The sequence below is a fragment of the Enhydra lutris genome, unplaced genomic scaffold (assembly GCF_002288905.1).
Source record: "Enhydra lutris kenyoni isolate GAN:26980312 unplaced genomic scaffold, ASM228890v2 scaffoldscaffold26, whole genome shotgun sequence".
Taxonomy (NCBI): domain Eukaryota; kingdom Metazoa; phylum Chordata; class Mammalia; order Carnivora; family Mustelidae; genus Enhydra; species Enhydra lutris.
The window spans coordinates 23,757,551-23,901,729 of NW_019154110.1; the positions used below are offsets into that span (position 1 = coordinate 23,757,551).

At 41.6% G+C, this 144,179-nt stretch overlaps 3 protein-coding genes across 5 annotated transcripts in view; 1 reads left to right on the forward strand and 2 right to left on the reverse strand.

Annotated features, from left to right (window-relative positions):
• Positions 1-8,587: 8,587 nt before the first annotated feature.
• LOC111151354 (aminopeptidase puromycin sensitive) lies at positions 8,588-92,109 on the reverse strand. The gene is made up of 23 exons (XM_022509316.1): positions 91,633-92,109; positions 81,684-81,768; positions 51,325-51,402; positions 42,259-42,380; positions 37,632-37,739; positions 36,221-36,421; positions 35,676-35,772; positions 35,531-35,564; positions 34,567-34,681; positions 32,091-32,255; positions 31,146-31,250; positions 30,652-30,712; positions 27,687-27,796; positions 26,718-26,781; positions 24,845-24,984; positions 23,169-23,303; positions 21,559-21,778; positions 17,152-17,294; positions 16,648-16,704; positions 12,886-12,993; positions 12,224-12,379; positions 11,650-11,697; positions 8,588-9,303 (listed from the first exon to the last, which is right to left on the reverse strand). The coding sequence occupies exons 1-23, from the start codon at positions 91,891-91,893 to the stop codon at positions 9,151-9,153; spliced, it is 2,766 nt and encodes a 921-aa protein (XP_022365024.1). The 5' UTR covers positions 91,894-92,109; the 3' UTR covers positions 8,588-9,150.
• A 28,554-nt stretch (positions 92,110-120,663) lies between these two features.
• On the forward strand, positions 120,664-130,489 carry LOC111151372 (mitochondrial ribosomal protein L45). 3 transcript variants are annotated; one of them, XM_022509351.1, is made up of 8 exons: positions 120,664-120,898; positions 121,790-121,967; positions 122,653-122,770; positions 125,857-125,955; positions 127,693-127,741; positions 129,051-129,200; positions 129,642-129,815; positions 130,007-130,489. In XM_022509351.1, the coding sequence occupies exons 1-8, from the start codon at positions 120,764-120,766 to the stop codon at positions 130,091-130,093; spliced, it is 990 nt and encodes a 329-aa protein (XP_022365059.1). In that variant the 5' UTR covers positions 120,664-120,763; the 3' UTR covers positions 130,094-130,489. The 3 variants fall into 3 exon arrangements, with proteins under 3 accessions (XP_022365059.1, XP_022365062.1, XP_022365060.1); XM_022509352.1 differs by having other exon boundaries at positions 120,816-120,898; positions 121,794-121,967; XM_022509354.1 differs by lacking the exon at positions 129,051-129,200 and having other exon boundaries at positions 120,695-120,898.
• A 2,252-nt stretch (positions 130,490-132,741) lies between these two features.
• LOC111151664 (G protein-coupled receptor 179) overlaps positions 132,742-144,179 on the reverse strand; it is an 18,196-nt gene continuing 6,758 nt past the window's right edge. Inside the window, exons 5-12 of the mRNA XM_022509795.1 lie at positions 144,138-144,179; positions 143,666-143,775; positions 143,100-143,335; positions 142,785-142,923; positions 142,014-142,119; positions 141,297-141,443; positions 138,798-139,741; positions 132,742-138,736 (exon numbers count right to left, since the gene is read on the reverse strand). The exon at positions 144,138-144,179 is cut by the window's right edge and continues 27 nt beyond it. Of these exons, the coding sequence (XP_022365503.1) occupies positions 134,512-138,736; positions 138,798-139,741; positions 141,297-141,443; positions 142,014-142,119; positions 142,785-142,923; positions 143,100-143,335; positions 143,666-143,775; positions 144,138-144,179 (5,949 nt within the window). The 3' untranslated portion in view covers positions 132,742-134,511. The remainder of the gene's footprint in view (positions 138,737-138,797; positions 139,742-141,296; positions 141,444-142,013; positions 142,120-142,784; positions 142,924-143,099; positions 143,336-143,665; positions 143,776-144,137) is intronic.

The window sequence follows — 144,179 nt, forward strand, 5'->3', positions numbered from 1 at the left end:
CTGCCTTATTAGATTCTGTAGCCTCAGTGCCTAGTACCATATCCTTTCACACCCGAAAGCTTTTGTAACCGCTGCCTGATGTCTGGATTCCACAGCCATGGAAAGAATGCATCAGAATCTTGCCTTGATTACCGCCCTTCAGCCCAGTCCTCTCAGGTTTTTCTGACAGCTTCTTCTGATATTTCTGTAACCAATTTCACTAATATTTCAGGGGATTTCATTGATCCCCGGATTTGATTAGTGATCAAAATGCATACCTCCCTTGGGATGCCTGAGTGGTTCAGTGAGTTGAGCGTCTGACTCTTGATCTCAGCACCATGGGTTCAAGCCCCACGCTGGGCTCTGTACTGGGCTGGGCTCTGTACTGGGTGTGGAGCCTGCTTAAAAAAAAAAAAAAAAAGCACACCTCCCATATCACATAGCAGGTTGTGAGGTTAGAACACAGTGTCACTGTATTATTTGATAATTACTAGAAAAGGCCAGTGCTGGGTGCCTGGGAGGCTCAGTCCATTGGGAATCTGCCTTCTGTTCAGGTTGTGATCCCAGGGTCTTCGGATGGAGTCCCATGTCAGGCTCCTTGCTCAGCAGGGAGCCTGCTTCTCCCTCTGCCTGCTGCTCCCCCTGCTTGTGCACAATCTCTCTCTGACAAATAAAATCAAAGGAAGAAAGGAAGGAAAGAAGGAAGGAAGGAAGGGGAAGAAAGGAAGAAACGGAGAGAGAAAGAAGGAAAGGGAAGGAGGGAAAGAAGGAAAGGGAGGGAGGGAGGGAGGGAGGAAGGAAGGAAGGAAAGAAGGAAGGAAAGGAGGAAGGAAGGGCGGGCAGGCTGGTGCTATTCTCACCTTGTGTGTTCTTTCCCTGACGCTCACATACCGACGAGAACCTCTGCCCACCATCGTATTCGGGGTGGTCCAGTGTTGATCCCAAATGGTAGGGGCATTTGAAGGTGCCCAGACTAGTCCCCTCTCAGGGGTCACCTTGACTTAGGTGCACACGTGGGTTGTTTCTAGATGGACGGCACATGTATTTGCTGGAAGCAGGACCGTACAGCCTGCGGGTTGCAAACTGTGAGAAAGGGCACTTTTTTCTTCTTTTCCTCCCCCGCCCCCTTACCTCCCCGAGCCAGCGCCGTCTCTCCTCACCCAAGTCCTTGTGACATCCATCACCGCAGAATTTCCAAAATCCAGTTCATGGTGATCACCACCACAATTTGGAACCAAACACACGAGTTGCAAATGTTACTCCCCAGCACAGTGCCGTTCTCATCTCCGGTGAGGAAGGAACACTGAGTGAATTTATTATTAAACTAACTGAGTGTGGAGCTTAAAGCCACATTCCTTGAATGTGTGTGCTCCACCAAATGGGCATTTCCCGCCAGGCATGTGGGCTGGAAAACACGCATGAATCGGTGAATCTAAACAAAGAAGAAATGCTTCTCAAGGTATGCATTTGCCAACTGTTTATTCTCAAGTCATCTCCTCAGGACTGAGAACATGACATCAGGGGTCACAGGTTAGAGCCTGGCACACTTAGCTTCCTAAGGCAAAGACTGAAAATTCGTGGCATCTGTTACAAAGGGGAACAAGCAAAAGGGGCACGACCCCTCTTCATTACTAAAAATAATTAAGTGCAAAAACTAGAGTGTAAAAACATAACTGGAAGAATATTTCCCAAACTCATCTGTAATCAGGATTGTCTTTGGGAGGCAGGTTTATAAGAAGAAGATAGTCACTTTCTTTTCCCCTTCAAAATTTAAAAAATGATTATGCAATGCATTTGTATTTTTTTAATTTTTAAATTTTTTTCTAAAGATTTATTTATTTGACGGAGAGAGAGAGAGATATCACAAGTAGGCAGAGAGGCAGGCAGAGAGAGAGGGGGAAGCAGGTTCCCTGCTGAGCAGAGAGCCCGATGTTGAGCGCCATCCCAGGACCCTGAGATCATGACCTGAGCCGAATGCAGAGGCTTAACCCACTGAGCCACCTAGGTGCCCCTAATTTTTAATTTTTTTTAAAAAAGATCACAAGTCGGCAGAGAGGCAGGCAGGGGTGGGGGGGGGGAAGCAGGCTCCCCGCTGAGCAGAGATCCTGATGCAGGGCTTGATCCTAGGACCCTGAGACCATGACCTGAGCCGAAGGCAGAGGCTTAACCCACTGAGCCACCCAGGCGCCCCTAATTTTTAAATTTTTAAAAAGATTTTTACTCATTCATCTGAGAGAGGGAGAACACGAGTGGGGAGGGCAAGGGGCAGAGGGAGAGGGAGAAGCAGACTTCCTGCTAAGAAGGGAGGCCCAACACAGAGCTCAATCCCAGGACCCTGGGATCACGACCTGAGCCAAAGGCAGACTCTTGACCAACTGAGCCATCCAAGTGTCCCCAAGTGGACAGGGGTTACTGATACAATGTTCCTAGACGAAGAGCAATGTTACAATGAGGCTGGTAAAGAAGAACATATATCATGTAGCTATTTTCTACCATAAACAAAAAATACACTTGCACACCCTTGGTGTTGACAGAGTGGTCCAACAGAACTTTCTTCAATGATGGACTAGGATGTGTACCTGGTGTTGCCCAGTATAGTGGCCACTAGCCGTATGTGGCTAATGAACACTTGAAATGCAGAATTTAATTTTTAATATATTTGAATTTAAACTTAAATAGCTACATATGGTTAGAGGCTACTGTACTTGGACACACAGCTCTAGAAGCTTCCATTTCCTGAGAAGAAGAGTGTCAGCAGGGGCAGGGAGAGCAGACCAGATTTGGTAGCTGTGCTGTCTTAGGTAAGTCATGTACTGTTCTGTTGGCTATACAGAAATCACCTGTATGTTCTATTACTGTTCGGGGAATGAAGTGAGAAAGCCTGAATGGCCAAAGCCATCTTGAGAAAGAACAACAAAGCTGGAGGCATCATACTCCTGATTTCAGACTATACTACAAAGCTCTGATAATTGAAACAACATGGTATTGGCATAAAAACAGACACATAGATCAATGAAACAGGATAGAGAGCCCAGAAATAAACCCATTTATATATGGCCAATTAATTTATGACAAAGGAGTTAAGAATATACAATAGGGAATAAACCGTGCTGGGAAAATGGGGAGCCGCATACAAAAGAATGAAACGTGACCACTATCTTTCACCATAAAAGTAGATTAAAGACTTGAGTATAACCATAAAACTCCTAGAAGAAAACGGTTTGGCATAGGTCCTGGCAATGTTTTTTTTAACCTGACACCAAAAGTAAAAGCAACAAAAGCAAAAATAAATGAGACTACATCATATTAAAAAGCTTCTGGGGGCACCTGGGTGGCTCAGTCGCTAAACGGCTGCCTTCAGCTCACGTCATGATCCCAGGGCGCTCAATCTAGCTCAGTCCTGCTCTGCGGGAAGACTGCTTCTCCCTCTCCTTCTGCCTGCTGCTCCCCCTGCTTGTGTTCCCCTCTCTTGCTGTGTCTCAGTTAAATAAATAAATAAAATCTTTAAAGAAAAAAAAAATAGCTTCTGTACAGCAAAGGAAACCAACAAAACGAAAAGGCAAACTTTACTGAATGGGAGAAAATATCTGCAAATCATGTATTTATAAGGGGCTAATATCCAAAATACATAAAGAACTCACCCAACTCAATAGCAAAAACACCCCACAAATAATCAAATTAAAAATGGACATAAGATCTGAGTAGACATTTTTTCAAAGATATGTGGGGGCACCTGGGTGGCTCAGTGGTTTAAGCCTCTGCCTTCCGCTCAGGTCATGATCTCAGGGTCCTGGGATGGAGCCCCAGGTCGGGCTCTCTGCTCAACAGGGAGCCTGCTTCCTCTTCTCCCTCTGCCTGCCTCTCTGCCTACTTTTGGGTATTTATCTGAAGAAAATGAAAACACTAACTCAAAAAGATATATGTACTCCCTTGTTCATTGCAGCATTATTTACAATAACCAAGACATGAAAACAACCTGTGTCCATCGATGGATGGATGAATAAGTAACTATAGCATGTACACACACACACACGAATATGACTCACCTATAAAAAAGGATGAAATCTTGCCATTTGCAACAACATGGATGGACCTCAAGGGCATTATGCTAAGTGAAACAAACCAGACTGAGAAAGACAGTGATTTCTCTTAAACATGAAATCTTAAAATAAAAAATAACAAAAAACAAAAAAACAAAAAAAAAACAAGCTCATTGAAACAGAACAGATTGGTGGTTGCCAGAAGCCCCAAAGAGTGGGGGTGAAGGGGGTAGAAAACAAGAAAAAAAGAACAAAGTGAGAGAAGGTACTTCTTTATACTCTTAAAGGCCACAGTATTTTTTAAAAATATTTTATTTATTTATTTGACAGACAGAGATCACAAGTAGGCAGAGAGGCAGGCAGAGAGAGAGCCAGGGAAACAGGCTCCTTGCTGAGCAGAGAACCCGATGTGGGGCTCGATCCCAGGACCCTGAGATCATGACCTGAGCGGAAGGCAGAGGCTTTAACCCACTGAGACACCCAGGTGCCCCAAAGGCCACAGTATTAACTTCTCTGCTGGAGAAACTCTCTCCTCCCTCTGGCCCTCCCACTCATGCTTTCTCTGTCTTAAGGGGCGCCCAAGTGGCTCAGTTGGTTAAGCGTCTGCCTTCTTTGGCTCAGATCATGATCCCAGGGTCTTGGGATCGAGCCCCAGGGAGTCTGCTTCTCCTTTTCCCTCTCTCTCAAAGCAATAAATAAAATCTTAAAAAAATCTTAGGAAAACAATAGTCATCTCATCCATCCTCATTCATGCCAACTACTTTAAATGTTTTGTACTTTTTCTTATAAACTGTTTCTCCATCGCCCCTTTATTATCTTGCTTTCTGTGTTCTTGAGATTCCATTAAGTCATTCGCCATTCAATATTTAGTTTTCTTAACTTCCTTAGTAGAAGTCTAAATAGTAGCGATAACACTGAGAATATCCACAAGATTAGCATATATAATACAAAGTAGATGATCAGCCCCCTAATAGAGTGGACTGCAACTGTAGTCTGATGTAATATACCTACACAATTTGTCAAATTAATGATAAAAGTTAGAGTTGGTTGGGGGTGGAGGGGAGGCAGTTGTCTCAGAGGACCATACTCGTATGGTCAAACTATGGTTAAGATTAAATTATTTTTTTTTTTTCTTCCTGGTAGTCACCATAATTGGTGTATAGTGTGTCTACTGTCAGCTGCTGGCCACTTCCCGGAGAAAGCACAGATTAACAGTAAGCTATGTTTCTCCTCTGTTGCTAATTCTAGCCCAATGCTGGAACCAGAAATTCAATGGTGAAAGCTACAGCCACCGGATGCCACCAAGAGAACTACAGGGGCACCCAGACCTTTTTCCAAGTAGCACTTACAACCCAGTTGACTCTCCTTCCCCTGACTCTGCCCTCGATCCCATTCGCCATCACATGTACTGGTGGAACCACCCATCTTCTAGTTTGGTTTCCGAGGGAAAACAGTTGCTTGGCCTCATGTGTTAGTAACACCAGGGTCTCCTATTGCTTATGCTTGTGTTTGAAAACAAACACCTTGACCAGTCTGTGTCAACCGGCGGCGGTACAAGAAGGCACAGTCCATCTTGGGTTTTTTGTACCATCACAAGAGAAGATAGTGTTATAAAAAATTAAGAACAATACTGAGAGCCTAAAACCAGTACATAGCAAGAGGAGATTCATTTCTCCCCAAGTAATCTATTATTCAGTCAGAAACGAGGTTGTCTGTAAGTACAGACTCAGTGCTATAAATAGATGATCAGAAGCTTGCTTTTATTTTCTGCCCTAAGAAAAATAATCACTCACCCTACAGAGGTGGCTCCAAGTCTTTCTGATAACATTCTAGGACCTATTTGGCTACTAGAACTGAAAGAACTCTTTTAAAGCTACAGAACTCCTCTCATACCCCCTAAATTGCACACTACAGAGATACATTCTTTACAAATAATTTCAAAGGGTTCCTTGCATCCTAAAACCCATCCTGGAAACTGGAAATTTAAGAATTCACCCACCACCATGTAGTATTCCAAAAACCTTTACTGCTTCCAATTAATAAAAAAATAACAAAATTCTCTATAGGAAATATCAACCCATTCATGCACCCCCTTTTTTGAAAATACTTTTTTTTCTTTTTTTTTTTTTTTTTTTTTTTTTTAAAAGCAAGCTCTATAAGGAGCTTGAACTCACAACCCTGAGATCAGGAGTTGCATGCTCGACTGAACCAGCCAGGTGCCCCACATTTTTCTTCTTTTCCAACTTTCTGATTTCTACTAAATCTTTAACGAAGAAGTCTTAGGGTTAAAGAAAATTCATTCAATATATTTAAAACTGTTGCCTGGATCCAGTCTGACTGCATGATCTTCTAACTGTGGAGACATGACAATTAGCAAGAATAATACAGGTTTTTAGAGACCGGTGAGCTTGGGCGGACCAAGCAAGCTATTTGTTGTATAACTACTTTACCTAATTTTTTTTGAGCCTCCTTTCTCACCTGTGAAATGAGTATATTACCTGATAGGGAGCTATTTGGAAGACAAACAATAAAGTAAAACATCTGACACTAAAAAGGCTGAATTAAGACCTTTAGAGACCCAAATCATCAGGACTCCAGTGCCAGAATCATTAAGATATTGGTGGAAAATAGAGAACACACTTGAACTGCGTAACTTGACTACTTACAAAGACATGGCAAAGTTCAGGCAAACCAACAAGGAATAATGGAGTAATCTAGAGCTAGTAAGGGACTAGTTCTTTCTATCCCTAGATTTGAAGGGGTAAAGTGAAGAAGCTAGAAGCTCAAGAGGGCTGCCTAACTGGCGTCATGGTCTTTGGTAGAGTGACAGACAACTTCTGGGACCTGGGGAATAAATACCCTGACCATTCTTGATCTTGAAGGTATTACAAATTGGATCAATATAACCCAAAGTCAGAGGGCAAGGGAGCCTGTGAATGCAGTCCGTACGGGCCAGGCCCTCCTGGGGCACAGACAGAACAGGATGGAGAGCAGCTCTGAAGGGGACATGGAAGATCTCCTGCACCACTTCTGCCCCAGCAAAATTCCAGCTACTAAACCACTGAACACAAAACTTGCACATATGCTGAAACTGAAATACCTTCTTTCTAGAACTTTCAGTTACAAACTTTTGAATTTTTTTTTTTTTTTTTTAAGCAGGCTCCAAACCCAACATGGGGCTTGAACTCACAACCTAGAAATCAAGAGCCACACGATCTACTGACTGAGCCAGCCAGGTGCCCCCTGAGTTATTATTAAAAGCAGATTTCTTTTCTCAGACTTTCTGGTATCCCTGCTCTGCTGGTGCCTTAAGCACATGCCTAGATGGCCTCCAGCGCAGCTATGAGTGTGGCCCCTAGACAGGAAAGGCTCGATAAACGGGAACTGGTAAGTCTCCAGTTAACTCCTGAATGCTAACTCTAAGGATCTCCACAAGATTTCTGAGCATCCAGAACAAATTTAGAAGGAATCTTAGGATTTTTCTCTTTAGGTATCACTCATTAAGCAATTCAGAAATTGGATTTTCTTAGGCTCAGAAAATCCTCTGGTTGTAAAACTTCTTATAATCCTAGTGAATGACAGGAAAGTTTATAGTTTCTTATGAAAGAGAATAAAAGAAATCAGGACATCAATTTCACATTGACATTTTTATTAACGCCAACTGTTTTTTAATTATTATTTTTTTAAAACAATAGCACAAAAATGTTTCAAGGAAGCAGTCTCACAATCTGATGACCTTCTGAAATACAGTCAAGCCACACCAAATATGAAATTCCTGTTAATAACACAAAGCAAATATTTTTAAAAAGGAAAAATAAAAAGAAGAGGAAAAAGAAAGAGAAGGAAAAAAGGTAAGGGCAGAGGAAAGCAATGAGATGTAGTTAAAACTCACTGGGTCAGGCAGGTGAGGCTTATTAGTAGAATACACTGTTAAAGCAAAGAGTGGCACACACAGGCTTACGATCTTTGCTGTTCTACCCAGTCACCACTAATACACGGCCCCCGGCGTTGGCCACTGACTTCTTCCACGTCCACGGTGAACCAAGAGAAGCCAGTGTTGATACTGTCATGAAGAGGTTTAACCGTTGGCCTGTTGGGACAACTACGAAGATTTTGTTTGTTTGTTTTTTAGCAGAATAACTCCTTCAGGATGGTCTGGCTGAAAACCCTTTCTTTTCTATGTGTCACCTATATGCATCTCAGGGCTCTTAAAAGTTGTCTTAAAAAAGAAAGAAAAAAAATAATGTATATCAGTTTCTCTTATTTAATGTGGCTATAAAAGATGTTTCCTTATTATTTCTTTTTCTCTAAGAAGGACACCGGGGATGAAGGTTGGGGGTGGAACTAAGAGGAAGAAAAAACCCAGACCAGTTTAGGTTTGGTGTTTTTTTTTTAAACTTTTTTTTTTTTTTTCCTTTCGGCCAGGGGTGGGGTCACACAGAAGGGAAGGCATGGAGGAAAATTATGATCCTTGGTTTAGATTGAGTTATGCAGGAAAATATATCTTCCCGATCAGTCCCCATGCCAAAAAAACCCAAAAAACAAAACAAAAACAAAAAAAACCCAAAACAAACCAAATAAAAAAAGCCTAACAAACCCCAAAAAACAAAAAACATTTGGAATTATGCACAGATTCTATGTTATACCAGCTATCAGCCTTCCACGTTTAACCATTCCCAGCAATGGACACTACCCTCGGCTTACAGGCTGCTTGCAGAACCCACTTCACAAAAAATCTTCTTCACCCAGAAGCCTCCAGTTTCCTTTTGGTAGGTTATAAAAACAGAACATCTGTCATTAAGAGGAGAGTGTTAAATACTTTTAACCACTGACAAGGCTTCAGGAAGTTTCACAGTTTCGTTATGCTCTATTTTATTACTATCATATTTACATTTTTATTTTTTATTTTTATTTTTTTATTTTTTTGCTGAATTGCTGATTTTCCTTTTTCAATAGAATTTAATTCTGGAGTGTGAGCAGGAACCAGTTAACTACATTCATTGTCCAACCCCCACTGGTTTGAAAGAAGACTCCAAATTCTCTGCATGTGAATCAGCTGTTCAGTAGCCCCACCTCCCCCCGCCCCCCCACAGCCAAGCAGCAGGACCGCAGCAGCGGTGGCGCGCCGGGCTCACGCTGTAGGGGGCGAGGACTTTCGTTGAAGGAGGTACTGGTGAATGCTCTCAGCATCTCGCTTTAGCCAAGCAGCATTCAGCAGGATATTCTCACAACACTGCTGGATGGTACGCTCAGCTGACGGAGCCGGGTGACTCTCGAAGAAAGCCTGGCGTAAAACAACCCAGAGTGTAGGATCAGTACCAGCAACAGTAAGAAGGTAACAGTATCACAGCTCAGGAAAAAATACCACTCTTCTGTAAAGGATTCAAAAGCTTCAATCATGAAAATTTACCACTGCCACTCCCAGGCTAAAAGAAAACAAGCAGCTCCTTAGACTTGCATTCAGGAATTCTCCAAATACACGCTTAAAATCGAATCCAAAGTTAATGAAGAGATAGAACCTATGGCCTTTCTTCTAGTGTAGGTGCTAGAATTAGGCTTGGGACTCAAATCTAGGCTGGATCATGTATTAACCTATGACTTTTCGTTAAATTAACTCTTCTGTTTTCTCATTTATGAGAAAATATTTACTCCAGAAGATTCAAGAAAACCCCATATAAACTGTTAACGTAATAGTTGGCAGTCAGGGTCCTTAAGGACTCAAAACACATTCTGGCTGCTTCTAATAGAGATTAAACTGCGAAGGATGATAAAACCATGAAGCTTTGATAGACTCACATTTTTCATACAAGACTATTTCTGAGTCTGTTGTAATTTATTACAAAGCTTATTGATTAAAGATGCAATAAACTATTTTCTAATGAAGTATGCCAAGATTCACAGAAAACAAAGCAACTCTTGGGGCGCCTGGGTGGCTCAGTCGGTTAAATGTCTGACTCTTGATTTCAGCTCAGGTCATCATGATCTCAGGGTCCTGGGTTCAAGCCCCGTGTCAGGCTCCATGCTCAGTGGGGCGTCTGCTTGGGATCCTCTCTCTCCCTCTGCCCCTCCTCCACTCTCTCTCACTTTCACTCACTCTATCTCTCTCTCTGAGATAAATAAATAAAAACTTTTTAAAAAAAATGAAAACAAAGCACCTCTTAAATACCAACCAGCGAAAGGATGGGGGTCTTTGAACTCATCATCACAGTGTATAAGGGAGAATGACTAATTCATCAGATTAAGTCTAGAACTTTTAGAAATCAATAACCTTATTTTGTTTACATACAATGGCTCCTGCTCCAAGGCTCTTTAGGGCCTGAGTAAGATACAAGACTTCCCCTCATTGCATCTCCACAAACAGCACTACCATTTACATATTAGAAACCTGGGAATTATCCTCGACTCTTCCTTCTTCCTCTGCCAGGTATGTCCACAACACAGAGAAGCCACTCAGAAAATATTTGTTGAACCAAAGATTAACAAAATCAAGCCCCCTGAATTTCATTACTCCATCTCCCCCAAGCTACTTTATCATTCTTGCTTGGACAGTTAGCATCCCAACATCTTCTCTTCGCCAACCCACACTTTCTCCGCACTGTAGCCAGGCTGAAATTTTTATCACACAAATCACATCAACTCACTCTGTTTATAGGCAATTCAAGGGCTTCCCGCTTTTAGGAAAATTTTCATACAGCCTATAGGGCTCTCCATGGTCTGGCCTCTACCTATCTTACCAGCCTCAGCGCAGCCACTCACTGCCCTTCCCCTCCAAACCCAGTGTATGTACCTCTCCTTCAGAGCACTTATATCCTTTACAATAAGGGAACTGTTTGCACAATATACAATGTAAACTAAATGAAGGCAGAGATCAAGTCTCTCAGTGTTTTCTCAAGCTCTGAATTCTTAAAATCTTATTCCTAGAATGGTTTCCAGAATGAATGAAACAGCACTACAGCTCTCAGAACTTCTAAATTTACATCTCATAACCCCATTGCCTTCAACAAGAGGAAGGTGAAAATGACATTTCAAAAGTACTTCACAATTAAAGGCAACGGAAGGCCTAAAGTTAAGATTTTCCTCATCAGTGTAGATTTGTTCCCCAAATGCTGAACTTTACCACTTAACTGATTATTAGCCTTCTTAAAGGCTAAGAGGACAGTCCCTACATAGCCATCTTCTCTCCCTGTGCATATGACAGATTACAAAGGTTATTAGAAAGGAAAAAATTATCAAGGACCTACCACTCCATTCCAGTCTGTTACTGGTGATGTTAGTTACTCTAAATAACAATCTTATTATCACCCCATTTTATGGATAAGGAAACACAGGGAGATCATGGGGTTAAAAACATGCTTAAAATCACATAGCTAATCAGGGCAAGGGATGGTTTTCTACTCAGACTGACTGATTCCAAGTTCCATGTTTTTTCAACCATATTTCAACACCCTCAAAGATGATTCCAACCCCAAATTCTTCAAGCATTAAAGACACAACCCAAGCAGTCTTTTTCCAAGCAAAAACAAGGATAAATACAGCATTACCCCATTACCTGCACTGTATGATTACAATGTGGCTTATTAGTTTTTACTTACTACCTTGAAAAGTAAAAAGTAAACAGCACTTTGCTTACCTTAACCTCTCCAGCCATTTTGTCAACTGCAAATCCCTCAACTGACAGCTGAAAAAACAACAGGTTAAACAGTAAATGCAACTAAAAGAGTCTAGGAACAAAAAATTCCATTTATCCATGGGACGCCTGGGTGGCTCAGTTGGTTGGACGACTGCCTTCGGCTCAGGTCATGATCCCGGAGTCCCGGGATCGAGTCCCGCATCGGGCTCCCGGCTCCATGGGGAGTCTGCTTCTCCCTCTGACCTTCTCCTTGCTCATGCTCTCTCTCACTGTCTCTCTCTCAAATAAATAAATAAAAATATTAAAAAAAAAAAAAATTCCATTTATCCTAAAAATGAGCCATTCTATTCTCTCCCAACTTCAGAATATTCTAGAGGATGCACGATGGGTGAAGGACAAGCCCTTTAATAAAGCTAATAACTATTTAAAGAAACTTTCTTTTCTTTTTTTTTTTTTTTTTTTTTAAGAAACTCTTAAAGAGCAAAGACCATCGTCTACAGACCTAGTGAATCATGGATGTCCTTAAATAACATCTATGATGAACAAGGTACTCAAAATAAAAATCTTCACATACCTTTATTAGTCTGGATATTAAGAATCCTCCCTGGTATCGATTATAAAGTTCTTCCCAGTTGTCTTTTATAAACTTCCAAGCGGCCTTCCTTCCATGCTTGCTGCCTCCAGCCACTCCACCAATTACTGATACAGTGTCCTGTGGACGTACCTCTTCCTAAAAATAGAAAGGGAACTAAAAATCTACTGTACTCAAAACATCTTCTGGTGCTAGAAAGGGCAGATACTTTCGAGGTACCCAAGCAATCACACTGAAGACCCTCATTCCTTGTTTTAGGAATAACTGGCACCAGAAGCTTCTGGCAAAGAGAAGAATGTTTAACCTAAAGATGAGCCAAATTGAGAATGAGGCATTGAGACCTGTACAGACAGGCTGCTCAAAAGATACTTGCTTAGGTTCCTCCAGGGTAAAGAAAGGAAGAGACAGAAGGTAGGTACTGGGATAATTATGCTTTCCAGTTTATTTCTGCCTCCAACTATTCTGATTCTCACCATCATGGGGTGGTATACAGGTCAGTAACAAAAGCCCATTCCATTTTCCCCAGACTAAGAGGAAGCCTCAGTTTAGGGTTAAAGCAGATCAAGAGGAAACTGAATTAAAGACACTTGCCACAGATCAATGGGTTACAATTCCCTCTGTAGGCAGTTTTTGTTGTAACTTACTGAAAGTGCAAACGTGAGGACTTTTTGAATCAATTCAGGTGAAAGAGTAGCCCCAAGGACCCTTTCAATTCGGTTTTTCTCTTCCTGCATATCTGCTTGTTTGTGAAGCTACAATGAAAAAATAAAGATATAGTTAACTCTCCCCTAGAAGTTATGCATATGTTTGTGTGAGCTTCTCCCCCAAACTTTTTGCTCTACATTCTTGCTGACTGAGACTGCACAGTATTAAATTAACAAAAGGAAATACTTTTTAAGATGTTCAGGCACTACATTTTTCATATGCCAATACAGTAAGTCACTATGTAAGTCTGTACTATGTGAATGGCTTGTCATCAGTTCTGAGCAGTCTAACATCAAGGACTGAGGGATATATGTCTGACTAATGTTCTATGTTAGATGAATAAACTAATCATCACTAATACCACTGAAGGTCATCAATTTAATTTCTAACAGGAAAAAGTAAACGTTAATTTAAAAAAAGGACTTTACTTATTTATTTGAGAGAGAGAGCATGAGAGGGGGGAAGGTCAGAGGGAGAAGCAGACTCCTCGCTGAGCAGGGAGCCCGATTCGGGACTCGATCCTGGGACTCCAGGATCATGACCCGAGCCGAAGGCAGTCACTTCACCAACTGAGCCACCCAGGCACCCCAATAAACGTTAATATTAATTCATGAGTCTCTGATCAGTGGGATTCTGTATCATCACATTTTTTTTTTTAAAGATTTTATTTATTTATTTGTCAGAGAGAGAGAGAGCGAGCACAAGCAGGCAGAGTGGCAGGGAGAGGCAGAGAGAGAAGCAGGCTCCCCGCTGAGCAGAGAGCCTGATGTGGGGCTCGATCCCAGGACCTTGGGATCATGACCTGAGCCGAAGGCAGCAGCTTAACCCGCTGAGCCATCCAGGCACCCCTATCATCACATTTTTAACTGCAAAATCAGCACATGCTGAACACAGAAAATTGGGAAAATAGAGAGGCATAAAAAAACAAATTAAATTATCGGGGCACCTGGGTGGCTCAGATGGTTGAATGCCTGCCTTCATAATCATAGGTCATAATCTCAGCATCCTGAGATCGAGCCCCACATCAGACTCCCTGCTCAGCGGGAAGTCTGCTTCTCTCTCTTCTTCTACCCCTCACCCTCACTCATATTCTCTCTTTCTCTCTCAAATAAGTGAATAAAATCTTTAGGGGAAAAAAAAAAAAAAAAAAGAAGGGGCGCCTGGGTGGCTCAGTAGGTTAAAGCCTCTGCCCTCGGCTCAGGTCATGGTCCCGGGGTCCTGGGATCAAGCCCCGCATTGAGCTCTCTGCTTGGTGGGGAGCCTGCTTCCTCCCTTCTCTCTCTGCCTACTTGTGATCTCTGTCAAGTAAATAAATAAAATCTTAAAAAAAAAAAGATAAAAAATTATTGATATGTACATTACCAATCAGAAATAAGACCCCCTTATAGCTGCTATTTTGTGACCTTTAAAAAATATTTAAATTACAGGTAATTTTATTTTCTTTATACTTTTATAGCCTCTAAATCTTCCACAGTGAATATACCAAGTCTTTTTTTAATCATCAGAAGCAAAACATTATACATGTAAATAATTAGAATTACAAAGGTGTATGAGATACCTCTCCAAGACAACTTATAGATTCTGCTGATCATCTCTCCCACTGACCAGTGTCTGCAGACCCCATCACAGGTCCCAGTTTCCCCTTCCTTTCCTTTGGACTCTTGAGCAGCAATGTGGTAAAATAAATAGGAAGTCAGGAGATCTGGGTTCTAGTCCTAGTTTTGCCTCTAACTAGCTGTGTGATCTTGACTAAGTCCTTAACCCTTCTGGATCTCAGTTTCCCCAGCTGTAAAATGAGTGGGATGGACAGATAATTTCTAAAGGTCCTTTTCAGCTCCAATACTCAAAGTCTGAACTCTGGCTTTCAGGAAGTATTGTTTTCCCCGAGGAAAACCTGTTACACTTGACCACTAGATGGCACCATAACACCACATTCCAAATACACTTTGAAATAAAAGTTTGGTTTTGTTTTTTTCAATCCTGCCTCATTATTCCTAAATTACCAACAGAAAACAATCCCCCTCATCTCCCATCAACTGGTTCCTTGAAGAAACTTAATTTGGTCTTCATTAGAGCTCTGCTTATAGTAAAGCAGAACTACAGTCAGCTCCCTTGTATTAACAGATACAAACACTTACTAAAATATACATAGTAGTGTAAGTTCTTTAAAGTAGTCCAGGACATGAAAATGCCCAGGTTATCTGTCACGAGAATTCCAGAACCCCTATTTTTGTTCCATACTTTTATGGAAAAGACAAAACCCACAAATACCTGATTTCATCTACAAAGAAATACATGATTTATAGCGCACAGGTTCACAGAATATTAAGAATGAGAAACGACCAACCCAAAGTATAATTTTCCTATTATTAGAAAGGAAACTCTTGCACAAGATCAGTAAAGTGGCACATTTTGAGTTTCTTAAAGTTTCTATTTTTCAAAATAGTTTAGTCATTTAAATAGGATTTGTTTAAAACTAAATACTAGAAATTAGATTTGTAATTCTGATCCACTTGAGATCAGAAATGTTCTTAATCCATTAAGGATGGAAGTAATAAAGCACATTTCATTCCTGTTCTGGTTGTTCCCCTCCTAAAGTGCGGGTCTTTAAATGAATGGGCTTTATAGGTCTGACAGGTAATTTGGATATTTACACACACTTTGCACATTTTATTTGATGGTAATAGATTCAGCTCCCTCCACCACTGATGCAATCAGAATAGTCCAGTTATTTCTTAGATTGATAACTACATGGACAGGGACTTAGGCAGCACTTGTTCCAAAGTATTAGTATTTGAGTTTAATTATATGCCAACCACCCTGGGAAAACTACATAGGCAATGCAGGCAGGTCAGTTAATTTCCTGTCCATTCATAAATGGAGCACTGGTATAGCTTATATCCTGAGATAAGTGATCATCTATCTGCTTTCTCTCTTTAAAGGATTTTATTATTTACTTTTTATTTACTTGACAGGAGAGAGAGCGAGCACAAGCAGGGAGAGCAGCAGGGAGAAGGAGAAGCAGACTCCCCGCTAAGCAGGGAGCTTGATGCAGCGCTTGATCTCAGGACCCTGGGATCATGACCTGAGCCGAAGGCAGACACTTAGCTGACTGAGCCACCCAGGCGCCCCCATCTATCCCCTTTCCAAGCACAGACATAAACCTTGGGAAATACCCTAGTAACTTTACACTGAAGGGAAAATTTTTAAGAACCTGACATGTTAATCAAAATGAACATTTCAATTTTTATATTTAAGGTGCATAAACTTATGAATAAAAAAAAAGAAGTGAAATTAGATGACTTTTGGCACTGTATTGGTAGTATACATGAACAGACATTATGTATTTCTCCCAAGGTTTCTTTTCTTTTTGAGAGAGAGAAAGAGAGAGCGTATGTGCACATGCATGTGGGGGGTGGCGCTGAGGGAGAGAGAGAATCCTAAGCAGACTCCCTGCCAAGTGCTCAGCCCGACACAGAGCTCCATCTAATGACCCTGAGATCATGACCTGAGCTGAAATCAAGAGTTGACTAAGCCACCCAGGCGCTCCTCCCATAGTTTCTTAGTATCTGCCCGTCTGCAGTATGCATATCTGCACGTATGTCTTTTGCCCAGACTTTTAACCACCTAACAACGCGCATCATCTCTGTGTCAATCCCTGTTAAAGAGCAGAAAATGGGAGCCCTTCCCAATTTACTCACCTTTAGCATAATGTCTAAGGTAGTGCCATCACCATGCTTCAGAACAGTCAGATAGACCTACAGAGAACACAGGAACAAAAAAGAAGGCATCTGATTAAATGTATCTTCTTCCAAATAGTCCAATGTTAAGAAAAGACATAAGGCGAATCAAACAATTTATAAATAGCTGTGTGTGGATGTTACATACAAATTGTGGCAAAGAGCTTAGAACCCACACTGAGAAGCAGCAAGGCAGACAGCGCGTGGTGAGTAAGAGCAGCACACACCCGCTCCCTCGGGGAAATGTGCGCTGATCATCACCTTTCAGCACCAGAGTCTGGCCTGAGAAAGTTAGACAAAGGACACGCTGGCTACAGAACACTGAATGCACCCATTAAATCAGAATCAGACAAGATTTGTGGGTCAGTACTTAGGTCATTTTTGGTTCCCATTAAACACATTCCACAGTATACACAGAATGATGCAGTCACTTAGAGATCAAGGTTATTCATCATGAAAACGTACAGGACTCCTCAGATCAGCGGAGAGAATCTGTTTCCCTTCTACATGGTCCTTAAACCGACGACGGGCTTCTTCTAACGTTGCCTTATGTCCTGCTTTTCCTAGTTTGCCCAGAACCAAGCCCCTCAGGAGTGCGTCTAGATGACCTGATTAAGAAGTAAAAGAGACACGGAACTGCTTAAAAATCCTGTTTTCACAAATATGCTACTTGGCTATCCTGTAATTATGTTATACTATGTCTACCATCTTGAACAAACACAATCAATTACCTTAGTACTTGAGAGAACACCTGATTTACATTACTCAAATCACAAGAGTGAAATGAAGTACTAAACAGATTAGCTAAACAAATAAATTTGCTGACTTTGTCTACAAATGTCAACGATCTGAATTTATTAAATGTTTACTATCTAGGAAAGTACACTGCTAAGGACTGTATGTGAAAGGAAGAGGCGGAACAGGCTTAGATCATGCGGTTTTGACCCAAGATTCAGAGAAAGATCACATACGGAACTAGTATGCTGTGTATAATAAATTGAAATCTTAGATTTAAAAATCAACTTCTGATGGATCTATTGACTCCAAAGATGTGTAAATGTGCAATAAGCACATAAGGAGAGGCTCAATATTGGTGATTAGGGAAACACAAATTGAAACCACAGTGAGCTGCCACTTTACACCTACTAGGATGACTGAAGACAGGCAGACAATAACAAGCACTGTTAAGGATGCAGAGAAATTAGAACCCTCATACATTGCTGGTGGGGTGTAAAATGTGTGGCCACTTTGAAAAACAAGCTGGCAATTCCTAAAGAGGTTAAACAGAGAGTTACCATATGATCCAGCCATTCCACTTTTGGGCATATACCCAAGAGAAATGGAAGCATTATGTCCACACAAAAACTTGTTTATACACATGTTCACAGCAGTATTCACAGCTGTCAAGTAGGAACCATCCAAACATCCATCAAGTGATGAATATACAGAATGTGGTATGCCCATACAATAGCATATTACTCAGCTGTAAAAGGAATGCAGTACTGATAGACAATGCAAAATGGACGTACCTTTGAAACATTCTGCTAAGTGAAAAACACGAGACACAGAAGGCTACGTGGGGTAGGAGTCCACACATAAGAAATGCCCAGAGCAGGCAAATCCATAGAGACAGAAAGCAGATTAGTAGTTGCCAGGGACGGAGGTTGCCAGGAAACGGGAAGTGACTGCCAACGGGTAGGGAGTTTCTTTTAAGGCTAAAGAAATTGTTCTGGAATTAGATATGGGGATAGTTGTGTAACCTTGTGAACAAATTAAAAAAGACTAAGTTGTATACTTTTAAGAGGTCCACTTTATGATATATTGATTATATCTCAAAAAAAGAAAGTTAACACCAGCAATGACGGATTGCAATACCAAAACGGACAGGTAAGTCGTGGCATATTCATACAGTGAATACCACTAAGCAATAAAAAGGAATGAACACACTGGATGTATCTTAAGTATGATACTGAGCGAGAGAAGCCAGAGAGAAGAACAGAATATATATTAGCATTCCATTTATACAAAGTTCTAGAAGAGGTAATATTAACCTAGGGTGAAAGAAGGCAGAATAGTGTTTGCCTGCAGGGGACGGGCAGGGGACACCTGAGTGGCAGGGACTGACCGGGAAGAGGCCCTGAGGCAACCTCCTTTGGTGTCTGCATTTGTCAAAAGTCAGGGAGCTGTAACATTTACACTGTGTACCTTGCTACACCTAAATCGTACCTCGGTAAAAAGTAAGTTTAAGAAAACCACAGGAGATCAATAGATAACACAAGAGGACATCAGTGAAGAACCAATTTGTAATTTTGGCTCCGGTACTGACTTGCAAGGCAATGTTTTGTTATTTTGCTGTTTGGCCCTTCCAGCTATAAACCTAGAAAGCTAAAGAAAGACATTCTCCGTATTTCATAAAGCTCTGTTTGAGCCCAAAAAGTTTTACACATTATCACCATGACAAAGAAAGACAACATCCGCTAATTTGCCTGTAACTGTCTCCACATACCCTCTCCTGTCTTGTTTCTGGGATCTCTGTTCCTGCCTAAAGCCAGTCCTCCACTGGATCTGACTTCTCTCCATCACTCGGCCATCGCTCCGGCAATTACTCCCCTCTCTTCACGCCACGAATTTTTCTGTTACTATTCCATCACTGTCATCAGCACAAAAACATGTTATAAAATCTCCCACTTTGTTAAAAAAAAAAAAAAAAAAAAAAGTATCTCCACTCACCTAGCTCTCTCCAGACTACCCCCTTTCAGCAAAAACTCCTTTAAAAAGCTGTCTAAGTGTGTTGTCTCCTCTTCCCCTACTCCCAGTCTGGAGAACCCAAAACTGGTCACCACCACTCCACAAAATTTGCCAAGATAATCACCAATTCTTTACCTTGCCTGACTCAGAGCAGCATTTGTCATGGTGGATAACTCTCCAACTGTACTGCCTTTTTTTTTTTTTTTAAGATTTTATTGAGAGAGAGATAGAGAGAGAGTGTGCACAAGACAGGGTAAGGTCAGAGAGAAGCAGATTCCCCACTGAGCAGGGAGGGAGCCTGATGTGGGACTTGATCCTGGGAGTCCAGGATCATGACCTGAGCCGAAGGCAGTCATGTAACCAACTGAGCCACCCAGGCGCCCCTTCGTCTGCACGGCTTCTTAAGCTGCCTGGGACATCTCCTTGCTCCTGACTCTCTCACCTCACTGGTCAGTGAGTCTCCCCAGCTGATACCTCCTCTTCCACCCAATCTCCAAATCCTAGCCTAGCCTAAGACCTAGTCCTCAGACTATTCTTCTCTCCACCTACATTCCAGCCCTGCATGATCTCTAGTTTCATGGCTATATATACCATCTATGAACTAAGTGGATTTATTTGGCCTAGACCACTAGGTATGATACTCTCCACCAGGATGTTTAAAAGGACCTCACATTTCTCATGTCTAAAACCCAACTCCTGATTGCCTCCGCCCCCAGCCTGCTGCTGTAGCAGTCTTCCCCATTCCTGCAGATGGCAACTTCACTCCTTCAGTCTCAAGGCCAGAATGTGGTGGCTCCTCTCACTCCACCGCAGCCAGTCCACCACCAAACAGATTCAGTTCTGCCTTCAGAACAACCACAGAATTTACCACCTACAAGTGCAAGCTGCAACCAGTGCCTCAACTGCACTTTGTAACCTGTCTCCCTGCTCCTTTCTCTGGGCTCCCAACTCTGGTCTGGTTTCCACAAAGCAGAGTATATCCAGTCATGTTCTGCTTCAGCTCTCAAGTTCACTTCTCATATCACTAACTGTGAAAATCCAAAGTAGTGTACAAGCTCCCATAGGTCCTACAGGAGCTGAACCGCTTCCCACTCCCTGTCTCCCTCACTATTCTGTCCTCACTGTTATCACAAGGACCCAAGCATGCTCCTGCTGCAGGCCTTCCGCACTGGCTGTTCCCTGCTGGACCCTTTCCCTCTGGATGGCCTCCCAGCTCTCTCTCAGAGGTCTCTGCTTATGCACACACATCACCTCATCACGAGGGATGGCTGCTCTGACCACTCGATGAGCTACCGGCCTCCTCCTCTTTGGCTACCTCACCTATCTGGATTTTTCTTCATGATGTTGCTGCCACCTAAAATATCATGTATTTAATGATTTGCTGTGCCTCCCACTAGAAGTAAGCCACACAGAGCAATGCTTTCTTCACTGCTGTACCACCAGCTCCCAGAATAGAACCTGGTTATTTACTAGGTGCAAAAGTATTTGCTGAATCAATGAAGGGAAAACACAGAGCTCTAGGTAATTGTTAATGCTGCTCTTACTGCAAAAGACCCCCTCCGGGACAAGACTGCTCGGGAGGGAAATACCATCTTTAGTTATTTGCAGATGGTAGAAAATAATTATATATAAAGCCTTCAGATCACCTACCATTCCCAACATGTACAGGACAGCAAAAGAGTAAATATGTGATTACAGAAATAATCAGAGGAGAGAACACATGGAAAAAGTAAATAACTTCCTTAGTTCAGGTACTGTCTCTCAGTGTCTTTACAAGTTGTACATGTAAGGTGCCTGGAATTTAGGGTAATAATAAATAAAATAATCCAAAATTCCCTTTAGCTTTCCTTGATTATAGATAGGCCTTTGGAACTCTGTAAAAGATTTCTATTTCCACCATTTGATTTGTTTACAAATCATATTTAGCCGTGAATACACATAACCACAACTGTTTTTACTTTGCGACCCATGTAATTTCACCAATAAACTTAAATTAATTTCTGGTGAGTTGAATACATAGTAACATCCAGCAGATACAAAAACGTTACTGATACTGTTAACAACAGCTGAGTAAAAAAGGATCAATTTCTCCTCCATTACTTCCCCATTCAGCACACCCATTACCTTCTCCAGGTTTGGGGTCCCAGCCCAGTCTCTCCCCTATAGGTGAAAAGACATCTTTCACAAACTCCTGGATTTCCTCATAGAAGTCTGTGTGGGACAAGAGAGTTGAGAGAATCCCCAGGTTACAGCTCAGGTCGCTCCACACAGTATAATTGGGCTCATTCACAAAAGCCTCCATGACTTTTAGAACCTCTACAGTGCTAATGATTCCAGCTCGAGCCTGGGATAGGAAAAAACATAAATTAATCTAGTCTTCAAACAAAAACTAAAACAAAAAAACATAAGCATGCATTTTCAGCATTATCTACTGCTAGTCAGTCATGTCTCTGGTTTAAAGGAAATGGGGCTATATAAATTCAAGGGATTATTTAAGTAAAAATGCTATCATGACAACATTCCTTATTTACTTTTTTTGCTATTTATAAAAGAGCCAAGTAAGGAAGCACACTTGGTCTGGTGACAGATGGTGGCTACACGTGCAGTGAGCGTGGCACGAGGCACAGACTTGTGGAATCAGTACGCTGCACACCTGAAACTCAGGTAACATTGTGTATCAACTACACTTCAAAACGAAAGAAAGCAAGAAGGAAAAAAAAAGAAAGCAAGAAAGAAAACAATTAACTTCTGTTTCTATCCAGTGTCTGAGAATTTTTAAAATAAAAAGAAAACCAAGGCCCAGACTTTCAGAAAAGATGCAAAAATAGTCAGGGCTTTGGCTTTTGACAGAGGCTCTTTCAAAATTGGACCTGCAGACTGTGTCAACGTCAGCCTGTCCTTCACTCATTTCTAACAGAAGGTAAACTGGAAGGCACTACAAATTCAGAGTCCTTTCAGAATTAACTAACAGAGCTAGGAAAAAGAACTTCTGTTACAGCAGCCAACTGCACAAACACAGCACTCTCCTGGGACAGGTCTCTCTCAGCAATGAGATCAGCAGATGTGAGGTTGTGTGCACCAATGCTAATCTGTGTTTATACAAGGGAGGAATCCAAAACCAGTTACTGCAGAGGGGAGGGAAAATTTCAAGTCCAATTTAAAGGAACACTAGGAGGAATCTGACAATTTTATCACAGACATCTGGCAATTATCTAACCTATGTTGGAGTCATAAAGATAATACTACTAATTGCTGATTTAAATCCTTTCTGGAACAAAGCCAAATATAACATAATTCTAAAGCTAATGGGCCATTATTATATTTGAGTAGCAATGGAATGTTAAAAAATACTAGATGTTTCCAGAGAAGTACAATCACTATTTTAGAACACATAAATCACTCTAAATTAATTATTTAAAAAAAACCAACACATCAGTAGGGAAATTTCTTCAAGGCTCATACCTATTTCTACCAAGAAGAATTTCTGCCTTACAAAGGGATAGTTTTAGTTGCAAAACCTGCCTTAGGAGTAGTGAGATGGGATTTGTTTCTGGTAAATTAGATGTGTTTAATCTTGTCTTGTTAATTAATAATTAGTCATTTGTTCTAGTCCCAAAAGGTGTTCAACCTTCAGGAAGAACCATATTCTTCTAATTATGTTTCAGTCAGACACTCCAGGAAAAACAAAATCCTTTAATCAACAAAATCCATCATACTACTTGAGGGAGGCTCACCAAGGAGAAGAGGTCATTCTGTAATCCAAGTCGATCCACAGGGGGCAGAGAAAGGTCACGAATGCCTGGTAATAAACTTTCCAGCATGTCTGAGCTATACTGTGTCCGATAAAATCCAACTGTTCCCAGGTTTAACTGAAAAGACACCCAATGGGCATTATTAATTAAACAGTTCCTTTTTTTTTTTTTAACAATATTTAGCAGGTGTGAAAAGTGTTCTGGGTTTTGTTTATCTGAGCAAAAACAACAAAGCTCACATATGCAGGCAGGGATGAACATGAAACAACACGTAAAGATAGAAATCGGTTGTCGGGGAGCCTGGGTGGTTCAGTTGGTTAAGCTGTCTGACTCTTGATCTCAGTTCAGGTCATGATCTCAGGGTCAGGAGACTGAGCCCCACATCAGGCTCCAAACTGACTGGATGGTAGGGAGAATGGGAGTCACATGGGCCAGTTTCTATCCACTCGCAGTGGACGGTTTTAAGTTTACAGAAAATATTTACTGTATGTAAGAGTGCATGGACTGTGGAATATCTGAGGAAGACTAAGCCTTTACACTCATCTACTCAGCCAGACTCTCAACAGAATAACAATGTTCGGGTCCTAGATTTTAAAGAATTAAGGAGACTTAAAAGGTAATTTCACATGATTTGTGGAATGAGGTAATCACGGACTGTCATACTCTCTATAAGCTATTTACCAATAGGCAAAAATATTTCTTTTTTAAAAAGATTTTTTATTAACATATAATGTATTATTAGCCCTAGGGAAAAATATTTCTGATAATACTTATATACAAAACACTTTGAAGGTAAAATAATAGCATAAGATATAAATATTTTTCTATTTATATATAAGTATTTTTTTAAAAAATCACCTCACAATAATACCACTGCTGTTTTATTGATTCCCTTTACCTTTCATTACAGGAATAATACCTTTATTTACGCAATTACAATCACTGCGTACATATGTTTTTCTCATTTGTAAGAAAAATTTCATACAGCTACATCATCTTCCAGATATAATTTCAAATGGTGGTAATACACTATTCCAGTAAGCAAAATATGTATTAGAACAAAGGGAAAATGGTTCTTTTCAGAAAAGCAAAGAAGTCTGAGACAACATATAATTCCTATTAGGAACCTATAACTGGGTGAAAAGTCTAGTAGATACTTTCATTATGAATGGTGCAGAGTACAGGATAATGAAAAATCATCTTTACCAACTGTTATTTTTTGTGAAATGGTTTCCCAACGTCAGTTACAGGATTTCACATTTCAGTGACACAAACTTATTATCATATGTCTGAGCTCACTTGATCACGGCTGTACATTTCCAGTGACAACACGTCCTCGAAGTTGACATCTCATCACAATGACAGTGCACTTTGAAGGTGCAGGACTACAGATCTTTTGGTTAATGTGACTTTCCACATAATCTACTATTTTTTCCCCTTTGATCCCATCTTTTAATATCTGCTTATCTATCACTTCCTTAACTGACATAAGGGAAGATATCTAGACCATATTATTTGAAAATTGGCCCTAAATTTCTGTCTTTGCAAGTCCTAGTCTAAACTAACACAGAATTTAGAGCCAGCCATAAAATGCGTAAGGGGAGTGAGAGAAAGCAATTTAGGTCAGATAAAAACAGTCAGGCCATTTCTAGACTCACCTTTACCCACTGGTCCGGTTTGACATTTTTCAAAACCACGTTCATCTCCGGCTTGTCCATCAGAATTTTCAGTTTAGCATGGTTGGGATCTTCGCTAGTAGAGATCGTGATAGGAACCATCCACTGGGGACAGTCTTCTCCTTAAGCAAGAGAAGAACGAATAGGAAACTTGAGAAATAGTTTGTCACTGGAAGAAAAAGAGGGTAAAGCGGAGAGAGAGGACAGGTGTCCTACACATGAACTTGAGTCTAACTGTTAAGCCAACAGCTCATGTTCAATGGTTCATAAACTCTTCCACAACCAGAATAATACTAGTATAAAGGAAGAGAGGATTTATTAACAAAATCACAATAGCCTAAAAAAAAAAGAGAACAGTTTATTCAGTTGTAGTATCACAAATATAGTGATTTTAATTTGCCACTTTCCCTTTACAGAGCAATAGAGACAGTAATGATTTTACTGTTAAGAGAAATTTCGAGTAGGTAAAAGCTCTCACATAGCATTTAAAAACATTCTAAGGTGCAGGTATATATACTGCTGAAACACTGAAGGGTTGATTTTATTTCTGTGATAGACACGACAATCCCTGGAGCTGATGGATTCTACCACTAAAAAGTGATAGCTAAAAGTCAAAACTTTTTTAAGGCAGATAACATACTGCCTTTGAGGTATCAGATAGCAAAACAGACTCTGAATTAAGATACTGAACAGACTAGAGTTACTGCCCAGTGCATTAATGTAAACTATTAATAAGTTATATACTTTATGCTATTAGGCTAAATGACAAATCAGAATTTTCTTCTAATGTTGGGATAGTTCAGGTTTTATTACTACCTATACTGGTCACAGAGTGTTTGAAAAAACTGCAAATCCTGTCAGTCCTACTATGCAGACTGTTATGAGGCAGCAAACAGAAAATGTAACACTTCAGGATTTATTTTGGATAATAAACCTGTCATCTAACTTGTCAGACATAGTTATTTAAAGAGTAATTCTAAATGCTAAGCAAGGTAAGGATGGAAGGCTGTACCTCTTAACCCTAGTAGAGTGTACTGTAATTTGGAGGGTGGAGCATAAAAACGTATTGGTGATTCTGATATACATCTCCCCTTATTAAGAAATGTTATTTTAAAGGAGGTGAGAAAGGTACAGAGAAACACTTCTAATTTTCTGAGCAAAAGAATCAACGACCTGTAGAAATATTTGAAAAACCAGAGTCGAGTGGTGGTTAAAGGTATAAACTCATGTAATCCAACTATTTTGTTTGAATTCCTACTCTTTAACTCATTAGATAGGTGACCTTGGGCCACTTAACTAACCCAGCTTTGCCTCAGCTCCCTCATTTATAAAAAGGAAATAATACTATCTACCTAATGAGGTTGCTGAGACAATAAAAGAAGGATTAGTACTTCTAAGTACTACTAAGCTATACTGCTTAGCACGATAACTGGTACATAATAATGCTAAATAATGACTGGGCTTTATTTATTTACTTGTTCACTTACTTAGTATGCCCAAGAATTAAAAAAAAAAAAAATTAGCTACCCATACAAGTGTACACCAAGGCTTCTTTTAGGAATGAAGGCTAGAGACATTACTTCTTGGGTGTTCCTAATTTATTCCTTATAGCTTCCAATAATACACAGAAACAGGGAATTTCAAAAATCAAAGACTATCAAAACACTACAAATATCTCATGAATCTTTTTTGATTTCCTAGATTTCATTTTTATTTTATTACCATTACCTTATTTTTTCCTTATTTTTAATTCTATTAAAAATATTGAAAAATGGATTATTTCCTATTAATTGGAACACTACTCATATGGTATTCAAATTCATTTATCAGCTCCCACTTACAGCCACTTGCTTACCAACATATGGTCCACTGGCACAGAACTTCCTTTGGGACAACCTCAATAATCGGTCATCTTCTACCTAAAGAGGGAAAATAAAAGCTAAAATAGTAGTATTGACTTTTTTTTTTTGGTGGGGGCAGCACTTCTGTGACAAAACAGAAGGTGAAACCAGGACAGCCAAGTGTCTCAAACTGCAACGGTGATGAAGATGATGACACTACATAACGGGAGAAGACATCATTTCTCATTTAGGCCTCAAAATAACAATACTTTAAATAAAAGGCCATGTTTTACATAAGAAGGGATTTACACGCAGACAAGAACTTAAAACTATTACCACTTCCATAAGGATACATAATAAATAACAGTACAGCAAGCTGTTTTAATCTTTATAGAGGGGGGTTATGTCTTCAGACTCTTCCACTTCCACTTCTAAAAAGTGGCAATCTTAGATTAGCCTGTCAGGAATTCAAATTTTCAGAGTGACCAATAAACATGAAGAAGCACACAGCTTGGTTCAAAGGCTGAGCTTAAACCAACTCTGCAGTCCTGGAATAAACCCCACTTGTTCATTTTAGATTTACACCATGGGGTGCCTGGCTGGCTCAGTCAGAAGAGCAAGCAACTCTTGATCTCAGGGTCGTGAGTTCAAGCCCCACATGGGGAATAGAGATTAAATAAATAAATAAATAAATAAATAAATAAATAAATAAATAAATAAATAAAGAACATATCAGCAAGTTTACAGAGTTTTCCTTGGGGACAGTGAAAGTAGACAACAGTTTATTTTCTCCTGTAACTATGTATGATTTTAATGACGTGGGGGACAAACGGTCAGAGATAATATATCGCCAAGGAAACAATGCAAGGGCTGGGTTCAATGTTACCTAGAATACTAACATACAGAAAAGCAAACCTGATGGCACTGACTAAATTTCATTGCACGCAGCGGCGGGGGAACTGGAGGGTCTGTTGTAAGGTTACCTGCTCTGCTTCCACATAAATGAGGGGGAATCCCATCTGTTTGGTCCAAGTGTTCATCACTGCTGCTATAGGTTTACCACTGGCATTCTCTAAACTTTCCCAGAGATCCTCTAGAAGATAAACACAAACAATGAAAATCTAAAATGTTTACATTTTTGTTTTCCTAAACAAACCAAAAATTTTTTGTAACTCCTGACATCACATCACTAACCAATTCTTTTTTTTTTTAAGATGTTATTTATTTATTTGACAGAGATTACAAGTATACAGAAAGGCAGGCAGAGAGAGAGGAAGAGAAGCAGGCTCCCTGCTGAGCAGAGAGCCTGATGTGGGGCTCGATCCCAGGACCCTGAGGTCATGACCTGAGCCCAAGACAGAGGCTTTAACCCACTGAGCCACCCAGGCGCCCCTTTACTAACCAATTCTTTGGTTCTTTCAGGTTCAGGAGACAAACAGGAGGTCAAATTAATGTCCCCTCACTTCCACATTAAATAAACTCTATTACAAAAACTGGTCTTAAAGTCTAAGATGTTCTTAATTGTTCCAATGTACTAAAAAAAAAAATCACAAATTATAGGGGTGCCTGGCTGGCTCAGTCAGTGGGCCATGCAACTCTTGATCTCAGGGTCATGAGTTCGAACCCCACGTTGGGCCTAGAATTTACTTAAAAAAAAAAAATTATAATAAATAAAAGATAAACAGGTGAATTCAAACAAGAAGAAATAGAAACAAATAGAAACATATTCAAGATCACCCCTAAACAATTCATATAAAACCATTATACCCAAAAAAAAAAAAAAAAAAAAAAACCATTATACCCATTCGATTAACAGAGGTTAAAAAATACTCAGTGCTCTGAGGCTGCAGTAAAACTCACACAGTCAAACAGCACTGGTGGTCAAGTAAACAAAAAAGCAATACACTGTAATACACACTAGAAGGAGGACATGAACAGAGGAAAAGCCTTTCAAGAAAAATCCAAAAAAATAAAGGCTTCATGAGAGTTGGACTTTTGGTCTGCATTTTGAAGAGTTGTTCATTAGACTGACAAAGGGAAAAGGGCAATCCAGGTAGACAGAATAAATGGCCTATGTACAAAGAAGAAAGTATTAAGAAAAGACAGAAAATATCAGCAACAGCAAACGTTCAGTAAGCAGAAGACAGAGGCCCAGGTGTGGGAGCAGTAGGCAGTGAGGCTGAGACAGCAGGCTGGGCTAGCGGCCAGGACCCCGAGGGGCTCTACTGTGCAGGGGAGTAAAGTATCGCAAGTGTTTTTAATCAGCAGGTGAGGCAGTCAGAGACTTGATTTAGAAAGATGACCCTGGGCAGCCTCAGAGTGAGAGAGAAAACTGAAGAGAGTGGGGCAGGCAAGAAGTACTAAGCTGGTAGGCAACTATGGAGTTCAGGAGAGAGATCGTGAAGGCATGGATTAAGCAAAGGGGAGTGAGGAGAGACAATCAAAACCATGGATGGGGGTTGCACTGTGTCTGAACTACCAACTGTCTTTCATAACACCAGCAAACCAAGAAACGGTACAAGGTAGGCCTCGCTGTGCAAAGGGTGGCATCTCAACCAGAGGCACTGGCTTTGCCCGGAAGCTTGTTAGGCAGATCCTCCGGTCTCTCCCCAGACCAAATGAACTACAAACACTTCCGCAGACCCTGGGTCATGGCGTGTATGTTACAGCTTAAGCACTATAAGGTTCTGTCCTCAGGTATTACATGTATGCATGCTAACGACTCAAAACTTACAGGAGCACATTTCCCTGTAGCTCTGCTTTAAGGAATGGAATGCCTCTCTCTTTTGTAAGCTTAGATGGAAATTACGGTGGGAGGTTGGGGAGGTAGGAGGGGATAGTGTCAGGCCTACATCATGTCCTGAACAGAGAGGCAGATATACTGTATTTTTAAATTCATGGGTCACAAACCTCAGAAAAAGCCCATGGCCAGCCCTCTCTGAACTTCTGTCATTCTATTAGGTATTAGTGACATTACACAAACCTTGCTTTTAAACTATTTTTGTTCACTGAAGAACTCAAAACTCCAACTCTGGCTCTTTTTTATCTTTAATCAACTCATACCTTTATTCTTTCTTTTGGCTCCCATACACAGTAAATCTCAGACCACTATACACTCTAAACCACTTAAAAATCTTAAACCTTCACTCAAACTCACTGAACTAGTTTCATAAGTTCACTAAAAAATAGTTAATTTGCAGCAATTTTACTTTTTTTTTAAATTTTATTTTTCATAAACATATAATATCTTTTTATCCCCAGGGGTACAGGTCTGTGAATCGCCAGGTTTACACACTTCACAGCACTCACCATAGCACATACCCTCCCCAATGTCCATAATCCCACCCCCCCAACCCCCCTCCCCCCATTAACCCTCAGTTTGTTTTGTGAGATTAAGAGTCACTTATGGTTTGTCTCCCTCCCAATCCCATCTTGTTTCATTTACTCTTCTCCTACCCCCTTAACCCCCCATGTTGCATCTCCTCTCCCTCATATCAGGGAGATCATATGATAGTTGTCTTTCTCCGATTGACTTATTTCGCTAAGCATGATACCCTCTAGTTCCATCCACGTCGTCGCAAATGGCAAGATTTCATTTCTTTTGATGGCAATTTGCAGCAATTTTAATGGCCAATGGTCAACTTAGGCCAAAAAAACCCCCAATGAGCCACCAAAAAGAACAAGTTCTGGTAAGGTAAACTGAACTCTTCAGACTCTCTAAGGTATCAGGACATTGAGCTACGGAGAGCAGAGTCCTGGAGGGGACCGGTAGGATAACAGGTTCTGATTCATGCTGATCCATCACATAACACATGGCACCAAACAGGTCAACTTTGTTTCCTATCTATCACATGGAAGGTTAAGCATTTGGAAAAAATGGAAATGTCCCACTCTGGATAGAGTGCCAACACCTCCTCTTCACTGCTATTTCAAGCTCTTAAAGATTACCTGTGGCAGCATTCTTTTGTTGGAACTTGGTTAAATACATGTTCATTCCTTTCTTAAAGTCCTGAGAAAACACAATTTTTAAAATCCAGTGGATTAAGACCTTGGAATTTATAGTGTATTTGCATATTAGTACTCAAAAGCTAACTTAGTCAAATCAGCTGAGTGTCAGACTTACTGAAAAACAACTATCTGTCATAATGTCTACTGTCTTTTACTTAAGTATGCATCCTCTTTGCCTTGCATGTCTGTTTTTAACTTTTATACCAGCCTCCCACACATCCCCCAAACACATTTATACATCATTCATCTAAGAGACCGTAAGAGTCAATACTAAAAAGAAAAGAAGATAAGCCAGATCAGGGTAATATCCTTCTAGAGTCTAGAAAAATTACTTAGGAACTTAATCTAAATAAATGTAGACACTTTTTTTTCCATGCAAAACACTGTGATTTCACCATAAAAGGATGGAAGACTTTTTAAAATGGCTTTTTTACCTTATCCCCAATGTAGTCATGGAGCATTCGGATGACAGATGCACCTTTGCTATATGATATAGCGTCAAATATCTCATCAACTTCAGCAGGATGGCCCACACTGACCTGGCAGACAGTGTGATTCAGGGTTATGACAGGAAACGAACAGCTTCTAATACCGAATGACATAAAAAGCTTTCTAGGAAAACCCTCCTAACTCATAAGACACTCTTTCCACCTTTAGCTCACTCATGAATACATAATGATGACCCTTAAAAAGAGCGTAGTAACTAACAGTAATAAAGTGGAGCATATAACATGATCCCCATCATCTCTGCAAGTCTTGGCTTGGCTTTGCCGCGAGGCAAATCACCATGGATCTTTTTATTGGGGAACTGGGAAAGGGAGGAAGGGAGAGATGAGAAATATTTGATTTCTTGCAACTGTAATGGCTTACAATTACACAGGAGCCTAGTTAAATATGCCAAAGTAGACTGTAAGTCTAGTTCTTTGGAGGCAAAATTTGTCCATCTAAACTAGCCAAAATAAGGACAGGTTAAGTCAAAAGAAATAAAATATATATAAAAACAGACAATGACAACAATAAAAGAATATGTTCAGAGTTTTCTTTGAAACAAACAACAGAATCATAATGTTCTTTTGTGCATACTGCCCAACAGGCATGGTTCTCCCATACTAGTCAATAAAAATGTATTTAATGAATGCTTATGGGTATATAGCACTTGCCTCCACAAAGATAAAATTCTTACGCTGCCTACCTTAAAAAGAAACATAATAATATATTAAGTCTTGTGAGATTTCAAGACTGAAAACATGAACTAAAAAAAACAAGTGAATTGTCCATGCAATTTTCTTTTCTTTTCAGGCTCCTAAGTATCTCTATAAAAAATTACTTATTTCTTTAGAAATGAGAGCAAAGAACAATGGTTGAAAAGTATGGCTCACTTCAATAGGATGGCTGTTATCTAAAGCATCAAGCTCCTGGGCACGGGTGTAATCGGCAGATACAAACTGAGTCCAGATATCATACTCTGGGAAGCAGTGGTCTACACACAAATATTCAATCCATGATGCAAAGCCTTCATTTAACCAAAGATGAGTCCACCATTCCTAAAAATAAAAGAAATAAATGTATAAAGAAAACAAAATTTTTATCATTCCACTAATTTAAAAAGCTCACATGTCCCTCCCACTATACTCTACAACTTTTAATAAGCCAAAATTCAGGGAAAAACATTCAGTAAATAACTCACATCTCTAAACAGAAAAGATGCTTAAAAGAGATGCTAAGGAAGGCCAACTGGTGATTTTGGCATTAGGCCTAAGGGACATTTCAAAACATAGCTAAGTAACTCTTTATTACCAAAGCTAGGAAAAAATGGAAGGAAAAGGGAGGGAGTGAGGGGAGAAAGTCCTTATATGGAAAAGAGGAAGAGAACAGATAAATGTAGGCAAGAGACTGTATATATGGTCAGGTAAAATTTAGTTGAATAAACCAGAAAGCTACCAGAACCAAACAAGGAAAACTGGAAAAGATTTCCATAATGACTGACTGACAAGTTAAAACTTTCTAGATAAATAGAAAAGCAGTACTGCTTATACAAAGATTAGGTAAAATTAACAGAAGTTTCATGGCAATAAGTAGTTCAGTAATGAACGGTGTTTAAGTACTTATAGATTATAAAATTCTTACCTGCTAATAAAATTTAACAGTAAAATGGACAAAGAATATAAATGAGTCAAAGATAAAACCAACTTTTAAAAAAAATCAACTTTTTAGAAAGAGATTTTATTCTAAGTTTCATTAAAGTTGATTAAATCTCTTACAAAAAGAAAGCAATATAAGAGCCCAAGATATATGCTAAAGGACTAATGTAATAGTGAAAAGAAAAAAGGCATTTAAAATTCTGAAAAGATCAAATATTTTCAATATTAAGTGATGAAAGCCTATCTGTCTAAGTGGTTTGTACACTTACTTAACTAGTAGCTTCCAAGAAGATAAGCTGGTACAGAGCTAGTTACTCACCAACTTATCATGAGCCCTTAAATTTCAGTTAAAGAAACAACTGACATCTAATAACTATAAGGTCACTCAAATTCAGTAGAAAGTTATTTAAAAGCTATATGAGAATGTGCACATTTTTCCTACTAAAATTTATTGCTGGTAGTTTAAAAATAAAATCATAAAAAATAAAGACTGCTCAAAACTTAACAAAAAATTCGTAGCAACGAACTTGCTACATTTGGAGAAGAGAATATTTCTGTACATGTTGGAATACACGTACCAGCATACTTAATTCCACATGAAATTATATTTCAAAACTTTTTTTCACCCCTAAGTAAAAATTTAAACATCTAAAGCAAAAGGAAATGGTTTAATTTTAAGGGCTGGCGTTCTTTAAAAACTGTCTCAGACATGTAATGGTTGCTAAATGTCTTACTGTCTTGCTTATTCCTGTGACATATGGACTCAACTAACATCCAAGTCAGGTTCTGCTCTTTGGCAGCCTAAAATGCTATCAGGGAATTTGGCTGGCTCCAGAACCTCCAGTTCTTTCCTTGCAGGGGTACTTCTAGTTCACTCATTAAACTCTGCTCCCAAGTTCTAACACAACTAGCCAACATAGAGAGTACTTATTTGGAGTGAGAGGGAAAGGTCAAGACTTGAGAACAGAGATCATTCACTGCAAACATAATAAACAATAATTTCAATGGGACAGCTGAAAATTTTATTATACTTAACAGTTATTCCCTAGTTTCGTTTCTATCAAATTTCAACTTAACATTTTAAGCAATGAGAAAACTGACTCCTAAAAACATTGCAACCTAATGGATTATGTTCAGGTTATTTTTCAGCTACTTAACTACATAGTAAATATGCTCAAGCAACTACAGTTAGCCTGGAATCTCTGAACCTAAGAGGAGTCTCTTTCTCTCACCATAGTATTATGACTTCACCATTTGCAGGCAAATTCTTTTTTTTTTTTTTTTTTTTTTTTTTAAGATTTTATTTATTTATTTGACAGAGAGATCACAAGCAGGCAGAGAGGCAGGCAGAGAGAGAGGAGGAAGCAGGCTCCCCTAGAGAGCAGAGAGCCTGATGCGGGGCTCGATCCCAGGACTCCGAGATCATGACCTGAGCCGAAGGCAGCGGCTTAACCCACTGAGCCACCCAGGCGCCCCTGCAGGCAAATTCTATAACAGTTTAGGAAATATTTTATGTTGAATAAAGACTGTCCACATTCTTTTGATTGACAAAGATATTCTGATAAACACTGCTGAGCAGACTTTCTAAAATAAAGATTTTCTCTCATTCATTTTTTAGTACTATGTTCCAGTCAAACCTGAAATACTATGTAGCCAAAATAATGTGCAGCAGGATGAAGATAAATATATTTGAGCACTTAAAAATATTAAATACCATAGTAACAAGATTTCCAAACCATTGATGGGCGAGTTCATGTCCCACAACCAGAGCAACCCACTGGCGTGATGAGGAACAGGAGTTTTTTGGATCAATAAGCAATGCAGTCTCCCTGTGTTTAAAAAAAAAACTTTTTTTAAACAATGTTAAGTATTACAATAAAAGGAGGCATACACAAATGGGGGAGGGAGAGTCAAACAGTAAATAAGATGGTCAAGTTAGGCTTTAGAGATATCAAAAAAACATTTCCTCAGAGTGCACAGAATAGAAAAAGTTCTGGCAAGATTAAGGACTATTCCAACAGAATTCATACAACAGAAGATCAAAGATGAGACACAAGTTTAATCATCAGTTTGTAAATAGGACAGTTGTCTGAAAGTTTTAAAAAAACTTAGTCTAAAGGATTAGGGATTATTGTGCTAGACAGAGAGAGCAGACAGTCCTCCCACTAAAAGAAGGGGAGTGGCAAACGGGGGGAAGATGCATTCCACAGTCCCAACAAGAACACTGAGCAGGCTGTCCAAAACTTAAGTCATCAAAGAAGGAGGGGCAAAAACTTGTTTACAGATCCTGCTTTAAAAGTTATACAACCCACATGTTTGTATTGTGGTGACAGATAAGTAAAAACTTAGCTAGAAAACATTAAAGCAGAGATCGTTCTTCAAGCTGGAAAAATAACTATGAAACTCCTGGGAGGAAGAGGAGGCACCAAAATGAGAAACTCAGCCAAAAATAGATCTAAAAATGTTACTAATGCCAGATGCTCACTTTAAAATCTTACAATCTGATAGTAGCACCAGAGGGTGTTCATCTGCGTTCCTGAAATGTGTGCAGAAGTGGGGGAGGTAGGAAAATTTACAGCAGATCATAAAGCAGAAGCTACTCAACTGTGATTAGGAGTGAAGCTCTTATGAAATGAGTGACTGAAAAGATAAGGCAGGGTAATGAATCATTAACATACCTATAAGTAACAAGGCCCCAGTTCTCCATGGCACCTTCATAAAATAAATATAAACATTTATTGATATATGTACATACTTCTTCCTCAAAATCACAAAATTCAAAAAAGTTATTACAATTCAGCAATAAAATGAAATTTACTTTACCAGCTGCAAAGTCTGCAATAGCAATGAGATCAATTTTAGGTAGAGGATAAGGAACATTGAAGTAGTCCTTATAAAAAGGCAGGGTTTTAGCAGCAACCTACAAAAGTATAAACAAAAGAACCATCTGATAAATATTTTATCATAATTCATATAGAAATCCACAAAGGAATCCTGTTGCAAGCCAAAGCATCTCAAGTTACTAGAAACCAACCCTGGGGAACCCTACCTCCAAGTCTTTGGCTTTTGTTATGTTGGCCAAACTTTAATCCATTTATAATATATTGGTATGAAAAATACATTACATCTTTTCCCACCCACTCTGTGGATAAATAAATTCCACTCTAATATTCTCTTAATCATTATCTTATAAAATGCTAATGTGACACCAAGGTTGGTAGCTTCAAAATTCTATTAAAAATAAAACCAAAGTACACAACAAATTTCAGACTAAATTATAAATAATTGTACTAATAATTGATCAGAAATGTAAATTCCCCAACCTGGAGTTATGGACTGTTGGAACAATCCTCTTCAAGTACATTTACCTCTAACGCAAATTTTCCTTGCTCTGCTTTGCCAACAGGGGTGTAAACACGGACACACACACCGTCTTTTGACCTTGTTTCTACAAAGTCATATTCACCCACAACAAATGCCACCAAATATGTAGACATGACAGGTGTGCGGGCAAACTTCACTTCCACTACATTTTCATCATCAGGGTATGGTTTCCGATCAATTACATTCTTTAAAAAAGAAAAGAAAAGAAAATTTAAACAGATTTACATTAAATATCTTAAAGCAAATACTAGCCAAAAATATGTGCAGCTTCTCCCTCCCCCTTTCCAGCACGGCTTACTTATCTATCCCAATTCATCCACTGCTTTTATGCTATCAAAATCTCTCCTATTAAGAAGGAAACACTAAGAAGTTGGGGGCTGAAGTGTTAAAACTACCAGGAATCTATGAGAGAAAAGAAGCAACTTTTCTTGAATACCTACTATATGCCAGGCACTGGGATGTTTTAAGTAAGACCTCAACACTTTCCAAGTGAAATAAGGATAGAAGGCAATAATTATTAATAAACGGTAATTGTGAAATCTACATTTCAAAGGGTACAGATATCTAAATTTAGAACATTCTCTACACCAAGACTGGCTCTAAGCAAATTTGTGGAGGAATCTCCAGTTTACCAATAGAGTTCCTAATTTCTCTTTGTTGTTACCAACCTCCAACCCCCTCTGCTTTTTTTCCTCTGCTTTTTTTTTTTTTTTTTCCCTATTCAGGCTCTCCACTTTTTCAAGACCTCTCTATTCTTTCTTCCAAGGAAGTCTTATTCAAGAACAGATGTGATAAATTCATTCATACTAAACTGTAAAATAATATTTCAGTTTAATATATTAGCCTCCTTTTTAGAAATATTTGAGAAGAGAACGGCATTCTCTCTATGAGAATGGAGGCATGGAGGCAGAAACCAGTTATGTTCAAAGTAGGCTTTTCCAAGTTCCCAGAGTCTTATGACCGGCTGTTGGGTACTCTCTGTGTTAAACAATACATTTCAAGAAGTAAATGCTTACTCTGTTTATGAAAGAGATAATGACATCAGTGAAGAGAGCATATTCTAAGAATACAATCAACCAGAAACCTAAACACATTTCACATATGGCTGTATCTTTTGGCATTTGATAAGAAAGTCAGATTTTTTTTCAGGCAATATTTATTAAATTCATCATGTTTTTAGTTTTCCAAATTTTAAGAAATTTCTTCCATGAGGAAGGAAACTCCAAATAAGGGAATTTAAAAAAAGAGGGCTTACTGGACATAAAGATGACGAATCTGTGCTCCTGTTATGTATCAAGCACTGTGCTAGATGGTTTCATGCTATTACATCTAACCAGCAAACTAAATATTCTAAACACTTGTTCAAATTTTCAATATACTTACATACATACATACCATGTTTGATAAAGCTACTCTGTCTTTAGGAACAACCAATGAGATATCAAAAGTTGCTTTGATGGCAGGCTCATCCCAGCAAGGAAAAGCCCTCCGGGCATCAGTAGCCTTAAAAAAGGAAAATGAAATATGAATATTGCTGAATTAACTTAACCGACTGTTTTATGAAGTAACTGTCATCATCTTTCTATCATCCATTCCTTCACTTGTTTAAATATTTACTTTTTACTCCATGCCAGCAACACACCAGGCAGTGACTACAGAGATAACACGGGGCGTATTATCCCTGCCACAGCAACAATGCAAAAACAAACAAAAACAAGCAATAACCCAGGAATTAGGTCTGCTACAGATCTTAATAATCTATAGTATTAGAATAATTTAGAATAATATATATTATTTTATTTTTTTTAAGATTTTATTTATTTATTTGACAGAGAAAGAGAGATCACAAGTAGGCAGAGAGGCAGGCAGAGAGAGGGGGAAGCAGGCTCCCCGCCAAGCAGGGAGCCCGATGTGGGGCTCAATCCCAGGACCCTGGGGCCATGACCCGAGCTGAAGGCAGAGGCTTTAACCCACTGAGCCACCCAGGCGCCCCAATATATATGTATTTAAAGATTTTTTACTAGAGAGAGAGAGAGAGAGCGCACGAGCAGGAGGAGGAGGAAAGGGAGATGTGGGGATCGATCCCAGGACCCTGGGATCATGACCTGCACCAAAGGCAGATGCTTAACTAACTGAGCCATCCAGAGGCCCCTAAATTTTTAACAGAACATTCCAACATTTCAAAAATCCAATGTTAATGGTTTCAGCAGTAATGTTCAAAACACAGAGCACAGGAAGGTCAACAAGTATACTGTAAGAATTTAGAGCTGGGAAAATAGGACAGATTGCCTCTCTGGCTTTTATTTCTTTTCTTTTCTTTTTTTTTTTTTTTTAAAGATTTTATTTATTTATTTGTCAGAGAGAGAGAGAGAGAGAGAGAGCACGCGAGAGTGAGCACAAGCAGATAGAGTGGCAGGCAGAGGCAGAGGGAGAAGCAGGCTCCCTGCTGAGCAAGGAGCCCGATGTGGAACTCGATCCCAGGACGCTGGGATCATGACCTGAGCCGAAGGCAGCAGCTTAACCCACTGAGCCACCCAGGCGTCCCTGGCTTTTATTTCAAAAACAAAAATATTTCCAGAATCTCTAATGTGCTTTATTCTTCATCTGAAATGATAACAACAGGAATAAAGACAGATGCTCTTATCAATTCTAAACAGGTCATTCTTTGTTTTTTTGTTGTTGTTGTTTTAAGGGGAGAAGGGGCAGAGGGAGAGGGAGAGAATCTTTTCTTTTTTAAAGTTTTTATTTATTTATTTGAGAGAGAACACAAAGGGAGAGTGTGAGAGAGAAGCAGACTCCCCGTTGAGCAGAGAGCCGGATGTGGGACTCAATCCCAGGACCCTAAGATCATGACCTGAGCCTAAGACAGACACTTTAACTGACTGAGCCACCCAGGGGCCCAAGACAGATAATCTTAAGCAGGCTCCCCGCCCAGCACAGAGCCCAACTTGGGGCTCAATCTCATGAACCTGAGATCATGACTTGAGCTAAAATCAGGAACTGGACACTTAACCAACTGAGCCACCGAAGTACCCATCATTTTTCTTTTTATTATTTATTTATTTTTAAAGATTTTATTTGTCAGAGAGCGAGCGTGAGCGCACACAAGCATAAGCAGGGAGAATGGCAGGCAGAGGGAGAAGCAGGCTCCCTGCTGAACAAGAAGCCTGATGTGGGACTTGATCCCATGATCCTGGGATAATGACCTGAGCTGAAGGCAGATGCTTAACTGAATGAGCCACTCACGTGTCCCAGGGTATCCATTTAATGGCATTTCCATATAGAACACATAAAACTGTCACCACTTGACCTACTTAATGAGAACTCGTTTTTTTCTTTAAATATAAAGAGGAAACCTGTTTTTTTTTTAAGAAAGAGCAACCTTGTTAAAGCAAAATAAAGTTTAGTCTTTGCAGAATTATCAGTTATAAGAGAAACTTTAATAAAACAGAATAAAGTAAAAAAAAAACAATTACAAGATTCTGTATCATGAAAAGAAGGAATAAATTATACAGAGGTATAGGAAGCACATACTTCTAGAAAAAAGTTTCTCTAAGGAAAATGCTAGATGGCTAACTGCACTCTCAAAGAAGTAAATGATGAATTCATTCAAAGAATAAATAAGACATCTGAAAAGTAAGTAGAGTGTAAGAAAAGGAAAGATAGCACAGAAAAACTGAACTTAGGAGCAGCAGCAGTAGAGAAATGAATTTATACTAGAGGAAATTAAATGAGTAACACAGATAACAAGATCTAAAAGTTTCTAAAAAAAGTTTCTAATACAGAAACTTCATCTGAGAGACAGACATCAGATATAAACCTATTATGAAAGAGCACACACCACAGTGAATGTAATACATAAGAGGAGAAAACTCGGCTACACTGAAGATCTAAATCTGAACATCAATAGGGTTCACCAATTACTATGTAAAGTTCATGAAAAGTGAACACCTGGTAAAAATTTTTTTAATTTTTAAGTACAAGGAAATAATTTAACAAGCAATCAGGAAGAAAGCAAAGCAAAGCAAAACAAAACAATGTTATTATACAAGGGAAAAAAAGATATTCCAGTCTGATTCTTCCCCTTGACAAGATGAGATATGAAAGACTATGGAACAACATTTATATACCTTTGAAAGAGAAAAACTATAACCCAATTGTATATACTGCTCTTACAGTTGAGAAGTTGGGTTTATTACTCATTGTAGCAAGGGAAAACTCACAGTAAGGGGAACCCTGGGGTGTGTGAGAAACAAGCTATCATATGTGTATTCCGGATTTGGCCCAGTGAATTGGGGGAGGATTTAGATTCACTGTAAACTGGGTGCTGTCAGAAAGTTGAGGAATTCTGTGGGTGGGCATCTCAACAGATCTCACCTACAGAGAGGGCAGACTAGACCAAGAATAAAACTGACACTGAGAAAGAAGTAGTAGTCGCTCATTTTTACTAAGAAAGGGAGCTGGTCGCTATTTCATGGGTAGCACAGTGGCCCTGCTTTTGTCTGTCCTTAGATGAAATTATGAAGCGCCCTTGTTTTGTTTCCCTTTATCATAGTCTCAGAGTAACCCTGCCCGAGGGTGGTGCTCTATGATGCTGTTACGTCAAAAAGGAGACCAACATGACTAGCTGGGAATGCTGGCACAACTTTTGAATGTTAGGGGCTGCTGCTCCTCCTTCCCCCCGCCCTCAACAAATCTATTATACACCCATTAAAACTGGTCATGTATTAAGCAAATGAAAGATTCTCAGTTGTGCAGAGACTCTGGAAGTATACTATCTACATACCCTCCCTTAAAAATATTTTATTGGAGAAATACTCCAGGCAACTATTGCAGGATACAGAAGTGCTTAAAGGGCTAAAGATAAGCATTAAAATAACTGAAACACAGAATTAAGCCTAAATAGTTATGGGAATTTTTAAAAAATATTTTATCTATTTATTATTTATTTAAATATTATTTATTTATAATAAATATAATTTATTTATTATTTTATTTATTTATTTATTTAGTAGTAAACTAGATCTGAAACTTTATTTTTTAAAAAGGACTGTATTTATTTATTTGAGAGAGAGAGCTAGAAATAGAGAGAGAGCACAAGCAGGGGGAGCTGCCGGCAGAGGGAGAAGTGGGCTCCCTGACCCCAGGATCATGACCCGAGTCAAAGGCAGACGCTTAACCAATTGAGCCAACCAGGCACCCCAATCCAAAACTTTAGGTGTGCAAAACAAACAACACAGAGATATAGGCAGAAACATAAAAACAGATATGATCAGCTATTTCATCATCCACACTGAAATGTACAGGACTAAAATTAATTAGATTTACTACTTAAAAGTACCACTAGCAAATTCAAAACAAGTTATGTAATTTTAATATACATGATAAATAAAAATCAAAGAAAGTGCAGATAATATAGTAAGATAAACAAATAGCAGAACATTTCAAAGAAGCAAAGGAATGCTATACAACATTGCCATTAATTTGGTAGGATAAGCCACAGGTATCAAATACTAAGAGCATAATTTTAATTAAGAAAGGTACACAGTATAAAAGCAATTCAGGCACTGAAATTCTGCTACATATATGCATGTATGCAGATGTATACATACATGTATATACACATACATGCATATATAATTTTGTCACATACATATTTTGTTACATATATACATACACATTTATACAAACATATGTAACAGAATTTCAATACCTGAATTGCTTTTATACGATGTACCTTTTTAAATTAAAATTATCTTCTTAGTATTTGATTCCTGTGGCTTCTCCTATAAAATAGTAATGCCGTTGTGTGTGTGTGTGCGTGTCCATTCTCCATCCTACATCTCTAATTCTGTCCCTCTATAATGGAGATAACTGGATGAGTATACAATAAAAATTCCAAAATCATGAATATAATCATGGCCAAAGGCACCTACCCTGAAATAATCACGCAAATAATGAAACAGAACTTTGTCAGAATATCTACTTTAAGTTCACAGCATTTTAGAGAAGAATACCATACCTCAAACTGTGTGACAGCAGCATAGCGCACCTCTCCAGAAGGGGTAGTATATTTACTTCTATAAAAACCTTTCATTTTGTCATTCAGCTCTCCAACAAAATCTATCTTTAAGGTTCCTGTACCTGTGATTGAAGATGAATGAAACCACTTAAATACAGATATTAAGTAAAAGTTATCAAAAATATGTCCTTAAGATACTAACTTATGTTCAAATCATTTTTTTTCCTTTCTCAAACACTTCTGGCAATGGACAGAATCTAGTATCTACTGAAAAATGGTAAACTAATCCTAAAGTGAACCTTAATATCATGTTTAGGGTGACTGTTTAGAAAATTCTTTAACTTTATTAACTTAATCTCTAATCACCAATCCATAAAGATAAAAACAGGAAAGGAAATGAACATTTATTATTAAATTTATGCCATACTACTGTGCATGGAGCCTTAAAAATATTTAGAAACTTGGAAGTAGTATAGTCTCCATTTTTTCAGATGAGGAAACTGAGGCTGAAAATTAAGTAACTTGCTTGATGTCACATGATTATTAAATAGCAAGAATGAGATAAAAAATTTAGGCCTGTTTAATCCAAAATTCATGTTCTTTGCCAATGATGCCACATAAATTGGTCCATTTAGAGGACTTCATGCCAATTTAAGACAAAAACCCTATCTGTTCAATCCAAATAGAACATTGATTCCATACTTTTGAAAGGAACTATATAGGGAAGATCAATGATTTGGCTGGTAAAAAGGCATTAAAAACTCTTACAGTCACCTCAATCATTTGAAATGATAATATTAAAGAAATACATTTATCCAATAATTACTAAATGCAAATAAAATGCAACATGAATGTATATTCCACTGTTGTATAAGGGCAAAACCAAATTAGACAAAATGGGAGTTTTGTGAATATATATACCTTCTTTCAAACAGGAAAGAGATGATAATATCTATCAGTCATCTACTAAATTCAGATGCATGACAAAACAATAATCCCCTTCTACATTTCACAAATTAAATCTCCCCAAAAAGCCAACCAGAAAAATGTTGACTTTTGATTCTTTAAAAAATGCCTATTTATAACAGGATCTACAGCATGGAAATCTAACAAATCAAAGACACAGTATGACTATAAAGTAATTAGGCAATCATTCCAAAACTTTTATATCCTAATGTTTCAAACTGTCATTTTGGAATGCCATAGAGCAATGACGCTGACATTGTTCAAAATGTTCTTAAGTCCCTCTCTTTCTGACATATCCTTTTGGATGTTTTCAGTCAGATCGCCACCTTCCAAAACCGAACTGACTTTTTTGAAAAGGTCCAAAAGTCATGAAGAGTCCAAGTCTACAGAAAAAGTGAATGACAAACTGCAAACTGTTTCTAGATAAAATGCTGTTGTTTATTAAGTATGTCAATTAAGTAATTAAAACGATTTTCACATGTGCTTCAAACTAGTTCTGAAAGTAACTTCAAGAGAAAATTTCAGGCCTCTGCTGTGAAGTCATCATCACTAAACAAAGCGCCGTATTCTTTTTTTTATTGTGCTCAACCTATGGCCTGAACTCACAACCCCAAGATCGAGAGTTGCATGTTCTGCTGACTGAGCCAGCCAGACACCCCAAAGTGCCATATTCTTAATGGAATCATGCTGGGGGGAAAAAAATTGAAGTTCATTTGAATAAATGTGTGTGAATCTTATTTTTTAAAAATCAGACCTTCTGTCTAAAGGGGACAATGAATACTCTCTTAAAGAGAATGACAGATTACTGGAACAGTAAGTAAGAATACCGTAAAAGAATGTGAAAGAATTCTTAATGATTGATACTAAAGAATTTAACTATAATATAAAATTTCTCCCTATTTTCTTTAGGAATTCAGTAATCTTTAGGAAAGCAGATATATATACATTAATAAAGTTTACAAGGAATATCTAGTACATTGTAAAAACTCACTGCATTTAAAGAGAAGTATTTGTTGGAATTTTATGTTGCAATTCCATAGATGGAACTGGCCAGTCTGTTTTCACTAGTCAACTAACATGTTAAGATTTCTTTTCTATAACTCATACTCCACGGGCAATCTACTTTTGTCTCTTCCTACTTGGAATAATAGGATTTAAAACTCATAACTAAATAAGAAAGACTGCTTACACTTTTACTTGGTTTTAAATCTCCAAGGCCATCAAACCATAACAAGATACTGATAGTGGCCACTTCCAAAAAAGTGGCATACTAAACAAAATACAAAGTATTGGAAAAGGTTATTACCTGAAATTCAAACAAAACACAAGTTAAAGTTTTAAAAAATCATAATAAATGTAACTAGTGTTATATTATACAATTATACTAATTACAAAATATTTACTATTAATATAGTAGCGTTATAGGGCAAAAACAGGAGAAAAAAGGCTTAATAAATGTCAACTTATCAAATTTACACCATACTGAAGAACTGATTGCCAGACTGTCTAATATTATACCTGTTTGCCCACATAATTTACATTGCTTCCTCACATTAGACACCCTATTTCAATATCCATTATACACAATATTTATCTGCTTGGGATGATAAACCTTTTAAAACATACAATAAGCTCATTTATAAGTTAAACAACTGGAAAACTGCAACTTCTACCAAAAGCCTTATTTCTTTAAAGCTTAGAAGAGTATAATTGTTGTAAAACCTGAAGTAGATCTTGAAAAACTTCAATAAAAATTTAACAAGCCTACTAAATACCAAAAAAAAAATTAAAGACAGATTAATTTGTATAGAAAGAGAGTAAATAAAGGTCTCTGCCTTTGTGTCACTGTTTCCTGTGATCCTGTTTTTCACTCTTAGAAATGTCAGTATCACCTATGTTTCTCCAAATAAACACCACTCTGTAGGATCCTTAACAGAAGATTATGAAGTTGTTGTCAGCTTACAATGATCACGGTAATTTAACCACTATTCTAGAACATGCCAATTCAGAAAAGAAAATGTTTTGCTTAGCTATGAAATAGCTGGCATGACTGTTAAGTCTGGTGAGGCTAAACACAAAGGTTACTAAGGTCCTTTCAATACATGCTCCAGATTTATTCCCTTACCAGAAGACAGAAAGTTTGTACAGCTTACCAAAACTTGAAAAAACATAGGTAATTGTGCTCCAGAGAATAGTGGGAAAATGTGAAAGCTGAAGATTTTCAAGCAGATAGTTACAGATGTTCAATACTCAGTATTAGTCTCAATCTCAAATAGGATAATTTCTTTTTTTTAAATTAAAGATTTTATTTATTTCTTTGACAGAGAGAGACAGTGAGAGAAGGAACACAGGCAGAGGGAGTGGGAGAGGGAGAAGCAGGCTTCCCGCTGAGCAGGGAGCCCAATGTGGGGCTCGATCCCAGGACTCTAGGATCATGAACTGAGCTGAAGGCAGACGCTCAACAACTGAGCCACAGGCACCTCAGATAATGTCATTTTTTAAAAAAGATTCTATTTATTTATTTATTTATTTATTTGAGAGAGCAAATGAACAAGCGAGCATGAGAAAGGGGAGGAGCAGAGGGACAGGGACAAGCAGACTCCATGCTCGGCATGAAGCCCAACTCAGGGCTCCATTTCACGACCCCAATATCATGATCTGCGCGGAAATCAAGAGCCCAACAACTGAGCGACCCAGGTGCCCCTCAAATAAGATAATTTCTAATTCTAATACTTACATCAGTTACTTTTTAATACTGTTGTATTAACTAAAAATCTCCCAAACTCTGCTGAATTCCAGTATACAAAAGGTCATAACCTTCTCTGACCTTAGAAATGACTTCACGATTTACCATGTCTGCTGTAAATAGTCCTCATCAAGAATGACAAAGCTCTTATATACTGATAGCTGACCCTTTTTAAAAAAAAAAAAGATTTATTTATTTATTATTTTAGAAAGATTGAGAGAGAGTGGGGGAGGGATACAGGGAGAGAATCCCAAGCAGATCCCCCCATTGAGCATGGAGCCCAAGGTAGGGGTCAACCCCATAACCCTGAGATCACAATGTAAGCTGAAACCAAGAGTCAGATGCTCAACCAACTGTGCCACTCAGGTGCCCCCGACCTCTTTTATTTACACACACACACACACACACACACACACACACGTAAGGGGGAAAGACGGATGCAGAATATGATAGATGGCATGCTAGTTTCTGTGTTCTTAAACAGTATATGCAGAAATGCTTACAAAACCATCGAATAGTTTTAAAAGGATACATAGGAAACTGGTTGCTTCTGAGAAGAGCTGAGAGAGGAAGAAAGGGCTAGGATGGCAAACACATTTCCACTGTATGTCATTTGATTTTTAAACCATGTATTGTATTTTTATAATATTTAATTAAAAAATAAAAAGCATAATATGATGGTTTGAAGTATAGACTTTGGGATTAAACTGCTTTGGTTTGAAATCCAGACTCTGGCACCTAATACCTATTGACCTTGGGCAAGTTATTAAATTAAACTACCTTTGTACCTTGGTTTATCTATAAAATGCAGGTAACAAACTATCTCAAAAAGGATGAACAAATTAGTATTTATGATACACATAAAACAGTACAGATTAATTGGCACAGATTAAGCAGTCATAGAAACATGCATGTATTATACCTGCACACATTTATACATATGCATGTATAGAGATATGTATACATATATCACACATGCACCTTCTAGGGGTTTCTGTCTGTTCTTACCTGCTCAAGCATTCTAGCAAATACATTCCAGCTTCTTCTTCTTTTTTTTTTTTTAAAGATTTTATTTATTTATTTGACAGACAGAGATCACAAGTAGGCGGAGAGGCAGGCAGAGAGAGGCGGGGAAGCAGGCTCCCTGCTGAGCAGAGAGCCCGATGTGGGGCTCGATCCCAGGACCCTGAGATCATGACCTGAGCAGAAGGCAGAGGCTTAACCCACTGAGCCACCCAGGTGCCCCTACATTCCAGCTTCTTTTGATAAATCTAGTATCTTGAAATTTTGACTTAATAATTTGTCATATTTCCTAATGCTAAACAGCTGAATCTACTCTCTACACACACACACACACACAGTTTATGTATACTCTGGGATGATTTCAAAAACCTGCTTTAAAATTTTTTTGCTCCTAGGATGTCTGGGTGCCTCAGTCATTAAGCATCTGCCTTTGGCTCAGGTCATGATCTTAGGGTCCTGGGATTGAGCCCCTGCATCAGGCTCCCTACACTCCTATTCTACCTCTTTAAATTCACAATTTGGCTAAAAGCACAGAATCAATTCTAGGCTGAAAATCAGATACACAGAATTTTGAAGGAATGGCTTCAGTAGAGTCTAGTTTCCATTGTTCCCTTTGGTTAATCTGCTATTCCTTTTTAAAAAATTCATTCAAATATTGTTGATAGACAGTGTTACATTAGTTTCAAGTATTCAACGTAGTGATTTGACAACTCTATACCCTTTGCTACGCTCACGGTAAGTGTAGCTACCACCTGTTACCATACAACGCTATTATGATACCACTATGTTCCTTATGCTGTACCTCTAATCCCTGATTAACTCATTCCATAACTGGAAGCCTGTACTCCCACTCCCTTTCACCCATTTTATCCACCCCCCACCTCTCAGTCTATTACTACTGCTATTCTGCTCCCTGAACTTTGAAGGTAATCTGCTAGCCTTCCCTCCTTCCTCCCAAACCCCTGTCCTTGGGAAGAAACTCTTATTAGAGAGCCTCACTTTATTCATTCATTCAAGAGCAAGTACGAGCAGGGGTAGGGGTAGAGGGAGAAGAAGTGAGAGAATCCCAAGCAGACTCTGCACCGAGTGTGGAGCCTGACTCCACCAGGCTCAATCCCCACAACCCTGAGATCATGACCTGAGATAAAATTAAGAGTCAGATGCTTAACTGACTGAGCCACCCAGGTGCCTCTCGAGAGCCTCACTTTTATCCACTTTTATCCCCGGAAGTTCTAAAATTTGTATGGGAGTTTTTACATTTATTGAGTTAGCCCTTCTCAGTGGTATACCTTTTCTTGTTTTCTTTCTTTTTCTTCTTCTTTTTTTAGTGGTGTACCTTTTCAAACTGAAGTTCCCAATCACCTCAGAAATCACCTCAAGAAAATGTTCTTCTTTTGGATCTTTAGTAACTTTCTCTTCTCATTTTCTCTGTCCTCTCTTTTACTAGATGGATTTTGGCTCTGCTAGACTGGTCCTCAAATTTTCCTACCATGTGTAAGATTCCTCTATTTCATCTTCAAAAACTCCCATCAGCTTTTTCATTTACTGTTGTATTATAATTTCTGGAAGTTTTCTTGCTCTAATTCTTTCTGTTTGATACTGATCTGTCCTGTTCTTTTTATTGTTTTTTTGTTTTTTTTTTAAGAGAGAGAGAGTGCACAGATGGTAGGGGGAGGAGCCCCTGGTCCCTCTCATGACCTTGTTATCATGACCTGAGCAGAAATCAAGAGTTGGACACTTAACCAACTTGTTATTGTTTAATGAATGTGATATTAACAATATTTCTAAGGGTATTAATTTGTTTTGTGTGGGGTTTTTTTTTGAGACTTTCTTTTCCTTTTTGAGACTTTCTTTTCCTTTGTCTTTGCTTTTAACAAGTTCCTATATTTCAATTATTGTTAGGCTTTTTACTCTAGTTTTCATAGTAGAAGTTTAATCAAATCTCTGATAATTGTTGTCACAGTGACTTTGGGCTTGGCCATGCTATCTGCTTTGGCCAATGAAATGTGCACGGACATCAAGTATACCACCATCCATGCAGAAGCTTGAAATGTATCTGTGTGGTTTGTCTCTGTTCCCATCCCTGAGCTTCTGCCCTCTGCCATGGAGAGAACAGCATGCTGCAGATAGTAGCTGCTCACTACCGGTCCTGGAATGAGAAGAGCTGTGAGCTGAGCAGAGCTCTTAAGCAAAGGTGGAGAAAGGCTGCAGGAGTCCTCAGGGCCAGGTGTGAGCAGGAAATATTTGTTGTAAGCCACTGAGATTTGAGATCCCACTCGTGGATTAAAATTATGCATATACTGGGGTGCCTGGGTGGCTCACTGGGTTAAAGCCTCTGCCTTCAGCTCAGGTCATGATCCCAGGGTCCTGGGATCAAGCCCCACATTGGGCTCTCTGCTCAGCGGGGAGCCTGCTTCCTCCTCTCTCTCTGCCTACTTGTGATTTCCATCTGTCAAATAAATAAGAAATCTTAAAAAAAAATTATGCGTATACTTATATATACACACAAGATATTTCTGGAAATATTCACAAGACAATGGAAGTGGAAGATGTAAAAAAAAACCAGAAATCTTAATTTTTGTGTTATATTCTTTGGTATCTTTTAATACATGTTCATGGCAAAACATTTATTTTTATAATAATTTCATCCAAGAAATCCTAGTTAGAAAAAGGCAAAATGAAAGAGCACTGAACCAAAAAATAAAACTCCAATTTAAAATTTTTCTAAAGATCCTATTAAGGCAATATATTACCAGTATAGAAATTATGGAAACTAAAAAATGTATAAATAAGAATAAAAACCATCAATTATGTCAAAAACCAGACGTATCATTTTATTTGTATCATTTTAGAGATATGATTCATCACCCTGTATATGTAATTTTGTATTGTTTTTCAATTTTACATTATAATAAGCACTTCACAATGTTAAGAATTCATTAAGCTCACTTTTAGTTGCTATATATATGTCACCATACTGATGTCATAATTACTCCCTTAGTGCTGAACAAATACATTCATTCTAATTTTTTACTACCTTAAGTAATGTCTCAATAGACATTTCTAGGCATAAAGCATTTCTTGCATTTATGATTTTTCTTTAGGATATATTCCTATTATCAGAATTGCTGGGTCAAAACCATGAACATGTTTAGGCTTTTTTTTTTTTTTAAGATTTTATTTATTCATTTGACAGAGAGAGAGAGATCACAAGTAGGCAGAGAGGCAGGCAGAAGCAGGCTCCCCGCTGAGCAGAGAGCCTGATGTAGGGCTCGATCCCAGGACCCTGAGATCATGACCCGAGCCGAACGCAGAGGCCTAACCCACTGAGCTACCCAGGTGCCCTTGTTTAGGCTTCTGATACATACTGCCAGACTGCCTTCCAAGTACACTGCATGGATTTACAGTCCCACCAGTACTATCAAGGTAGTCACTGATACAAAACAGGCAAAAACTGGTATATCAGTAACTGCTGTTTTCATATTTCTCATTATGAGAGAGCCAAATATCTTGTCACAGGTTTTAGTCATTTGCATTTTTTTCATACAAATTCCCTCTTACTTTTTAACTTTTTATTTTAATTCCAATTAGTTAACACACAGTTTTGTATTAGTTTCCGGTGTACTATATAGTGATTCAACACTTTCATACATCATCTGGTGCTCATCACGACAAATGTACTCCACTTGTTGCTTTTCATTAATCAAAGTCTTAGTGCTTTGCCAACTGATTTGTATATAATTTCTTACACTACATTAAGCTCAGAAAGTCTTCCTTTTTCCTTTGTGCTTTTATACCTAATAACAGAATCTGGATTATGATGATGATGATTTTTTAAGGAGGTGCCACACCCAGTGTGGAGCCCAGGGCCAGGCTTAAAAACTCACGATCCCGAGATCAAGACCTGAGCAGAGATGAAGAGTGAACAAAACCAACTGAGCCAACTCAGACACCCTTACCTAATAATAGTGTTTTATCAACAAATCTTTCCTTCCATGCCCTCACTATACTTTTCTACATCAAAATCAACTGTGGGACATTCATCTCAGAGATTTGGCCTCAATTACTGGAAGATGGAGCTGTGTAATTGTATTTTTAGAAAGGTGAGACTGAAAAGGTGAAAAACAATGCATTATGTTCTAGGGTAGAATGATCATTAGTTTTGGTCTTTCTTCCTGGTGGCCCAAAAGCTGCAATAAACCTCTTTCAAAAGCTCTGTCTTAATATTTAATCTGCTTAAAATGAGGGGAAAAAGGCATACAACAAATTTCTTTGGAAGAAATAAGGTGTCACTATTCATCATGGGATTTTACAAAAGCCACAACTCTTACCTGTTTGGAGAGTACTAGGAAAAGACAAGGTGACTTTTTCATCTTCATTCTGATAGTTAAATCCTGTAGCATGTATTTCTGGAACAGAAATTTAAAAAAAAAAAATTAGTTCAAAAATCTGACTGGACTAAAACAAAATCCAGACTATAGCAATTAATATTTTTCAGGGCAAAATCTCTACTAAAACTAAATATTCTTTTTTTTTTCTTAAGACTTTATTTATTTATTTGACAAAGGGAGAGGGAGGGAGAGAGCACAAGCAGGGGGAATAGCAGAGGGACAGAGAGAGAAGAGGCTCTCCACTGAGCAGGGAGTCCAATGCAGGGCTCCATCCTAGGACCTTGGGATCACGACCTGAGCCAAAGGCAGACACTTAACTGACTGAACACCCAAGCATCCCCCACACTTTTTTCAAGTAAGCTCCAAGCCCAACATGGGGCTTCAACTCAAGACCCTGAGATCAAGAGTCACATGCTCTACCAACTAAGCCAGCTAGGTGCCCCTAAAATTAAATATTCTTAATTGAATAAATTAAGTTTCTATTAACAAAAGTGTCATTTCAAACCAACCTATTTTAGTCCACATCCTAAATTAAATGTGCTCCTGAAACACATTTATACGTGCTGTATTAATTCACAAAACTTTTTTTTCCCATAAAACTTCTATGATACAAGGGAAATAGGGCTACTATAAATTTTCTACCAGATTCCCAGACATGCTTCATTCCTATCTTTTTGCTTTCTAAGTTGCAGTTTTACTCATGAACACTTGAAAGACTGAGCAAATTGCCGAGATTTCAGTGTTAAAGCTGTATCAATGAAAGTTCTGTCCCCCAACCAAAGACAGGTAATAATTCCAACTAAAATACAGATCATCCTTATTTCCAATAAAATTCATTGTTACATTTTACAGAAATAAAGGTGAAAACAGATGTGTGGGTTAAATTAGGCTTCGATTTACTTTCTAGTAGGAGTGAGAAGACATTGCTTATTTGATACTTGAGAATGCTCAGCATACACTTCAGGGAAAGAGCTAGCCTTAATACGCAAATGAGTAGATGCTCAACATCCTGAACCATCAGCGAAATGGAAATCAAACCACAAGGAGACACCACTTCACACCCACTTAGATGACTACAATCAGAAAGACAGATAATGCTAAGTGTAAGGGAGGATGTAAAGACATTGGAACCCTCATACATGGCTGGTAGGAATGTAGAGGCTGGTAGGAATGCTGAATGGTGCAGCCACTTAGGAAAACAGCCCAGGAAGTTCCTCAAATGATTATTAAATGGACTTATCAGAGGGCCCAGAAATCCCACTCTTAGTGGGGATATATAAATCCAAGAGAAATAAAAATGTATGTCGAAAACTTATACACAGATGTTCATAGGAGCATTATTCGTAATAGCCAAAAAGTGGAAACAACCCAAATGTCCATCAAACGATGAACAGATAAAATGTGGTATACAATGGAATACTGCTTGACAAAGAAAAGGAATACCAAGTGTTGATATATACTACAATATTGATAAACCTTGAAAATATTATATCAAGTGAAAGAAACCAGACAAAAAGGCCACATATTTATCAGAAATGTTCAGAATAGGCAAATCTATAAGACAGAAAGTATATTAGTGGTTGCTTAGGGCTGGAAGTTTGAGGTGAAAGGTATTTTCTTTATGGGGTAATGAAAATGATAAAATCTGATCCTGGGGGGTGCCTGGGTGGCTCAGTGGGTTAAAGCCTCTGCCTTCAGCTCAGGTCATGATCCCAGGGTCCTGGGATCGAGCCCCACATCAGGCTCTCTGCTCAACAGGGAGCCTGCTTCCCCCTCTCTCTGCCTGCCTCTCAGCCTACTTGTGATCTCTGTCTGTCAAATAAATAAATAAAATCTTAAAAAGACAAAAATAAAAAAACAAAAACAAAAAAACTGATCCTGGTGATGGCTACACAACTCTATGAATATACTAGAAACCACTGAATTGTACACTTATTTTTTTTTTAAGATTTGAGAGAGACAAATAGCGCATGAGCACATGCACACATGCAGTGAGAGAGGGAGAGAATCTCAAGCAGACTCCAGGCTAAGCATAAAGCCCAACTTGGGGCTCTGTCTCACAACCCTGACATCATGACCGAAGCCAAAACCAAGAGTCAGACACTAACCAACAGAGACATCCAGATGCCCTGATTTGTACATTTTTTAAAAAAAGATTTTATTTATTTATTTGAGAGAGAGAGTGTAAGCACGACTGGGGGGAGGGACAGAGGGGAAGTAGATTCCCTGCTGAGTAGGGAACCCAACAGGAGGCTCAATCCCAGGAACCTGAGATCATGACCTGAGCCAAAGGCAGACATTTAACCAACTGAGCCACCTAGGTGACCCCTGAACTGTATACTTCAAATGAGTGAATTTTATGGTATGTGAATTGTATCTCAATGAAACTGTTTAAGAGAGAAAGGTAGCTTTATTAGTCATGGACTTAAATTTGATATGGATAACAGTGTTTCAGATTTGATAACATTCTATGAGCCAGGCAAGATGCCCACAATTCATTTCTTTTTATGAATCACCCTAAGATTGAATTTTCAATGTTTCTAATACAATTATGGTTCAAAGATCTTTATAAACCTAAATCTTTACAAAACCAATAAGAAACTATAATTTCAGATTTTAAAAGAACTTTAATAAATTATTCCTCATTTTACAGATGAAAAAAATGAGATATCCAAAGTTAATGATTTGCCTAAATTCACACAGCTGGACTAGAATTCAGTTCCCTTCCTATTCCAAAATTCTTTCTACTATCATAAACTAGCTCCTATAAATTTGAAAAGAAACTCATAACTTGGCATATATAGAACACTGATGAAATCACAACTGAAACAATGACTTTTACTCGTAAAAACTCAAGGTTTGCTTTAACTTGATTCCCATATAGAATCATACTTAAGCCTACAGGGAAGCTAAGAATCACCTTAATGAGTAAGAATGTACTTTTCTGACAAAGATATAAAATAGCATTATGGTCTATGATCAAAGACTATCTCCATAAAAGATTATTAAAACTAACTTGTTTTTATAAATGCACAAAAAGTCCTCAAGTTGGTAATGAAGATAAAAAGCCAAAAGAATAGCAGTTTTTACTTTTTTATTTTTAAAAAAGATTTTATTTATTTGAAAAAGTGAGAGAGAGCACACAGAGGGAGAGTGAGAGAGAGAGAAGCAGACTCCCCACTGAGAGAAAGCCCGATGCAGGACTCAATCCCAGATCATGACCTGAGCAGAAGGCAGATGCTTAACCGACTGAACCACCCAGGAGCCCCTATTGTTATTTTATTTTATTTTTTAAGTAGGTTCCATGCCCAATGTGGAGCTTGAACTCATGACCCTGAGATCCAGAGTCACATGTGGGGTACCTGGGTGGCTCAGTCTGTTAAGCGTCTGACTCCTGATTTTGGCTCAGGTCATGATCTCAGGGTTCTGAGATCGAGCCCTGCCTCGAGGTTCATATTCAGCACAGACTACCCAGGATTCTCTCTCTCCCTCTCCTCCTGCTCATGCCCACACGTGTGCTCTAAATAAATAAATAAATAAATAAATAAATAAAATCTTTAAAAAACAAAACAAAACAAACACCTCACATGCTCCACCAACTGAGTGAGCCAGGTGCCTCAAGAATAGCAGTTTTTTTTTTTTAATATAATTTTTATTTTTTTTTTTAATTTGAGAGAGACAGAGAGAATGAGAGAGACAGAGAGAGAGAGAGCATGAGAGGGGAAAGGTCAGAGGGAGAAGCAGACTCCCCCGTGAGCAGGGATCCTGATGCGGGACTCGATCCTGGGACTCCAGGATCAGGACCTGAGCTGAAGGCAGTCACGTAACCAACTGAGCCACCCAGGAGCCCCATGAGAATAGCAGTTTTTAAATTTAAACAATCAAGTATTGTTATTGCTAGATTCCATTCTAGCATATGATTCCAAATATGCACATCAACTCTATTACATGTATATAAAAAAAGAGTAAAATTTCCTCTAAAATTCTCTCTTAGAAAAGAGGGTAGTAATCATATATTTCTTTCTTTCTTTTTTTTTTAATTTGAGATAGAGAGACAGCATGAGTGCACACCTGAGCAGGGAGAGGGACAGAGGGGGGAGGAAGAGGATCAAGCTGATTCTGGACTAAGCACAGAGCCTGTCTTGGGGCTTGATCCCATGACCAGGAGATCACAACCTGAGCCAAAACCAAGAGTCAGATACTTAATCAACTGAGCCACTCAGGTGCCCCATAATCATATATTTGAACTTCTTAAGTTTCTTGTATTATGGAACACCCTTCCAATTACTTTATTAAAAAAAATTTTTTTTTCCAATTACTTCATGTTGAACAACATACTACTTGACAAACATACATTAGATTTTAAAATAACCTTGGTCAATTGTAGCTTTGGATATTCTGTAAATGGCACAAACCAGAAATACATTAATACAGAATTTCTCAAACAAGAAATACAGAATCATCCTAACTGCTTCCCTCCATGACTGTCTCTCATAACACATTCCAAATCAGCAAATTCAGTAGCCTATATCTTTAACTCCAGATTTTTCAATGCCCCCATCACTACAACCCCAGTCCAATGTACCACTATTTCTTTCTAGATCACTATAGTAGCCTCTTAACTAGTCTGTTTCTGCTCTTGCTGCTTTATAACCTATTCTTCACACAGCAGCCAGGGTAATCTGTTAGATCAAAGACTTTAATGAAGTCCCAAAATATTCAGAATGAAAAGCCAGGTCTCCTTGAGGTTGGTAAATATTTTAGAGAGGACCAAAAGATTTCATTAATAGTTACAACTTGTGATTAGGGGCACCTGGCTGACTCAGTTGTTAAGCGGCTGCCTTTGGCTCAAGTCGTGATCCTGGGGTCCAGGGACTGAGCTCTGCACCGGGCTCCCTGCTCAGCAGTAAGACTGCTTCTCCCTATTTCACTCCCCCTGCCTGTGTTCTGTCTTTTGCTGTGTCTGACTCTCCGTCAAATAAATAAATAAATAATCTTTAAAAATTAAAATAAAACTTGTGATTATTGAAGGACACTGTGAAAAAAATGAATAGGCAAATCAAAGATCAAGAGAAAATATTTTACAGAGAATACACCTAAAAACTTCTAAAACTCTATGATAAAAGGACAATTTTATTAAAATACGGGCAGAATACTCAAACAATCTCACAAATGGCCTGCAGAGTTTGAGGAACAATAAAGATACCGGCAGCAAAATATGAGTTGTAGTTATTCTGTACCCTTGATAACATTTTTGTTTTTAATCCCTTTAGATTTATCCATTCTTGTTGGTATGTGGTAGTATATCATTGTGATTTTAATTTGCATTTCCCTGATGACAAACGATGTTGGGCATTTTTTGTTTGGTTTTTGGCCAAATGTAGGCATTCTCCAACTTCAGGGTTTCTACAGCTGCTAAGAAGGTTCTTTCCTCAAATATCTACAAATTTTATGACAGTCACTTCTTTAGAGATCTGTTTCATCACCTTGAAGAACAATCCTCACTCCACATCCTCTTACTGTGGTTTTGAGCACTTATCACAACTTTACATATTTGTTACTGTTTCTCTTTCCAAATCAAATATATGTATCTGGAATGTTGATATTTGATTTTGTCCTCTACCTCCAATGCTAGAATGGTTTCTGACATATCATGTTCAGTCAAATATTAGCAGAATGAATGAATCACTTCAAAAAGCACTACATTAAGTGAGAGTGTCATGAAGATCATCAATACTGGCCATATTAGATATACTAATGAAAACATCACCTTTACTAATGTTATATAAATGGGGACTTATGGCTAGGGATAAAATTCCCAGCTACAACACAGTACACAGATTCAAAATGGGATCTATCTGATACTTTAGAAGATACTGTTTGCTGTGGAACTATTAGACTGTTCAAAGAGGGGTGCGTGGGTAGCTCAGTTGGTTAGGTATCTGCCTTCGACTCAGTTCATGATCCCAGGGTTCTGAGATCGAGCCCTGCATCAGGCTCCCTGTTCAGCGGGAAGTCTGTTTCTCCCTCTGCCCTCAACCCTAACACATGCACGAGCACATGCCCACTCTCTCTCTCTCAAATAAATAAATATGATCTTCAAAATATATAAATGCATATATATATATTTTAGGGAATCCCTGGGTAGCTCCATTGGTTAAGCATCTGCCTTGGGCTCAGGTCATGATCCCAGGGTCTTAGGATCAAGTCTCATAATCGCCTCCTTGCTCAATGAGGAGCCTGCTTCTCCCTCTGACTCCCGCTCCCCCTGCTTGTGTGTTCCCTCCTTCACTCTCTGACAAGTAAATAATCTTTTAAAAATATATTTTTTAAATGAGAGAATAGGAGAGAATATATGATTATTTTAGAAGTCTGAGTCTCTGTTTTCACAGCTATAAAATTAAAATCATTACCTACTTCTTAGTCTTTTGAAGATTATACAACATTCTCATGGGGTGCCTGGGTGGCTCAGTGGGTTAAATATCTGCCTTCGGCTCAGGTCATGGTCTCAGGGTCCTGAGATCAAGCCCCGCATCAGGCTCTCTGCTCAGCGGGGAGCCTGCTTCCCCCCCCACCTCGCCTGCCTCTCTGCCTGCTTGTGATCTCTCTCTGTCAAATAAATAAATAAAATCTTTTAAAAAATTATTTTAAATATAATTGGCACTTTTAATTCTATGGATATAAATATACACATTACGGTATATGCATGTGTGCGTATGTTAGCAGTATACCCAACAAAAGCAAAATTTGAATATAACCAAAGTATGTATAAATTTGTGACAAGAAAACTCTTATACTCAAAACTACTGCAAACAGATAAACTTTGATAATAAAAGTTTACTCATGATAATACAGACCTACAAATTTCATAACAAGATAGACCCTTAAATTGAGTTTTGTTTTTTTTTTAAAGATTTTATTTATTTATTTGTCAGAGAGAGAGAGGGAGAGAGAGCAAGCACAGGCAGACAGAATGGCAGGCAGAGGCAGAGGGAGAAGCAGGCTCCCTGATGAGCAAGGAGCCCGATGTGGGACTCGATCCCAGGACGCTGGGATCATGACCTGAGCCGAAGGCAGCTGCTTAACCAACTGAGCCACCCAGGCGTCCCTTAAATTGAGTTTTAAATGTCATTTTTTAAAATTAAGATATAATTTTGATTATAGGTAAAAAAAACCTATGTCCTATGTATATGCTATGCTATCATTTGTAAGCACACACACGAACACTATACATATGTACATATATAAATATATACAAGTCTGTGAATGCATAGAACATCTGAGGAAGGATACATATGAAACTGGTAACTTTACCTCCTTTACTGAGGGAAGAAAGGAGCCTCAATGTCACTGGTACCCTTTGAATTTTTTTTTAAAAGAGTTTATGTACTGATTTGACAGAGAGAGACACAGCGAGAGAGGGAACACAAGCAGGGGGAGTCGGAGAGGGAGATGCAGACCTCCTGCGGAGCAAGGAGCCCGATGTGGGGCTCAATCCCAGGACCCTGGGATCAGGACCTGAGCTGAAGGCAGACACTTAACAACTGAGCCACCCAGGCGCCCCACCCTTTGAATTTGACATTATGTATATATTAACTATGAAAACTTTTTAAATGTTAAAAAATCTTTTTTAAAGATAACTTCTTTTGAGATCTTGGTCAAATTGTTATAGCAAGCCTATTTAATCAAATAAATCAAATGAATATGTATTCCAGCTCTGGATTTTCCGAGTGTGGTTTATTGGCAAGGTTTATTGACACTCTTGGTTAGGTCTCTAGTGTGGGGCTCCATCCCAGGACCCCAGATCATGACCTGAGCTGAAGGCAGATGCTTAACCGACTGAGCCACCCAGATGCCCATGCTTTTTATGTCTTAAAAGACCTTTATCTAGGGACTCCTGGGTTGCTCAGTTGGTTAAGTGTCTGCCTTCAGTTCAGTCATAATCCCAGGGTTCTGGTATTGAGTCCTGTATCCGGACTCAATTTATGAAACAAAAACAGAGACTCTGCTGTCAAAAGATTCATACTAAACAGTACAAAATGTATTCTTCAAACATAAAAGAGAATGATTCTAGAAGGACTGCTGGAATGAAGAACAACAAAAACAGCAAATATTTGGGTAAAGCTAAATAAACATTATACTATATAACACAATAATAACATCTTGTGACTTAAAAAATAAATAAATAAAAATAGGGGCCCCTGGGAGGCTCAGTCCGTTGAGCATCTGCCTTCAGCTCAGATCATGATCCTGGGGTTCTGGGATCGAGACCCACGTTGGGCTCTTTGCTCAGCGGGAAGTCTACTTCTCCTTTTCCCTTTCCCTCTGCTCCTCACCCCATTCATGCCCCCCTCAAATAAATGAAATCTTGAAAAAATAAAAATAAAATAAAATATGAAAATAACAAAATATATAGAAGAAAATTAAACTATAACACAATGACAGCATGTAAATCCAATGGAGAATCATGGAGATTACATGCTCCTAAGATCTTTGTAGTATTCAGGAGAGATGTAAAATGATCAATTGACACTGGATTTTCTGAAGTCAGAGATGGCTGTTTTAATTCTTAGGATACTGACATATACCCAAAACAACAACAACAACAAAAATAGCTTAAGGTACTTCTAATTAAGGGGCGCCTGGGTGGCTCAGTCAGATAAGCACCAGGCTTATGATCTTAGGGTTGTGAGACTAAGCCTCACATCGGGCTCTTAAGCTGAGCCTGCTTAAGATTCTCTCTCTCTGGACATCTGGGTGGCTCAGTGGGTTGGGCCTCTGCCTTGGGCTCAGGTCATGATCTCACGTCCTGGGATTGAGGCCCGCATTGGGCTCTCTGCTCAGCAGGGAGCCTGCTTCCCCCTTTCTCTCTGCCTACTTGTGATCTCTCTCTCTGTCAGGTGGATAAATAAAATCTTTAAGAAAAAAAAAAAAAAGATTCTCTCTCTCTCCCTCTGCCCCACCCTTCCTCTCCCTCTCTTAAAAAAAAAACCATAAACATAAAACAAAAAACCTTTATAATTAAAAGACTGAGAAAGCATATAAAATACAGTAGATTTAAAGACAGGTAACAACAATTATATTAAATATAAATGGATAAGATGCTTTACTTAGAAGACGAAGATTTCCAGATTAGAACTAAAAGTAAAAAGAGTACAATGAGCTGTTTACATGAGCTATATCTACAACATAATAATTCAGAGAGGTTAAAGGTAAAGAATTTGAAAAAAAAATGTGACATGCAAACACTAACCAATAACTCATAAAACAAGCAGGAAAAAAATCAGTAAAAATAAAGATTTAAACAGAATTAACAAACTTGATTTAGTAAGACATATGTATTACATATGTAAACATTATATCCAACAATTAAAAATCACACCCTTTTCAAGCATACACAAGCATTTAAAAAATGACCATATCTTAGGCCATAAAGCAAAAGCAAGTCTTAAATCCCAAATGACAAAATCATATACAGGTATATCTCATTTTATTGTGCTTCACAGATAATGTGTTTTCTTTACAAATTGAAGGTTTGTGGCAACCCTGTGTCGAAGTCTACTGGTGCCATTTTTCCCCAAAGGCATTTGCTCATTTCATGTTTCTGTATCACATTTTGATAATTCCCTAAGTATTTCTGAACTTCTTATCATTTTATTTGTTACAATGATCTCTGATGTTACCATGGTAATTGTTTTGGGGTACCATGAACTGTGCCCATATAAGACTACAAACTTTATAAATGTTGTATATGTTCTGAATGCAGATGTGATGTAAATAGCAAAAGAACTAGAAGAGGTTCCTGAAGATATGACTCAACTACTATAATCTCATGATGAAATGTGAACAGCTGAAGAGTTCCTTTTTACGGATAAGCAAAGAAAGTGGTTTCTTGAGTTAGAATCTATTCCTGGTGAAGACACCTTGAAGACTGTTGAAATAACAAAGATTTAGAATATTACATAGACTTCACTGATAAAGCAACAACAGGATTTGTGAGGACTGACTCCAATTTTGAAAGAAGTTCTATTCTGGGTAAAATGCTATCAAACAGTATCACAAGCTACAAAGAAAGTATTCATAAAAGGAAGAGTCAACTGATGCAGCACACTTATTTTATTTTAAGATAATTCAACAGCCGGGGTGCCTGGGTGGCTCAGTCTGGTTAAGGGTCCAACTCTTGATTTCAGCTCAGGTCATGGTCTCAGGGTCATAATATTAGGCCCCACATCAGACTTCAGGCTCAGTGTGGCATCTGCTTGAGATTCTCTCTCCCTTTCTCCCTGTGCCCCTCCCCCTGCTCACATTCTCTCTCTCTCTAAATAAAATCAATAAAATCTTTAAACTAGAAAAGCTCCAGGTACATCTAAATATTCCCTGGATCAGAAATCAGAAAATATTCTTAACTGAATGATAAAGATATTATATGTCAAAAAATGTGGAAGCAGATCAGTAGTTGCCTGGAAATGGGGGAGAACAAGAAGAATGGATCCCAAAGGGGCATGAGGAAACATTGTGGGAGTGATGGATATGTTCATTACACTCAAATACTGTGTATTTGTGCATAACCTTATGGAAACTTAACTATTTATCAGAATCTTTCATTATCATTCAAATCCAACTAAAGTGAAAGTGAAAGAATGCAAGTATGTACAATTACAAACTTCATGTTTTTTTTTTAATCTCTGACTTGTACTAAAAAGGAATAAAAGGGTTGACTAACAGTATCATTTATTCCTTCTTATGCAAGGATATATTCAATCTGATGTCAGTTTGAACTGTGTTTACAAATTACTTATTTTAAAATGCATGTATTTTGCATAAAAAGTAGATTCATAGATAAATTCAGAAATCCCAGTAAGATCAGGAATTAGAAATTTAAGACTTTAATCTTTAAGATTTTTTTTTTTAATTTTTTATTTATTTGACAGATCACAAGTAGGCAGAGAGGCAGGCAGAGAGAGACAGGAGGAGGCAGGCTCCCTGCTGAGCAGAGAGCCCGATGCGGGACTCGATCCCAGGACCCCGAGATCATGACCCGAGCCGAAGGCAGAGGCTTCAACCACTGAGCCACCCAGGCGTCCCATTTTTTTTTTTTTTAAAGTCTTGTCTGCTTTTTTTTTTTTTTAAAGATTTTATTTATTTATTTGACAGAGAGAGATCACAAGTAGACAGAGAGGCAGGCAGAGAGAGAGAGGAGGAAGCAGGCTCCCCGCCGAGCAGAGAGCCTGATGCGGGGCTCGATCCCAGGACCCCGAGATCACGACCTGAGCCGAAGGCAGAGTCTTTAACCCACTGAGCCACCCAGGCACCCCAAGGGAGAGATTCTTAAGCAGGCTTCATGCCCAGGGCAGAGCCCAACACATGGTTCAGTCTGGCGACCCTGATCATGGCCTGACCCAAAAATCAGGGATTGAATGCTCAACAGACTGAACCACCAGGCATCCCATGAATAGTCTGATGGGTATATAAAATGATGCAACCTTTTAGAAAGGATATTTGATAATACTATCTACAGCAGAAAATTTAATCTATGTTAAAAATTTAAAACAGAACTCACTTTTGATGTAATTTATAACTCTATTCTCATTGGTGCACAAAAGATGTCCTTTGCACTACTGTTCACAACAGTCAAATAAGGGAATGATGATGTGTGTTAAGAAATGGCTTTAGAAGGGGTGCCTGGGGGCTCAGTCGTTAAGTGTCTGCCTTCAGCTCAGATCATGATTTCAGGGTCCTGGGATCGAGCCCCGCACCAGGCTCCCTGCTCAGCAGACAGCCTGCTTCTCCCTCTCCTTCTGCTGCTCCCCCTGCTTGTGCCTTCTCTGTCTCTGTCTCTCTCTCTCTCTTTCTCTCATATCAAATAAATAAATAAAATCTTTTTTAAAAAATGGCTTTAGGGGAATGCCTGGCTAACTCAATGGGAGAGTATGTAACCCTCTCCCACTCAGGATCATGAGTTCGAGCCCCAGGTTTGGGGTAGAGATTACTAAAAAAATAAATAAACTTAAATGCCTGAAGGAAAGGAAGAAGGGAAGGAGGGCGGGCTTTAGGCATGCCTGGCTGGCCCAGTCAGGACAGCATGTGACTCCTGATCTTGGGGTCATGAGTTCAAGACCAACCCTGCCCACAGAGCCTACAGGAAAGAAAGCAAGAAAGAAAGAAAGAAAGAAAGAGAGGGATGGAGGGAGGGAAGGAGGGGAAGAAAGAAAGAGAAAGAGAAAGAAAAAAGAAAGGGAAAGGAAAGGAAAGAAAGAAATGGCTTTGTAAAATGACAGATATATATTAGGTCTTTATGAGAAAGATTGGAGTATACGGTCTAAAAAAGTGCAAACCACATTAGGTTAAAGGAGCAAGTTGCAAAACATTTTATATCACAATCTCACTTCTGTGATTAAAGGCAAAAATTTGCATGTATGAGAGAATTCATATCAGATTATTAACAGTAGCTACTTCTGGGACTGGAGGGGTAGGTGGTACAATCAAGGCAGGAGAAAAGAGGACTTCTTATATTCTATACTGCTTGATTTTATGACAACAAACATGTATTTCTTTTATAATTAAAAAAAATAAGCAAAACAATGTATTAAATACCATGCAATGAAGATAACCTGTAACTTTTATAATTCTTCACATTTTAAAAAGAATTCCTATAAAATGTTTACAAAAGTATTTTAAGCTTTAATAACACTCTTCAGATCATTAAACCATCATCTTAATACCTGCTAATGATAATGCGTATCTGGTTTAAGGCCAGTAACTGTCATACTTACAAACAGTTCAATGAAATAACATTTTCTACTATAGATCTCATAATGAATTATGTTTCACCTTTTTTTTTTTTTTTTTTAAAGTAAGCTCTACATCCAACATGGTACTTGAACTCACAACCCCAAGATCAAGAGTTGCATACTCAATGGACTGAGCTAGCCAGGCCCCAATTATGTTTCACACTTTTTTTTTTTTTAAGGTTTTGCTTATTTATTTGACTAGAGATAGATATCACAATTGGGCAGAGAGGCAGGCAGAGAGAGAGAGGGAAACAGGCTCCCTGTTGAGCAGAGAGCCCGATGCGGGGCTTGATCCCAGGTCCCTGAGATCATGACCTGAGCCGAAGGCAGAGGCTTAACCCACTGTGCCACCCAGGCGCCCCATATGTTTCACATTTTTAAATGATGCATCTAGACTTCTGCTTCTGGCTATGACAGCTTAGGTGGTATCAGAACAATTATAAAAACCAGATTAAAAAAAATTTAAGTGTTTGAATGGGAATCACAAAAAGATCAGCTCTATGTTCATGGGTTCCTTATTCCCTTGCTGCATTTTCTGACTTCAAAGCAGAACACAGAGGCTAATGAAGAAAGAATAATCATAAAGCTTGCAGTTGTCTTGCGGGGCTGATGACACAAAAATTGGAATTCAGGCTACCAAAGCTGCCAGGATTCAAATGGCCAACATCCCAGAGAAATGGAATGACAGATAAAGTCTAACATTCTTCATTCAAGACATTTTCTGACTTTTCCTTCAAGACATTTGCTGACTCCTAGATTTCAGCAGTTTTATGATGGGAGGGAACTAAATACTGGATTTCAGGGCCCAGAAGGGAAGTGAAAACCTCAGTAAACACCCTTGACCAAACTACAAACCAGGAATAAGAACAGCTTGGAAAAAACAAACAGATTCAACCGGATCAAGACAATCTCACTTAATGAAAGAATGAAAGCTTTCTCTTTCAGATCAGGAATAAAACAGGATGCCTGCTTTTGCCACTTCTAATCACATAGTACTAGAAGTTCTAGTCAGAGTAATTAGGCAAGAAAGAGAAATAAAAAGCATTCAGACTGCAAAGGAAAAGTAAGTTATCTCTGTTCACAGACAAAATACAAAAATCTTATATGTAGGAAAATCTCAAGGTTCCCCCCTGCCAAATTGTTAGAATAAATGAATTCAGCAAAGTTGTAGGATACAAAATCAATGTACAGAAATCAGTTGCGTTTCTATACACTAACAATGAACAACTTCAAAAGGAAATTAACAAAACCATTCCATTTGCAATAACATCAAAAATAATATACTCAGGAACAAACTTAACTATGGAAGTGAAAGACTTGTACACTGAAAACTAAAAAATGTTGTTGAAAGAAGTTAAAGAAGATAGAAACAAACAACAAATAGAAAGACATCTTTGGGGGCGCCTGGGTGGCTCAGTGGGTTAAGCCTCTGCCTTCGGCTCAGGTCATGATCTCAGAGTCATGGGATCGAGCCCCACATCAGGCTCCCTGCTCAGCAGGGAGCCTGCTTCCCCCTCTCTCCCTCTGCCTGCCTCTCTGCCTACTTGTGATCTCTGTCTGTCAAATAAATAAATAAAATCTTTAAAAAAAAAAAAAAAGAAAAAGAAAGACATCATTTGTTTATGGATTAGAAGTCAGTATTAAGAGGTTCATAATATCCATGGGGCAGGGCAGCCCAGCTGGCTCATTTGGCAGAACATGCAACTCTTGATCTCAGAGTTCTGGGTTTGAGCCCCATGTTGGGTGCAGAGATTACTTAAAAAATGTTTTAAAACTTAGGGCTTGTGGGTGGATCCATCGGTCTGCATCCAAATCTTGGTTTCAGCTCAGGTCATGATCTCATGGGTTATGAGACTGAGCCCTGAGTCAGGCTCCATGCCCTGCAAGGAGTCTGCTTGACAGTCTCTCCCTCTGTCCCTCACCCCACTCAGGATCGCTTCTCGCTCTCTCTCTCTCTCTCTCTCTCAAATAAATAAATAAAATCTTTAAAAATTTTTAAAAACTTAAGAAAAAGTTCATAATATCCAAAGCAATCTATAGATTCGGTACAATCCCACTCAAAAACCCAACGTTTTTTGCAGAAATTTAAAAGTCCACCGGAAGTTCATATAGAATCTCAGAAGTCACTTTAGAGCCAAAACAATTTTTTTTTTTAAAGATTGTTTTCATATATTTGATAGAGAGAGAGCACAAGTAGGGGGAGCAGCAGCAGCAGGAGGACCCCACCAAGCAGGGACCCGATGAGGAGCTCGATCCCAGGTCCCCAGCATTACGACCTGAGCCAAAGGCAGACACTTATCAATTGAGCCACCCAGGTGCCCCCAGAGCCAAAATAATCTTGAGAAAAGAACAAAGTTTCACATTTCCTGATTACAAAGGTAAAATAATAAAAAAAAGTGTGGTACTGGTTATATATCCAGAATATATTTAGAACTCCTATACTCAACAATAAAAAAGCAAAAAACCCAATTAAAATATGGGTAATGGGATGCCTCGGTAGCTCAGTCAGTTAAGCATCTGACTCTTGATTTCAGCCAGGTCATGATTTCAGGGTCCTGGGATCAAGCGCCATACTGAGCTCCATGCTCAGCAGGAAGTCTGTTTCTCTCCCCGTCTCTCTCTCCTTCCTTCCCACTGCATACATGCACATACTTCCTCTCTCTAAAATAAATAAATAAATAAAATCCTTTTTTTTTTTAAGATTTTATTTATTTATTTGACAGATAGAGATTATATGTAGGCAGAGAGGCAGGCAGAGAGAGACAAAGGAGGAAGTAGGCTCCCCGCCAATCAGAGAGCCCGACGTGGGGTTTGATCCCAGGACCCAGGATCATGACCCGAGCCGAAGGCAGAGGCTTTAACCCACTGAGCCACCCAGGCACCCCAATAAATAAATCTTTTTAAAAAATGGACAAAGGACTTAGACATTTTTCCTAAGATATATAAATGGCCAATAAGCTCATGGAAAAATCACTAATCATTAGGGAAATACAAATCCAAGCCACGAGGAGACACCACTTCATCCCTATTAGGATGGCTACTAACAATAGAAGAAAATAACAAGATATAACAGATGTGGAGAAACTGGTACCCTTCTGTACAATTGATGGGAATGTAAAAAGGTGCAGCTGCCACAGATAAAAAGTATGGTGATTCTTCAAAAAATTAAAAATAAAACTAACCATATGATCCAGCCATTCCATTTCGGGTATATATTCAAATGAAGTGAAATAGTCTCAAGGAGATATTAGGACACCCATGTTGACAGCAGCATTACTCACAACACTTAAAAGGCGGAAACAACCGGGAAAGCCTAGGTAGTACAGCCGGTTAAGTGTCCAACTCTTGGTTTCGGTTCAGTTGTGACCTCAGGGTCATGGGACTGAGCCCTGTGTTGGGCTCCATGCTCAGTACGGTCTGCTTGAGATTCTCTCTCTCTCTCTCCCTTGGCCTCTGCCCCTGCCTATTCGTAGTGCATGCTCTTTCTCTAAAATAAATAACTGTATCTTAAAAAAAAAAAAAAAAGGTTTCACTGACATGCAAATGGATAAACAAAATGTGGTATATACATACAATGGAATATTATCCAGCCTTAAAGGAGAAATTCTGAAACAAGCTACAACATCGATGATCTTGAACATTATGCTAAATGAAACAAGTCAATTATAAAATGGCAAATACTGTATGATTCCACTTAAATGAGATATCTAGAATAGCCAAATTCATAGAAACAAAATGGAGCATAATGGTGTAGAATGATGGTTGCCAGGGGCAGAGGGATGGGAAGAATTAGTTATTTTAATGGATACAGAGTTCGGTTTTCTAAGATGAAGAGTTCTACAGATGGGTGGTAGTGATAGTAGCTCAATAATGTGAATATGTACCAATGAATCATACAATTATAAATGATTATGATGGTAAATTACATGTTACCATCTTACATTATATGCATTTTACCACAATTAAAAGAAAAACTGATCTGGCTGTATTCTGTCTGTCCTCTCCCCCTAAGGAAACAGAGAATTAAATTTTTCTCTAGAAAGAGCTAAAGTTTAGTAGAAACTCCTACAATCTGAGACAAATTAAGAAAGATCTGAGTATGTAGAAAAATATATATTCTTCATGAATGAGAAGGTTCAATCTGCTCTCCCCAATGGACTCAGTGCAATACCTATAACAATACCAGCAGGTTTTATTGTAGGACTTGACAAGCTGATCCTAAAATTCATATGAAAATTAAAGGGACCCAGAATAGGCAAAATCATTTTTTAAAAAGAACAAAGATAGAGGACTTATATTACCTAATTTCAAGACTTAAACAGAACAGAACAGAGAGTGCAGAAGTTCGATAGGGAAAGAGTTATCTTTTTATTTTTTTATTTCTTTAAAAGATTTTATTTATTTATTTGACAGAGAGCGACACAGCAAGAGAGGGAACACAAGCAGGGGGAGTGGAAGAGGGAGAAACAGGCTTCCCACTGAGCAAGGAGCCCAATGAGTGACTCGATCCCAGGACCCTGAAATCATGACCTGAGCTGAAGGCAGACACTTAATGACTGAGCCACCCAGATGCCCCAAGAGTAATCTTTTTAACACATGGCGCTACAAAAAGTGAACAGCTATACAGCAGTAAATAATTAAGAAACACACAGAACCTCTACCCTTATATCTCATACCATATACAAAATTTAACTCAAAATAGATCAAAGGCCTAACTGTAAAAATTTAAATTATAAAACTTCTAGAAGAAAACACAGAAAATATTCTCAATGTTCTTAAATTTTGTAACATCTTAAATGGGATACCAAAAAATGACTAGGAAACGCATGGATGGCTCAGTCAGTTAAGTGTCTGCCTTTGGCTCAGGTCATGATCCCAGGGCCCTAGGATGGAGTCCCTCATCTAGCTCCTTGCTCAGCGGGGAGCCTGCTTCTCCCTCTGCCTGCCACTCCCCCTGCTTGTACTCTCTGCTCTCTGACAAATAAATAAATGAAATCTTTGAAAAATACATGACAATAAAAGAAAAATTCAATCAACAGAATTCATCAAGGTGCTCGGCTGGCTCAGTCAATAGAACATGTAACATTTGATCTCAGGGTTGTGCCCCACATTCAGAGTAGAGTTTGCATACATACATACAGACATGCATAAATTGGAATTCACTGAAATTGAAAACTTATATTCATCAAAAAAAAACCACTAACAAAAATGAAAAGGCAAGCCACAACACTGGGAGAGAGTATTTGCAAAACTATTTGACCAACAAACGCTTGTATCTGGAACATATATAGAACTCTTAAAATGCACTAAGAAGATAAACAAACCCCCCAGACAAATGGCAAAGGTTCTGAATAGACAGTTGACCAAAGAAGAGATAAGGATGGTAAGTAAATAAGGGCATGAAAAGATGTTTGACATCATTAGCTATTAGGGAAATGTAAATTAAAACCGTAACAAGATACCATTAGATAATCACTCGAATAGTTAAAATTAAAAAGTGTTAGCATTTAAAAATAACAAGGATATGGAGCAACTGGAACTCTCAAACACAGTTAATGAGAAAATAAAATGGTACGGGGCACCTGGGTGGCTCAGTGGGTTGAGTCCTCTGGGTTCAGCTCAGGTCATGATCCCAGGGTCATGGGATTGAGCCCTGCATGGGCTCTCTGCTCGGCAGGGAGCCTGCTTCCCCTCCCCCTCTGCCTGCCTCTCTGCCTACTTGTGATCTCTCTCTCTGTGTCAAATAAATAAATAAAATCTTAAAAAGAAAAGAAAAGAAAAGAAAATGGTACAACCACTTTAGAAAACTGGTAGTTTCTTTAAAAATTCTCCATTTAGGGACGCCTAGGTGGCTCAGTTGGTTGGACGACTGCCTTCAGCTCGGGTCATGATCCTGGAGTCCTGGGATCGAGTCCCACATCGGGCTCCCAGCTCCACAGGGAGTCTGCTTCTCTCTCTGACCTTCTCCTCGCTCATGCTCTCTCTCACTGTCTCTCTCAAATAAATAACTAAAATCTTAAAAAAAAAAATTCTCCATTTACCATATGATGCAGCCATTGTATTCCCAATTATCTACCCAAAGAAATGAAAGCATATGCCCACAAAAAGGGCACAGATTGCTTGTATATTTTTAAAACACAACCTTTTATATTGGAAATAAAAATAAAATTGCCAGAATTTCTGGTCTTGCATACAATAAGTTCAAAAGTTGCCACTCCATCCTACCAACAAGTAAAAAGCTAAAACTGAAAAATCAACAACTCTCCTTAGATCTGTCAGAGACGTGAGGTCACAAGATAAACCACTGTTAGCAGATACAAAGAATCACAACTTACTTGAGCAAAAACCCACAAGCAAAAACTACCTCTAGCAACCACTGCTGGGGTCGGAAGACCTGGGCAGTAACTGGTGAAGTGCAGGAGGCTCAGTGTGGACAAGTCTGAAAGTTAAAAATTCCAGGAGATGGGGCCCCTGGGTGGCTCAGTCAGTTAAGCATCTGCCTGCAGCTCAGGTCAGGATCTCAGGGTCCTGGGATGAAGTCCCTATATCAGGCTCCCTGCTCAGGGGGGAGCCTCCTCCTCTCTCTGCCTGCTGCTCCCCCTGCTTGTGTGCATGTGCATGTACTCTCAGTCAAATAAATAAAATCTTTTAAAATATGGGTAAAAATTCCAGGAGAACCGGTCATGGGGGGACTCCCCCGACAGTCTTGTGAGTTTTACCTCTGAGAGTTACCAGGTCCTAACAGTGAATATCAGAGAAAAATCCCCTCATGCTTCTGGCAGGAGGAGAGAAAAAGGAGTATTCTGAAATATGATAGGGCGTTCTGTTCTCAACAAAACCTGCCTTCAAGAAAAACTATTTTACCAGAGCTTAACCTGCTGGGTTTTGTCTGAGCCTAACCTACTTGGGGAAAGGGAAAGAACAAACTCCAGCGCCACCAGCCATCCTGTCCCACCAGCGGGGGAGAAAACCTGAAAATACTGGTGAAGTTCACAGACCAGAGACACCAAAAGATTGAGACCTAGTAAGAGATTCATACATACTCCCCTTACCCCTTCACCTCACCATAGCATTATTAAAGGCCTATTTTACTGTAGTTCCTTTTATCCAGTACATCATGTCTGCTTCTCAAAAAAATACCAGAAAGCATACTAAAAGGCAGAAAATGCAATTTGGAGACACTAAACAAGCATCAAAAGCAGAGTCAGTTATGGCGGGAATGTTGTAACTCTCAGACTAGATTTTTAAAACTATGATTAATATGTTAAGATCTTAAATGAGAAAATAGACACATCAAGAAGGGATTGATAATGCAAGTAGAGAGAGATTCTTTTTTTTTTTTTTTTAAAGATTTTATTTATTTATTTGACAGAGAGAGATCACAAGTAGACGGAGAGGCAGGCAGAGAGAGAGAGAGAGAGAGGGAAGCAGGCTCCCTGCTGAGCAGAGAGCCCGATTCGGGACTCGATCCCAGGACCCTGAGATCATGACCTGAGCCGAAGGCAGCGGCCTAACCCACTGAGCCACCCAGGCGCCCCTAAAAAAGAATTTTAAAAAACGACAGAAATTAAAAGCATAGTAACAGAAATGAAGAATGCCTTTCATGCACTAATTGTTAGACCGCTCAAGGCTGTACAAACAATCTCTGAGCTTGCAGACATCACAAAAGAAACCTCCAAAACTGGGGGGGGGGGGAGGGGGAGACTGGGGGGTGGGAGGGACCAGAACAAAATATCCAAGAAAACTACAAGAAGTATAACATATACACAATGGGATGACCAGAAGGACAAGAAAAAGAAAGGAACAGAAGCAATATTTGGAGCAATGATGGCTAAGAATGCCCCCAAATTAACATCAGACACCAAACCACAGATCCAGGAAGCTCAGAGAAAACCAAGTAGGATAAATGCCAAAAACTCCAAACGTAAGCATACCATATTCAAACTTTGGAAAAATCAAACATAAAGAAAAAGTCTTGAAAGAAGCCAGGAGAAAAAACACTTTATCGAGAGCAAGATAAGAATTAAATTCAACTTCTCAGAAACCACGCAAGCAAGAAGACAATGGAATGAAATATTTAAAGGGCTGAGAAAGAAAAACTAACTAGAATTCTGTATCCTTCAAATTGATCCTTCAAAAGTGAAAGAGAATGTTCCTCTCAATCTTGCTGTGAACCTAAACTGCTCTGAAAACATTAAGTCTTCAAAAAAAAAAAAAAAAAAAAAATGGGGAGAGGAGCACATGGGTGGCTCAGTTGTTAAGCGTCCAACTCTCAGCTCGGCTCAGGTCATGATCTCAGGGTCGTAAGACATAGCCCCACATGGGGCTCCATGCTCAATGTGTAATCTGTTTAAGATTTTTTCCCCTCCCTCCCACTCTGCTCCTCTGCCTGCTCATGTTCTCTCCCTCAGATAGATAAATAAATAAATAAAATACATCTTTTTAAAAAGTGGGGAGAAATAGACTTTTGTCAGACAAACAAAAATTGGGGGAATTTGTTGCAAGTAGATATGCTTTTGCAAGATATGTTAAAAGAAGTTCTTTAGAGAAAAGGAAAATGACACAGATTAGAAACTTGGATCTACATAAAGAGAGAGCATCAGAGAATGAATAAAAGAAGGTAAAATAAAAATGTTTATGTTTGTGGGGCGCCTGGGTGGCTCAGTGGTTAAAGCCTCTGCCTTCGGCTCAGGTCATGATCCCAGGGTCCTGGGATCAAGCCTCACATCGGGCTCTCTGCTCGGCAGGGAGCCTGCCTCTTCCTCCTCTCTCTCTCTGCCTGCCTCTCTGCCTACTTGTGATCTGTCTGTCAAATAAATAAAAATCTTAAAAAAAAAAAAGTTTATGTTTGTTATTTTTAATTGATCTAAAAGGTAACTGTTTTAAGTATCAATAGTAACAATGTATTTGATTATGTTGGCTTCTGTGTATGTTTATGCATAAGTGAAATGAATGACAGCAATGAAACAAAGGATGGCAGGAAGAAACTGGTCATATTTTGTTATTATAAGGTACTTGGTACTATTTGTGAAGCATTATGGTACTATCCGAAAGTGACTGGATTAATTACAAATATATATTGCAAACATAGGGCAACCACTAAAAAAACCTTTTCAGATTAAAAGTAAAGGAACAGAAAAAGATATACTAACACTAATCAAAAGAAAGTGGGAGTAGCTGCATTAATTTCAGACAGCAGACTTTAAAGCAAGAGAAGTTAAAAGGAACGTTACATAATGAGAAGGGGGGCAATACTCCAGCAAGACATAACAATTCTTTTTTTTTTTTAAGATTTTATTTATTTATTTGACAGACAGAGATTACAAGTAGGCAGAGAGGCAGTCAGAGAGAGGAGGAAGCAGACTCCCTGCTGAGCAGAGAGGCTGATGTGGGGCTCGATCCCAAGACCATGGGATCATGACCTGAGCCGAAGGCAGAGGCTTTAACCCACTGAGCCACCCAGGCGCCCCAAGACGTAACAATTCTTAATGTGGATGCATCTAATAATAAAGCATCAAAATACATGAGGCAAAAACTGACAGAATGGCAAGGAGGAACAGATGAATCTACTATTAGAGCTGGAGACTTTAACAGCCTTCTATCGGAAATAAACAAATTCAGCAGCAGAAATCTGTAAGGATATATTTGAACTCAATAGCACCACCAACCAATTGGGTATCTGTTGACAATTTCATCAAACAACAGCTTGTGTTACACATTTTACTCAAGCTCATTTGGACCATTCAACAAGACAGACCATATTCTTGGTCACAGACACACTTGAACTAATTTAAAAAAAAAAAAAAAGAAAGAAAGAAATCATAAAATGTCTGCTCTCTGACCACAAAGGAATTAAACTAGAAATCAGTAACAGAACTACAGCTGGAAAAATCCTCAAACAATTAGAAATTAAATAATTATAATACTTCTATTTTTTTTTAAGATTTTATTTCTTTATTTGACAGAGATCACAAGTAGGCAGAGAGAGAGGAAGGGAAGCAGGCTCCCTGCTGAGCGGAGAGCCCAATGTGGGGCTGGATCCCAGGACCCCAGGACCATAACCCGAGCGGAAGGCAGAGGCTTTAACCCACTGAGCCACCCAGGCGCCTCTATAATACTTCTAAATAACACATAGGTCAAAGAAGAACCCTCAAGAGAAATCTTTAAATATTTTTAACTCAACGAAAATGAAAATACAACTTGCAAAGTTTGTGAGATTCAGGGAGAGCGGTGTTTATAGGGAAATTTACAGTACTGCAACCCTATACCACAAAATCAATCATCTAGGGGTACCTGGCTGGCTCAATCAGTAGAGCTTAAGATCTAGCCCCACAGGGCATAAAGCTTACTTCAAAATTAAAAATAAATCAAATAAATTATCTAAGCTTCCATCTTAGGAAACTAGAAAAAGAACAAATTAAATCCAAAATAAGCCACAGGAAAAAAAAAATAATTAAAATTAGAGCAGGGGTGCTTGGTTGGCTCAGTTGGTTAAGGGGCTGCTTTTGGCTCAGGTCATGATCCCAGGGTCCTGGAATTGAGCCCCTCGTCAGGCTCCCTGCTCAGTAGGAAGCCTGCTTTTACCTCTCCCACTCTCCCGGCCTGTGTTCCCTCTCTCACTGTCTCTCTCTGTCAAATAAATCAATAAATAAAATCTTAAAAAAAAAAAAAACCAACAAAAACAAAAGTTGATTCTTTGGGGAAAAAAAAAATCAACAAAATCAATAAGCCTCAAGCCAGGTTAAGAGAAAAGGGAGAAAACACAATTACTAAAATCAGGAGCCTAGATGGCTCAGTCAGTTAAACCTCCTGACTCTTGGTTTTCGCTCAAGTCATGATCTCAAAGTCATGGGATCCAGCTCCGCACCAAGCTCCATGCTCAGCATGGAGTCTGCTTGGGAGTCTCTCTCTCTCTCTCTCTCCCTCTGCCCCTCCCGTCCCCTTTCTCTCTCTAAAGTAAATAAATCTTTTTTTTTTCTTTTTTTAAAGAACTGAAAGAGAGAACATCACTACAGATCCCATGGACATTAAAAAAATGATACAGGAGGGGCACCTGCGTGGCTCAGTCAGTTAAGCCACCAATTCTTGATTTTGGTTCAGGTCATAATCTCAGGGTCATGATAATAGCCCTGTATTGGGCTCTGTGCTGGGCATGGAGCCTACTTAAGAGTCCCTCTCATTCTGCCTCTCCCCCCACTCAAAAAAATGAATAAGTTAAATTAAATTTAAAAATAATACAGGAATATTATAAACAAATCTCTGCCCCAAATCTAAAAACCTCAATCAAATGGACCAATTCCTTGAAACACACAATCTACTAAAACACAATCTACTAAAACTAAAAGAAGAAGAAAACAGATAACCTAAATAGCTATGTATCTTTTAAGGAAGTTGAATCAGGGCGCCTGGGTGCTTCAGTTGGTTGAGTGTCTGACTCCTGGTTTCAGCTCAGGTCATCTTAGGGTGGTGAGTTCAAGCCCTATATTGGGCTCCACATTCAGTGGGGAGTCTGCTTTAGATTCTCTCTCCGCCCCTCCCCCACCCACTCATAAGCACATGCTCTCTAAAATAAATAAATAAGTCTTTAAAAATTAAAAAAAAAAAAAAGAAGAAGAAGAAGAAGAAACTGAATCAATAATGATCTTCCAAAACAGAAAGCATAGGTTCAGACAGGTTCACTTGTGAATTCTACCAAACATTTAAGTAAGAAATGGTATGTATTTTCTACAATCCAATCTGTTCCAGAGCATTGAAGCAGAAAGAATACTTCCTAATTCATTTTATGAAGCCTGCATTACCCTATTATCAAAACAAAAGACACATAAGAAAACTATAGACCAGTGTCTCTTATTAACATAAATACAAAAATCCTCAACAAAATATTAGCAAATCGAATCCAACAATATATAAAAAGAATTAATTATATGCCATGACCAAGTGGGATTTATCCTATTATGCAAGGCAGTTTCAACACACAAAAATCAATCAACGTACTTCATCACGTCAACAGTCTAAAGTAGAAATATCACACAACTACAGAAGATGCAGAAAAAGCATCTAACAAAATCCAATACCCATTCATGATAAAATCTCTCAGCAAAGTAGGAATAAAGATGAATTTCTTCAACTTGAGATAGAACACCTACAAAAACCCTACAACTAACATCATATTTCATGGTGAGAAAGTCCAAGCTTTCCAGCTAAGATGAGGAACAAAGCAAAGATGTCTCACCACTGTTTTTCAACATTGTACTGAAAAGTCCTAGGTAATGTAATAAGACAAGAAAAGGAAATAAAAGGTATACATATTGGGATAGTAGAAATAAAACTGTCCTTGTTCACAGATGATGTGGTCATGTAGAAAATTCAAAGGAATCAGCAAAAAAACTCCTGGAACTAATGAGCAATTATAATAAGGTTGCAGGATATAAGATAAATATATATAAGTCAATCACTTTTCTACATACCAGTAATGAATAAGTGGTATTTGAAATTGAAAACTCTTTATCATTTACATTATCATACTCAAAAACAAAATACTTAAGTATAAATCTAACAAAATATATGTAAGATCCAGGAGAAAAACTACTAAATTCTCATAATAGATATTAAAGAACTAAATAAATGGAGAGATAATCCATGTTCATGGGTTAAGATTCCATATTGTCAAGACATCAGTTCCTCCCAACTTGATCTATAGATTCAATCCCAATCCCAATAAAAATCCCAGAAAGTTATTTCATGGATACTGAAAAACTGATTCTAAACTTTATATGCAGGGGTGTCTGGGTGGCTCAGTCATTAAGCGTCTGCCTTCAACTCAGGTCCTGATCCCAGGGTCCTGGCATCCAGCCCCACATCAGGCTCACTGCTCAGCAGGGAGCCTGCTTCTCTCTCTCCCACAATCCCTGCTTGTGTTCCCTCTCTCGCTGAACCTCTCTGTCAAATAAATAAATAAAATCTTTTAAAAAAAACAAACAAAACAAAACCCACAGCATGTATAACACCAAGAGTGAACCCTAATGTAAACTACGGACTTTGTTAATGAGGTGCCAAGGTAAGTTTCACTGACTGTAACAATTGTACCACTTTGGTTCAGGATGTTGATAATGAGGGAAGAGAAGGGTGGGTGGGACAAGGAATACAGAGGAAATCTCTGTACTTTTTACTCCAAACTGCTCTGAAAAATAAAGTTTATTAGTAGGAAAAATAGAATCAGCATTTTTTAAAAAGAGTCTTATTTATTTGACAGAGAGAGGGAGAGAGAGAGTGCACACAAGCAGGGGGAGTAGGCAGAGGGGGAAGCAGGCTCCCGCTGAGCAAGGAACCTGACATGGGGCTCAATCCCAATATCCTGGGATTATAACCTGAGCCGAAGGCAGACACTTAACCGACTGAGCCACCCAGGTGCCCATAAAATCACCATTTAACTCAGAAAACAGAATGCCCTGAAAGTTACCAAAGACCTGGGAAAACATCTGGTTCCTCAATATAGCCCGGAGTAGTGGTTAGCTTATGCATTAACACGAAGAACAATAGCACATAATAGACTTTATGTTTGAAATCCCCAAAACTCAATATACTCAGAACTTGTAAATAAAGTGGAGGCAAAAGAAAAACAAGAGCTCAGAAATAAGGCCACTGTAGTGCCCAAAAAACTTTAAAAGCTTCCTGAAAAGAGGTATTCTGAATTTTTAAAAGGATATACCACTGGAACATGTACAGCAAACTAAAATAATCTCTTAAATATATTAAATAGTAATATAGCATATTATATGCCAGTTTCAATTAAGAATCTAGAAGACTCTCAAAAGGCTTTTCGCTCTTTTTAACAAGACAGCTATGCTCAAGTCTTATCTTCATGTCCAAGTGATAAAAAATATGCATAACACACAGTTCCCTGGTAGGTTGCAAATTCAACAGATGTCACTATAGCCCCCAAAAATGTTGTTGGCCTGAAAAGTTCTTTAAAATTTGAATACATTTAAGTATTCTTTAATACTTTCTTTGGTCTGGCCTCTGTCCCAACATTCTCGCTTTGCTACATCCAGTCCAATTCACTCGTGTTTGTTATTTCCTTAATCCCAACCGTAACTTTGGTTTGAGGCCCCCTACCTTATATTGTTATTTGTATTACTAAACTTATACTTTGATTCCTTTCATTTAAAATTTCCTTATGAAATTCTGCATCATATTCCAATACATTTGTATTAGAAATGGATATTTCCTCTTCTCTTTCAATATCCCACATTTCAGAGCTAGCACTTAATTAGTCATGCATGTATTTTCAGAATGATGACAAAAACAACTCTTGCAAAGAGATGGTGGTTTATTGCTATTCCTAATCTACACTTAACTGCATGACGACGGAATATAGATCACTGATGGGCTTATAAAGGCCTACTGAAGCTCGTGATAAAGGCCTCTGATTGAGTGTGAGGAACAATTCCTTATTCCTCAAGTTCATAGTTTTGCTCAAAATTGTTACTATTTGGCAGTATTTCTGACTAGCTGCTTCATCCTCTCATTAACATGCGCTCATCTGCACACTGAAAAATGTACCTCTGTTTCAAGAAGAAACGTGTTAAGATTTACATGCCTTGCATGGATAAGGCAGAGTGATGCTGGTGGATCTGAGGCTAGAATCAGAACTTTGAATGGAACAGGGAAAATTTCTTCCTTACACAGCTAATGCTACAAACATACCTGAGAGAGTATACTAAGGGAAAAGTTAATACAAAACTTTCAAGTGATCAATGTCCGTGTGGTTATGCCCAAGCCATCTATTAATGATAAATTAAAAGTCTCATTACCTGTCAGGACCTGAGTTCAGGCACTCCTGCGGAAGCTGGTGACAATACTAACCCCTGCACTCACTGTGTAGGGAGGTGCACTCCTTGCACTGGGGCTTAAGTGCTAGTGATTTCACCAACCCTTGAAGTGCAGAACAGTAAAAAAACAGTTTTCAGCCGTTTTTCTTACTGAGTTCTCATTTTTTAAATATTACAAAGATCTCAATTAGGTTTTAAAATAAGTTATTTTTGTTGAAAAGGCAGTGCCTTAGTTTAAAGAGACACACGCCAATAGGTCTTTCTGGGTCACTGCACAAACCACAAGACAGCTTCTTTTTCATCAATTAAAAATTTACACAAAGAAGCAACAATTTCATGCCTTCGAACGACTTTCTGATTTTACTGTAAAGTACCAAGATTTAGTGGCTACACATATGTAACTCGGTCTTACAGAAGGCAATCATAACTATTAATAGGTACTGTACTAAAGGAGATCAGCCGAGTTAAAAAATGGTACCTTTCCTATTGACTCAGTTATTCCCCTGTCAAACCATACCACCCTGGAAGGAGCTGGCAATCAAATCTGCAACTACTAATTTCTAAAGAACAACATGTTGTACTCTTCCATACAGTAAAAATCAAGAAATGCTACTATGCCCAAGGATAAAATTACACTGTGTATGTATCTGGAAGGCCAAAACTGTTTCTGACTGAAACCTTAAAATGCCACATTAGTACAATTTTCCATTCTCTTATACTCTCAAATTAGATGAGCTTACACATGACTCTAGGTTTTTCCCATTGCTGTAGGAGAAATGAGTTGAAAAATACCCCTTAGCTAGTTTTGAAGAAAATATTTTATGTACCTAAAAAAGAGTAATGTTTTATCTGAATCTCTCTCCAAATCCCCTTCACTTCTACAAGCTTTCTTTTCTCTTCTGACCCTCTTAGAACACAAACACTGCTATTCTAACTATTAGGAGCTTGGCACCATTCAGTTATGCATACTCAAAGCATTTGAGTTCTCTGAATTCTTCCCTGGCATTTTAGTAGAGGAAGATAAAAACAAACCTGAGCTGAAACCATGCCAACTGGAGGGTGCGAGTATATTTTACAATCTCTTCCTATCTATAGTGGCACCATTTTAAAACTACATCAAATTTAAATGTTCTCTACCTACAACAGAGCAAGCTTGCCTTGATATGCTTGGCTAAAATGCTTACATTTTTCTTCACAGATAAAGAAATTAAATAACCCCTCTTTCATTTACCCAAACAATTTTTTAATGTTGGCACTCATCCAAAGTCCATTTGAAGGATCTGTTCCTCTAGCTTAAAATCACAGCAATTTGATCTCATTTACAAACAACTGAACAATAAGTACTTCTTGGCAATACTCTGCTCCACTGCTACTTTTTTTTTGGGAGGGGGGTCATTCTATGGACAAGATAATTTAAGAAAAATTCATGAAATAAATACAGCTCGGCCTTAAAATATTACTTGTATGCTTCTTTTCAGTGTAAAGGAGAGGGGGAAGAGCAATACAAAATGTGAACTAAAAGGCCAAATTTCTAACTTATTTGATATCAAATGAAAAGATTTTCTTTTCTTTTCTTTCCTTTTTTTTTTTTTTTTTTAAAGTAAGCTCTACGTGCCAAGTGGGGCTTGAACTCACAACCCTGAGATCAAGAGCTGCATGCTCTACTAGCTGAGCCAGCCAGGCACCCTGATAGCAAACCAAAAATTTTCTAACAGGAAGTCGCATAGTAGTGAAGACTAACCAAAAGATCATTCTGTCAAAAGTAAAAAGCACTTCAGTTCCAGTATTAATACACTTGTGACTTCATGCCAAACATGACAACTTTTTAAAATGGAGCTTATGTGGGAATAAGATTTCAGGCCAAAACAGACTACTCAATTTAATCCATTGTTACAATTACAAGGTCTAAAATAGTTCTCATTTTGAAGATGCTAATTGAGTTCCCAGGCATTCTATATATTTCCTTTTAACATATTCTTACTTTGTAACTAACTTGGTCATCTAGCTTCTAACCTCCACATTCCATCCCGCAGGACAAATATTTTTCTCTCAGTTGTGAATAAGATTTATTATTCCAATTTTAATCTATTGCTCAAGAGGGAAAAAAAAAATCTTTAAGAAAACCACATATGAACTAAGCCACCTTGATAAACCAATCTTTCATGTTCAAAGCACTTATTTAAAAAATATCTCTTCAGTTTTGGGTGCCTTGGTGGTGTGGTCAATTGGGCGAGTGACTCTTGGTTTCAGCTCAGGTTGTGACCTCGGGGTTGTGGGATCAAGCCCTGCGTCGGGCTCCATGGTCAGTGCAGAGTCTACTTGGGATTCTCTCTGTCCCTCCCACTCAAGCTCTCTCTCTCTCTCTCTCTAAAATAAATAAATTAATTTAAAAAAATAACTCTTTAGCTTTATATGCATGGTATTATATTCATTTTACATTTATGGAAATGTAATCTGCCTAGGGTTACAAAATATGTTAACATTTGAAGTAGAATTAGAATGTGGCATCTCCTTTATCTCATAGTACAGATTATTAAAATATTTCCCACGAACATCTAAAAATGTTTCCTATTTCTAAAGTAACAAACACTGCTACCTTAATCTGAAAATGTATATGCCACCACACATACATGATACACACAGAGAGACAGCAAATTAAATGGAAAACAGCTCTTACCTTCATCTCCCTCTGGTGCATATGAAGCTGTAATAATGTCAATATCAGCACAATTCATCACAATCTGATTGGTTGCCTGCCTCACCTAAGGGGAAAAGAAAAACCAGCAGTGTCAGAAATAGCCAAGATTAATAACATGTACATCTTCATCTTGGCCTAATGTATGGCACAGGGCATTTTTTTAAGCCCAGACATCACTAAAACCTAGACTGAGTATTTATACCTCAATGGTAAAAAATAAATGAGTAGTTTTAAGTAATCTAAGGCAATTCACATTTTCCGAATTATATTAAAAGCAACCATAAACACTTAAGTATTTTAGACTTTAAGCATCTGACCAATGAGCTAAATAAAAGCATTTTTTCCTACTTAAGCTTTTATTCAAAACAATTAAAACTTTCCAAATTAAAAATTAATTAGGAAACATTTCTTGTATGTTGCAATTAATTATGTATTTCAACCTACACATCAAACCCATCATAAGACCTTCTTTAAGGATAGAGGAAGAAAAGTGGTATCATAAATCATGTCAAAACTTCATAAGACACTCTTTAAATTTTTTTCTCTTATCAAGGGAACATTTTGGATATAACAGACACTAATGACTCACCACCAAGATTAAATAAACTTTTTAAGATTTTGTCTTACTTACTTCAGATCCCCCCCAATAAAATATAGATATAATGAAAGCTCCATCCTCGCTTCCTCATTACATGGAGATAACCACCTCATAAGGCTAATGTACCTCTTTATCATGTATATATAGTACTTCTGCTACATATATAAAGATCAGTAAGCAATGTTTTTAGTTTTATACAAATACCTTTGCACCTGCTTTTTTCATTTAACATTGTTTCTGAGATGGGTAAATGTAGACAGATACAGATCTAATTCATTAATTTTAACTCCTATATAGTATTCCATTATAAAAATAAACCAGTTATTTATCCATTTCCTTCCTAAAGGAAGTTAGATTATTTCCACTTTTTTGTTTTTTAAAATTGTACTATAACAAATATCTTGGTCCATGTTTTCTTATGCATATTTTTCTTTACCAAGAATATCCCAATTATGCTCTAGAGTAGTTTCAATTACCACTCCCATGAGCAAAAAGTGAAGAAATACCATGTTCGGGGTGCCTGGGTGGCTCAGTGGGTTAAGCCCCTGCCTCCGACTCAGGTCATGATCTCAGGGTCCTGCGATCGAGCCCTGCATTGGGCTCTCTGCCCAGCGGGGAGCCTGCTTCCCTCTCTCTCTCGCCTGCCTCTCTGCCTACTTGTGATCTCTATCAAAAAATAAATAAAATCTTAAAAAAAAAAAAAAAAGGAAATACCATGTTCATCATCCTCTAAAAAACTTAAAATATCTTTGACAATCTGATGGGTATTAAATGCTATTCCACCATTGCTTTAATTAGAATTTTCCTGATTAATAGTAGCACTGGTTAAGTAAGCATCTTCTCTACTTAGTTTCTTTCTCCCCCTTTTTTTTTTAGCCATTGCTTTTTCTCCGCAAATTGTTCATTTATAACCCTTGCCCACTTTTCACTTTGGTTGTAGACTTGATTTTATATACTTGCTGCATTTAAACAGAACCTCAGATTCATTTTCAGACCATTCATTTGAATGGTCTGAATTTAAAATAACAAAAATCTGGGGCTCCTGCGTGGCTCATTCGGTTATTGGTTTCATTGGTTTCAGTTCAGGTCATGCTCTCATGGTTGTGAGATGGAGCCCTACATGGGGCTCCCCTGCTCAAGGTGGAGTGCGCTTCAGATCTCTCTAGATCTGAATGTGGCAGTTTTTTTTTTTTAAAGATTTTATTTATTTATTTGACAGATAGAGATCACAGGTAGGCAGAGAGGCAGGCAGAGAGAGAGAGGAGGAAGCAGGCTCCCTGCCGAGCAGAGAGCCCGATGCGGGGCTCGATCCCAGGACCCTGGGACCATGACCCGAGCCGAAGGCAGAGGCTTTAACCCACTGAGCCACCCAGGCGCCCCTGAATGTGGCAGTTTTGAAGAAAATAGTTTTTCTATCCCCTTCAGCCTCTCCCTCCCCCTCAGTCCCTCCCTGCTCACGGGCAGACACACTCTTTCCCTCTCAAATAAATAAATAAAATCTAAAAATAAAATAACAAAAGTACAGATGCCCTAAATCACAAACAAATGTCTACAGAGGCCAGCCAAGCAGGTGAGTAGAGTAGGCCAGGGGAAGGCTATGGATAAAGGAAGGAGAAGTAGTCATTTCTTGGAGCTAACCAATTACTGCTATATTGAAAAGCAGACTCCATATTGACAGATCTTCCAACTACAAAAAAACAAAAAACAAAAACAAACCCCACAGGGGCTCCTACTTGGCTCTTTTGGTAGGGCATGTGCAACTCTTGATCTCTGGGTCTGAGTCGAGCCCCACACTGGACAGAAAGATTTAAAAAAAAAAAAAAAAAGCCACAAATTTCAGATTTCATGTACCATCTCCCAAATTGTAACTGATGGCAACTAACACAAAATTTGCAAGAACACTGTGCAGTCCAAACAAAACCCACAGTAGGTCAATACTGCCTTGAGATCACTAACAGAACACAGAACCAGGTAAGGACACAAGAGTAATATAATGTCTGTATGAAAAAGCTATACCAAAGAGTAATCATTTTATTAATAACCAATAAATAAACACGATTAATCTCAAACTAAAATTACCTGACCTAAGTTACAGATACATATTAGTAAGCCTGTAAAAATTGCTAACATATAATGTGAAACTATTTTGGCTCATTAAAAAACAATCCTTTTCAGGGACTTGCTAGGTCAGTTGGTAGAGCATGAGACTCTTGATCTTGGGGATATGAGTTCAAGCCCCACACTGGGTGTAGAGCTTAGTTTAAAAAAAAAAAAAATCCTTTTTCATAAATCTTTCTGTTTCTAAACAAAAATGTCATTCAATGAACTTAAAAAAAAATTTTTTTTAAGTGGCAGGAGCATCTGGCTGGCTCAGTCCATATAGCATGCAACTCTTGATCTTGCCCCATGTTACATACAGAGATTACTTAAAAATAAAATCTTTAATTAAAAAATAAATTAAACTGGGCGCCTGGGTGGCTCAGTGGGTTAAGCCGCTGCCTTCAGCTCAGGTCATGATCTCAGGGTCCTGGGATCGAGTCCCGCATCGGGCTCTCTGCTCCACAGGGAGCCTGCTTCTTCCTCTCTCTCTGCCTGCCTCTCTGCCTACTTGTGATCTCTGTCTGTCAAATAAATAAATAAAATCTTAAAAAAAAAATTAAACTAATCTTTAAATATATAAATAAACAAATAATTTTTGTAAGTGGTAATATTCCTTCACACCATTTACTTCATCAGGAACATTCCTAAACAGTAACAAAACCTTTCTGTCCCAACTCGCCATTTATAGCACTGCACTTGAACAAATAAAGCAGAAAAGATCCCTGTGCCTATTTATAAATTCACTTTTAAAAAATTCAGCAACACAGAGAAATGAAGCACTTAATGAGGCTGGGGTGGGCTGCAGGGAGGTGTCTCCAAAAAGTAAAAATGAATAAAAACCTTCCAGAGTTTGAAGTTTATGCCAACAGGATAATAACAGCAGTTTAGTTACACATCTTCATCTCTACTGAGGCAAGCATATTTTCATCCAACAACATCTACAGTGAATTTAATGGTAACCAAGCAGTTAATCTGCCAATGTCAAGAGAGCTGTACAACACTACATACGCCAATTGACATTCACCTCACTACTACTTAACATTCTGAGGGAAAGAGTTTGCATACTTTGGAAAGGCACAGTCTACAACATCCATTTACAAGTACATTCTAATTTCTCCTGTATTTAGGGGAAACCCACCTGTTTATACTACTGAGTTAAGCTGCTTGTTGAATAGCTAATAATTTTTTTTTTCCAAGACGCTGCCATTTCTGGAAGGGTGGGAGGGAAGAACCAAAGGAATAAAAATACTTATCTTAGTAATAGAACTCAAATTTTAAAAAATCTCACTGTATACTCTGCCTCATCTTAACCATGTCCTTTAAACAGGATAGAAAGTGTTTGTTTTAGTACTTAGTACCTGATTCACGGTAATCAGTTAATAGATATTGTTATTAAGACACACACACAGAGGGGCATGTGGCTACCTCAGGTGGTAAAGCATGCAACCCTTGATCTCAGGGTTGTGAGTTCAAGCCCCACACTGGGCACAGAGTTTACTTTAAAAAAAAAAAAAAAAAGGCATACACAGAGACCAAGATTAAATGTGCTATAATCATAAAGATGTTCCTCCAAATATCATCTAACAGCATTCACCTAACAGTTTATAAAGTGTCTATCAGAATGACAGAAAATTTCAAAGCTTTGTGCTACATTATATAGTACTTTGGAGGTCAACATACATGTACAGATTTTAAATACCTACATAGATTTAAGTGCTTCAGTGCCACACTGTAACACTGCTCTTTTTTATGTTTTCCCCACAATAGCACTGACCTGATGATTCAGTACATGAATTCTCACATCTAACATCACCATTAGTGATACTTTCCACTACCAAAAATACAGGTAATAATTCAAAGGAATTTCAGCATTAAGATCTTGACAGTTTGCAAGCTTAAAATAGAAGCAAAATGTTAAAGTAGGCATATATATCTTGTAGATAACAAGCTCACTTTCAACATCTCCATTTGATGCTACTAAAGAATGGAACACAGTGTTTCCTTTCCTTGTTTCAAACCCAGGGTTAAGTCCTCTCGGAGCCCCATGGAGCCCTGTACAGACTGCACTGCAACTCAACCAAACACCAAGTAATGGCTCTATTGAAGAGGCAGCTTGACCACTGGTAACAATTTTACAATGGAAGTTTCCTATGAGTTAGGAAGGCAGCAATGTGAAATTTTTTTTTTCCTGAATGAGTCTTTATTATGATCACTCAGAAATACATCTTAACAGGTACTATAAGACCCAAGAAGCTTTTCTGTGATTACCAAAGCCCTCAGATTTTAGTAAAAGGAAATCTCCAGTGTGACAACTCCAAACACCAGTCTGAAGCCTGAGTCACTCTGCCTTACAAGCAATTTTGTTAAAATTTTGAAATAATCATTGTCTTTGTGGAATAGGGCTGTAATTTCTAGAGACAATAAGGAGCAATTAATTAGTAAACACAAACTGAGCCAAGTTTTCTAACAAAAGAGATACAGAAAAGAGCAAGATGCAGAAAGTCAAATGTAGCACCCCAAATGTAAAAATGTTAAACATAGAGAACATTGCTGTTTATTGCTTATGGCTACTTACATACGCAATAAAACTACATATATAGGCATAATACTCACCTACCTAGAGAGAAGTTACCTCTGGGAGTGGGGGTAGGAAGAGATGGAAATGGACTTCAGTGGTATCTGTGACGTTTTATTTCCCTAAAAACATCAGGCGCAGTCTGAAGCAAATGGGGGAAAACTTTAATATATGCTAAATCTGTGTGGTGGGTTACTTTTCTGTATTTCTAAAGTATTTCCTAATTTAAAGTAAAATTTTTTTTTAAAGATTTTATTTATTTGACACACAGAGAGAGAAATCACAAGCAGGCAGAGAGGCAGGCAGAGAGAGAGAGAGGAGGAAACAGGCTCCCTGCTCAGCAGAGAGCCCGATGTGGGGCTCGATCCCAGGACCCTGAGATCATGACCTGAGCCGAAGGCAGAGGCTTTAACCCACTGAGCCACCCAGGCGCCCCTAAAGTAAAATTTTAAAGTGATTACAAGTGGCCAAATAAACTAAGAGCTACATACTTAAATGATGTTCAAAACTGTATCTCCAAGATCTGGAGAATTAATCTCAGTTAACAAGAGAGCTATCAAAAGACTCGGTCCTTTGCCACTGACTCACATACAGATTAGAATAAGATCTACTTTACAATAAGAACAGGCTCATTTATGTAGCAAAGTTCAGAGAAGCTTCATAATTTACTACTCAAGATCACATTTGTCCAGATTGTATTGATGGACAATATCAATTATCCAGAACCAGGAAGTTAAAAAAAGAAAAAGAAAAAAGAGCCTGTTTAAAAGCCAGAATAGATGATACAAAGTCCATACAATAAAGCTCATTCCCTTCACTCAGAAGAGAGTCCATCAAACCCACACTTAGAAATTTCTTTTTAAGGCCACACAAGCTTTTTTCTGGTTACTTAGACCTCTTCAGATCAAGCTCAGTAAGACAGAAGAGGGAATAAATTGCACAATAGGCAGCAACAAAGCACAATAAGCAGCAAGAAGTAATCACCCAACAGTAAGAAAAACAAACAGATATGAAACTAACAAATTATAGTGCCCAGTTTGGGGTAATCTGTGGTTATAGGTATCAATGACAGATATCCAGAATGATGTCCAGTATTTTTAAAAAGAAGAAAAGAAACAAGACTCGATTGTAAGGAACTAGAGTTTAAAAAAATAATACATTTTTGGAATATTTCCATCCAAATCAGTAAATATTTTTTAAAGTCTAAGTGCCTCAAAGGGTAAGATTCATTTATCTGGAAAATTCACTGTAAAATTCATTGCCGGATGATAGTAGATAAAGCTTAACATATAAAAGCTTCTTATATTGAGGTGTTTCATCATACATACATTTCAAGAAACAACAGAAGATCTAAACAAGTTCAATTTCTTATCACCAATCTTTCAAATTTAATTTCTTAAGACCATGTAGTGATCTAGCAAAATGTGGCACAAATTATTAATTTTACCACTTCTTTAAGTAATAAAAAAACAACCAAAATGACTGCATAGAAAATACTCAAGGGGTGCCTAGGTGGCTCAGTCAGTTAAGCATGGGTTCTTGATTTCCATTCAAGTCATGATCTTGGGGTCAGGAGATCGACCCCATGTGGGGCTCCACGCTCAGTGCAGAATCTGCTCAAGTTTCTCTCTCGCACTCCCTCTAACCCTGCACACTTATACTACCCACTCTCCAATAAACAAATAAATCTTAAAAAAAAAAAAAGAAAGAAAGAAAGAAAATATGCAAAATTTGGGCAGAAAATTCCATAACACAGAGTTGACAATAACATCCATTTAGGTGCCAAGTTTTAGCCTGCCAAACAAACTACTATATCTGTAACTCTCCTCTAAGTGCCAATTTAGTCATCACCAACATGAATATTTTGTTGGCAAAGGCCAGGGATTGTCTACTATATCCTGACTTCTGGCCTTGAAGGATGAAGTTAATTTTTTTGGCTCAGGTTAAATATTTCCATAAGAGAAAGTCCAATTACTGTATAAACCACAATGCACTCATAACAAGGCATTGTAGCCACTTACATAAACATCTTATCTATTTTTTAACTAATTATCCACAAAGCAAGAGTGTCAGAATTCAAAATAGCTACAAAAATCCATTGCTCTCAAATATCCTGAGGTAAAGGGGGGAGTGCACGGGAGGGGTGACAATGTCCCATTTCTCTAGGCCCATGGTAGCACTTTTGCAAAACCTGCTGACCTAGACCACACACACTTATGTAAAAGACAACTACTTATAAAGTCAGTGCACACTGACTAATTTCTACACCTTCCCCAGGAGTCCACACCCCAGACCAGGTTAAAAATCCACTAAGTTTCTAATATGTAACCTGTACAAATACTCTGGGCTTATCATAAAATTTTGCAACTCAAGCAACCAAGCAACTTGTATACTTTGTGTAATATGATTCCAACTGTTAGGAAACTGACCCAATACCAGTTATAAATCTAGATTTCTAGAGATACAATCCTGTCCACATTTTTAGATTTCCACAATAAGATACCTTATAATGCCACAGTTTAGACTTACTGCTCCAAATCATGGATCTCAAAAATATGAATATATGCTTTTTTAGTAATGTTAACTTTTCACCAACCTGAATTCCTTTATTCTTCCAAAGGTGGCAATGTGTACAATTAAAAAGTCCAATCATTCTTTAATAAAACCTGTTAGAATTCACTCTACTACCATCTTTCATTTGTGTTGCCCTCTAGCCTGAAAAGAATTTCTGGAAACAACTGCTTTGAAAAGCTCCTGTAACTAAAAAAGATTTATTTCCTTACACCAAATTAACAATTCCCTGTTCATGTCTAGTACATTACCATGTGCTCCCTCAATGGCCCGAAGCAGCCTTCCACATATTTCTCATCACTTTGGAAAAACAAGGAGAAAAGGGGGAAGGAGAAGCATGTCATTGCCTCTTGCTCTGTCCTAACACTTAAGTAAAACCGTCACTTCCTAATAATCACTTAAAAATCTTTATTGACAATTTTTTTTCCTGAAAATTTTCCCTAAATAGATATCTCTCAAAATTATGAACACCAGCTAATGAGGTAAATAAATAAATGATTTTTTTTTTCACATCTTAGTCTTTTCACATAATGCGAACTCATTCATCACAGGTCCTTCTTCCCCAAGGTTTGCCAAGTCACAAGACACACTACTGTTCACAATCCCTCCCATCTGCCCCCTGCCAATATATATCAAACACTCTAGTCACTTGGCTTAAACAAACAGTCTGCGAAATAACCCTCTCAAATCCTAATTTAGACTGAAGATAGACTCATTCTGATTCATATTCTTAATGGAAAATTTTTAAATCACTTGACTTTCTAAGGGGTAAGTTTTGCCTTGTGATGCAGCCGGACCCTAGGGCCCTCCTGTTTTCACACAAGCACTCCATATATGACAGGATACTTTTTAATTCTACACTTTCATACATAATTTCAATCTGAGTACTCAGCTTTCAAAGACAACTTCAAACTTTCAATTCATTCCAACACTATACGTTTCTTTCATTTTACTGCGATATCCACCCTGTCTTTTAGGTTGAGGCCTACTGGTTTTTCCTCGCTGACTACAGTAGAAAAAGACACAATATATTTACCACTCTTCTCTTTAAAAATAACTACTAAATAGTTCCCATTTTTCATCGGACTTCACATAATACATCATATAACAAGGTATGTCACAAATGTCTATTGTTTGGGACCTTTGTAGGGCATCAGTACTAATAGTCTCCGAAATCAAACAATACTTCAGATAACGTTGGGGGGGGAGCATGATTCACCAAAAACTGCAATGAAGAGTAATGGAATATTTTCAACAGTGGTATGCTAAAACTAGCAGCTTCTTTCAGAGAAGAGGACTGCTAAGCAACCATCGCTGTAACAATAAATCCACCTGCTTCACAGGCAGCAAAGCTAGGAAGAGGGGAGGAAAAGCAGAGATGGGGTCCTCCTTCAGCTTCTCTAGAGGTTAGGAGAGAACAAAGTCACTGCTGCACTGTCACTTGAGGGGAAGGGGGAGGGGGCGGATCATCTTGAAAACCCAGCCCCTGGGCCAGAGCAGGCGGGGAGAACTCAGCAAGGCTGCCTGGGATTAGCATTCTCCTTCTCACCCTCTCCCCCCTTCTAGAATCTCCCCTCCTCGCTAACGCGCGGCGGCCGGAGTCCCAGATGACCGCCCCCTTCCAATGTGTCCTCCGTGGGGCGTAGGGAGAACCAGAGAAAAGAACTGAGTCAGGAGGCTGAGACAAGAGCGTGGACTCCGATGACCCCTCTGGCCTCCTCCTACAGCCTCCAGCCTCGCCCAGAACACTACCAAGCCCAGAAGGGCCAGGGGTCGGGGAGGGGAAACCCCGCACAGGTGTGCTCGCCGGGGCTGGGGGGATGGGGGGGCCCTCGGGCAGGGCCCGCCAGCTCCCTCGCTGCTCCCCGCAGCGCGGCACTGGCCCCAGCAGGGCAGAGCACATCGGCCCGGGCGCCCCGCGGCAGCCCCAGAGGGGCGCGCCGGTCTCCGAGCCGGCCTCGCCAACCCCAGGCCCTCAGCGTCCAGGCCCGCCAGCCCGCCCGCCCTCCGGGCCGGGCCCCCAGCCCAGCCCGCGGCCTAACTGCTTGCCCCAGCTCGCCCCCGGCGCCCGAGGGTCGCCGTACCTGGGCGGCGGCCTCCAGCTTGCCCTCGAAGGTGAAGTCCAGCAAGTCAGGCTTGAGGCAAAGGCTGTAGTTGATGGGGGAGACATCGGCAGGCAACCGCTCGAAGGGCCTCTTCTCCGGCATCGCGGCGAGGCCCAGGCTGTGGAGGCGGCGGCGGCGGCGAGAAGAGCGGCTGAGGAGGAGAAGGAGGAGGGGAGGAGGCGGAGGGCCGAGGAAGAGCAGGCGGCGAGCGAGGGAGGGGGCGGCGGCTGCCAGCCACATCCACCGAGCGCGGGCGACCGCCTGAGGAGAGCGACCGGGGAGCCTGGGGGGGTAGGGGGGCGGGGGCGGGGGAGAGACCCAGCCGGAGCGCTCGGGGCCGGGAGGGAGGCAGTGCGGGCGGGCTGGCTGCCTACGGGGAAGGGGGCGGAGGGGAGGGCAGGGGAGGAGGGCCTGCAGGGAGGGAAGGAGGCGGTGGCGGCGGCAGCTGCGTGCGCGGCCCCGCCGGCCGGGCGCGCCCCCGCCGGTGTGCGCGCGCGCGCCGGGATTGGGGGCGGAGCGGTGAGGGCGCGGCCGGCTTGGGGAGAGGGTGCGGGGTCGCGGGCGCGTGCTGGGGGCGGGAGGCGGCTCGCTGCGCTGCACCTGTCAGCGTCACTGGGGAGTGCCGACTCGTGGCGGGCGGGAAGGAGCCCAGAAGGGTTTGAGAAGCAGAGGGAAGGCGTATGAGGACCCCCTCCAACCCCCAGCAGTATTTGGAAGTTGAAGCTTGTGCAACTGGCCCGTACGAGTCAGGGTAAAATGTTAAAATATCAATTCAGAGCGAAATCCCACATTGGACTTTAACCTCCACATCAGCAGAAAGCCCTGACTGGAGGCTCTTTGGCAGTAATTATTCCTATTTTAAGTAGCAACTTCAGGAGATGGTTATGAAAAGATTTGTCAGAAAACCTTTAATAATCCAGGTTTCTTAAACCAATGCGATCTGAACCTTTGAGGTAGTGATTTCAGAAGTTAGGAAGATTTTTGTTTCCATAATTTAATGTTCAAAATAAGGTACGCTTCACCTTTTTCCCGTTACATCTTTATTTCTGCTTTTTTGAACTAAAAGACCTTTACCAATTATGGCCTCTTTAAACTAGCTGTGGTTCCTTCCGTCAGTGCTGTAGATAACTCAGGAGTTGGGGTTATATACATTTTAACATAAATGTGTTCTAATTATATATAAATATGTGTTACATATTTATATTTCTTAAAGTGACAAGGGCAAGAGATTTATCCATAATCCCCATATTCCTTTATAGACCTTCTCATGTAGAACCTTTGAATTTCCAAAACTCAATGCTGAATGATATACTGGACCAGCACTGTACAACAGAAATATAATCAAGCCAACCAAGTAACTTTAAATTTTCTAGTACAACATAAAAAAAGGAAACAAGTGAAATTGATACATCATATTTAATGTAACATATCCAAAGTATCATTTCAACATGCAATCAAATGAAAAATAATGAGATTTTTTTTCCGTACCAAGGCTCTGAAATCCAGTGTGTATTTTTTTTTTTTTTATTCCAGTGTGTATTTTATATTCATAGCACATCTCAATTCTGACTAGCCACATTTCTGGTGCTCAGTTGCCATGTGAGACCAGTGGCTGTTGTCTTGGACACTGGGCCTCCCTTCTAGTCCTCTGAATCCTGCATACCTCTTTAGGACACACTGAACAACGGCAATCCTTTCAAACTAAGATGTGAGATGGAGCCTTTTGTTACATGCAGACCACTTTTAGGTCATAGAAATAAGAAGAATTTTAATAATATGTTAATCAAGTTAATATTTGAATAATAATGTATTGAGTGCTTACTAGACACTTTTCATATTTTAATTCATTTAATCCTTTCAACAGCTCTTTTAGGCATACACCATTATTCCCATTTTACAGATGAGAAAACAAGCACACATAGATTCAGTGACTTGCCCAGGATCATACAGCTAATAAATGGCAGAGCTGGCATCAGGACCCAGCCTTTTTTTTTTTCCCCTCTCCCAAAAAATTTTGCAGCAGCTTCCCTATTTTTCTCTCAGTTTTGTTTTATTCCAGTCCATCTGTATCTCGGCTTCTTACAGAGTTATTCTCATTATACAAGCACCCATAAGGCTCCCTCTTGTCTGTTAAAGCGTATTTGATTTATAACCATTTAAGGCACTCCGTAAACTGTCCTTAGACTTTTTTTTTTTTACCCTTTAACATAGATTGTCCCGTCTTAGAAAGCTAACCTGTTCGCCATTTGGCCCTTACAGTTTGCTCATTTTCTCTTCTCTACCGTTGTCATGCATTATTGCTGGAAAGACCTCCTTATCCTCTTGGATATCCTCCTTATCCCCTTCCTTCAAAACTCACCTTTTCCAGAAAGTCCTCATTGACTAACTCTACTCAGCTCCAATCCTTTCCTGTCGGTTCCCAAGTACTGGTTTTGGCTGATTTATTTGTACTTGTTCTGTAATTATACTTTTTTTAAAAAGATTTTATTTATTCGTTTGACAGAGAGAGAAAGCACAAGCTGGGGAAATAGAAGGCGGAAGGAGAAGGAAAAGCTGGCTCCCTGCTGAGCAGGGAGCCCCATGTGGGGCTTGATCCCAGGATCCTGGGATCATGACCTGAGCTGGAGGGAGACACTTAACCGACTGAGCCACCCGGGTGCCCCCCTGTAATTATACTTTTAATTTGTTTTATATGGATTTCTTTTTAAGACGTACTTCTAATTCCTTTATAACTGTCGGAACAGAGCCCTGATCCAAGTACATCTCAGTTATTGACCCAGCTAACCCATTGACCAAGAAAATATTTTACCCAGTCTGCAGCCTTTTCTTTATGTACAAGGTATGTGTCCCACAGAGAAATTATATGAACCTAAGACTAGGGGTAACCTTTTTTTTTTTTTTTTAAATAAAATCCCAGAAATGGTTTAAAAGACAAAAAGAAAACCTAGAGGCAGCTGCCTGATTCAGTCAGTAGAGCATGCAACTCTCAATCTCAGGGTTGTGAGTTCAAACCCTGCATTGGTCAAGGAGCCTACTTTAAAAAAAAACAACAACAAATAACAATCACAAAGGCCATAGACTTCATAACAGCAGTAGATGTCCCCCTGCTGAGGAAAAAAGGAACTTACTTGGCCCTATCCCTAGTCCCATGACCCAGGACTTTCCAATGCAGCAAGTCAGGAATGGACCCAGAACTACTACCTATAGATTTGGATTGGGGAACAGAAGGTTGTAGGTACAGTTCTCAAAAAGAAGACTGGCTAGCGATCAGATATGCTCCAGGCAGTCTTTTCTGGAATAACTGAAATGAAAAACACAGGTCTCTTGGAAATTCATTTCCCTCCATGATGCTTCAAAAGGAGGTGGGGGTGCAGTGTACACCTCCACTGGATGGCACAGTCATTTAAGGACTGGCTCAGGTCATGATCTCAGGGTCATGAGATCGAGCCCCAAGTCAGCTTAAGAGTCCCCTTGAGAGACTCTCCCTCCGCCCCTCTCCTATGTGTGCATGCATGTGTTCTCTCTCTCTCTCTCTCTCTCAAACAAGTAAGTCTTTAAAATAAAAAAGGAGGGCACCTGGGTGGCTCAGCAGGTTAAAGCCTCTGCCTTCGGCTCCGGTCATGATCCCAGGGTTCTGGAATCGAGCCCAGCATTGGGCTCTCTGCTCAGCAGGGAGACTGCTCCCCCACCCCCAACCCGCCTGCCTCTCTGCCTACTTGTGATCTCTATCTGGCAAATAAATAAATAAAATCTTTTAAAAATAAAATAAAAAGGGAATGGGGGGGATTGAGTAATGTCTCAAGGTCATTAGTCTTTTTTTTTTTAAGATCTTATTTATTTATTTGAGAGAGAGACAGTGAGAGAGAGCATGAGCTAGGAGAAGGTCAGAGAGAGAAGCAGACTCCCCGTGGAGCTGGGAGCCCGATGCGGGCCTCGATCCTGGGACTCCAGGATCATGACCTGAGCTGAAGGCAGTCGTCCAACCAACTGAGCCACCCAGGCATCCCTCAAGGTCATTAGTCTTACTTCTAACAGATTTCTAGGCTTCTCTGTTTCACGAAGCCCTTGAAAACCTAAATTCAAAATCCTATGCAAATCGTATACTTCAATAAAAAGTTAAGAAAGTAAAAACTAATTAAAGTCATTCTAGGGTCACCTGGCTGGCTCAATCAGTAGAGCATGTGACTCTTGATCTCAGCGTCATGAGTTGGAGCCCCACGTTGGGTATAGAGATTACTTAAATAAAGAAATCTTAAAAAAATAAAGTCTTTCTAATCTTAGGTACTTTTGTTTTTAGGTTTTAGGCACTAACTAGTCTCAAAGTCTGAGGACACAGTCCCAATCTTACCACTAACTTTATCTATGGCCTAGAACAAATCTTATAATTTCCTTTCTGTGCTTTCCCCATTTGTAAATCAGTTAAGTGCATAGTGCACACTTTCCTCAAAAAAATTATGTGACCTGTGGTTCAGGAATTTCTAAAAGAAGGCTTTCATGTTCTTAGTGTCAGAATGGACTTCATAGCAGGAGTGCTAGATAAAGAGTTGGAGTAAAGGATATGTAGAACAAATGTAAATCATTGAAAGAGATGTTTTGAAGCAAAGAGAATATAAAGGAATTGGGACAGGAAGCCAAAATATTCATGGAGGAGGGAAACACATCCTGGCTGTGGAACATTGAAAAGGGAAGAGAAAGATGTGGACGAATTTGGGAGACCATTACAAAACCCACCATATTAGATCAAAACTAAGCATAGCTGTTAATATATAGCCTCCCTGACTTAGAAATTATGGCCTTCAATGTCAATTTCAAGCATGGAAATTATAACTGTAATTTCACTAATGTGAGTCTTACCTGCTGATGATAGTGAGGGGGTTCTGAAAACCAGGGACACAGAAAGCTAGAAAGCAATCCATAGGAGGCTGATGCCATGAGATCCCAGCTTTGACTCTTTGTAACTTAAAATGGCTGTTGGAATGACTGTTGGAAAAGTGGGGAGTAGATGGAATGTTGCCTGCCTCTCCTGTGTTTTCCACGAAGGGAAAGCAGATTAATTCCATATGTTTTAAAGTGTATACTATATTTTAAAAAAGTGAATATGATACTGATGGATACTATATATAAAAGGTGATGTGTGTGTGTGTGTGTGTCTGCATATGGATCTAAATACAGCTGACTCTTTTTTTTCCTCAAGATTTTATTTATTTACTTGAGAGAGAGAGAGAGAGAACATGAGAGAGGAGAGGTCAGCATGAGAAGCAGACTCCCTGCTGAGCAGGGAGCACGATGTGGGACTTGATCCTGATACTCCAGAATCACACCCCGAGCTGAAGGCAGTCACTCAACCAACTGAGCCACCCAGGCGCCCCTAAATACAGCTGACTCTTGAACAATGCAGGGACTGAGCCACAGACTCCTGTGAGTTACAAATCTGCATGTAATTTTCAACTCCCCCAAACTTAACTACTAATAGCTTACCATTGACTGGAAGCCTTACTGATACCAAAGTCGATCAACATGTATTTTGCCTGTTGTGTATATTACATACTACAGTTTTACACTAAAGCTAGAGAAAAGGAAATGTTAAGAAAACCATAAGGAAGAGGAAATACACTTACAGTACTGTATTTATCGGGGAAAAAAAATCCATGTATAAGTGTACCCACACAGTTCAAACCTGTGTTGTTCAAGGGTCAACTATACACATAAGTGTCGGTAGCAATAGGACATTATGTCCATCCAAATGTGGCCAAAAAGAAAAAAAAAAAGGTCCTCAGAGTCAGAAAGAGTTCTATTTCTCTTGGTATCTTTCCATCAGGAAGTTGAAAAAGTCATACATTTCCACCTACCTTACTTCTTTCCTAGCTCCGCCCACCCCCCTCCCCTACTTCTACTTGCTTTTCCCCAAGCACTACTCCAGGATTAGTTACCAATCCCAAATGACTGACAGCTACATGACTAAACCCAAGCCCTCTGTTGGCGGTCTTCGTATTGCGATGAGGTTCTCTGGTGGTGTACTCTTAGGAAGGGTTAGCCACCAGTCCGGCAGGATTATGAGTTTGTGAAACCGACACCCTCTGCCGCAGGCAAGAATGCATATGTCTGGGACTGATGATGCGTGGGTCTCTGGAATGCTGCAACATTTCCCATGGAATCCCAAGTCTTTAAAGGTTGGAGTGTTCTGGAGCTGGCACACCAGAATTGATTTAGCAATGTTGTTGCCTTGACTGCACATCTAGAAAAGTAAGTGAGGGCTCACGTTGAACGAGACCGGTGGAGTAGCCAAGAGGATTAGAAGTCTGAGCAGCCTGGCATCAGTCAGCCTCAATTTCTCCACCCTTGGCTCTAATTCCGTTTGCTTTTCAAATCCCTGACAAAAACAATGGACGTCAGGCTTCATCCTCACTCAATACCTGATGCCATGCCCACCAAAGAGATTAATAATCTCAACCTCTGTCTTTCCCTAGATTAAGGGGAAGAGACCCAAGACATTAAGACCTGCCAATCTGGGGGAATCACATCCTGTAGAGTGAGATTTTATGAGAGCGATTTGCTTTGGAGTTTCAGCCACATATCTTAAATGAGTGAGGATAAAAAAAATCTGCTGCTGCCAGCCTTCCTACAGAATTTGCATAGGAACCAAGATTAATAAACTCTTGAGAAGTATAGGGAGAGCTAGAAATTGGCTTGTGGCCTGCTTATGCACAGAACTGAACTGAAAGTTATCTTGTCCCCAATAAACGAGGAACAGCAGAGAGACTGTAAGGCGTGTATCTAAGCCTCTTCCATTTTCAGATATTCTGTATTTTCTGGGAAAATAGTCTCAGCGTGGAGACTAGCCTTTGGGGATATGGTGCCTTTTTTTTTTCCTCCCCAAATAAAATCTGTATGGTGACATTTCTGTATTATGGATTGACTCAGGAAGAAGCTAAAGAGACACAAAGCAATTCAAACTGCTCATATTCTTTCATCCTGGGAAGCCATACCAGCGGATTTCTAGATATGATCTATTTTAGCTCAAAGTGCGATCACACTGTATAAAATATACATTCACTGAGAATGAGACATAGCAGATACCCTAGGGACCTGACATCAGGAATTAGGGCAGGCCAAAAAGAAAAAAAGAAAAAAAAAAAAAAGGACAAAACTCTTTAGGCAACAAGGCACAATTCAAACATTCAAGAAAGATTTCTATTTGTCCTGTCCTGAACGTGCATTAACTATGACATAGAGACCATAATTTTAGGAACTCTGTAGCAGGAAGCCCTGAACTCTTGCTGTGCCCTCTCCTGATGTGTCTTAGTGACAAGAGATGCCAAAACAAGACATCTTTGTTTAGCCCTGTGTATTTTTGCTAAAGTGATTGATGACTGTCTTACGTCAATTTAAGAGGACATCACTATATGGAGGGGCGGTAACAGGATCAAAGGAAATGAGAATGTGCAGGGCAGGAAAACAAGTCACTACCTCACAGAAAGACTGTTCTTACTGTCTGAGGCGGTAAATCACTTTAATTTATAAGCCCCTTTTGGGGTGCCTGGGTGGCTCAGTGGGTTAAAGCCTCTGCCTTCAGCTCAGGTCATGATCTCAGGGTCCTGGGATCGAGCCCCGTGTCGGGCTATCTGCTCAGCGGGGAGCCTGCTTCCCCCTCTCTCTGCCTGCCTCTCTGCCTACTTGTGATCTCTCTCTCTGTCAAATAAGTAAATAAAATCTTTTTTAAAAATTTATAAGCCCCTTTTAATTTTTTCCAGGATTTAGAATACTGTGGGTTCTAGCCAGGCCAGATTCAGATTTGAAGTTTACAAATTAGTTGTCCTGAAAGCAGGCACAAGTTTCATTCTCCTAAACAAGGAAATAAAATGGTAAAATCTTTAAGACTTTTGTTTTCCATAGCTTCTCCCCATTCATGGTAAAGGGACAGAGAAACTTAGTAAACCAGGTTACGAACACTAGTATTTGACCTTAAATTTCAAGGATAGGCAAATTAAGTTGGAGATGAGTTCCTTTCTGCTCTGTTCTTTTTTTTTTTTTTTAATTATTGGTAGAGGGGGCTTCAAATAAAAGAGGTTCAGAAACCGGCACAGGACAGAGAGAGGTGCAGTAATATTTTCCCAAGGTTACCTGCAAAGCCGTGATTTTAAAGCCACAACGAGAAGCATTTCTGACTGTCGGTCCTGTCTCCTTGCCAAATATCCTCGCCATCACGGGTAACTGTCAGAGGACAAGTGTTGAAATATTAGGGAGATCACAGGTCCTAGATTTTATAGGACTGTCCTGATTTCACATATTCTCTACTGTTGTTATAGCCATGTAACTGTCCTAGAAATTCCAATATTCTGGCATTGGAGTTTAAAGAAAAAGAAAGAATTGTGTGTCTGGGAGTCAAGGAGAAGAGGGCACCTGAGAGCTGGTGTCAAGGCCGGGTGACAGGAAGGAGACAGAAAGATCTGATTGCTAGAATAACGAGGTAGCTCAAATGACGGTAACAGAATCCTGTGCTGTCAAGCATCAGCTGAGGCTGAAAAGAATGCTTTCTCCATGAGCGTTTATTTTAATTAATTAATTAATTAATTAAGATGAGGATTTTCAATGTTTTTTTCAAGATTTTATTTCTTTATTTGAAAGACATACAGCAAGAGAGGGAACACAAGCAGGGGGAGTGGGAGAGGGAGAAGAAGCCTCCCTGAGGAGCAGGGAGCCTAATGCAGCGGAACTCCGTCCCAGGATCTTGGGATCATGACTTGAGCTGGAGGCGGCCGCTTAACCGACTGAGCCACCCAAGCATCCCTCCATAAGTGTTTAAAGATTTTTTTTTTTTAATTTATTTATTTGACAGACAGATCACAAGTAGGCAGAGAGAGAGAGGAGGAAGCAGGCTCCCTGCTGAGCAGACAGCCAGATGTGGGGCTCGATCCAAGGACCCTGGGATCATGACATGAGCCGAAGGCAGAGGCTTTAACCCACTGAGCCACCCAGGCGCCCCAAGTGTTTAAAACAGACTCAGCAATGTTGCTGTTTTCACCCCACCTCTGGAGTACTAGTACTCCAGCCTCCATCAGAAGCAGGCTTCCACCTTGGAAGCATAATATATGAGACCTCTCAGACACAGAACTAGTCTTATAAACCAAAACAGTGTGAAAGGGGAGGGGGAATAACTTCCTTAGAAAAAGATATTTTCATGCAGCAATTTTGAAGTCTTCAAATCGCTTTACAAAGTCAGGTCTGTTCATTCCTCACTCGGAAAAGCGAACCCAGCAAATGAGTTCTCTGGTTTTGCACATCCATAGGGTTAATCCTAGGCTCTCAGCCCCTACTCAAACAAACCATACAGCCCCAATAGCAAATACAGGCTGTATTTAGTACAACTAGTTCATTACCGCTTTAAATAATTGGAAAGACGTTTAAATGCTTTTCGCAGTATTTTTCAGTGTGACAGAGAGAGTAGAGATCCAGGAGCACAAGAAAGATTCAGTTCTCCTTTTCCCACAACTACTAACCTTGGAATTCCATGTAGGAACCCTGAAGACACATTAGCCCCAGCCAGGTTGGGTATCTTGTTCTGCAGAGCAGTAGCGTTCCCCGGGGCTAGGGTTGCCAGAGAAAATATAGGATGCCTAGTTAAATTTGATTTTCAGATAATACATAGTTTTTTTAGTATAAATCTGTCTCAGATATTTCGTGAGACATGCTCATACTAAAAATATGCAATATTTGGAGGGAATGCTTATACTGAACGCTATTCATTGTTTCATCTGAAAGTCAAATTTAATTGAACATCCTGTATTTTTATTTGCTAAATCTGGCAAACCCACCAAGTAGTCTACTTTCAGATTTTAAAGATGGCCACCAAAGGCTTTTGAACTGTTTGATTTTATAAAAGGGAATTTTAAAATAGCTCTGTGTGTTTGCAAAAATCTTTTTTCTTGAGAGTTGATTGGCATTCTGTCATATTTAGTGTTTTGGGGGTTTTTTTGTTTGTTTGTTTGTTTTAGGCTCTGAAACCCCCAAACGGATTCTCTCTCTCCCTTCTAATTTCCGTGTACCCTGAGGTATTAACCTTCGTAGAAAACAGGATAGGTTCATACCAACGAACTCCATCAAAAATCAGCTTGCCTCTTCAAACATTTCAAATACTTTAAATACTTTTTCTGAGATTAAATACCCATGTTCAAAATAGGATGGGGATTGTGCCATATTTTGTAAGAGAAATTGCTTTGAGAGTGGTGTTGGCAGGACTGCGTAGAATGGCAGCCAAATGCTGATCTACCAGCCTGGGAAACCAGTGATGGTTTCTGACTTCTTTCTCTCACCACTGTTACTATCTTGATACACTTTTAGTGTTTCCACTCACCTGCAAATGATGCAGGCAGACATTATAGACCCAATTCTGCCACTCCTGTAGTTATCAAAGCTTAACCATTTTAATGGTGGAGGGAAAAAAACCCACTGTGAAGAATAAATATTCACAAGATTTTAATCAAGGAGTATCCCAAGAGACTCTCACATTTTACCATAACCTAGCAGAAGGAAATCTTTTCTGTAATTAATAATAATTTGGGTCTTTAGAAAAATCATCTCTACTTGCTTATTAAACATTTATTGATTGTGTGTGTGTGTGTGTGTGTGTGTGTGTGTGCGCACGCTCCTCTCAGTGTATAAAAGCTTTTACTGAAGTAAAATTTACATACAATAAAATGGGTAAATAATTTTAAACTTGCAGGTCAGTGCCTACTGACAATTGTAACCTCTATGTAACCACCACTCAAAATAAGGCACAGAATCTTTTCATCACCCTAGAAAGTTTCCTCATGGCCCTTTTCGGTCAATCCCCATCTCTGTCCCCAGTTCACCCAAGCAACTACTTCCTGGTTTCTGTCACCACAGATTTGTTTTGCCTATTGTTGTACTTCATATCAATGGAACCAGTCAGTATGTGTTTGGGGGGTGTGTGTGTGTGCATGCACACACACCCTTCTGGCTTCTTTTATACAACCTAATGTTTTTGATCTACATGTGTTATATCAATGGTTCATTCCTTTATATTTCTGAGTAGCATTATAGGACTATAATATATTTATCCCTTCTCTTATTGATAGACATTGGGTCATTTCCAATTTGGGGTTATTATAACTAGGGCTAGCTATGAGCATTCTTGTACAATTTTTTGGTTATATGTCTTCATTTATCTTGGGTAAGGATTGGTTAAGGATGGAATTGCCAGGTCATAGGTTAGATGTGTATTTGACCTTCTTAGAAGCTGCCGAACAATTCTCCAACATGAGGGTACAATTTTGTACCCTCACCACCAGTGTATGAGAGCTCCAGTTTTTCCACATCTTCACCAGCTGGTGTCATCAGTCTTTCTTCAAAGCCCTTTGGGCTGATGTGAAATGGCATCTCCTTATGGTTTTCATTTGCATTTTCCTGATGATTATTGTGTTGAGCATTGTCATAGGTTGGGTTACCTTGGAAGCAGACTCTGAGAGGGAGATTAGTTAGCAGGAGGTTTTTTTCTGGAGTGTACTTGGGCTCAACCCCTATGACATGGAAGAAAAAAGTATGATTGGACAGAGGAAAAGCTGAGCTCTGATGTAGTCTCAGAGGCTTCAGCTAACCCTATAGAAGCACTGAAACTGGGATGACCCTTTAAAAATATTTTGAGTTTGGGCAAGGGCCGGGTTGATTAGTCACTGTATGCACGCCACCATGTAAAGGAGTGACCTTAGGCAGATCAGGACTCTTCAACTAAGACAATCAAGCATTGAGATGGACTGATAGTCAATGGCTGTCTGTTGGCAGGCTTTTTAACAGCTGAGGAATAAATTGTTTAATCCCCAAGGAAAATCTGGGTGATATATCATAGTGTTTACCACAAGCACCCCTTCATGGCTAATTGGCCATTTATGTTTCTTTTTTTTTTTTTTTTAAGATTTTATTTATTTATTTGACAGACAGAAATCACAAGTAGGCAGAGAGACAGGCAGAAGGCGGCAGGGGGAGGGAAGTAGGCTCCCTGCTGAGCAAGGAGCCAACATGGGGGCTCCATCCCAGGACCTAGAGATCATGACCTGAGCCGAACGCAGAGGCTTTAACCCACTGAGCCACCCAGGCGCCCCTATATTTCTTTTTTTGAGAGGTGTCTACTTACGTGTTTTGCCCATTTTTTAATTGGGTAGTTCATATTTTGTTGTTGATTTATAAGCATTCCTTATATTATCTGGGTATGAATCCTTGGTCAAGTATATATACTATGAATATTTTTTCCCAGTCTCTCACTTGTCTACTCATTTCTTCTTTTTCTTAAGATTTTATTTATTTATTTGAAAGAGAGAGAGAGTGAGAGAGAAAGAGAGCACAAGCGGGGTGCGGAGGGACAGAGGGAGAAGCAGACTCCCCACTGAGCAGGGAGCCAACATGGGGCTCCATCCCAGGACCTGGAGATCATGACCTGAACCGAATGCAGATGCTCAACCAACTGAGCCACCCAGGCGTCCCGTCTACTCATTTTCTTAAAGGCATCTTTTGATGAAGAGACATTTTTAATTTTTATGAGGTCCAATTTTTCAGTTTTTTCTTTTATGGTTACTGCTTTCAGTATTCTGCCAAGAAATCTTTGCCTCTCTCAAGATTGCAAAGATATTTTTCTGTATTTTTTTCTAGAAGCCGGGTGGTTCTTGTGCTACTCACTTTCAAAAGCAAAGTTTACGGTGAGGGAGTTTCTGCATATAAAATTACTTGATCAACATAGTGAATTCAGAAATTTTAGATGAGCAATAAGAAAACAAAAAGGGGAGACACCTGGTTAGCTCAATTGGTAAAACTCATGACTCTTGATCTTGGGCTTTTAGAGTTTGAGCCCCACATTGGACGTAAAGATTACTTCAAAATAAAATCCTTTTTCTTAAGGATTTTATTTATTTATTTGAGAGAGAGAGGGCACAGTTGGAGGGAGGGAGAGGAAGAGGGAAAAAATCCCAAGCAGACTCCATGCGGAATGTGGTGCCTACATGTGTTGTATGTATCAATGGTTCATTCCTTTATATTTCTGAGTAGCATTATAGGACTATAATATATTTATCCCTTCTCTTATTGATAGACATTGGGTTATTTCCAATTTGGGGCTATTATAACTAGGGCTAGAGATTGAAAGGCTCAGTCTCACAACCCTGACACCATTACCTGAGCTGAAACAAGGAATTGATGCTTAACCAACTGAGCCACCTAGCCGTCCCAAAAATAAGTAAATCTTTAAAAAAAAGAAAAGACAAAATGAAACCAGATTGCGTTAATAAGACATAGCACTTCTCAAAATCCTTCTTTCTCTTAATACCTTATGCAGAGGTTGATGGTTTGAAACTTCTCTCAACCAGCCCCTTTTCTCCTGCTTCCCCCTTCCCTTCCTTCCTTTTCCCATCATCTCTTCCTCCCACCCCCAAGATGTTTTGAGAGGATTCCTGTCATGTTTCTGTGAATATCTACCTTCTCAAATGTCAATTAAATTAAAGCTGTATCTAATTTTCCCCAGGACCATCATTTTACTCATCTAGCAGCAAAACATTCTTCTTGCCATGTGGGAAAGAGAAAGTTGTGAAAACTCATCCTTACTGTATTTTTTTCCTTACATATAAAGCACCCATATGAGCAAACTTATAGATAGCTATAACTCCCACAACACATGATTGTTTGCTTAGACTAAATGCCTAGAGTAAAACCCTAAATCAAAGAGCACGACCATTTTTAAAGGATTTCATCTATTTTTATTTTATTTTATGTTCATCTATGTTTTGTAGTAATCTCTACACTTGAAGTGGGGCTTGACTCATGATCCCGAGATCAAGAGTCACATGCTGTTTCGAACAAGTCAGCCAGGTGCCCCCCAGAGTGTGAATATTTTAAAAAATATTTAATTTATTTATTTGTTTGAGAGAGTGAGGCGGGGGCAGAGGGAGAGGGGAAGAATCGCAAGCAGACTCCATGCTGAGTGTAGAGCCCAACTCGGGGCTTGATCCCCACCAGGAGATCAAGACCTGAGCTGAAACCAAGAATTGGACACTTAACCAATGGAGCCAGCCCAGCTGAACATTTTTAAGGCTCTTAATACACATTGCCCAACCGACCTCCAGAAATGTACTGATTTATACCCCTTCCAGCGTTATATGAGAGTATTTGCTTCCACACCCCCAGAGTGTTATTAGCTCTGTTTTCTTTTCATCTGTGCCAATTTGGTAGATGAAAATGGTACCTCCTCGCTCTTTATTTTGCATTTCTTTGAAGTGCACTTGAAGAATTTTTTTTTTCCCTATTGGCCATTTTTATTGCTTTGGTGAATTGTTGTGCACTTCATACTCTATTCTGTCACTTCCGCCCCCAAGTATCACATGAAGCAGATGTTACTATTCTCATTTTTGAAAACTGAGAAGTGCGTGGATTAACTTGCCTGGGATCTCAGCGGCTGGTGACTGGCAGAACCAGGGCAAGAACCCAAGTTTGCTTAGGGGCGCCTGGGTGGCTCAGTGGGTTAAGCCGCTGCCTTCGGCTCAGGTCATGATCTCAGGGTCCTGGGATCGAGTCCCGCATCGGGCTCTCTGCTCGGCAGGGAGCCTGCTTCCCTTCCTCTCCCTCTGCCTGCCTCTCTGCCTACTTGTGATCTGTCTGTCAAATAAATAAATAAAATCTTTAAAAAAAAAAAAAAAAGAACCCAAGTTTGCTTGACTTTGAACCGGCACTCTTTTCTCCTCCACTTCTCGTGATCTTTTTCTGTAAACTCCAGGGCTGATAGAATTCAACCCAAAGAATGGCTGGCACAAGAAAAGACTAGAGCTCGGATTCCCATCTCACTCTTCCCTAACACATGGTGCATAACTTGGCCCCGGAAGAGCAGACGAGTTTTTATCACCTGTTCCATTTCAATATTAAAAACTGGGTGCCTGGGTGGCTCAGTGGGTTAAGTATTAAAAACTTATGAACAGAACTTATTTTCTCTTGATGGCCATCAGAATCTTCCGGTTTTCTAGCAGTGCCCCCAAATTCTTTATCTGTCTCTACAACCTCTCAAAGCCTTAGTTTCTTCAATCGTAAAATTAAGTGTTGAGGGGCGCCTGGGTGGCTCAGTGGGTTAAAGCCTCTGCCTTCAGCTCAGGTCATGATCCCAGGGTCCTGGGATTGAGCCCCACATCGGGCTCTCTGCTCAGCAGGGAGACTGCTTCCTCCTCTCTCTGCCTGCCTCTCTGCCTCCTTGTGATTTCTTTCTGTCAAATAAATAAATAAATTTTTTAAAAAATTAAGGGTTGGACTGGATCATCTTTAAAGTTCTTTCTAGGGGCCCTTGGGTGGCTTAGTTGGTTGGGCATCTGTCTTCGGCTCTGGTCATGATCCGAGAGTCCTGGGATCAAGCTCCATGTCGGGCTCCCTGTTCAGCTGGGAGTCTACTTGTCCCTCTTTGTCTGCCATCCCTGTGGTCTCTCTCAGTCTCTCTCTCTCTCTCCCTCAAATAAACAAATAAAACAAAATCTTAAAGTTCTTTCTTTTTCTCCCTTTTTTCAAGATTTTAAAAAAAAATATTTATTTATTTGACAGACAGAGATCACAAGTAGGCAGAGAGGTAGGCGGGGTGGGGGGGGAAACAGGCTCCCTGCTGAGCAGAGAGCCCAATGCGGGGCTCGATCCCAGGACCCTGGGATCATGACCTGAGCCAAAGGCAGAGGCTTTAACCCACTGAGCCACCCAGGCGCCCCTTTCAAGATTTTATTTTTAAGTCATCCCCAACGTGGGGCTCGAACTCACAACCCTGAGATCAAGAGTTGCACTCTCCAGCAACTAAGCCAGTCAGGTGCCCCAAGTTCTTTCCAGGTCTTAAACTACATTTTTCTATTAATTTTCTGTAGAAAAAGTTAGTATGTTCCCATCTATGAGCTTCAGCTAATGAGGGCTGCATCTAACAGTTTGTGAGGTCTAGGAAATTCTCCTTAATAGTAATATATATTGCAAGCATTGAGAAAATTTTCAAAGTTTCTTTCTGCAAAACATCATATACTCAATATTTAAATCCAAGTCAGGCATGGGAGATCAGTGTTTAACATTGGATGTTTTGTGTTTTATATTTATATTATGATGTTCAAAAGGTAGGTATAACATTTTAATATTTGTCAACTTGCTTTTACAAAACTAAATCCTAAATTACTACCAAAAAAAGAAAAAAAAAAGAATGCTTTTTCCTTTCTGACCTGCCTTTCTGTCCTTCTCACTGTCCTTTCCTTTCCCCTTGATATGTTGCCTTATTTTCCAGAGGATGTTTCTCTCTCTCTTTGTCTCTCTGTTCCCTGGGTTGGGATATCCGCCCCTCCCCACCCCAGTTTTGTTTCCATGGTCACCTTCTGTGTTTCTACTTTTACCCTCTATCATTCTCTAGACTCTTTACCATTTTCCTTGCTTTACTGTTCTCTATGTTCTTCTCTGTGGCAGCTGCAAGATAACCATAAAGCCTGGTTTACTTTTAACAGATCAAATCTCCTTGATTGCTTCTTCTGGGGTTTGTAGGTTATTCCGTGAAAATGAAAATCAAAGGTCAGTCACACAAGACAAGGCATCACAGACTCATTTCAAGCACTGATAGAACCTCAATTAGTCCTGCACGCCCTGTGGACCGGCCCATCGCATTGAACGAAGTGTTCCTAACAAGGGACATTGACCATATGATGTAATGTTATTGAACATAGCATGGATTGCAATATCTATAAGCCTTTTATTATGTATATTTGCCGGTTTCCAGGTTTTATGACCACTTGTAGTTCATCAATGGATTTTTTCCTTGCCTTTTCTCTCTATGTTATCCATATCTTCATAAGCATCCTCTTCCTTAGAACTGGCCCTTGTTATAACGATTTAATTTTGCAGACGGAACCAGACACTTAAGTGGAGTCTATTGAGAACCAGAAGTTGTAGAACAGCTCAGTTCTATTTTGGCCCTGCTATGTATCTGTCAAGGGCCAGAATTTCTGTTCCAATTAAGAGGAGGAAGTTACTCAAGAGAGGCCCCTTAGCAACACTCAGCATCCATTTAAAAAATAGCCTATAAGCCACGGACATTTTACTTTTCCAAAACAGTCTGAGAAATTATTAAAAACAATAAAATATGTCTCTGCAGAGTACTACTTCCTGAGGCCTTTAAATGTTTATCTGTCGTTCCTTTCTTTCCTTTGTTCACAATATCATTGAGAGACAAGAATTTATTATTCCCACAGCGCCAAAGAGAAACTGGATGTGCAGATCGGTTTTGAATTTCCAAAGCATTCAGTCGGTTGGGCCAGATCTGAAACCAGAAACTGGGTCTCTCTGCTGGCTGAGTCTCTCATCCCAAGCTTTTCATCCTCCTCCCAGAAGCCGCCTGACTCGTGTAGAGGATGTGACTTGGCTTATTCATTGCTCTTGGAAAATGAACCTCTCTCCTCCTTCCCACCTTTTACCTCTTAAAAAAAAAAGGTCAATAATACCCTCACTTTACTAAATAAGCAGGAGAAAATTTATAAAGAATCTGTAGCGGCCTGCCATCGGGAATGGCTCAGGTGACAGCCAGCCACCTGGACGCAGAGAAATGGCCATAGTCACTGGCGATTTTGGTAATTGTTCCACTAGCTGTCATCACAATTTCCAGAAAAACTGCCAAGAAAAAGCAGGAATTTGCATTTCATAGAACCCCCTCCCCCACGTTATTATGGACCTTGGAACTTTCCCCCCCATTGCCCCTTGCCCTCGTGCCTTCATTCCCCCTCCCTCCCCCCACCGCCACCCCCCCCCACACCATTCCAGATAAACTGGCAAGGTATTTGACCTCACCTGCATTTGAAGAACTCAGTACTCATGGAGGTGCTTCCCTCCTGTCAGAAATCCTTATTGAGACCGAGTTCATATTTCTTTTCTTCATCTAGGATTGTTTTCTTAAAATCAAAACTCCCAGGGACAAGCGCCTTGTCCATACTTTCCCTTTCACTTCTTGTCCTCTCTCACTCTAGACAATACACTCAGGTCCTTAGTACTGAGGTACTTCTCACACGGAAGTAACTGGCAATGGAAGCTTATCTTCACCTCCAAAGCATGTGACTCATTTATGTTGTACCCAAACACACCACGGTGCCTGGCCCATTGTTGGGACTCAATGAATGATTGTTGGATGGAACTTGCTTAAATTGGCCTAAGGCATCTCCTGAATTTCCCAGTGTGCCGAGTTCCAGGGAAATTGAGACTCACTAAGCCAACTGCTCCCTTCCTGTCTGGGGAGACCCACCCAGAGACCAGAACAGGGTCAGCCACACCTCTGCAAAGGGAAAGGGCTTGACTGGTGTCCCCTTCTGCCTGCGATCCCACCCCATACTTTTTCCTCTGCTGCAGGCAAAGTCAAGCAGTCCCGAAACTTGTTTTTTCCAGGGCACAGCTGCTAATAGAACAGGCTGTGGGCTAGATAGGGATCAGGGTAAATACCAGAGCCTGAATTGTATCACGGGCATTGCTAAGAAAGGTTAGAATTTGATGAGGACCTAAATAGGGCTAATCTCCCAAGAGCTTATCTTTCTGTATGCAGGGATTAAGAGCATGATCTCTAGAGGTCTACCATCTAGGTTCGAACAGTTTTTGCACTTTTTAAACGGTGTGACCTTAGGAAAGCTACTTAACTTCTCTATACCTCAATTTTCTCACCCATGAAGTAGGGATCATAATAACACCTGCATCATACGGTTGTTGAAAGGATTAAATAGTTTACTACATGTTAGTGCCCGGTATTGTTATGCCTAGGGAGGATGGCTTTGGATGGTAACAAGTTTACCCTGTTGAGGTTTGCGTGTGCAAATGCAGGGCTGGGGCAGAGTTAAGTAGTGGGGTCTGGAGATAGCAGAATTACTTTGCACAAATGATTGAGAAGAATTTGGATTTCAGGGTAGGGAAGCAATCACAGGAGAGCATAAGGAGGAGAAATGAGAGAGAAGGGGAAAATTAAAAGCAACTTCAAATTTTCACTAATACCAAGACATCTTTTAAGAATGGGCATATTTAGGGACGCCTGGGTGGCTCAGTTGGTTGGGCAGCTGCCTTCGGCTCAGGTCATGATCCCAGCGTCCTGGGATCGAGTCCCACATCGGGCTCCTTGCTCGGCGGGGAGCCTGCTTCTCCCTCTGCCTCTGCCTGCCATTCTGTCTGCCTGTGCTCACTCTCTCTCCCTCTCTCTCTCTGACAAATTAAAAAAAAAAAAAAAAAGAATGGGCATATTTAATTTGAAATTCCTGATGTTGCTGGGATCTAAACCACCACGAAAGTAAAATGGTACAACTCCTTGGAGAGCAATTTGGTACTATCTAAATTAAAATGTACATATATTTTGACCCTTCAAAAGGGTCAAAGGTCAAAGGGTCAAAGGATAGACCTTAGCACTTGCAAACAGATTCATGGCCTCTTTGTTGTGATACCAAAAGCTTGAGAACAACCTAAGGGCCTATCAACATAGTGTATCTACAAAATGGAATATTATGTAGTCACTACAAAGGTCAAGGCAAGGTTATAATACTATTCACGGAACAATACCCAAGCTAAAAAAAGACAGTTCTATTGTAGGCAGAGGGGAAGCACCCAGAAGCCAATGAGAGAAGCCAAAGTCCAAACTAGAGTCTATATTCTTGAGAACCACCTAAGGGCCTATCAACATAGTGTATCTACAAAATGGAATATTATGTAGTCACTACAAAGGTCAAGGCAAGGTTATAATACTATTCATGGACTAATACCCAAGCTAAAAAAGACAGTTCTATTGTAGGCAGAGGGGAAGGACCCAGAAGCCAATGAGAGAAGCCGAAGTCCAAACTAGAGTCTATATTCTTGAGAAATATACATTTACTAGAGTCTATATTCTAGACTATCTATATTCCTAGAGGAATATACATTTCTAGAGGAATATACAGAAATCAGTACATTTCTGGAGGTCGGTTGGGCAATGTGTATTAAGAGCCTTAAAAATGTTCAGCTGGGCTAGCTCAGTCAGTTAAGTGTCCAACTCTTGGTTTCAGCTCAGGTCTTGATCTCCTGGTGGGGATCGAGCCCCAAGTTGGGCTCGATCATGTTTGGAGGGGCTGATGGGGGTGATGAAGATTAGGAATTACAAAGCCTTAAGAGTTGCATGGAGGAACGATCCCCATGACAGCAGTTGGGGGATTAGCAAAAGGGAAGGTCTTTGAGGATTCCTTTTAAAAACAGCTAGTGCTTGTGACTATCCATATAGAAATTCGTAGTTGTGTGGTGCCTCGGTGGGTTTGGTGGGCTTAATGGGCCAGGGGAAGATCAGAGAAAGGTAGTAAAGGAGCAGGAAGATGGGGCTAAGAAAATGAGACAAGGAAGTTGTGGGTAGATAATCAGTTATGTAGATTTTTAACTAGCCTTTCAAAGGATACTGAACTCAAAGGATATTGATTAAAAGATTGATATCAACAAAAAGAGCCCTCTCTGTCCTATTAAACATTTTAAAAAATCAATAACTTGCATGATGATCTAGCTGGGAAAGATAATTAATAGGATGGATGATAGCAGTGAGATTTAAAATCATCTTGACAGATTGGAGCAAAGAGCCAACATTGACAAGATGAAATTTGACAGGGATCAAGTGAAGACCTACATTTAGATTTTAAAAAAACAAAATCAATGGTACAGGAAGTAGTGGTACTGGCTTGACAGCATTTTATGTGAAAAAGGTTTAGGACTCACCAAACCCAAGGTGGTCACAGTTTCATGAAAAAACACAGTGTCATATCAAGACAGGTAACTGTCTCATCGTGTATTAAACTGCACGGTTCTGGGTGCCCCATATGGAAAAAGACATCGATGAACTAGTGTATGCCCACTTACAGATTGGAGAAGAATCCGGTAACTTTACCAGGGGAGGAAGAATTAGTGGAGTTCAGAGATATTAGATATGTGGAAAAATAATACCTGTCCCTGGAGTGCCTGTGTGACTCAGTCGTTGTCTGCCTTTGGCTCCGGTTATGATCCCACGGTTCTGGGATCAAGCCCCGCATCAGGCTCCCTGCTCCGCGAAAAGCCTACTTCTCCCTCCACCACTCCCCCTGCTTGTGTTCCCTCTCTCACTGTGTCTCTCTCTGTCAAATAAATAAATAAAATCTTAAAAAAAAAAAGCTGTCCTCAAAAAGCTTACTTTGTCAAGTATAAGGCTAACAATAGGAAATTGACAATGTTCAACCATTTTAATCTATAAAAATGGCAATTTCATGTGAATCAACCTAAGTAGAAGAGGATGTAGCCTCATTTTCTAATGTAGCAGAGAGCCCATGAGAGTCATTGGGTGAAAAGGGGGAGCAAATATAACATCAATATAGAAAGGCATTTGTCACAATCAGATGATCGAGAGGAGAATAAACTGCCTTGCCCAATTCTGGGTTCCCTGTCACTGAGAGAGCCCAGGTGGAGCCGGGTGACAGTCTATTGGGGATATGCAGAATTTCTGTATTTTGTGGGAGATGCTCCGTGATCCAGCCTGAGTCTCCAACCTCTCTAGCTAGTCGCCACAGTACAGGGACAGTGCACCAGATTCTGAGTGCCCTGGCCACGTTGCATTCTGAGTCATCCATACGGGAGAGCACAAAATTGGAGGGGAGAGGTGCATCAAGAACAAAGAATAAAGGGAAAATTCTGAGGTGGGACAGCCAGGACAGATAACCACACATGAAAGATACAGGAATGGGAAGGAAAATAAATCCTGGCTAAGGGTGAGGAGGAGAGGGTAGGTGTGGTTCCGCTGGGCCAGGATTTTAGGCTTGAAGATCTGATATTGAGACTATGGAGCTTGGGGTTATAACCCTGTAGCTTTCTTCTTCCCTCCCTGTGGCGCACTCTCCCTTCCTCCCTGTAGGCAGCCCTTATGGAAACTCTGAAACTCTTTTTCTCTTTTTTTCCAGATGGGGAGCTCTGGCAGAATGTTCTGGCTTGTGTGCAATGACTCCGTTCTCTCTGCCAAGGGATAGAGCTAAAATCTGCTTTCTTGGAAACCAGCTAATGTCTTTAGGAAGCATGACCCTAGTTAGGGAGAGATTGGGATCTTTGACTAAAGGGGAGGGTAAGAAAATAATGTCCAACATCCACTGGCATAGTGATTCACAAGGATATTAGGATCTGAATACCAAAAAAAAAAAAAGATTTAAAAATGGAATCTTCGGTCTTGAGATGTAACCTCACACAGACAACTGCGTTGGTCTTCTTCGAATCTTAGATAACTAAAAGCGTTTCCAACAATCTGTGGAGGAGGCAACAAATCTAGCTCACATTTCCACGGGACAGATATTGAAAGGGACATGTATGAAGCCCAGAAGCACATTATAATCGATTTCCTATTGAAATCGTGAATTTGGGGGTCATAAGAACTCCCATAAAGTCCAGAAAGCCCAGAACATTGCTATAGGCCATCGGTAACTAGGCCGAGGAAAAGAGAATGGAATTTGGGGTGGGGTAGGCAACCTGACTTCAGTCCCTAGATGGGCCCCTGACTCACTATGTAGATAATGACCAGTCACTTCCTGCCTCAGTGTTCCAGGCCCCTTCTCCCCAGCCCCTGTCGCTGTCCGAATAAAATCAAAGAACACTTTTCTTCTTTCTTGAGAAAGCGAAGCATGATTGTTTCTAGAAAAACAACCTGGAAAATAGCCAACCTCTTCGTGTAGCAATATGCGATGATTTGATTCATTTTGTAACCAGTGTAGCCTCCTGGGTGCTACAACATAAAGCCACGAGGACCCGAAACCAATTCTTTGTTTGGCGGGTCCCCAGACCGGGATGAAGTAGGTAGGTGGTCTGCTTTCCTCTTCTGTCTCTTCTGCCTTCTGGGATGACACGGTGCTGTTGCTAAGGAAGCCTTCTGGTGAGAGATTTAGAGATAACTGGGTAACACCCAGCTAGGTCAGGGAATGAGTCAGGGCTCAAGGACTCGATACCAACCTCTCCCACTCCTGCCAGGAAAGCTCTGGGTGAGACAGATGAGAGAGTCGCTGAGGGGCGGGCCTCCGGCCGCCTGCCCTGAGGCCTCCAGCTTGTGGTTTCACCCTGGTTTGCCCTGCAGCTGTAACGTGTCTCCTGACACGCAAGCCCTGACAGGCCTTCCCTCCCCCTTTCCCAGACTTCGGCTCTGACCCAGAAACAGATGGCACGTTCCACCCTACAAGGGACTACGGGAGAAAAGAGAGGACAAGGGAAGAAGGGAACCAGGTGGAGAAGGGATGCTTCAGAAAACACAGGGCATTGGGGTGCCTGGGTGGCTCAGTGGGTTAAAGTCCCTGCCTTTGGCTCAGGTCATGATCCCAGCTTCCTGGGATCGAGCCCCACATAGGGCTCTCTGCTCAGCAGGGAGCCTGCTTCCCTGCCTCTCTCTGCCTACTTGTGATCTTTGTCAAGTAAATAAATAAAATCTTCAAAACAAAATGAAAAACAAAATAAAACAAAATGAAAACACAGGGAAGAGTGCAAGAGACTTTTGTCTCGGAGGTGAAGCCAAAAGGGTACTGTGGCCGGGTGACATGGGGGATGGGGGGTTGTAGTTTAGAACAGGACTGAGGGCTAAGCCTGAGGAGGACCCAGCAACACCCACCTGGAAACCTGCTAAGCCTCCAAACAAAATGGCAAACAGTGATATTTCTCGTTTGGAGGTACTCAGCTCTGACAAATCCATTTCTCTTTCCTCAGCACCTTTTCCAGTTCGTGGCAATTCTTAGAACTCCTCCAGGATGAGAGCAGTGTTAGTCACCTACTGTCTACCGGTCACCCTTCCCTGTATGAGTTCACTCAGGGCTCACAGCAGCCTGACGAGGTCAGGTCTATGATCCCCATTTCACAGATGGGTACACCGAGTTTGAAAGTAGTGGGTCCAGGTCTGTATCCATTGCCAGAGCCCTCATGGATTCCACTACCTCAAGCTGCCTTTGATTTGACATCAAATCAAATCAAAATGATACCAAAGGTAGAGACTTCTTAAGCCTTCCAAGGAGCAGGCAGGAGCAGACCAGGTAAGGAACAATGAGCAGAGATCTCTAAATCTTTGAGTGGAGGTATTTGAAAATTCTGGAATGGTTAGGATCGCTAGGCCTCCCTGCAGCCAGAGGTCCCAGTGCAGCCTTGGTACCCTCTAGTGGAAGTTTTCTGCATTCACACAGCTTCCCTGGTTTCAACCCCAAACTGCTGGGAGGAAAGCCCTCATTCAGTCCCTGGAAAGCGTCCCAGAAGAATGGAAGATACATGTTTCTGTTGTCAGGGTCTGTGAGGCGCAGAAAAAAGAATACAGGCTGGAAGGGAGGGGTTCTGAGCCCTTGGTTCACAAGGGGCTCTAAAGGGAGTCCTTGCTGATATATACGTGAACTCAGGCCTTTATATGATTAATAGGAGCTCAGTACAGATTCAGCTTTTACAGCTCTAGAAAGAGCCTACTTGTTAGTGGGCAAAAGTAGCGATCCGAGACACAAAGTGACTTGCCTGAGGCCACAGGGGAAGTCAATGTCAGCAATGAAGGGACTACATCCTTGTCTCCTGCCTCTCAACCCAGAACTCTTTGTGCTTTATCACACTCCTCTATTTGTGGTTTGATTGATTTTAGCCATAAGTTGGTGTGCATATAAGGATATGAGGTCGTATGTATAATCAAAGAATTGCTTTTGCCCACAATTTACTTCCTGCCTGCAATCTGTACACTTTGTGTTCTTTTGTTCGACACATTTATAGATCCCAGTTATTGCCAAACATTACTCAAGGCACTGCTTTTCAAATTTGTGGACCCTTTCCCAGGGTGCCCCAGCATAAGAAGATAGGCTTCCAAGCCCCGAACCTCATGATTACAGCCCTCCAGGTGGCCCCCCTGGGGCGTCTTCCCCGGGTTTCCGATGCTAAGGTGTTATTTCTGTCTCCTTCCTCCTGCAGAGGTAATCCCTGGGCATGGAAGTGGGTTAGAAACAGATTACTCTGATCCAGGGGCTTTGCCCTCTCCTCCCTGAGCGTGGCACGAGGTGGGGGCAGAGGGGAGGGGGAAGGGAGCAGGGCATGTCACAAATAGCCTGAAATTCCCTTTTAGGATTATTGCTTGATTTAGCCAGCTGGAGTGAAAAGGGAGCAAGAGGTAAGGGATTAATTCTAGACCGGGCTTGAACAGCAGGCAACATGGGCTTCTTTTCTGGCTGCACCCAATGAGCAATATCTCTTCTTACGTATACCTTTAGAAATAAGGAGTCTGAGGAAGGCAGAAAAAGGTAAAGGCAACGGCCTTTGTCCTCAGCAGCAGGGATGAGTGGAAGAATGGATGAGAAAGAACAGCTAGCAGAAAGAAAAAAAAAAGAAATGTGAGCAGCACAGAAATAAAGGGTCAGTTATAGGCTTAGAAATTACATGCATTTTGGTGGTCTTAGCTTCAACAGATACGAAAACTGCTGCAGTGGGTAGAAGCAGAAGCAGGCTCCCCTCTGAGCAGGAAACCCAAGGAGGGGCTTGGTCCCAGGACCCTGGGTTCATGACCTGAGCCAAAGGCAGAGGCTTAAGCAACTGAGCCACCCAGGGACCCCTGTGGTTTAGGTATTTAATTATCACCTTTCTATCAGTAGGAAAAAAGGGTGGAGCTAAGATATAAATTCAGACACTACAATGTTCTTTTTTCTTTCTTTTAAGATTTTATTTATTCATTTGACAGACAGAGATCACAAGTAGGCAGAGAGGCAGGCAGAGAGAGAGAGAAGCAGGCTCCCTGCTGAGCAGAGAGCCTGATGTGGGGCTGGATTCCAGGACCTTGAGACCATGACCTGAGCCAAAGGCAGAGGCTTAACCCACTGAGCCACCCAGGCATCCCTCCCTATAGTGTTCTTAAGTACGATGTGAAAGCTATAGATGGTTAACTCTTGGAGTGACAGAGAAGCTTTGCTAACATTGTTAGCTAAAGATCAATTAGGAGCATTTCTTAATAAGTCAGAATTCTTGGTTTCCTCTGTCTCTTTATCTTGAACAACTCATTTATTTTGCTTTTCATGCTTTTGCTCAAGAGAGGGAAGTACAGGGGCACCTGGGAGGCTCGGCAGGGAGCCTGCTTCCTCCTCTCTCTGCCTCCCTCTCTGCCTACTTGTGATCTGTCTCTGCCAAAGAAGTAAATAAAATCTTTAAAAAAAAAAAGTGTTTTTTTTTTTTTAAAAAGAGGGAAGTACAATATAAACACATGGCAAGCCTATTACTTGCTTCAATCCAAGTATCACATTGTTTACTGTAATCAATAAATATTATAATCAGAATCTTCCAGTTCTCCAGAAAGATTTTCTTGGTTCAAATCAACTGTGCTTCTCCTAGAATGTAGGTCACCAGGCACAATTTCAGAAGTTCCAATCTGATGTCATCTGCCACTGGAAGACAAAAAAAACCCCGCAAGTATATGTCCCACTGCTCAAGGGATAGCCCATTCTCTTTGGCTCCATTGAGAAATTTCAATCGGAAAACCAGGGATTCCAGGAATCTCCTATATTTGGAGAAACAGGAAATCAACTTTGCCTCCTGGGATTCTACTCATCCATCTATTGAATAAATATCTGAGTGTCTACTATGTGCAAGACTTTTTTTTTTTTTTTGCAAGGCTGAGCTCCCAATCACTTTACTCCTTCCTCTAATTGCTCTTATTTTGCCTTTTCAGAAATGCGAACTACTAGGGTTGTAGTATTCAAAAATATCCTTTCAGTGTTTGGTGTTAAGACAGCTCCAATTTTCCAGAGAGTTAATGAGATAGGATGATAATATGAATTTTCCAAATGAGCAGCTATTAAAAAAAAAACCACTTACAATTCAGCTCAGAATGAAATTAATTGATATCAACTCCCCTTATTATCTCATTCAGGGTGATATAGAACAAGTTTGTACTCCCTGAGAAACTGATTACAGGGGCCCTGGCTGGCTCAGTCAGTAGAGCATGTGACTCTCAATCTTGGGGTTGTAAGTTTGAGTCCCACATTGGGTGTAGACATTACTTTTTAAAAAATTTATTTATTTATTTATTTATTTGAGAGAAAGAGCGTGTGCAGAAGCACAGGGAGCAGCAGGCAGAGGGAGGGGGAGAAGCAGGTTCCCTGCTAAGCAGAGAGGGGCTCCATCCCAAGACCCTGGGATCATGACCTGAACTTAAGACAGATTCTTAACTGACAGATGCATAACTACATCAGGTGCCCCAGGTGTAGACATTACTTAAAAGTAAAATCTTCCAAAAAAATAAAAAAGAAAGAAAGAAAGAAAATGGAAAAAACAAACAAACAAACAAACCAGAAAGAAAAGTAAAATCTTAAAAAAAAAAAAAAAGGAAAGAAAAAAAACTGATCAGAGAGCAGACAGAAGTGATCTGGGATGTACTGGCTACCATGTAAAGCCAATATAAAACTCAATGATGGGGGAGATAATCTCGGATAGACTATCTCAGTATTCTGTATTAATAACCATTCATTATGGAATGGAGTTTCCTCACTTCGGTAGGGAGACCAGTTTAAAAAAATATCACATTTTATTTTCTGAGGCATAGAGTCTGTTAAGAAATAATGAGCTATCTCTCATTTAAATGCTTAGTAATATACATTCTTTCATACCTACATCTAGCACCTAATTTCACGTCCCTATTAATGTGTCATGCTATAGGTTCAGGGCTGTGGCTAGAATTGTGGGGACATTCTTACCCTTGAATAATTTACAGTATAATTGACAAACTTAGATTTAAGGCAATACAAGCGATCCTGAGACCCAAAAGTAATCTCTCTTCTTTGATATCTGTAGCATTTTATCTAGACTTTCATAACCGTTCCATTCCAGCCTGTGAACTCTTGCATATGCATACCACAAGTTCTTAGCTCATTACAAAATGCCCTACGTAAGTGCTCAATAAACACTAATTGGCAGAATAAGACAAGAACTTACAGGTAAGTGTGGAAAGTGTTTGGCATTCAGCAATGATTACAGCACTGGATTTTCCAGGATGACCCCAACATCATAAATCCTTTAACAACCGCACGTGAAGCAGTACAGCATAGTAATTAAGGCATCGTTTCTGGATTCAGTCATCTTGGATTTGAATCCCAGTTCTGACAGTTATTAGCCGTGTGACCTTAAATAAATTACACACTTAATTTCTCTGTGACCCAACCTCATAACTAAGAGTTTAACTCTTGTTTGTGGTGAGGAGAGATTGAGTTTATACATGCAAAATGCTTAGAAAATTGCCTGGCACCTGGTAAACATTTCTAAGTATAAGCTATTATTTGGGATGATTAAAACTGTGCCTCTTTCCCAAAAGGACAAACAAGAAATGTTTTTGTCAGTCCGCGTGTCTTTTGCTTCAGAAACACAGTAGATATTATGTTTGTTCAATAAACACAGTAGGCATTGATCTCTTTAATTCGACAGCATTTTCTTCACACAGTTCAGATGGGGGAAAAGAGCGCTGTTTAAGGTTACATAGCATACTGAAATCGTATCCAGATCCAGAAACTAGTCATTTTCGTCCTGTGATCAACGTAGGCACTGAAGAAAAACACTTGTCAGGGCGCCTGGGTGGCTCAGTGGGTTAATAAGCCTCTGCCTTCGGCTCAGGTCATGATCTCAGGGTCCTGGGATCGAGTCCCGCATCGGGCTCTCTGCTTGGCAGGGAGCCTGCTTTCTCCTCTCTCTCTCTCTGTCTGCCTCTCTGCCTACTTGTGATCTCTCTCTGTCAAATAAATAAATAAAATATTTAAAAAAAAAAAAAAAGAAAGAAAAACACTTGTCTCCAAAGAGCAATACCTCTTCATTCTTTGGGGAAGGCAAGCAAGGTGCAGCAACACCCCTACCTTAACAGTAATGCTGCAACCCCTTGTGGCCATAAGACCTCAAGCGCAGGCGCAGCTCGCGCTCCAGCGCGCTCTGGCGCGTGACAACCGTGCTCTCCGCCCCACCCGCAACGCCTCTAAGTGCGCACGCGCACAATCCGTTCTCTGGCCACACGCGCTCCCCCCACGACGCGCACGTGCGCGTTCGCGCCGCTCATACTTCAGCGGGGGGCGCGCGCCCTGGAAAATTCCACACCCGGAGAAGCTCCACCCCTATGCGCCCTCTCCTGTGCCCTCGGCTCTTAACGCTTAGTCCCCATCCCAGCGGCCTTTGCGGGAACAAAATGGCAGCCCCCATGACGCGGGGGTTGTTTTGTTTATCCAAAGCTTTAGGATGGTGGTCTCGTCAGGTGGGTCGGGACCGGGTGGTAGGATTCTAGCGGCTGGGACCAGAGCGTAGAGGGGAATACTCGTTTTGCAGTTGTCCTTGGTGGGCTTGGGCGATACAAATCACACGCAGTTACGGAAGAGTTTGAAGTAGACGGGACCCAGCTACTGAGCTAAGTGGCGGCGTGGGGAGACCCCCGTAAAGACCCCGAGGACGAGCATATTCTCGGGATGAAGTTTCTCTAGTTTGCTCTGGGTCTGTCTAGCGGGGAGGTATTAAAGGGGAAAGAAATCATGGTTTAGAAGCTGGGCTTTCTTCTCCTTGGTTCTTATGCACAAATTGAACAGTTGAAAGGAGGGAGTCTCATATTGTCGCTGTACCTGACTGAGCAAAACTCTAAGTCAGAAAGAAGAGAGGTCTGGGCTTTAAAGATATTGCTGATCTTTTGGGAGCTAGAATGGCAGAATGAAGTTTACAGTTGGGCTCCCAATAGAATGAGCAGGATGTAATCCAAGTAAATATAAGGGAGATGCCAAGCAGAGGACTTTTCTTACCCTTTAATAATAGCATTCCTCTCTTTTCAGTGTTGGATTTATGTTTAAGTTCCCCATGGGACTGAAGGTTCTTTGAAAGCAGAAGCCTTGTTTTAATCAGCTCTGCATCCCTGGGACTTTGCATAGTTGTGTACAATGGAACGGACCAGAGGAAAGCCCTTAGTAGATGTTGAGTGGTGTTAGTAAAGGTTGCTTACGGTCTTCTAGTTAAGACACCCATAAATGTTTCCCCCATCATATGTGGCTTTATAATTGTTCCCAAGTCATTCTTTGGATGTGCCCTTCTTATCCCCTTAGAGTTTGTTCAAGATAGATTTCTTTCCAGGTCACCTTTATCATAACCTTTTCCTGTCTTACAGCCAGTCCTGGTGACGCAGTCCACAGTTGTAGTTCCAGTGAGAACTAAGAAACGTTTCACACCTCCTCCTTATAAACCCAAATTCAAATCAGAAAAGGAGTTTATGGAATTTGCCCGGAAAGCAGGTGTGGTCATTCCTCCAGAACGTTTGGAGCGTCCCCTACATCTGGCCTGTACAGGTGAGGCGTGGTATTTCTTTTTCTTTTTCTTTTTTTTTTTTTTAAAGATTTTATTTATTTATTTGACAGACAGAGATCACAAGTAGGCAGAGAGAGAGGAGGAAGCAGGCTCCTTGCTGAGCAGAGAGCCCGATGAGGGTCTTGATCCCAGGACCCTGGGATCATGACCTGAGCCGAAGGCACTGAGCCACCCAGGCGCCCCTGTATACCATATTTTAAATATATTTATTTATCTTCTGGAGAGAGAAAGAGCATGCACATGCATGAGTGGGAGGAAGCGCTTAAGGAAAAAGTCTCAAGCAGACTCCCCACTGAGCTCGGAGCCCTACTTGTGGCTGGATCCTACAACCCTGAGATCATGACCTGAGCCAGATTTAAAACTCAGATGCTTAACCCACTGAGCCACCCAGGCACCCCTCATGAGGTCATCTTTGATCTTGTTTACACACCTGTTCTTAGAAGGCAAGGGTAAAGTTTCTCCATTTTGTATAAGAAGAACTTGAGGCTCTGAGAGAAGACTTAAATTACCTTATTCTGCTTTCTGTAATGCAACAGAGCTCCCTTTGCATGGAAGTTTACTTTATTAGTCTACTTTATAGCCATGGTATCTCTTAATTTTATATGACCTCAAAATGACTTTTTTCTCAATCTATCAATGCCTTCTTGTATTCTTCTTTCATTACAGCTGGTATCTTTGACACCTATGTTCCTCCAGAAGGTGATGCTCGCTTGTCATCTCTTGCAAAGGAAGGACTGGCACAGAGAAGTGAGCGATTGAAGAAGAAGGTGGCATCACAATTGTCGTAGGTGTCTGGAACAACCGGGAATCGGTATTAGGACACAAATTTCTTGTTGCTACTTTATTTTTTATTTATTTTTTTTTAAAAGATTTTATTTATTTATTTGTTAGAGATCGAGAGAGAGAGAGCATGAGCACAGGCAGACAGAGTGGCAGGCAGAGGCAGAGGGAGAAGCAGGCTCCCCGCCGAGCAAGGAGCCCGATGTGGGACTCGATCCCAAGACGCTGGGATCATGACCTGAGCTGAAGGCAGCCGCTTAACCAACTGAGCCACCCAGGCATCCCTCTTGTTGCTACTTTAATCCAGCGAGGCCATCTTAGGTGAATTGGGTTGGACATAACTCCTTTGATAACTTGACTGTATATTTTTCTCTGTAATAGAATTTAGTTAATGTAGAAGAATATGGGCTTTTTGATTCTTAGCCTCTCAGCCTTCATTGGTCTTTTTGTCACATCAGTTGAGGGGGGTGACCTAGAAGTTCGTAGAACATTTTTTTGATCACATATTTTTTTAAATTTAAAATAATAAGAAAAGCATATTTTTATGAGGAGTACCTTAGAGTTTGAACTACAGAGAGTAAAAAGCTAAAAAGGGTCAAAAAGACAGACCTGCTTTACGGAGCTAACTAGGTCTTAATAAGGAGCGGAAGCCAAAACCTTCTTAGTCTCTTTTAGTTGCAAGGATGGAAACATTTAGTATTTGTCACTCAAAGGTTCTTTAGGATCATTTATAGATTTTGTGCAAAAGCATATTGAGTCTTTATTAATTCTTCATGTAGCCATAATTTGTTTCTCTAAATACAGATCTTATTATATCATCTTTCCATTAAACCTCTTCTGTGGCTCCCTCTTACCTGGAGAATAAATCCAGACTTCAGTGGTATTCACAGCTTTTTGTAAATCGGGCTCTTATCTTCCGTTCCACGGTCATCTTCTTATTACACTGTTCTCATCCTAAACTTCAACATTTCCAAACTAATTGCCAGTTCCTTGACGGTATTGTGCTATGACTCTGTGTCTGTGTGCATTCTTCTTTTGCCTTGAAAATATCTTCTTCCTTCTCCTTTACTTGATAACTCTCATTTCTCAAGAACCAGTTGAGCATCGTGTATGCTTTTAAGCCTTCCCTGACTATTTCTGGAGCTGCCTTTACTGTAATTGTAACTGTGCACTGACACCTACTATTTCTGGTAACTGTGCTGTGATGATTTCCTCTCACATATTTCTCTCCAGGACTGTGAGCTCTTTGGTGGTAGGGTCCATGATGATGATGAACAAAGCACATGTTTTATCATGGAGTTTTCATTTAGGGGAGGAAAACAGCCATTAAATACTGATTGCACACAATTAAATAATTACAGGTATAGTAAGTATGAGTGCTATGGGATCACATGACAGGGAAAGATAACTTGGTCTGGGAGTTCAGGGAGAGCTTCCCTGAGGAAATGACATTTAAAGCTGCGACCTACCTGTACCCCTGGGGCTAATAATACATTATATGTTAATAAAAAATAAAAAATTTTTTAAAAAATTAAAAGCGCCTGGGTGGCTCAGTGGGTTAAAGCCTCTGCCTTTGGCTCGGGTCATGATCCCAAGGTTCTGGGATCAAGCCCCGCATCCGGCTCTCTGCTCAGCAGGGAGCCTGCTTCCTCCTCTCTCTGCCTGCCTCTCTGCCTACTTGTGATCTCTGTCTGTCAAGCGGATAAATAAAATCTTTTAAAAAAATTAAAAAATTAAAAATTAAAAGCAAAATCACCTAAAAGCAAAAAGAAAAAAAAAAAGCTGGGACCTAAAGGATTTGTTGCAGTTAGCTAGGTATGGTGAGGAATAGCATTCTAGGAAGACAACAGCACAGGCAAGGCTCAGAGGCGGAAAAAGTATGAAGGGGGTGTCAGATTTTGTCAGATGCTTTTTCTTTGTCTACTGAGATGATCGTGTGATATTTTCCCTTTATTCTGTTGTTACATTGTATTTCATTAATGGATTTTTGAATGTTAAGCCAACCTTGCATTCTTGGGATAAATTTCAGTTGGTCACGGTATTTCTCATCCTCCAGTATATCTAACACTTTGATTAGATCAGAATTCCCTGTTTACATTATTATAACTATGAAAATACTGTTGACAGTGGAGTCATGCAGGACATTGTCATGACTTTTCCTGCATAATATGTTTTTTTCAGGAGTTAAGTGTGGTCTTTTTTTTTTTTTCCCCCTCATTTGCTTATGGAATATCTGGTCATATAAATTTCTTCTCAGTGCATTGAAAGCATCAAGTATTTTATTAATTTCATCTTCAAGAAGAAATCCCTCCTGGCCCTTTCTTACTTGTTTCTATCTGGACTGATTGGTCTTCAGGCCCACTGTACCTTTTGGGATCTACTTCTCTCATCCTTTTGATAAGTCCTTTTGTCTCGCCTTGATGTTGTTTTCCCTGTTTCCTGGATTTTACATCTGTCTTTCACGGTTTATTCTGTTATTCTGGTAGAGCACATTCCTCAGCAGCTTCCTGAGAAAGGGCGCTTAGTAGACACATGAAATCATTCATGTCTAAGAAACAGTCTTTTACTCTCCCACTTCATTTATAATTTGCCCAGGTGTACATTTCTGAGCTAAAAAGAATTTCCTCAGTTAACAGCACTGCTCTGTTGTCTTTCTAACTTCTAATGTTTCTAGTTAGAAGCCTGCCGTCATTCTTATTCTTGAGCTTTTGAGTAAAATCTGTGTTTTCTTTCTTAGTGCTTATAAGATGTTTTCTTTAATGCCAGAATTCTGAAATTTCACTATGAGAAGCCTTGGTCTTTCTTTAGAATGATTGATGTAAGTGTGAATTAGAAGATTGACTTTACAGGACTTGGCACATTCAGAAGACAATTATTGAATAAGTAGACAGACATTAATGACAGTTAATGTAAGCTGTGAGTTATGGATAGTGTATAAAGTCTTTAAGAATGATTCTTGGGGTGCCAGCCTGGCCTAGTTGGTAGAGCATGCAACTCTTGATCTCGGGGTCGTGAGCTCAAGCCTCACCGTGGGCATGGAGCTTACTTAAAAGGCAGAAAAAGAAATGATTCTCATACTTAATTTTACAGAGTCCGGAAGATAAGACAGTATGATCCGAATTTTAAAATAAAGGACTTCCCTGAAAAAGCTAAGGATATTTTTATTGAAGCTCACCTTTGTCTGAACAAGTAAGTGAATTCTATGTTATACCTGTTATGTTTTCAGCAGCTGTTATTCTAGGCACAGGTTTTTTTTTTCCTTTGGTTAAGAGTTCTAGAGTGATCTAGATAAGTCTTGGTGTGTGTTTGAGCCAGCCGGCGGCCCTAGGTTCAGTTTTTAATGTTAATTTCATATCTTAGGAATTCTTTCATCATACAGGTGTCATAAATTCTGTGTCCAAATCTGAGTATAATGTGGGCTTAGTACTTTAATTTTTTTAGTACCCCCAGCTCAGCCCTTGACGGAGAGAAGCTTTATCTTTCTACTATTTTTGTAGTTTTCCTTTGTTGCAGGTGCAGGACTCTCATTTCCAACTCCCTGCTCTTTGAGGGTTCAAGGATTTAGGAAGAGTCTGTTCCCAGCCATCAGATCCTATTTCTGGATCCCTGTAACCATCCCATATGCTTTCATGATGTCAGGTGGTGGTCTTTCCATTCTGGTTTTAGCTCTCCTTCCTTTTAGCACCTAGGAGATTTACCTTTCATGTGAACTAGAGCATTTTAAAATGTGTGTGTATCTGTGTATATTACATTCCATCCAGCATTTCTAGATGTTTATAGTGGGAATAGTTTCACATGCACTCAGTCCATTATGTTGCCAGAAATGAGTATCTTCCTTTTCTTTTTTGGTGCAAGTCTATCATAAATGCTAAGTGAACTCCTAGATAAGGGAGTTTATTTCTACTGAAGATCTCAAGGCCAGGATAGTGAGGAGGAAGAGTTCATTGAGGGGTGCCAGGCCTGGTGGTTGCTGTAGTTGTCATCCCCACTCAGGTTAGTCTGGTCTAGTCTAATCTAGAGCTACAGCGGGGGAAATGACTTGGGGGAGATGACCTTTCCTGTTAGGAGTAGAGGTGCAAGGGAAGCACGTGAACAGAACTAATCCCTTACCCACTCTGGGATTAGGGACAAGATTGTTTGAAGGAACAAAGATGTAAACTTCCCGGGAGGTATTAAACTGTGGGGAAAAGTCATGAATGTATATCTGAAAGACAGTAATTCATGCCTGACCTCAGGCTTATTTGAAACCCCTCAGCTAGGAACCTTCTAAAATCCTATAGATCCAGGAGCTGGGGTTTGCTGTCTATTTTCTTGCTATTACTGGGTAGAGTCAGCATGACTAGGTCACTCTGGTAGCAGCAAGGATTGGGGGAGGTGCGGGTGGGGTGGAAGGAAAGGACCAGAAAAGACAGCTGCTTGTCTTTTGGCTGGGTTCACAGACAGTGTAAGATGTGGGGCGCCCAGCTGGCTCAGTCAGTGGAACGTGTGACTCTTAATCTCAGGGTTGTGAATTTGAGCCCCATGTTGAGTTAGAGATTATTTAAAAAAAAAAAAAAAAAAAGTCAAAGGTGCAAGGCCAGTCCACTTGGTATTGGTGATGTGTCTGAGGTAAGAGGAGATGAGCTTTTTGTTTTTTTGTGATGGATTTGTGAGGGTCTCTTCCCCTTCCTAAGGATGCCGGGTATTTTCTGAGAAATTTGTTTCTGCTCTTGAGATTCAAACATAACTTCACTCTGCAATTAGATTTCAGGGTCTTTTAACCATGTTCATCTTTGTTTGCTCGGGACTTAGCATATTACCTGGCTTATTGTAGGCATGCAAAAATGTTTGTAAAAAGACTTGTTGTCCATATTGAGGGCCATTTTTAGCTTTCAGAAGTGGCATCATAAAGCAAGAGCCAGTGATGTATATCTTTTTCTTTTTTAGCTCAGACCATGACCGGCTTCATACCTTGGTAACTGAAAACTGTTTTCCGGTAGGTCCTCAACTTCCTTAGAACTGTGGGATTCCTGAATGGGCAGATTCTAGACATCACCTCTGGTTTAAGAAGGATCAGTTTCACAAATACAGGAAGTTAAAGGCAAAAGCTGAAGTTCCATTGTTTTGGGGTGAATGGTACTGACTTGGCCATGGACTTTGGTAAGAGCTCTTTGGACAAGGAAGGAGGAAGTCCCACAGCAAGCAGTACTGAAACCTCAGGCTGTGGGGGCTGAGGTCATGGTGTGGGCCATATTAGGCAGCCCTCTGTGCGCCTGCAGTATAATAAAGGATTTAGTGAGCATTCATGAAGCTTACATAGTGTGTTAACTGGGTGCTAGGTGCTATGTGGTTCAAGAATAAGAACTTTAGGGGTGCCTGGGTGGCTCAGTGGGTTAAAGCCTCTGCTTTCAGCTCAGGTCATGATCCCAGGGTCCTGGGATCGAGCCCCATGTCGGGCTCTCTGCTCAGCAGGGAGCCTGCTTCCGCCTCTCTCTCTCTGCCTGTCTCTCTGCCTGTGATCTCTGTCAAATAAATAAATAAAATCTAGAAAAAAAAAAAGAATAAGAACTTTAGGGACGCCTGGGTGGCTCAGTTGGTTAAGCGTCTGCCTTTGGCTCAGGTCATGATCCCAGGGTCGTGGGATCGAGTCTTGCATTGGGCTCCTGAGCAGGGAGCTTGCTTCTCCCTCTCCCTCTGCCTGCCACTTCCCCTGGTTGTGTGTGCGCATGTTCTCTCTCTGACAAGTAAATTTAAAAAAAAAAAAAAAAAATCAGCATTAAAAAAAAATAAGAACTTCAGTTTCTATCCGTTCAGCCTCATCTCCCTGTGGTCACGTATAATGATCTGGTCCTCGCCGGCTAGCCTTTATATCTCTGTAAAATCCCATTCTTCAGTGTCAGCAGGTGAGGGGGATAAGACAACATGTATGCAGTCAACAGATACACGTGCAGTAACTAGCAGATTATGAAAGTGTAAGGGAGGGGCATCCGGTTGGCTCTGTGGGTAGAGCGTGCCACTCTTGATCTCGGTGTTGTAGGTTCAAGCCCCATGTTGGCTGTAGAGATTACTTAAAATCTTTAAAAAAGAACAGAGTGTAAGGAGGAGAGGGTAATGGCATATTAGATAAGTTGGCATTTTGGAGTGTGGTTTTCACTGATTTGAAGAAGGTTGCTTAAGAAGGTAGGTGGGTCTTGAGTTGTTGATCTGGGTAAATACGATTATTTTGAGGTGGGCTTAAGGAAGGACGCACCAGCTTCCCTAAAGGAAAGGAAAACCCCAGCTGACCTGTTCTCCTCTGCCCTCAGGACATGGTCTGGGACATCACGTACAAGACCGTCCGCTGGAGCTTCGTAGAATCCTTAGAGCCACCACAGGTGGTTCAGGTCCGCTGTTCAAATTTGCTGAACCAAGGCAACATATATGGCCAGATCACTGTCCGTCTGCACACCCGGCAGGTAGAGGCACCAGTCTGCTTTCCTCCTAGCTTTTCTTCACTTTCAGGTTGGGTGCCTGCCTCTAGAGTCTTAGGGACTCTAAGACTGGGCTCTAAGGAATGGTTCACTGTGGTCTTCCTTGCTCAGTCAGCGTGCCCAGCCCACTGCTAGATGTTAGCTCTGCTAAGACAGGTGCGAGGATACTCTCTCCATCCTGATCCTCCCTCCCCCACCTCCCCAGCCCTAGTCAAAAACCCTCCAGGAGTAGTGTCTGCAGTTGATCACTTAATTATTCTAGATTTAGAATTCTGAAATATTTCTCCTACCCATTAGAAGTTTTTGTTATGGTTGTTTTCAGATGGGTTGTGTGGCATTAAAAAAATTAAAAACAAAGAAAAATAAAAACAAAACAAGAAACCAACTCTGAGTACTCACAGTTCAGATTTGCTTTCATCCTTGCAGACTCTGGCAATCTATGACCGGTTTGGCCGCCTGATGTACGGACAGGAAGATGTGCCCAGGGATGTCCTGGAGTATGTTGTGTTTGAAAAGCACCTGGTAAATCCCTATGGGAGCTGGAGAATGCACGGCAAGATTGTTCCCCAGTGGGCACCCCCTAAGCAGCCCATCCTTAAGGTAAGGGTGGTTTCAGAGAGCTGGGGGGTGCTTATGCCATCTTAAGCCACCCCTGTTGGGCTCCACCTAGTGGAGAGAAGGGGTGATGCAGCACCAGGAAGGGGAGTCCTCCATGGAGGAGGTGAGGGTGAATCTCTTCTGGGTAAGTCATGGGCTTGGATGGTAGGTAACTCAGCTTCCTGCTCTTTCAGACGGTGATGATCCCTGGGCCCCAGCTGAAACCCTGGGAAGACTATGAAGAGCCACAGGGAGAGGCCCCTCAGCTTCAGCTGTCCTGATTGGAAAAATGACTCTGGGTTGAAACATGGGTAATGAGTTGGCTGGATGCTGTGGAGTCTGGGAGCTGTGAAGTCCATCATCTCTCCATCATGCTGTAGAAAGATCTGCCTTTGTCCTTTCTTGTCCTACTTGGGTGTTTCCAGCCATCTCGGCAGCTATGGCTGATGGCTGGGCCCAGGTGGGTGGCTGGCTGATACATACACAGCCACGAGCCCACTTCTTCTTCCTTTTAAAATTGTATATCTAGCTTCTGAGTCTCAGTGGAAAGTATGTTTTGGATACCTGTTTTTTTCAGCGGCAGAGACCATCAGGAAGCAAACTGGCAGAATTTTCTTTTTAATTACAATGTAGAGATTAGAGTTTGAAATAAAACACTGTCAGAGTGTTGGACAAACTGTGGTGAGTTGTGTACCTGTCTGTGGGCTTAGACTAGAAGTAGACCAGAGGGCAGAAATGGAAGATGAACTGAACTGTGAGTGATGTGGCTTCTAAGAAATCCAGACGTGGGGGCGCTTGGGTGGCTCAGTGGGTTAAAGCCTCTGCCTTCGGCTCAGGTCATGATCTCAGCATCCTGGGATCAAGCCCGGCATCGGGCTCTCTGCTCAAGCGGGGAGCGTGCTTCCTCCTGTCTCTCTGCCTGCCTCTCTGCCTACTTGTGATCTCTGTCTGTCAAATAAATAAATTAAAAAAAAAAATCTTTAAAGAAATCCAGACGTGGGAAAAACAGTTAGTGTTTATTGAAGGTTCAAGGTCTTTTCTCACATACTGACTAGATATACATCTAATCAGCATTTGTATTTCAGAGAAGATTGTAAATCCAGAGAAATCATTTATCCTTTAGCCTTTGAACTGTGTTCCTAATTATCAGCTGCATCCTGGTGTGGTCCCAGGAAGCATGGGAAGAGGCAGGGGCCACGGAGGAGGTGATACATCTGGGAAATCCATCTCTAAGACTTTGTTCCCTGATTTCTAGAACCTTTTAGAGATGGCGACTGTTCTTTCCAGCCCCCGCTGGTAAGGCAAATGTACTAGAATACGAGTCTGTTTGGAGCGAAGAGCCTGGCCCCATCTTGTTCCTGAGTTCTAGCTGGGCTATCAGGAGGAGGGTGTGGGACTTCACCTGCTTTCGTATCCTGGCTGGTCCGAGGTATGACAAGGGAAATCACTTTGTACCAGCAGCAAGCTTGGCTGGTACTATTACTTTCATCAACCCAGTGTGGGCGCCCCTTAAAAAACAGGACCTTAATTATCATACTTCCTATTTTCCCAGCCTAAAATTTTCTTTTAATGAGTCTGTTACTTAGGGTCAGGATTAATCTGTTCTGACTTTATCCTGAGAGCAGAGTCCAAAGAAACTAGAATCAGGTCAAGAATAACCTAACTCCAGGCGCCTGGGTGGCTCAGATGGTTAAGCGTCTGCCTTTGGCTCAGGTCATGATCCTTGAGCCCTGGGATTGAGTCCCACATTGGGCTCCCTGCTCAGTAGGGAGTCTGCTTCTCCCTCTTCCTGTCATGCTCCCCCTGCTTGAGCTCTCTCACTCTGTCAAATAAATAAATTCTTAAAAAAAAAAGAAAAACCTAATTCGGGCTGCCTGGGCAGCTCGGTCAGTTGAGCAACCAACTCTTGATTTCAGCTTAGGTTGTTATCTTTGGGTCCTGGCATTGAGCCCCAAGTTGGGTTCCACACTAAGTGGGGAGTCTGCTTGGGATTCTATCTCTCCCTCCCCCTCTGCTTCTCCCCTCACTCACACACTCTCTCAAATAAGTTCATTTAAAAAAAAAAGAACCTAACTCCTTAGTCTCTCTAAAACTACCACGTCAGCAAGGCAGCCAACAGACCAGTCCTCACTGGGGAAAACTGATGTTTTTACAACAGCTGCTGAATGCCGACGCTGGGAACGAGATGTGTATGCCTAGGGGAGAGGCAGCGCTGGTGGGTTAATCCGAAGCAGCCAGTCTTGATCATACTACTTAAGTCTCAACCCTTTTGGCTTAAAATGTACATCAGTTTGCAGCATTTTCGCTGAAGTGAGGTTTGGCCACATCCTATTTGCCTGAGCCCTGGATTAAGGCAAAATGAGAAGGCAAGTGCTATCCGCAGGATCCACAGCTGGGCACTGTGGAGTGAGGGGAAGTAATCCAGGGAGGGGAGGAGAGCAGAGAAAGGAAAGAGTGCACTTACTGGGCACGTGACCGACTGATTTCTCTGACTATGTAAAAACAGTGCTTCAAATGAGCTGTTTCCTCCCACTCCCCCAGATGGGTCTCAGGGGTCTCCAGATAATCCGGAATAGCTGCTGAGCACTAGCTGCCACAGGCAGCCAGAGGATAAGTGCCGTTTCCATTTTCCCTTGGGATCAGATCCAGCCCAGCGAATGGCCCAGATGTAAAGGATTGGCTCGAAGGCCTAGGCAGAGTCCCTCTGCGGTGCCAGCCACGGAGATGGGGACTGGCTGACAATTAGCCAGACCGCCCCGAAGCCCCAAAGGCCGGAAGGCTGCAGTGTAGTTACCTCGGGCTAACTCTTGTTTCCCTACCTGTCTACTGTGCCTATTTAAAAACGTTGGAAAAAGAAAATCACCATAATGAATAAGCTGGAGCTAACATGAAAGAAAAAACAAGAAAAAACATAATTTTTTTCCCATGGTTTATTTCTCAGTAGGGGTTATAGGAACAACTTTTCTGTTCCCAGCGAGACCCGACCCAATGGACTTGTTCTGATGTGTGGTTAGCAAACTTCTCATCAGCTTAGAAGCGGGGAGGTTAACTAGCCAGAGCCCAGAGCAGCAGCACGCTTTAATTACTGCTCTGAAATCCCAGGGCAAGGGACCAGGTAAGTGGGAGAGGCTAGATAGGAGAACAAGGGCATCTGGTCCCTGAAAGACTGGTTTTTTCCATTCTTTGTTTTTGGAAATGGAGGATTTTGTTACTTTTTCTGGCAAAGTCTTGAAGCTGCCCAGAGTATGTATATGCAGACTCATTTTTTCCCCCCATTGGGTATTTGGTCTCTTTGTTTTGTCTTCTTCTCCCCTGTGAATGGCATCAGGGTCCACGCAGTTAGAGGGCAGGCTTACTGTCATCTTCAGGGTCCCTGCCAAGCTCTGCCATGTCTAGTCTACCTGTTTCCTCCCCCACACCTAACCCCTGCCAATGCCAGGGCTTTGACCAGTGCTTTTCTCCTTCCTCACTTCCCTCTGATAGTATCCTCTCATTCCAGCACTCTTCTCTAGGACCAGTTAAGCAAGGGTAGCCTGAACTGAACTCACTTGAGAGGATAGAGCCGAGCTCACTAAGAAAAAGGCTTTGTGTTTCTATGATGCCCTTTCCCCCACCTTCAGACCTCGAACCTGCCTGGTAGGGTTACTCTTTCTGAGGACAGTTCTTGGCGCCGGCCGTAAACAGGGCCTGCTTGCTTTCTTGCTTCTTGGAAAGGCAACTGATGCGGGCCTCTTGTTACTGAGCAAGTGATTTGGAGCGGTACTCACATCAGAACCAGAAACCCCTGGCTCCCGTTATACCAACAGCTGAGCAGGTTCCCTTTGATGACAGCCCTGGAAGCCTGGGAGGAGAACGAGTCAGAGAGGTGAACTCGAGATGCAAAACATGGGGCAGAAGTGGGGAGAAACCATCTGAAAAAACTAGTAAGGGGCACAAGCAGATGGAGAGGGTGTCTGGAAGGGAGGGCTCCCCCTGGGAGGACTTGGAGCCACTGCCTTACCTCCTGTGCGCTCCATCTCTGGTGTTGCTTTGGAAGCCACATGTTGGTAAGGAACTAAGATTGCCCGATTAGCTCTCCATCAGCAGCCAGCAGGGTGGGCATGAGGATCAATACGGCAGAAGGGGAGAGCCAAAGTCAAGATGGCAAGGTCCTTAAGGCATTTCAGACCCCTCTTGAGCCATTTAAGTTTTTCCCCAGACTTATGCTTGAACTTGAATTAAGTGACTTCTCAAGCTGCCTATGGTGACCTTCACAGCCTTCCTCAGTCCCTAGTACTGCCAGTGCCTTGCATGGTTTCATTTCTTCTCAGAAAATGGTCAAGAAAGGGGGTCTCCTTATGAGAAAACGTGGGCTGGGCCTGCTGACTTCTTTCACCCCTGACACTGGCTGCAGAAGCGGGTGTCCAGACACAAATCGTGTTGAGTCCTTTGGATGGGAGGATTCCCCTGAAGCAGAGGGTCTGGCCTTTGTTCTCTGGAGCAGGAACAAGAGTAGGAAGTGAAGAAGGGGTGAGACTCTTGGGGTCTGAGCCACCCGGTCTTGTACAGTTTGTCTCAGAATGAGTTGACTTCTGGCCTTGTTGGAGAGGGAAGTGGCCCAGTGTCTCTGACTCGGCTCTTTGGGAACACGTAGGACTTGAAAAGGACCTTGGCCTCTGAAAACCAGCCGCCCGATATTCGACTTCACGTGATGGCATTGTTACTCACAGTCCCAAGGACAGACCATTGGCGGGGAGAGTTCTTCCTGTGGAGCTGTAGAAGCCCCTTCTCCTTGGTCTCCAGTTAGGGAGGAAGATTCCTGAACCTCAGCTTCTTGGAGACTCGGCTCTGGGGCTGAGCTCGTCCTCAGCCCACGTCCTGAGGCTCCTTGGAGTTCTCTGACACCTTCCGGAGTAAAAGTACTGCCTGCCTTACTCACCTCAGGGCGGGCGCTTTTGCTTTCTGGAAGGAAGCTACCCAGAGGACTGTGGACTAAAAGGCATGGTGGGTTCTCAGGGTCTGTGGGGAAAAATACTTCCTTCTGAGTTGCTGTTGAAGCCAGAAGGCCGGATTCCTCAGATGGCACTCCAGTTCCCTCCCAGTCACAGACATCTGCCATGATGCCCTTTATCTTATTCCCTTCTGGATCTGTGACTTCCCACTGACACACCTCTGCCATCCTGCTCCTTGCACGGCTGGCTCCCTGGGGACTGCATGTGGGATGGCCAGTGCTGGGAGCATCTGGCTGGGGGCGGGGCGTCCCCGAACCTCTGCCTTCCTGGGGGCACACGGTCTCCTGCTCTCGGCTGACTTTTGCTGCTTCTTTGGAAATGTGTTCTTCCGTCCCTCCAGAGGCTGACTTCTGAAGGTACATTTCTCCCTGCCCTCGGGACTTTCCGTCCACCTCTTGCCCCAGTCCCCCTTTCTCTGCAGCTTCCTTATTCACCTCCCAAGGGCAGATTTCCACTTCTTTAGCAGATGGAGCTGCTTCTGCTTCCCACGGACCCACTGCTGCCACCTTGGCCCCCACACTGCCTGCTGCCTCCGAACTGCCTTTGCGCCTGTCAGAAGCTCGCGGGGCTGGCTGTGGAGACAGCTCCCCACAGTCTTGACTCTCCCAGGGACACACCGCCTCCTGTTTCCCATCTGCCCTCTCTGGCTTCTCCTGAACCGCCACAGCTTTGGGCTCTGGTCTTCCCGGGGCTCTCCCCTTCTCCTCTTGAGGTGGCCCTTTTCCATCCTGGCTTGCCGTCCCTTCGTCTGGGGCCCTTTCAGGCACCTCCCAGGGGCAGATGGCAGCTTTGGTGCTGCTGTCAGGTTTAGGAGCATCTAAGGCGGGAGCATCCCGCAGGCACACCTCAGTGAGCCTGCCCCCGACGCTGGCCGGTGTCTGAGAGCCAGCTGTAGGCTGGTCACGGCCCTGATGGTCAGGGTGAGAGACAGCGCCTGCGGGGGCCATGCTTTCCCAGGGACAGACAGAGTGTAACTCATTGCTTGCTTTTCCCCCATGGTCAGTAGTGAATTCTCCTACTTTTGAAGATGGAGCTCTTTCTGGGGTTTTGTGTCCTGGGAGGGAGCCCGTCTTTGGGTCGTGTGTCAGGTGCTCTTTCTCTGCTGCCTCATCCCTCACTTCCAAGGAATGTCCCTCAGCCACTTCACGACTCATGCTGACGGATGAGTCTGAGACCTCAGGGCCCTCCACCAAGGGTTCCCTCAAGCCCTTCTCCCAAGGACAAACAGCTTCCTGCTCTTGACTCTGTTTTGTCTCCCATTTTGGTATGTCTTCTCCCAGGGAGGTGAGTCTCTCCTTTTCTAGAGTTTTCTCCCCCTGCCCTGCTAAGTCACTCCTCCTCTCTTGGTCCAGTCCTGTCCCAGAAGCTCCTTCATTCGCCTCCCACGGACAGATCTTGGCTTTCTCACTGGCAGGGGCCTCCTCCACTTCCCAGGGACACACCTCAGCTGCCCGGCAGCCCACGTGGTCCAGTTCCTGGAATCCAACTTTTGGTCTCTCTGTGCCCAGAGAGTCCGAATGCCAAGAGGAGCCGCCTGGATCCAAGCTTTCCCAGGGACAGGCCACCTCCCGCTCCCAGGCTGGCCTCTCTGGCTTCTCTGGAGCAGTAACAGCTGTCTTGCTGGGTCCAGGATGTGCAGAAACCTTTCCTGTGTCATTTGGAAATTTCCCAAAGGCCTCAATTCCCAAAGCCCTTTCCTGCCCTGCTCCAGCACCCACCTCCCAGGGACAGACCTCAGCCTTCTCAGCAGACACAGTGTCCTCCATATCCCATGGACAGATCTCTGCAGCTTTGCTTCCCACACTGCCTGACATGTGGAAACTGGCTCTGGGTCCATCTGCTTTTTGAGGGCCTGATTGTGGGGAGAAGCTGCCAGGGTCCACATTCTCCCAAGGACAGACTGCTTCCTGCTTTTGGATCTGTCCCTCAGGCTCTTCCCCAGCTGTGCCATCTTTGATCCCTGACATCCCAGGCACTTTCTCCTTGTCCTTTTGAGATTCTCTTGCTTTTGCTGTCTGGTCCAATGTCCAGTCGTCCCTTATTCTTTCATCTACCTCCCAGGGACAGAGTTCTGCCCTGGCAGGTGTTACTTCCTTTGGCTGTGGCCTGGGATCTTCCCGGGGACCTACCTGTGTTGCTCTGCTTCCTCCCTTGCTAAGGAATTGGCCACCAGCTTTGGTTGAGGAATTATCTAGACATGGGCGGGAGGGCCCAGGGTTTGAGGTCTCCTGGGGACACACTGACTCCTGCTGTTGATCCCTTTTCTGCACTGCCTTCCCAGCCTGTTCTCCCATCTCTCCCATCTCTCCAGGCTTTCCAGGAAAAACCTGTCTGGAGGCTTTCCCCTCTTCCTGGAGAAAATTTCCCCCTGTCCCCTGACTCAGCATTTCCTTCCCCACTACCTCATCACCTAGCTCCCAGGGACAGATCTCTGCTTTCCTGGTAGGAGCATCTCCTGCCTCCCACGGACACACTTCTGAGATGCTACTGTCCACACTCCCGGAGCATCCAGGGGCTCCTGGAGCCGGAGTGGAGACTGCTGAGGGGCCCCGGAAATCTGTCCTCTCCCACGGACAAAAAGACTCCAAGTTCCCACTCAGTTTCTGTTCTTTCCAGAAGGTTGCTTTCTTGGAGGTTTCCTGCTTTTCCTGGGGAAGCTTCTTCATGCCCTCCTGGAATGGTTTCCCATTCCCTCCCTCACATGCCTCCCAGGGACAGAGCTCTGCCTTGGCAGTGTCAGCTGTACAAACTTCTGGGCCTGTGCCCTCCTGCTGATGCTTCTTCACCTCTCCAGCCTCTTTCCTGCCCACTGCCTCAGACATGCCCTTGGTTCTGTCAGAGTCCTGAGAGACTGACCAGCAGGACAGACTCCCAGGATCGGCGCCCTCCCAGGGACACACGGCCTCCTGCCCCCTGACCAGCCTCTCTGGCTTTTTCCGAGCAAAAACCACCACACTTTGGGGCTCTGACTTTTCTGAGGCTCTCCCTCTCTCTTGGGAGTCATCGAGATCTTGTCGTAATGCCCCCTTCTCAGGGGCTCCTTCGCTCGCCTCCCAGGGGCAGATCTGGGCCTTGTAGCCACGGTCAGGCTGACACACTTCTGACTGGGTGACTTCCCTGGGGCACATCTCTGCCATCCTGCGGTCAGCTCCGCCCAGGGACTGGAGGCCAGCTTTGGGCAGTTCCCGCCACACAAAAGGGGCTTCTTTTGCTCCCTCAGCACTTTTGTCCCCAACTATGCCTTGACTGGCTTGCCTCAGTGTAGCAGACCCTGCTTTACCTGCTCTCTCTCCTTTCCCCTCTCCTAGACAGTGGGATGTCCTCCTGCCTCTGTCTTCTTGTTCCCTGCTGCCCTCCCGGCGACAGACTTGAAGCATTCTGCTGGTGTGAGCGTTCTGTTGGTTCTGGAGGGACTCCTCGTCATCACAGGGTGCAAGGGCGGCCTGCTTACTCACAGCCTTGGGCCGGCTTAGCCTGGGGGACCTGGGGCATGGCCCCACACCCTCGCCCTCCACTGCAGCTCTGCCTTTCTCCTCTGTCTCAGGACTCCCTTCCCCGCTCTCCTTCTCTTTGTGAGTGCTCCGGGAACGAGTCAAAGCTTTGATAGCCAGGCCTAGACTGTGCACGGAAACCTGCTGAATGGGGGTCTTGAGGCTGTGGGATTTAGAGAAGACCTTAGACTTGTCCTCATTGCCCTCATCAGCTCCCCCTTGGAGGCGTCCATCCTCTGTGTTCCCCGCATTCTCCCCTGTGCTCCTTTTCTCAACTGCAACAGAGAGGGCTCTCCAGAGCTTGGCCCGAGCTGGGGAAGGGGAGAGGCTGCTCCGCTCTGGCCCTGTGGGGCTTTCTTGAGCCACATTTCCTTTCTTGACTGGCAGTTCTGCATTCTCCCAGGGGCAGATGAAAGGGAGTAAGTTGGGGCTTTGGGGGGGGCACGAGGATTGGTGCCAGGACAGGGACTGGTGTTGGGGCTGGGGCTGGGGCTGGGACCGGAGCCGGGACCGGGGCTGGGGCTGGGGCCGGGGCCGGGGCGGGAGCTGGCATCAGAACTGGAGCCAGGGTGGAGGTGGGAGACAGCATCCTTGGCTCTCCCAGGCCCGCTCCAGACAGGGTCATGATGGGTGTGGAGACCTGGTGCCGGACGGGCGGGTGAGGCAGCCTCCTGGCAGCCTCCTCCTGAAGCCTCCCTGTGGCAGCGGCGGCCGTGTGGGAGCCGTCCACACTGCGGCTCTTGGCCGGGGATGGTGGGGCTGACAGGGGGGCCCCTCGAGCTCGCTCCAGCCTCCTGGCCGACGGCCTCCTCACTGGGCTCGCCAATGCTGCCTCGGCCTTCTTCCTCTCCTCCCGCTCCTTGGCCTGCCGATAGGTCTCCTCCAGGTAGGCCTGGCTGGCCTTGAGCAGGGCCTTTTCCCTGGAGCCCGCCACCACGCTGAGAGACTTCTGCAGGGACGTGGGCCTGGCCCTGGGGAGCCTCTCGCACACCGTCAGGTTGTGGGCGCTGGCGGACCTGAAGCCCAGGGCAGGGGGCCCCTCCACCGACTCCCGACTCTCCCTGCTTTCCCTCGAGGCCTTCTTGGCCAGCTTCCTGCGTAGCAGCGAGTCAAGGAGCGGTGGGTCCTGCTCCCGGCGGTGACCCTGGCGCTCGTGGTCATAGGTGCTGCGGGACTTGCACAGGGCCGGGGTCCCCTCGGGGTTCTGGAGGCTGGAGCTGAGGAGCCGGCGGCGCGAGGAGCCAGGCAGGCTGCCCAGGCCAGGGGAGCCCAAGTCCCGGGAGTGCTGGCGGGCCAGGGCCTCCGGGAACTCGGCCAGGTACCTCATGAAGGAGCGGCCCAGGCCCTGGCGCGAGCTGCCTCGCTTCTTGGGCAGGTGCGGGTTGTTTGCAGCCATTTCCTTGGTCTTGTGGACCTCGAGCTGGGCATAGAGCTTCTTCAGCTCATCCTGCGGGGAGGGAGGCATGAGGGGAGCAGATGGAGCATGGAGCTCTCTCCAGGGCCTGACTGCCCTGCCTCCCGCTCTCCCAGCCATTATTTGGACCATTTTCTCTGGAGCATCTCTTCCCACCAAGGTGTGTCCCTTCCCTGCTTAGACAACCCTCAGGATCCACCTGTCCTCTCTCACATCTGCTTGGTTCTGAGGATGCGGGGGGCACTCCTTTTTCTGTGATCTGATGGAAGCCACTTGCCTGGGTGACAGGAAGCCTGGGTTCCAGGCTGCTGACCCAGCATGTGCATGAAGGCTGTTTTCTTTTTTTTCAGATTTTATTTATTTGAGAGAGAGGATGAGTGGGGGTGAGGGGCAGAGGAAGAAGCAGACTCCTTGCTGAGCACAGAGCTTAATCCCAGGACATCGGGCTCGATCCCAGGACTCCAGGATCTCGACCAAAGATTAAGGCAGCCACTCAATGGACTGAGCCACCCAGGCGCCCCCTGAAGGCTCTTAGAGCCTCTGCTTCTACGAGGTAACAAGAGCTGGCTGCCTCCTGTGAGCGTCCTCAGGAGGGTCACGTGAGATTGATGGTGAGAGAAGTGCTCTATTCGGGTTCAAGTGCGGGAATGGGAATTTGAGAACCTTCTACTTTGGATTCCTCCTCAGAGCCAGCATCGGCATAGGGACGGAGACTGCGTGCTGCTCCGCAAAGTAGGGGTACGGGCTGGCATTGCTGTGGCCGAGCACCTCCACACTCTCTGGCCTCCCAGCTCGACTGGGGCCTCAGTTCAGCCTCTTCCCCAGGAGGCAGAGCCCAGAAGGGGAGGAGGACACGGGGGAAAAACAGGCAGAGGCAGCTAGGACAAGGACGAGTTGGGAGATGCAAACAAGTCAGGGGTACAGGGAGGCCCCAGGGGAGATGGAGACAATGGGCAAAATGGCTTCCTGAGGTTGTTCCCACACCTTGGGTTTCATCAAACAACAGGCTGAGACCGCCAGGTTTCCTTATTTCCTACCCACTGAGCTTCTGATCTGGGTTCCATGACTATGATGCCCCTACACTGAAAAAGAAGGGCAAAGATGCTCTCCTGATGTAAGACTTCCCTTCTCTAAGACTTCCCTTCTCTAAGACTGCCAAGTCCAGGGAATGGGTGTCCTGATGTGGAAATCTCTGGTAGTCGCTAACCGTGTGAACTATGCAGCCCCGTGGTTGGCCCTGGGGTCACCAAGTGCCCAGATGTCCTGTCCCTCACGACTGCCCCTGCTGGGTGGGAGTGGAGCGCCACCCACCGCCCTGCCTCTCACTTGCCAAGTGGCCTGGGTTTCAGGGATGCATGTTCTGGGCTTCTGGTGGTCTCTTCACTTAGGTGGTGTGTGAAGGCATCTGAACAGTCAGGGGAGGCGGCTGGAGAAGGGAAGGAGGAAAGGAGGCAGGTCTTCTAGAGAGGGAAAGTGAGGGCCAGGGGAGGGGCCTGCAGGATACACGGCCCAGGCTGCAGGGCAGCAGTGATCCTGGCCCAGTCTCTAAAAGCAAGCATCCAAAGGAGGCGAGGAGGCTGTCTCCTACCCGGATGTCTCCGGCGTCCAGGCTGCGGTCGCTCCAGGCTGAGGCGTTGCTGCTGTCCAGGTAGGAGCCTGAGCACTGCAGGTCCAGCTCGTCCTCATACACCTCATCCACCATCTCTTCTCGGGGAGGAGCCCCCGGCTTCTGGAACTGGCCAGGGTGGGTGTGACGGCGGGGAAAAAAAAGAGTCAGCTCTGCTCCCTGTTTACTCCTATTCCCACCTGCTCCGGGGAATCCATCTTTACTTGGGACACCTTCACCCCCTCTCTAATTCGCAATTCTGAGGGCAGGAAGAGTTTTGCTCTCTGTCATCCTCCCTGATTTTCTTTAGCTCAGAGACTGGGGAGAGTGGGGTCCGACGCAACTGCCCCCACAATTCCTAGCCATGGCCTTCAGCTCCCTGACCTATCTCTCTGTAACTGCTTCCAAGTTGATTTTTCAGAGTCCACCACACTAAACTGCTAGGTGTGTTACAAAGACCCCTCCTGCCCTAGCTCTGATTTCCTTTGCCCTCATATGGGAGGCAGAGAGAAACAGTCGCTTCCTCCCCACCCTCCACCCCAAGCGGGCTCCTCCCACAGGCCCCTGCGGCTCCGCCCACTCTCCCCCAGGGTGTCATCCTCACTCTGACCTGAAGAGGGCGCTGCGGCGGCGGCAGATCCACGGTGCCCTTACCAAGGGGCTGGGGTAGGCTCACAACAAGGAGGGGGGAGACCTCACCTTAGGAATGAAGATCAGAGCCAGTGTGGTGGTGACGGTGCTGTGGGTGTGGAAGAAGAAGAGGAGCAGGGTCCAGTCTGGGTGCAGGGAGGGAACCAGCAGAAACCTGAGGGTGTGAAGGAGGGGAACATCAGCTCTCGGTGGCAGGGGCCTCTTCTCCCTCACCTGTCTCACTGGCTCACCTCCTAGCTTCAGTCCTGATCTCTGTGGAGCTTCTGGGTGGGTTGAAAAGGGCACTTCTTCTTCTTGCCCTCTCAAGGATGTAGGTCCTACCTCAAGGCTCACATTAACCCCCACCTCTGAGAAGCCTCTCCCAGACTACTCTTCTCTGGTCTCCTAGAGCACAGATTCGTGCTCCCAGCTCTGTTATGGATGCCCTGTGGGTTGATTCTGCCTTTGCCACACCACCAAGTCCTTGTGAACATTCACAGTAGGCCTGCTGCTGGAGGGGCTGAGGTGTGAGGGGGAAAAAGGCAGGGAGAATTGAGCATGTGTAGGAGGGAGCACAGTGGAGGTGCCGGACATGTGGCCTAGGACTAGGAGGAGAATTAGGAGCAGACACGCTTCCTCTTTTGGGGTGCTGCATAAGACCTGGGGTGCAGGAAGGGTATCTGAGGGGAGGGCCACCGATGGCGGAGGGGCCTTTCTCCCCTGGCCGAGGCCTGGCTGCATGGCGAGGATGGCTGTGGGATGGGGCTCCTCGGGCCTGGGAGAGGGGAGAGTGGTGGGCGATGGGGAGGTGTGGTGGGTCGGGGTGGGGGGAGGCCTCACCTGGCCGTGTGGAAGGCAGAGGAGAGAAGCAGCTCATTGTGCAGGGCGATGCTCATGTAGCGTGGCTCATGGAAGGCGGAGGGAACGGCTCGGGTGGCGTAGCACAAGAAGCTGCCCCAGCATAGGAGCAGCACCTCAGCTGTGGGAGAGTGGGGGGCAGAGATGCAGGCACCAGCTCAGCAGCTGGGCGGTGGCCCCTCTCTGTGCCAGGTGTGCCAGGGGAGGCGGGGACTGGGGGCAAGGCCAAGGTGGGAGGACCCCTGCAGGTGCAGCATGGAGGTTCCCAGTGAGGCGGGCTCAGCGGAAGCAGCTCACCCACAACCATGATGTAGTCCCAGCGGTCGTGATGGCAGAGGTAGAAGTGGCGGCCCGCAGGAGTGTGGCCACGGGCCACCAGGGGTGCATGGCTGCCTCTTTCCAGGGCCCCCACCGTCCACACCACCAGGAAGGCCAGAACGAGCAGCAGGAGCAGCCCCAGCCGCTGCAGCAGCCGCCCATTGCTGAGGTGGGGGCCCCGCTGGGCCGAGCGAGACAGAAACAGCTGGAGAACTCTACAAGGGTGCGGGTGGTGGGGAGAGGCATAGGCGGAGGGCCAAGGAGAGAGGCCAGGTCTCTGTCCTCTGTCCATGGCTTCCTTCCCCTCCACACGTGCCTGTCCTCCTGTCCTTCCCATGGTTGGCTGCCTCCCTGCCCCCCCAAAATGCTGCATCTGAGGAGGGCTATGGTGATAGGGTTGGGCCTGGGGGGGGGGTGGGGGGGGGGGGGTGCACCAGGGAGTAGAGCTGGTAAGGGTCTGGCTGGGAAGAACTCCACCCCTTTCCAAATGAGCTGGGGCTGCCTGGAGTGAGCAGCCCCAGAGCAAGGTCTGCCCCAGACCCTACCTATAAAGCTTGAGTATAATGGTGCCGTAGACAGTGGCAAAACCCAGCAATCGGACCCAGCGGAGAGCGATACAGCGGAATACACTGGGCTTGAAGTACAGAATGAAGACCTGGGGAGTGCGGGAGGGGGACAGAAGTTGGGGCTCTCCCATGAACTTCCTCTTTCTGATCTGCTGCCCTTTCTAATAGCCTTGCCACAGAGGCATCATCACCTTCATCCCTCAGAGGAGCAGCTGAAGTATCAGAGAGGTTAGGTCATTTGTCCTAAGTCACACAGTAGGACATCGAGCTCTTTTTAGCCAGGACTCTTTGGCTTTGGAGTTCACCAGGCCAGCCTGCCATTTGTAGATATGAGTATGGAGATTTTGAGGTCTCTGAATTTCTCTAAGGGAGCAGAAAGGAGGTAGGATTCTGGGGTTTGGAGGACACCAGGCAGGGATCACATGGGGTCAGACTCCGGCCACAGACTCACAGGGAAGTAGAGCAGAAGGGATCCAAAAAGGATGGCTTCCAG

Bases quoted from the DNA above. Each gene is read 5' to 3' on its own strand.
- LOC111151372 (XM_022509351.1), top strand. From the start codon at position 120,764: ATGCGCCCTCTCCTGTGCCCTCGGCTCTTAACGCTTAGTCCCCATCCC. The intron at 121,968-122,652 runs GTGAGGCGTGGT...CTTTCATTACAG, and splicing joins CCTACATCTGGCCTGTACAG to CTGGTATCTTTGACACCTAT. The intron at 125,956-127,692 runs GTAAGTGAATTC...TTTCTTTTTTAG, and splicing joins GCTCACCTTTGTCTGAACAA to CTCAGACCATGACCGGCTTC.
- LOC111151354 (XM_022509316.1), bottom strand. From the start codon at position 91,893: ATGTGGCTGGCAGCCGCCGCCCCCTCCCTCGCTCGCCGCCTGCTCTTC. The intron at 17,295-21,558 runs GTAATGGGTGTG...CTTCTTAATCAG, and splicing joins GGACCCCAAACCTGGAGAAG to GTCATCTAGACGCACTCCTG. The intron at 12,380-12,885 runs GTAAGTTACAAC...TTCTATTTTTAG, and splicing joins TCCTCACGTTTGCACTTTCA to GAAGAGGTACGTCCACAGGA.